This window comes from Pectinophora gossypiella, chromosome 27, assembly GCF_024362695.1.
Source record: "Pectinophora gossypiella chromosome 27, ilPecGoss1.1, whole genome shotgun sequence".
Classification (NCBI taxonomy): domain Eukaryota; kingdom Metazoa; phylum Arthropoda; class Insecta; order Lepidoptera; family Gelechiidae; genus Pectinophora; species Pectinophora gossypiella.
In genome coordinates this window covers 2,252,670-2,396,848 of record NC_065430.1, presented here as the reverse complement: position 1 = coordinate 2,396,848, position 144,179 = coordinate 2,252,670, and the positions used below count along the sequence as shown (strand labels likewise).

At 45.5% G+C, this 144,179-nt stretch overlaps 9 protein-coding genes and 1 long non-coding RNA gene across 14 annotated transcripts; 4 read left to right on the top strand and 6 right to left on the bottom strand.

Annotated features, from left to right (window-relative positions):
- Positions 1 to 699: 699 nt before the first annotated feature.
- LOC126379021 (histone H2A) lies at positions 700 to 1,395 on the bottom strand. The gene has a single exon (XM_050027604.1). It carries the CDS (start codon positions 1,393 to 1,395, stop codon positions 1,021 to 1,023), a length of 375 nt encoding a protein of 124 aa, XP_049883561.1. The 3' UTR covers positions 700 to 1,020.
- A 755-nt stretch (positions 1,396 to 2,150) lies between these two features.
- On the bottom strand, positions 2,151 to 3,040 carry LOC126378976 (histone H1B-like). The gene has a single exon (XM_050027540.1). It carries the CDS (start codon positions 2,964 to 2,966, stop codon positions 2,262 to 2,264), a length of 705 nt encoding a protein of 234 aa, XP_049883497.1. The 5' UTR covers positions 2,967 to 3,040; the 3' UTR covers positions 2,151 to 2,261.
- A 10,773-nt stretch (positions 3,041 to 13,813) lies between these two features.
- On the top strand, positions 13,814 to 25,082 carry LOC126378726 (uncharacterized). Its single transcript, XM_050027106.1, has 2 exons — positions 13,814 to 17,068; positions 22,602 to 25,082. Exons 1-2 carry the CDS (start codon positions 13,814 to 13,816, stop codon positions 25,080 to 25,082), a joined length of 5,736 nt encoding a protein of 1,911 aa, XP_049883063.1.
- Positions 25,083 to 26,346: 1,264 nt separating this feature from the next.
- LOC126379026 (histone H4) lies at positions 26,347 to 26,676 on the bottom strand. The gene has a single exon (XM_050027613.1). It carries the CDS (start codon positions 26,656 to 26,658, stop codon positions 26,347 to 26,349), a length of 312 nt encoding a protein of 103 aa, XP_049883570.1. The 5' UTR covers positions 26,659 to 26,676.
- A 12,557-nt stretch (positions 26,677 to 39,233) lies between these two features.
- On the top strand, positions 39,234 to 40,605 carry LOC126378725 (uncharacterized). The gene is made up of 3 exons (XM_050027105.1): positions 39,234 to 39,333; positions 39,756 to 40,039; positions 40,461 to 40,605. Exons 1-3 carry the CDS (start codon positions 39,256 to 39,258, stop codon positions 40,603 to 40,605), a joined length of 507 nt encoding a protein of 168 aa, XP_049883062.1. The 5' UTR covers positions 39,234 to 39,255.
- A 2,711-nt stretch (positions 40,606 to 43,316) lies between these two features.
- LOC126379051 (uncharacterized) lies at positions 43,317 to 48,998 on the bottom strand. The gene is made up of 2 exons (XR_007568230.1): positions 48,854 to 48,998; positions 43,317 to 47,034 (listed from the first exon to the last, which is right to left on the bottom strand). It is a non-coding gene; the product is annotated as an uncharacterized LOC126379051 (long non-coding RNA).
- A 6,968-nt stretch (positions 48,999 to 55,966) lies between these two features.
- On the bottom strand, positions 55,967 to 65,408 carry LOC126378950 (uncharacterized). The gene is made up of 2 exons (XM_050027498.1): positions 62,915 to 65,408; positions 55,967 to 58,564 (listed from the first exon to the last, which is right to left on the bottom strand). The coding sequence occupies exon 2, from the start codon at positions 58,414 to 58,416 to the stop codon at positions 57,445 to 57,447; it is 972 nt and encodes a 323-aa protein (XP_049883455.1). The 5' UTR covers positions 58,417 to 58,564; positions 62,915 to 65,408; the 3' UTR covers positions 55,967 to 57,444.
- A 450-nt stretch (positions 65,409 to 65,858) lies between these two features.
- On the top strand, positions 65,859 to 71,579 carry LOC126378723 (uncharacterized). The gene has a single exon (XM_050027104.1). The coding sequence runs from the start codon at positions 65,859 to 65,861 to the stop codon at positions 71,577 to 71,579; it is 5,721 nt and encodes a 1,906-aa protein (XP_049883061.1).
- Positions 71,580 to 71,988: 409 nt separating this feature from the next.
- LOC126378901 (pantothenate kinase 3) lies at positions 71,989 to 117,215 on the bottom strand. Of its 4 annotated transcripts, none has more exons than XM_050027403.1 (12): positions 117,069 to 117,215; positions 112,925 to 113,020; positions 86,404 to 86,489; positions 85,554 to 85,675; positions 84,671 to 84,849; positions 83,496 to 83,669; positions 82,275 to 82,418; positions 80,517 to 80,668; positions 78,602 to 78,778; positions 77,855 to 77,990; positions 75,133 to 75,248; positions 71,989 to 74,296 (listed from the first exon to the last, which is right to left on the bottom strand). In XM_050027403.1, the coding sequence occupies exons 3-12, from the start codon at positions 86,487 to 86,489 to the stop codon at positions 74,164 to 74,166; spliced, it is 1,419 nt and encodes a 472-aa protein (XP_049883360.1). In that variant the 5' UTR covers positions 112,925 to 113,020; positions 117,069 to 117,215; the 3' UTR covers positions 71,989 to 74,163. The 4 variants fall into 4 exon arrangements, with proteins under 4 accessions (XP_049883360.1, XP_049883361.1, XP_049883362.1 ...); XM_050027404.1 differs by lacking the exon at positions 117,069 to 117,215 and adding an exon at positions 113,676 to 113,743; XM_050027405.1 differs by lacking the exons at positions 112,925 to 113,020; positions 117,069 to 117,215 and adding exons at positions 92,404 to 92,469; positions 92,560 to 92,704.
- Positions 117,216 to 118,648: 1,433 nt separating this feature from the next.
- LOC126378863 (charged multivesicular body protein 7) lies at positions 118,649 to 143,489 on the top strand. 2 transcript variants are annotated; one of them, XR_007568150.1, is made up of 12 exons: positions 118,649 to 119,042; positions 119,978 to 120,197; positions 121,992 to 122,166; positions 123,021 to 123,187; positions 124,562 to 124,698; positions 127,629 to 127,716; positions 128,901 to 129,060; positions 129,800 to 130,006; positions 130,595 to 130,723; positions 132,033 to 132,189; positions 132,628 to 134,578; positions 143,444 to 143,489. XR_007568150.1 is itself a non-coding variant. In XM_050027342.1 (11 exons), the coding sequence occupies exons 1-11, from the start codon at positions 118,771 to 118,773 to the stop codon at positions 132,773 to 132,775; spliced, it is 1,860 nt and encodes a 619-aa protein (XP_049883299.1). In that variant the 5' UTR covers positions 118,649 to 118,770; the 3' UTR covers positions 132,776 to 141,589. The 2 variants fall into 2 exon arrangements, 1 of the variants encoding a protein (XP_049883299.1); XM_050027342.1 differs by lacking the exon at positions 143,444 to 143,489 and having other exon boundaries at positions 132,628 to 141,589.
- The last annotated feature ends 690 nt before the right edge of the window (positions 143,490 to 144,179 follow it).

Below are 144,179 nucleotides of genomic sequence, written 5' to 3'. Positions count from 1 at the left end.
CCATGGCAGGTCGGGCGAAATTGCCTTGACGCGACAGCTCTGGCGGGTTGACAGACTGCCTGTCGCCGTGTATCCTTGCCCGGGGCTTGCCGCTGGTGGCAGACCGGGTTCGGACACACGGGGGGGCGAGTCAACCGCGCCGGCCTAGTGAGACAAGGCAATCCCCGCTAGTGGGTAGAACGAAAAAGATCGTCTACCCACTAGGTCGAACTCGCGGCGAATGGTTGCTCAGCAACCACCCGCGAATTCTCGCGTATAAAACTATTGCTGTCCGAGCGTAAAGGTCGAGAGAAATGGCATACGGCGCATCCAACTCATACACAGAAGCAAGGCAAGACAATCCGGTCGCGCGCCGTCCAAGCGCGCCGGTCGAAAAAATCGAACCTACATCAAGTTTTCGGTACGCTACTAGCGGGCTTTGCGCGCATTAAACGGACCAATCGCGTCCCTCGGTGGTAATAAAGCGGGACGGGTAGATTCGCTATCGCCGCTATACACCGCGACCGACTCTGACACCACCCCCCCACACATACGTAATACGTAATATTTTTATTTATTTTTTGAAACGTTTACTTATACGTAGATTTTGTATTATATTATATTTTTCACTTTAGATTATCTTTAATGACAATAATTTGATTTGATTCAATTATATAGTTCAAAAACAGTCAAATTGTTAAAATGACGACGAGTCTGTGTGTCTGCTCACCCCTTTTCGGGGTTCGTTGGTACATACGTGTACGTGATGACATGTTATTTATTCACCATAATTATTAGGTATTGCACTAATATCGTAATTGCTTGCTAATATGTATGTATGTAAGTTATGTAATTATTAATATTATGTCAAAAGTACACATATATCGACGATTGTTTTAACCGTTAGAAACTTTTTTATGATTATTGAACAATTTTGTGGCCCTGAAAAGGGCCTTTTTAACGTTGGGGTCCCGTCCCCTCGTCGTCGTCGTAGTAGATAGAGAGAGGGAGAGGGCCGCTTCGAGGTTGGTTCGGACGCGCTTAAGCCTTCTTCTCGGTCTTCTTGGGAAGGAGCACCGCTTGGATGTTGGGCAGCACACCACCCTGGGCGATGGTAACGCCAGACAGGAGCTTGTTCAACTCCTCGTCATTCCTGATCGCCAGCTGCAAGTGTCTCGGTATGATTCTGGTCTTCTTGTTGTCGCGTGCGGCGTTACCGGCCAACTCGAGAACTTCGGCGGCCAGGTATTCCATCACGGCGGCGAGATACACCGGAGCACCGGCACCGACGCGCTCGGCGTAATTTCCCTTGCGGAGCAGCCTGTGAATACGACCCACGGGGAACTGTAGACCGGCACGGTTGGAACGGGACTTGACCTTGCCCTTTACTTTACCACCTTTGCCGCGACCGGACATGATTGAGATAGATTTAACTTGAAACACACACAAAAAACACTATTGCGACACCGCGCAATAGTCGACCGCAACGTACGAAGTCAGTGGGTATAATAAAAACGTCGGCCGTATAGCCGGACATTTATATAGAAAACGCGAGTGTCACAAATAGTGGGGTCTGCGCGCAGTTAGAGCGAGACAAAACGCGAATGAACGACGTGATGCGCGCGCAGCAAGGAAGGCAGTCGGGCAGTCGGGCGGGTGGGTGCGTTCGCGGGCGGGCGGGGTGTGTTTCACCCGTTTGAGAGAGAGAAATTGAAAATTTGAGCGATTAGTATGAATCACTAATGAAGTTAATTAACCGATGATATTACGTTGTGTATCTTAATAAATAATTAAGATAATATTATGTATGTATAATATATTATGGTAGAATGAGAGCAATCTTTTATATAGGTAGGTATATACCTAGCCTAGGTGTGTTATTATAGGTGTTGTAATATTTTTTTAATTCGCGCAGCATCCGCTAGTTGCAGTATCGAAAAATACGTAAATATTATGGATGATTATGATCTATTATTACCTATAATCTATTGATTCATTGTACGTGTTGTATTGTTTGGTGAAGTGAGGTTATTTTTAAAATTTACCTATATGGTGTGTTTTTTATCGGTAGAGAGGAGGTTAGGTAGGTGGTAAATTTTGTTGTATTTTTTTTTTTTTTTTTCATATCGATGTAGAATAGTATGAAACCGTATATAAGAGTATCGGAACAATTTGTTAGCCCTGAAAAGGGCTTTTTGTTGCGCGTTGCTTTAAAAGCGCGCGCGCGGCTGTTTGCTGCTGCTGCTGCTGGTGCGGCGGCGGCTGCGGCGATGGCGGCGCGTTTACTTCTTGGACGCTTTCTTCGCTGCGGCGGCCTTAGATTTAGGCGTAGCGGCGGCCTTCTTGGGTTTCGGCGCCTTCGGTTTCTTCGTGGGCGGCTTGGCGGTCTTCTTTGCTTTCGGTGCGGCGGCGCTCTTCGCCTTTGCGGGAGCGGCGGCCCTCTTGGCCGCGGCGGGCTTCTTCTTGGCGGCGGCCGCCTTCTTGTCCTTGGTGGCGGCGGCGGCGGCGGACGATTTAGCCTTGGCCGGCGAGGAAGCGGCCGGTTTCTTGGCCTTCTTGGGCGAGGCGGCCGCGGCGGCTGCCTTCTTCGGTTTAGCGGCGGGCTTGGCGCCCGCAGCCTTGCTGGACGCCGGCTTCTTGCCGGAGGAGGACTTTGATTCCAACTTGAACGAACCGGACGCACCTTTGCCCTTGGTCTGGATCAGGGCGCCGGATTCGACGGCGCTCTTCAGATATTTCCTGATGAACGGAGCCAATTTCTCAGCGTCGACCTTGTACTGGGCGGCGATGTATTTCTTGATCGCCTGCAGGCTGGACCCGCTTCGTTCTTTCAACTCTTTAATGGCGTTGTTTACCATTTCAGATGTCTTCGGGTGGGTCGGCTTCGCCTTCGGCTTCTTAGCACCGGCGCCGGCGGCGGACGCCTTCGGCTTCTTCGCGGGCGTCGTCGGTGCGGGAGCCTCGGATGCGACTGCTGTATCGGCCATTTTCGCAATATTAAAGTAAGTAAGTAACTAACTTTTAATAACACTGTGTGTACTGTACGAGTTGTATGTATGAAACTTCGTGCGTGCGCCCGGTACAGGTGGCGCCACAGACCCCACGAGCGGAGCAATACTGTAAGGAGAGCCGCTGTGTCGCGAGACGTTTTCTCGTATGATAACTTCCAACTTTTCACTTACACGTATCGATGAATATCGATAAAACTAATTATATATAAATATTTGTGACTAAATATACGTATATTGATATTATTTTTGAGTTCTACCAACTGTTTAAATTTTATTTAAACGTGTAAACGTATCGAATACGGCGATAAAAGCGTTTATATTCACCTTTGGTGTCGTCGCTCACCTAGTGTCCACTTCAAAAGTTATTTTTCTCTATAAAAATTAACGCGTCGGTGTCTAATGTTCGATAATTCAACGCCTAGGTTCCCGACCTTCTATACGATAACAATATATTGCATATTTCCAATGATTTTGACGATTTTTAACGTGTAAATGTTGGAGGTCGTAAAACACTCGTACCCTACTCTTCACAACTACGGACGGCTCTATTCGGGACGTATAGATTTTGTTATTGCAATAATTTATATATTTTTTAAATAAATTATGTAATACGTTATATAAGGATATATACTATTATTATTAAATGTGTGTTAATAAAACTCTAAACGCTAAAAATCCGTCGAACGTCCACGCGCACACAACTCACGGCGCTCTCTCTCTATCTAGAATCTCTCATACACGTCGTACATACACACAGACCGCATCTGTTGTACACAAGTGTATGTATTTCACTTGATTTATTTATTTATTTTAAATTAGATATAAATCTTAAAAAAAAAAAATTATGAATAAAATATGTATAATACGCTCGCACGTCTCGCTCACCTTACTAGTTAGATTCGTTAACATAAGGAAGGTAAGTACTAGATATTATTATGTATACTTATAGGGTACCTATCCAAATAACATGGAATTGACTGACTAATTATAAAATATTAAATGAGTGAGTGAGTGAGTGAGTAAGTTACTGTATGCAAGGGATTGTGTTTAGTTGAGACGCCTACACCGCCGCGTCTCGGCGCCCTACGGGCCTCGATGATCACAAGCAACTTTACCCACTCGGCTGCTGGGTATATTCGTAACTTGTACATATTGAGGTGTTATTTATTATATAGTATCGACGTAATATCGTGAAACATTTTGTAAAACAACAATGAACTATTTGCGGCCCTGAAAAGGGCCTTTTTGATTTGTGTGTTGTTGTTCTTTCGACCGACACACACACGAGGTGGGCGATGACGCCGGCGCGGCGATGGTAGACTTAACCACCGAAACCGTAGAGGGTGCGGCCCTGACGTTTCAGAGCGTAGACGACGTCCATAGCAGTGACGGTCTTCCTCTTGGCGTGCTCGGTGTAAGTGACCGCGTCGCGGATCACGTTCTCGAGGAACACCTTGAGGACACCACGAGTCTCCTCGTATATCAAACCGGAGATACGCTTGACGCCTCCTCTGCGGGCGAGACGACGGATGGCCGGCTTGGTGATACCTTGGATGTTATCACGGAGTACCTTCCTGTGACGCTTAGCTCCTCCCTTTCCCAGACCTTTGCCTCCCTTACCGCGACCGGTCATAATTATATATGTTTTTTATAAAAAACACGAAACTAAATGTACACAAACACGCACGACGCGCGACGCAGTGACGACGCTCAACGGGCGAATGGTGGCTAAATTCACGGGGCGTAGCCCCTCTAATGTAGCAGCAGTCGCCGCCCGCAGAAACGGGCGTGGCACGGGGTTGGGTCACGGCGGGCGAGAACGCCCCTCCGTGAGCCCGATGATGTTTCGTCCGTGGTGCCGCCAGCGAGGTCGAGCCCACCGGGTGGTTCCCCATTGGGGGAGGCCCAGTGAGCGCCCGTCAGCCGGCGGTGGTGTCAGTCCGGTGAAGCTGCTCCGTCGCCGGGGCAGCTGGTGTCGAGTCGGCTGGAGGGGGGGAGAGGACTGCTTCCACTGCCACTGGAAGCGTCAACTCATCCCCCGGGGGGTGGCCACAATCCTGACTACTCGACGGGGAGTAGTGGATGTGGGCAGCCCCGGTCCAGTCCGATGTCCGAGGGGTCAGTGCCCACCAGTGAGTTGGCCCAGCAGTGATGCCAGGCCTCCCACGATGATGGGCACAGGGTCAATCCGTGAGCGGATGGCAGCGAGGACGTTGTGCAGCAGTTGGATCGTCTGCTCCAGCACTTCCAGTTTCTCACTGGATGGGGCCGATGGTTCCTCCACTTGGGGCTTCGCCTTCTTCCCCCCCCTGGGAGGGGCGGCGACCGCTTGGTTCGGCGTCGGTGTCGGCTGCGGCTCGACAGTGATGGAGGCTGCAGGGGCAGGCTTTGCCCTCGCGCGGATGCGCTTCGGCCTGCGCGGCTTGGGCCCGTCTGGGCCGTTCGCCGCGGCCATAAGCGAGCTCCGCGCGGTCGGCTCGCTGTTGGGGTCCACTGTTGAGGGTGGAGGTGGCAGTGGGGCTCTTCTTGCTGTGGTCATAGGCGCGGTTCCCGCCTTCGTGTTCCGCAGCTCGCGCAACTTGACCGGGCAAGAAGGGCTGTTGGCCGGGTGTCCCCCCCCGCAGTTACAGCAGGTGGCTGGAACCTCCCGGGGCCGCTGACAGTCCTTGGCCGCGTGACTTTCTCCACAGCGGACACAGGCCATTGGCCGGTGACAGTTGTGGCTGCTGTGGCGAAATTGTTGGCAGCGGTGGCATTGGGAGGGCCCCTTGCGTCCTCTCCATGCCTCGATCTTCACGCCGGGCATGCACAGCAGCTCGGTGGTCTCGTATACGGTCTGGAAGCCCTGTGTCCTCTTCATCTCCACGAAGAAGACGCAGCCTCTTTTGCCCTGGATGGGGCGCACGTACTCCGGGAAGAAGCCACGGTTGCGCAGCTCCTCCTCCAGGTCGGTGGGATTCGTGTTCGCGGGCAGGCCGAGGATCGCTAGCTTGAGCGAGCGTTCCGCCGGGGGTGCGTAGGCAAACCAGGAGAGTCCAGAAGCTCTCTCCAGGTTGGTGAGGTAACTCTGGTAGAGCCTGAACTCCCCCTCGGTTCTTGCCATGAACCGTACGCCTTTGCCGTAGGGGCGCGCGTTTGGAGCGTGGCCCAGCATCTCCCGCAGCTGGCGGAAGTGGTGCGGCCAGTTCGGCAGCTGGTCCACCACTATGGGCGGGATTTTCCTGCTCGCGGGGGCGAGCGGCGGTTGCTGGGCGGTCTTCTTCGACGGCGGCGATGGCGTGGGCGTCGTCCGGAGGGACGGGCGCGGTGGCGCGTGCGGCGGCGAAGCCGGGTTGGTGTTTAACACCGCCGCGTATGATCGCGGCGGTGTTGTCTCCGTGTCCGGCCTGGACATGGAGGGCGGCGAGAAGGGGTTGGTGGGCGCGAAGCTGAAAGTGCGCGGCGGCGATGTCTCCATGTCCAGTGAGGGCATGGAGAGTGCGACGGGCGGGCTAATCTTCGTGCGGAGCTGCGGGGAGGGCCGCTCCGGCGGCGTGGAGGTCCTCTTTGCCGCGGCCTCTGTTCCCGGAAGTTGGGGCAGGGGCAGCGGGAAAGCGGGTGGCCGATGAGTTGCGCCACTGAATGGCGGTGTGGCGGACGGCATCATTGCTGCGATTGCAGCGGTGGCGTGCGTTATGGAAGGGCAGGTGCGCACAAATACGCGCGACCTGCGCTTCGTTATTCCGGGCGTTGGGGGAGCCATGCTCACCCCGTATGGACGCAGCGTGGAGTTGTCCTGCGCGCGATGTCGAGCAGTCCGCTAGGCAGGGCACACGCTATCACACCCTCCCCGGTGAGACCCGCTGGTGGGAGGCCGGGGGTGATAGGCGTGATAACGGTGTTACCTAGCGAACGTGCGGAATCTGGAGGGTATTTTTAAATAAAAATACCCCCCCCAGCTTCTTTCTTCTTGTCAGGCAGCAGTGTGGGTAGACAAAGAGTGCATCCGTGCGCATGCAGTGGACAAGCGATCGAGAACCTGCAACGTCAACGTACGAGAGTTTACTGAATAGTTCACTATCGTCAGGTTGTCGTCTCGTCGCGGGCGCAGCCCGCGACGGGGGGACACCTTCGGGGCATTGCCCCCCTGGTGTTGCGGCTCTCGCCGCCCGCGAATACGGGCGGGGCACGGGGGCGGGCTACGGCGGGCGAGGTTTGCCCCTCCGTAAGCCCTGTCGATTCCGGTGGTGCCGCCGGCGAGTCAGCCCACTGGGTGAGACCCTGTTGAGGGAGGCCCGGTGAGCGACTTCCAGCCAGGCGGCACATTTCTTCTCTAGTCCGAGGTGTGAGCCGGCGAGCTCGGGTCCGAGTGTTCGGACCGGCTCAAGCCGGCGGGTGTTCTATTTGAGACTTTGTTGTTTTTATGGGGAGAAAAAGACATATAGATATAAGTAGGTAAAGTTAATATAAATACACATACATAAACTATAATACAAGTTAAGAAAAAGAAAGACGAAGAAAGAGGGGATAGAACCCATAAAAACAACAGAAGAGGTCAATCCGGTGAGTCAATCCGGTGGGCCGCCGGCGAGGTCGAAGCCATCATACATTGATGGCTGTCCTCGAGCCGGCGGTCTTGGTCAGTCCAGTGTTGGGGCCGCATCCTCGTCGAGCTCTTCCACCTCAACTAGCTCGCGAGGATACGGTTTCCAATCCGGTGGGCGCGCGTGGTACGGAGCCAGATTTCGAAGGTGCTCGAAATCTGACTCGTCCGCGCGCGCGAACATCCTGGTCGAGAGCTTGGAGATGAAGTCATCCAAGGTCTCGACTTTAAGGTCCCTCCGAATAACCTCGTTGCGGACGAATCTCGGCGCGTCCGCGATGATACGCAACGCCTTGGACTGCTGGGCCCGCAGTCTTTGGCGATTGGTCTCTGAGACCAATGCGTACCACGCGGGGGCGGCATAGGTAAGCCGTGACCTGATGTACGCCTTATACACGCCGAGCTTCATGCGCAGCGGGAGACTCGATCGGAGAATGGGCCGGAGCAGAGCAGTGGCAGCCCCTGCCTGTCTGACCACATTCTTCGCGTGCTGGGCCATGGTGAGGTGTCGGTCTATGGTCACGCCCAGGTATTTAGCCTGGTTGGACCACCCAATCTCCTCCCCATGCAGCGTCAAGTTCGGGGGATCCAGCCGACCACGCCCCACGGTGATCGCTTGGGTTTTACCCACGTTCACCGACAATCTCCACTTTGCCAGCCAAGCAGGGAGGGCATCCAGTGTACGCTGCATCTTCTTCGCGGCGTGCTTGAGATTCAAGGACGTCGAGAAGAAGGCAGCGTCGTCGGCGTACAGCGCCAACTTGGAGCCTCCCTCCACAGGGATGTCGTCTGTGTACCTGGAGTAGCAAACCGGAGATAGGCAGCTACCCTGGGGAACTCCCGCAGCGATCGAACGGACTTGGGAGAGGGCGCCTTCCACTGCCACCTGGAAGCGCCTGTTCTCTAAGAAGGTGGCCACAGTCTTAACGACTCGCCGTGGAGTCGTAGACGTGGACAGCTTGTACACCAAGCCCGGATGCCATACGCGGTCGAACGCCTTCTCCATGTCAAGGAATACTGCTACGGTGGTCTCCCTCTTGTTGAGGCCCGCCGTCAGATCGTGCAGCACCCTTGACAGTTGAAGGGTCGTGGAGTGCTCGGCTCGAAAGCCGAATTGCTCCTCGCGTGGCATGATGTGGGGTATCATGTGACGGAGAAGAAGTCTCTCAAACACCTTGCTGATGTTCGAAAGCAAGGTGATTGGTCGATAGCTCTCAGGCTTTAGGATATTCTTCCCGGGCTTGGGGAGCATAATGACTCGCCCAAGCTTCCAGCAGTCCGGAAAGTGACCCGTCCGTGTGATGCCATTATAAATGCGCGTCACCGCTGCGACTGAACGCGGGGGTAGGTGACGCAACATTTCGTTCGTAATGCCATCTGGACCGGGAGCTTTCCGGAGCGGAGTCCGCCTCAGCGCCCGGAGCACCTGTCCGGGTGTGAAGACGACGGGGTCCTCATCAGGGGCTATCGGACGACCGAAATAGCCCGCTAGATTTCGGGAGACTTCTTCTTCGTCGTGGTCGGCGCCTGGGTTCGGCCTGAATTGGCTCTCCAGACACTCGGCGAAGATCTCGGCTCGATCCTCAGCTCTAAAACGGGGAGTCCCGTCCTGAGCGAGGAGAGGTCGCACTGGTGTCGGCTTCCCGGAGAGCTGTCGACACAGTCTGTGGATGCCGGTCCAATCCTCGCCGGCTGTATCGATGGTGAATTGCCAAGAGTCGGCGGAGGCACCATCGAGCGCGGCCGAGATCTTCTCGGCCAGCGCATTCAGCCGGGACTTCATGGTGGGGCAACGCGTGGTGTTCCACTGCTTACGGAGTCGCCTCTTTTCCGCGAGCATGTCTGCGATATGCTTCGGCGTGGGAGGAGCGGCCCCCGGTTTGGGGGCTTCGAGCGCGGCATGCTGCAATGCCCGCTGGACTGTAGAGGCGAACTCGGTTGCCAACTCGTCGACATCCGTGGGCGTCGAGACTGGTCGCATGGGAGTGTTCTCTACCATGTACTGGCCGAATTTATCCCAGGAGTACTTCCGCCGCGGCGGCAGCAGCCTCGTCCTGGTGGGATGGTCTGTGACAACCATCAAGACGGGTTGATGGTCGGAGCCTGTGTGATAGTCGAGCGTCTCAACGGTGGGATCGGGCCGGAGCCCCTTGACCACCGCGAGGTCTATCACATCTGGGAGATAAGCGAGGTTGTGCGGGTAGTGGGTCGGGGTCTCCGGTCCCAGAACCACATACCCGCCCCCGTGGGCGTCATCGAACAGACGCCGTCCATTCGGACAGGTCCTCGTGGAATTCCAACCAATGTGCTTGCAGTTCCAGTCGCCGGCCGCGATCGTTGGCCCCGGGCTGTCCAGAAGTTTCCGGACGTCCGCGAGGACAAGGGGCGTAGCCGGCGGCTTGTAAACCGCAAACACACGTGTTGGGACGTCTCCGAGCGCGATCTCAACTCCCAGGGCGTAGATCGACTGAAGACTGGCAACAGATGGCAGAGCCTGATGCACCAATCTCCTTCGCACCAAGACGGCTAGGCCTCGAAAGGCGTGACCGAGGTCACTGAGCTCGTCTTTCCGGTATATGAAGAAGTTGGGGATCTTCAGCCGATCCGCGCCTCTCAGTTTGGTCTCTGAGATCAGGGCGACATCAACGTTCTGTTCCCTCAGGAGAACGCGGAGAAGACCTATCTTTTTAGACAGGCCTTCGGCGTTCCAATGAAGGACTCTTAACTGCGTGAATGTTACGCAGTTAAGAGTCTATTCATCCCGTCCAAAAGCACTGGAACAGGATCGAGATCCTGCTCCAGGGCCTTCAGGACGTCCTGGAAGACCCCCATGGCGACCAACAGCACTGCCCTCTTGGCAGTAGCTGGGGCGCCGGTGCTGGCCGACTTCCCCTTCCCCTGGCTTGGGGCGGGGGGCCGGACGGCGGGGGTTTTGGGAGGAGCAGTCGTTGATACCGCCGGCTCCTTTGGCTGCTGTCGCGGCGGGAATTGGGGCAAGGAAGGACCTTTGCCTCGTCTCCCGCGCCCTCCTCTGCGCCTCTTCGCAGGGCCGCTCTTTGGGCCATTGGCCGCCGCCATGAGCGACCCTTGGGCGTTCTTTTCCCCCGTGGGCGCGACCAAGACTTTCTTGGCCGTCGGCCCTGAGGAGGTGCGGGCTGCGGTTCCGGCCTTCTTATTGCGCGCCTCGCGCAAGAAGACCGGGCAGGCCACATGGTTGGCCGGATGTGGCCCCCCGCAGTTGGCGCATGTCGCCGGCTGTTCACGCGGTCGTGGGCACTCTTTGGCCGGATGCTCCTCCCCGCACCGCACACACGCGAGCTTGCGGTGGCATTTGTGCGAGGAGTGGCGGAACAGTTGGCACCGGTGGCATTGCGCCGGTCCTTTCTTGCCCCGCCAGGCCTCTATCTTCACCCCAGGCATGTTGAGGAGCTCCGTCACTCCGTATATGCCTGGGATGGTGGCAGCGTTGCGCTCGAGCTGGGCGTAATAAATACACCCCGGTCGTCCGAAACGCGCCTGGATGGCGCGCACGAACTCGGGGGTGTACCCCAGTTGGCGCAATTCAGCCTCAATGAGGGCTGGGTCGGTGTCGACCGGCAGTCCTCTAATCGCCACTTTGAGGCTGCGCTCCGCCGGGAGGGAGTAGGAGAACCACGACAGTGTGGTCTCCTTCTCCAGGGCCATCAGATAGCTCTGAATGACCCTGTATTCATCTCCCGAGCGTGGGATGAAACGTACCCCCCGCCCGTATGGTCGGGCATTAGGGGGGTGTCCGAGCTTCTCCCGGAGGACACGGAAGTGTCGGGCCCAATCCGGGAGTACCTCCACCACCAATGGGGGGTAACGCTCACGCTTCGGCGGAGCGGGCTGCGTTGCGGGCTTGGCCTGGCGCGGGGAATGTTCATCCCGCGGTGGTGTCATGTGCAATGGGCTCAGCAGCGGAGCTGGGGGCTGAGCTGTGCTCACCCACCATGCTGGCTGCCGAGCTGTGTCAGCCTTTTTTGTCGCCGCGGCGTAAGATGCCGCCGGCGGAGTGTGTGGGAGCGGCGTCGGGGCCCCCGGACTCGAACCCCCTCGGAAGGGGGGGGGGGATCTGGCGTCCCGGGCCACCGGCAGACGGACGAGATATTCGTCGCTGCCCGAAGATGGAGAGGGGGCAGCGACCATTTTTGCCGGTGGGGGAGGGGAGAAAGATGTGCGACTCACCCTCTGTTTGGGAGCGCGCTGTGGTTGTGGCTGCGGCTGTGTCGCTGGTGCCTGCGGCTGCGGCTGGCGGCTCGGCTGAGGCTGGCGGCTCGGCTGCGGCTGGCGGCTCTGCGGCGGCCCCTGCTGCTGTTGCTGCCCCGGTCGCGGGTAGCGCGACGGCGGGGGCGCAGGCTTGCGCGGGGCTGCTGGTTGGTGCGGAGGCTCATGTGACCGCGTGGGCGTTGTTGGGCCCGGTGTGGCCACGGTTGGGCGCGGCTCAGGTGGCGGCGGCGGCACCGCCGCGATGTGGTGCGGCGGCGGCAGCGGCGGAAAGTGGGCCGCGGGCGGGTCCTCGTCGAGGACCGCGTCAAAGAACGTCTCTCCCCCGCCTGAGGTGGTGGGGGTGGAGGGAAGCGAGGGCTGCGTGTTTAGCGCCCTGTTTATGGCGTCCACGGAGTGCCGCAGATAGGCCACCTCGGGGAGGGGGGCACTTCTGCGGAACACCATGGGCCGTATGGTTCTAGTTTTTCCGACGCCCAGGCGACGGGCGCCCGAGCGGCCGGAGCCGGGACGTGGGGAGGGGGGGGGCATGTCCCCCCCTACCACCCCCTATTTAAGCGCCTCACCGGCGGTGGGGTCTGACCCCCTTCCCCGCCGGCGCGGCCAACCGTCGGGACACCCGGCGCACCGGGTGCCCCGAGCCCTTGCGGGCTAAAGAGTCTCCGACCCCCAAAAGAGTTGCCGGCTTGCCCCCCGTCAACCGCGGCAGGCGGTCCCCTCTCTGCCCACCCCCTTTCCGGGCCACCCACACCCGGCAACCAGTGCCGAAGTGTGGGCGTTCCTAGTAGTGGGGCGGGGTTTCCGAAGAGGGGACCACCCGTCGGGGCGCGGGAGCCGCAAAACCGGCCGACAGCTCCTCAAAAGTGCTCTGCCCACCCCGTTTCACTCGCGGCAGGTGGCGCGCTCCCGCCGGCTCGCTCCCGAAACTAACCTCACCCGGCAAACCAGTGCCGAAGTGAGGGGTCCGAGAGTTCGCCGACTAGGGGGCGGTCACGAGTCGCGAGGCGGGCGTGGGCTCGGCCTAGCAGCAGTTTTAAAAGGGAGCAGGTTTGTGTTGAAGTGAGGCGACTGTCCACTGAGGGTAGACAGTCGCCGATATGGAGGCAGAAAAGTGTTACAAAACAAAAATGTCTGTCTACGGGGGTAGACAGACACCTGGTGGAGGCAAAGGGGGGGGGAGCAGTCGCTCACCGCACTTCGCACCCGAGGGTAATTTGAAAGATGGTAAGAAGAAACAAACTTACCCTCGAGTGCAGATATCCGTGAAACAAAATGTGCGCGGGTGAGGGTAGTTGTCGGACACTGACACTCGCGTCCGCACTATGCGACTGCTAGCGATACTAAATTTAAAATATTAGTTCACTATTCCCCTACCTTCTTTTATATATAGTATAATGGACCGTTCGCGGGCGGGTGGAGAGGGGGGGCGCGGGGAGAGGACTCCGAAACGACAACAGCGCCACCTGAAGTTTATATTATAAATTATTATTCGTGATAGTGGTGCATTTTGTTTTTTCTTTTATATACTCATAGGTACATTTCTTTATGTTCGCCGTAGAAGCAACAAGAAGCAAATTATGATTGTATTATGATTATATTATGATTGTATAATGATTGCCTAGAAATTGTAAATAGTTTGTAAGTTTTATTTTTAAAAATAAAGAGAAAGATAGGGACTGAGCGCGGCTTCACCGCTACACACCCCCGCCGCGCCCTTGCCCCGCCCCGCTTAGTGGGCGTTTTCCTATATATACACGCGCGCGGGGACTAGACTCTCATTCTTATTAGAATCACCACACGGGTAGGAGCTCTGATTCAACTCCAATCGGTGTTTAATTTCAACGACTCCTAATTTCAACGCCTACTAGTTTCAACTTACATCGATAACACTAACATCGATCACATCGATATCTGGTATAGTCTATAAGATTTATGTGGCAAGGATCGAAGGGGCCACATAAATTCTCCTTCGAGCCGGATTGAAGAAACAGCGGATATGAAGACTAGGAGCATGAAGTCCGTAGAAACTCGCCCAACGCCGACCGCCGCCGAGTCGGCACCCGCCGCCGCCGCCGCCGTCGCCCCCGTCGTCACGACTACGTCGACCACCGCCGCGTCAACGTCAGTCACGGCCGCCGTTAGGACTGCGCCGACCACAGCCGCGTCGACGCCAGTCACCGCCCCCCCGCTGACCAGGAAACCCAGCACAAGCCGTACAGCCACGGCTACCAGCACAGAGGACAGCTCGGGCACTACCGCAACGACGACGACGGGAACCGCCACTACTACGACGACTGCAACGACGACGGAGGAATCTACGGGGGAAAGCACGCACGACACGACACTACGGCCCAAGTCGGTGAAGCGTGCACCGACAGCGCCGCGTTCCTCAGCGTCGAAGGGACGTCGCCTGGCGCTGCTGAAGGCTAAAGAAGAATTGTTGAAGAAGGAAGTGGAGCTAGCGGCGGCGAAGATCGCCACATTAGAAGCGGAATCAGACGACGACGATACGGATATAGTCAGCGTGAGCGAAATGCAAGAGCGCACCAAGACGTGGGTGGACCAGCTTCCCGCCGCCGAGGAAGACCCGTCCCCCCCGCAGCCGTCCGCCGCCGCCGCCGTCCCCCCCGCTGCCGCCGTTTTCCCCGCTGCCACCGTAAAGGATCATGAGAAGCCGAAACACAGGAGTATAGAAGAGAAGCCAACAACTTTCGATTACAGTCAACTAGCGACAGCGATAGCATCGGCCGCACGAGCAGTACCAGCCGCCATCGCCCCGCGCTCCGTGCCTGAGCTGCCCATCTTCAGCGGAGCGTCGAGTGAATGGCTAGTTTTCAAGACCGCCTATGAAGAGACTGCAGTATATTTGACGGAGCAAGAAAACTTATCAAGACTACGTCGGAGCCTTCGGGGAGCAGCAAGAGATGCCGCCCAATGTTTATTCATCGGTGCAACCACGACTGCCGACGTGATGCGATTGCTGTCTACGCGCTTCGGGCGGCCGGACGCCCTCGTCATGGCCGAACTGGAGAAGCTGCGGGCCCTACCACGTCTGACCGAATCACCGAGGGACATTTGCACCTTCGCCACGAGGATATCAAACATTACGGCAACCATCAGGGCATTGAAGAAGACACATTACCTGCATAACCCGGAAGTAGTTCGACACGTAGTGGAGAAGATGCCGTCAGCACTGCGATATAGGTACTACGATTTTGCGGCCGAACAAGATGAAGAGGAACCAGACTTGATGAAGCTAGCAAGTTTCATGGAGAGAACAGCGGAGCGGTGCGGCAGCTTCGCACCCGTGGAAGCCACACCAGTCGTCGACCGGCGGGAGCACACGTCCGCTCCACTGAGGCGGACAATGAGGACTCACCACATAGAAGAAAAGAAGATAAACGTCACGGCCGGTGACAATAGGAAACAATGTCCAGTCTGCGAAAAGGAAACACACCACGTCGCCGAATGTGCAGATTTCAAGAAGACAGAGGTCAACGAGCGCTGGGAAACCGCGAAGAAACATAGGTTGTGTTTCCGCTGCCTGAAACGGAGGAAGTTCGGCCACACATGTCCCACGAGGAGGTGCGACGTCGGCGGGTGCAAGTACTCGCACCACCGCCTACTGCACTCCGAGCCGGAACAACGAGCGTCCATCCACGCGGGAACTCACATAGAAGAAGACCCAGTAATAGCCACTATAGCGTCGACAAGAGAAAGGAAGAATACTACAGCACTATTGAAGATTCTGCCGGTTCGTGTAAGTGGACCTAAGGGGACTCACTGCACGTACGCACTTCTCGACGATGGATCAACGTGCACATTAATAGAGGCGGCGGTGGCGGAACACATCGGCGTATCGGGACCTCCGGAGCCATTTTACATAGAAGGAGTAGCCGGGGCACGAGTGGACGCCGGCGCTTCGAGAAGAGTTACCTTCGACATCAGCGCGCCAGAGGACACGCACAGCTACAGCATCTCAGCGCGCACGATGAAGAACCTGCAGTTATCGCCGCAGAGCGTGCCGGCGTGCGCCGTGACGGGACAGAGCCACCTAGAAGACCTACAAGACCAGCTGACTTATCACCGGGGAACGCCAACCGTATTAATAGGACAAGACAACTGGCAGCTACTCCTGGCACATGAAGTCAGACGCGAGCAAGACAGCCAACTGGTCGCCGCGCGCACGGACCTAGGATGGGTGTTGCACGGAGTGCGGCACACACCGGCGGGAGGCCCCGCTCATCGAGTACATCACGCGAGGATCGTAGAAGATGATCAAGCAATAGAAAAACTGCTTCGAGACCACTTCGCATTGGAAGTCCTAGGAGTGGAACCGAAACATTTCCACACAGAGGAAGAAAGAAGAGCGCTTGAAACACTAGAGAGGACCACTCGCCGCACAAACGAAGGATACGAAACGGGCTTACTCTGGAGGAGCGACGACTACGACCCTCCTAATAGCTACGAAGCCGCCCTGAGAAGACTTCAAGCCATAGAGAGGAAGTTAGATCGCGATGAAGAAATGAAAAGGCGGTACGAGAAGCAGATGAACACGCTGATAGAGAACGGCTATGCAGAAGTCGCGCCCACGCCGCCGAAGGGAAAAACGAAGATTTGGTACTTACCACACTTTGCAGTTATGAACCCGCAGAAACCAGAGAAATTGAGGATCGTCCACGATGCGGCCGCAAAGGTGCGAGGAGTCAGCCTGAACGACATGTTACTGTCCGGGCCGGACCTACTTCGATCCCTACCAGGAGTGCTGATGAAGTTCCGGCAAAGAAGAGTGGCGGTGACGGCTGACATAAAGGACATGTTTATGCGGATCTCAATAAGGACGGAAGATCGAGACATGCAGCGCTTCCTCTGGCGCGGAAATAGAAGAGAGGGACCCCCTGTCGAGTATCGCATGAAGAGTGTAATATTCGGCGCTACTTCATCCCCCTGCACGGCAATCTTCGTGAAGAATAGGAACGCCGAACAATATAGAGAAGAATATCCGGCGGCGGCGGCGGCAATCATCAACAATCACTACGTCGACGACTACTTGGCAAGCTTCGATACGGAAGAGGAAGCAATACAAGTCTCCAGTCAAGTGGCCTATATACATAGCCGCGCCAACTACTATCTACAGAAATGGGCATCGAGCTCCAGACTCGTACTATCATCATTGGCGCCCGAGGCGAAAGAAGACATCGTCAAGCTTGCTCCCGAAAAGATACTGGGAATGATATGGTACCCAGAGCGCGTTTTTTTTTTTTTTTTTTTTTTTTTTTTTTTTTTTTTTTTTTTTTTGACGTGACTTATTGTAGATTTGCCGCAGATGGCATTAACTACTTGGCCGGACAAATGGGGAGCGCTGAAGGCTCTCACCCGGTACAACGTTTAAGACAACAGGCCTGAGGGTGCCCAGTTGGGCGCGAACCTCGGCTCAGGGCGTCGTCTGAGAGAAAAAAATATTTGAAAGAATTAATCGACCCTAGTGGGTCGATAGCGATAAGCGCTGAATGAGGGAAATCGTCGACCACGCCGGCGGGGTCGGTATCGGGGACCTGAAGTGTTTGGTGTCGCGAGCTGATTGGCTGCCTCTATGGCTAGAGTGATCGGGTCGTCGGGATCGTATATTACGTCCTTCGGACGCCGATACTTTTCAGTACCGTCCCTAAGCGGAATGTACTCGGAAGCCGCAACTACCAGGGGATTTGGGTGGTGCGGAGCAGAATCGAAAAAACGTTTGGAAGCTAATTTGAGCCATTGGGCAATGGTTGGCAGACCTAGGTCAATGTGCAGATTTTCATTGCGAAGGAACCACGGAGCTCCCGTGGCTTTCCGCATGAAACGATTTTGTATTACCTGTAGACGGTGAATTTGAGAGGGACTCGCGTGAGCGAAAACTACCCCTGCATAGGTCATGATCGGACGGATGCAAGTCGTGTAGATTTTCACCTTATTCCTAAGGGACAATTTACTTCGCTTGTTAAGGAGACAGTGAAGACGGCCCATTACAAACGCGGCGCGATCGCGCACACGTTTGATATGGGCCTTGAAAGTAAGACGTCTATCTAAGACTACGCCGAGATATTTGACTTGCTCCTCCCAAGGGATCGGCTTGCCAAACATCGTGATGACTTTAAGTTGACGGCGTGACCGTGGCGTGTTATAATAGCCCTTTGAAAAGTACACCGCTGCACTTTTCTCCGGGTTTACCTCGATTCTCCATTTGCGAAACCACTTGCCCAAGGCATTGGCCGCGCGTTGGAGGATTCCGGTCATCATAACTCGACCACGGCACGAAGAATAGATGGCTGTATCATCCGCAAATAAAGCTAATTCGGTATTAGGGGATTTGGGAATGTCACTAGTATATAATGAAAATAGTAAAGGGGAGAGGACAGAGCCTTGTGGGACTCCGGCATGTATCGGGTGCGGTGACGAGAGCGTCCCCTCCACGCGGTAGCGAAAGGTTCGATTTGAGAGGAAGTCTCGTATGATGTGCACGAGACGGTCTGGCACTCCCAGTGAATAAAGCTTGTAGATCAAGCCGTTGTGCCAGACTTTGTCGAACGCTTTCGCCACATCGAAGAAGAGCGCTCCCGTAGCGACAGGTTTTTTTAAGTTTAATTTACTAGATATATGTTCAACAATACGGTGCACTTGTTGAACGCAGGAGTGTTTGGTTCTAAAACCAAACTGCTCTGGTGGAATAAGACTATTGGATTCGGCGTAGTCCCGTAATCTAGCAAATATGAGCCGCTCATAAACCTTCCCCATGGAATTGAGGAGACTTATGGGGCGGTAACTCGAAGGTTCGTTTTTAGGTTTCCCAGGCTTTGGTATACCAATTACAATTGCTTCTTTCCACTGCTGTGGAAAGACGCAGTTGCTCAAGGCGACGTTGAATATTGCCGTTAGTAAGCAGATGAGGGGAGCACCGAAGTTTTTAAGGACACGATTCGTGATACCGTCTGAGCCAGGGGCTTTTCGGGTATGAAATCTTTTGATAATACCTAGTACCTCTTCCTCAGTTACCTGTGGAAGAGGAGGATCGGTGGGAGGTACAGAAGCCCTACGCTGAACTTCACAGTTCACCGTCGAGAGGTGCCTACGATCGATAGGGAGAGTGCTGGGCGAGCATTGGGCTTCGAGACTGTCGGCAAGGCATTCGGCTTTTTCGTCATCGTCGAAAGCGGGGGGTTGGTTAGGCCTATTGAGAGGGGGAGTAGGAACAACCGTATCCTTTTGAAGAGACCTAGACAGCTGCCAGATGGCCTGGTGGTGGGGCTCAATGCCGCTCAAAAGATTATCCCACCGATTCTGTCGCATGTCATTTATACGTTTTCTTACAGTATGCTGCAAGAGACGCAAATGACGGCGACAATCCTCGTTGCGATTGGAATCATATGCGCGGGTGGCTGCGTTTTTCTCCGTTAGCAGATCACGGATGTCGGTAGGCAGTTTCCAGCGATGGTCTTCCATCTCCGGAACCTGTTTTGAACTTTCGTTCAAAACCGACCTCACGTGATCCGTGAGGGAGTTAATAGCTGTCGAGGCCTCCTCTAAGGAGGTTATTTCTACTGGGATACTATCTAAGTATACTGAACTGGAAGTCTGGAGGCCTTCGGCCACCTTCTCCCAGTCCAGCACTGTCTTAGGGGGTGCTGGATTATCAGGGGCGTCTAAACGGGAGCCTAGTTTTAATATAACAGGTCGGTGGTCGGATTGTAACTCGTGTAGTACTTCTATAGAACATAAACGTAAGTTTATGTTCTTTAGGAGCGCCAAGTCGAGTATTTCTGGTCTGTGGTTCAAGTCAGGGGGATATCTAGTGGGCTGCAATGGTGTTATTATATCATAATAGAGGGGCTCGGCTAGAGTTTCTAATACCCTGCCTCTTGTGTTTGTTGTTAAGCAACTCCAAGAAAGATGTTTAGCGTTAAGATCGCCTGCAACTATGACTGAATTACTGAGATTAAAGAGGGCTTCGAGGTCACTTCTAAGTAACCTCTTAGAGTTATTAGGAGATAGATAAGCCGACACTAGTGTGATTGGCTGATGTCCTGTCATGCCTACTCGACAGATCGAAGCCTCAATGTCAGTGAGGGCAGGCGGGTCTATGGGTATACAGTGAAGTGACTTTCTATAATAAATGAGAGTGCCCCCTTTGGGCGCAAAGATCCTGTCGTTTCGCACTAAATTATAATTCGCCATCTTGGGGTCGCGATTAGAGGGTTTGAGGAAAGATTCCTGCACTAATAAAATATCTACCTGATGATGTTTTACAAACTCGTGAATCTCTGCACGTTGACCTAAGATGCCATCAGCATTGAAAAAACCTATTGTAAGGGAACGCGGTTTGACTCTACTTTTATTCGTACAATCCATTATTAGGCTTTAAATTGGGACAGGGAGTCTACTAAACTGTCGAGTCGACTAAGGACCGACTTAAAGAGAATACTAAATTCCCTAAACTCGTTGACAGGAAACGCAGAGGCCTGAGGGGCCATCGTAGGAACCGAATGAGGCGCAAGAGTGGCTGCAGGAATACCTAAGTTGCTACTAGGTTGGGCGCGGGGAGGATTTGTGGGTCGGACGATTGCCGGGGGACGAATCCATGCGGATGGACGCTGCGGCGCGAGTTTGGTCTGCGTGAGTGGCAGAGCCGGGAAATCGCGAGTAGAGTGCGAGGAAGGGGCCATATGGGCCTTAGTGGGACCGGGTTGGGAAGCTGCAGCGCGGGCTGCCCTTCGGTGGCCTACCTTGTGGTGGGTGCGTGGAGCCTTGGTGCATCCGCGATAGTTCGCAGGATGACCTTGCTGACCACACAGCACACAGCTAGGGGGTTCCACCTCGTTTTTGCCTCTAAGGCAATCCGAGGTAGCGTGATCACCTAGGCACTTTACGCACCTAGGCTTAGCATGGCAATGCCTACTAGAATGTCCGTAAAGTTGGCATCTATGACATTGTGTTGGGGGGCCTCCCTTATGGGGAGTTTCGACTTTGAGGCCAGATAGACCGCAACAAGTCTTCAGGTTGAAGATCTTCTTGCCCTCATCCGTCCTTTCTAATATGACCGTGACCATGTCGTACGGGACCTGGCCACGACCGCGATGCATACGGTGCACCTCGAGTACCGGAAAACCGTTGTTAACAAGGTCCTCCTTAACAAGAGTGGTTTCCCACTCCTTAGGGATTCCCTTTATTATGATACGGAGGATACGTTCCTCCGGGAGGGCGTAGGTATGGAATTGTATTCCTCTACCTTTCAGAATTGTAGTGAGCTTTCTATGCTCAGAAGATGACGGGACTTGGATTTTGATCCCATCTTGAGTCGTGCGGGCGCTGGTGATGACGATGTTTTCCTCTTTCGCCCGAAGGGAGACTTCGTTCCACCTATTTTTTTCCCTCATATACAAGGGCGGAGGGGTAGGACCTTTTGGTACTTCAGTGCCGCTGGTGGCACTTTTACTATTGACAGCCTTAGAAGGGCTGGAAAGGGCCTTAGGGGCCTCGGTGATGGAAGAGGGAATCGACGTTCCCGAGGATGTCTTCTGAACCTTAGCAGGCTCAGATTCGCGGTGACGGCGGGCTCGTTTTCCCTTACGGCCCTCCACGAGCGTGAATATGTCCTCCGAAGAAGACGACTCCACACACTCCGACGACGAATCGGACTCAGCAACGTCCATAAGGACATTGCACGATTCCTCATCGTCACCGGCGAGGAGGGAAGCAGGGGAAGGGGATGACGCGCGCGACTGAGACGAAGCAAGAGACGCGGCGGGGCGGGCAGACGCGGTAGGCCGGGCGGGGCCGGGATACGACGTGAGGGACGCGGCTGGGCCGGAGGTTGCGGGGAGACAGGGTGACGACGCGCGGTCGGCACGAGGACTACCAACGCGGGGCGCGGAAGGCAAGTTTACCGCTGCAACTTGCGGTATTAATCTGCATAACTTAGCGTAGTTCGCGCTATCCGCTGCGATATGCGTCAAAATGATGTCACCGAGTATGGCCTTCAGCTCGGCGCTGTCGGCCATTTTTACGGGACGGCCAATCTGCTATAGAATAATTACCACCGCTTCGCAAAAGCGTTCCTCAGAGAATAAGCGGCACAAGAAACTCTGAGGCGATCGCTCACTAACTTTCGCAACTCGAGTGGGATTGCTCGAGGGTGTGTGAGAGTGAGTTTTGCCTCTTTGGTTGGGGTTAACAAAGAGGATGTGTGCTTATGGTGTGCCCTAAGCTGGTATCCCTTTGCCGATCTTATTGTGCAAGAGGGTTCCTATGCTCTAAGTGCGGAGGGTTTTTACACCCCGAAACACGAAGAGAAAAGAATAAGGGGTAGAGATTGGTCACTCTACCCCGGGTGACAGCTAGGGTCGACTAGGGTAGACCCCAAGGCCGGTGGTTCTAGCCCCGTCCGGGTAATATGCCTGCCTCAAAGTGAGGCAAGCGGACGCCCCAGGGCCACGTCCCACTCAGCTTAGTTAACACCGCAAGGTATCCACTGAGGACCACGAAACTGTGGTTTTAGTTAAAATCGATGCAACTGTAAAATAACAGTCGTTATTTTATCCTTGAAATTTAGATAAGCCAGCAAGTTCTGAGAAGAACTATTGTTGACTCAATGAATGGCGGCAGGGTCACGCCAGCAGGTAGCCGGCAGACAATGGCGGCACGGGGCGCGGGGCGCGCGGCGGGGGGCTGCGGGGCGCAGCGCGGGGGGCTGCGGGACGCAGCGCAGGACCTCTGAACAAACGACCGTTCGGAACGGCCGCTCGACGCAGAGTGACCCAGAGCGCGACACGCTGTCCTTCAATATGAATGAAGCCCGGATACCCACCGACATACTACACGGCGAGCGCGTGCCAACGAAGAGGGAAGCGTTACGAACGACGATGTCACTCTACGACCCGCTGGGAATCGCCACGCCCGTGACCATACAAGCGAAGCGCATCATTCAGGACACCTGGCGCACCGGAATAGGATGGGACGACGCGCTGCCTACCCCCGAAGCAGAAGCATGGAAAAAATGGACGGAGCATGCGCGGCGCCTCTCACAACTAGCCGTACCTCGGTGCTATGCCTCGCTCACATGCGCCCGGTTCGTGGAGCTACACACCTTCGTGGACGCAAGCAGCTCTGCCTACGCCGCTGCGGTATACTGGCGAATCGTCGACGAGGACGGGAAAATACACATCTCGCTCATCGCCGGCAAAGGGAGAGTGGCGCCTATCAGCAAGATGACATCGATACCACGACTGGAGCTCCAAGCGGCCGTAATGGGCTGCCGCCTAGCCCGCACAGCGCAAGAGGAACACGACATCAAGCCTGCACGTCGTTACTTCTGGAGCGACTCTAGGACCGTCCTATCATGGTTGCGAACGGGACCACGAGCCTACAAGCCCTTCGTAGCTCATCGAGTTGCCGAGATAGCAGAGGAGACTAAGACAAACGAATGGCGTTGGGTATCAACGAGAGACAACCCGGCCGACGACGCTACACGAGGAACGCCGAAAGACTTCGCCTCCGAGCATCGTTGGTTCCGCGGCCCGCCTTTCCTGTATCGACCAGAAGACACCTGGCCGGCGGAGGACATCTCAGAGACTATTGAACACACAAACGAGGAGAGAGTGCACGCGACGACCGCCGCAGAAAGAACAGGGAAGGCGCTACCCGACATAACACGTTTTTCATCGTGGGCAAAACTACTACGTGTCACGGCGCGTGTCCTACAATTCATAGAAAAACTAAAGGGAAGAGAAAGGTGTGCCGCCGCTAGAAAACGCACCAAGAAACGTGCGGAGGAAGACCCGACGTGGAAGAAGGTACAGGCGCACAGAGAAACGGGACGAGGCACAGGACACAAACATGCGCCGAGACAGCAGAGAAAGATCGTGCCTCTCGCGGCACGATACTTGCATCGCGCACGGCAACTATGGATACGCGCCGTGCAGGAAGAGGCCTTCAGCGCGGAGCTAGAAGCTATAAGAAGAAAGAAGCCCCTGCCGGCCGACAGTCGACTCAAGCAACTGTCGATTATGATTGACGAAGAGGGACTAATACATCTACGCTCGAGGATCGCCGCCGCCGCCGACATCACAACAGAACAACGGGAGCCCGTCATCCTGGATGGAGACCACCGATGGACGCGGCTGTACATCAAGTGGGTGCACACGCAATTACACCACGGAGGGTTTGAAACAACGGCAAATGAGGTGCGACAGCACTACTGGGTGTTGCGCCTCCGCCACGCCGTGCGCAACGAACTGAAGAAATGCCAGGTCTGCCGCATCCGTCGGGCCACGCCAGCCCAACCATCGACAGGCAATCATCCAAGGAGCCGTCTAGCCCATCACCAGCGGCCCTTCACCTACACGGGGCTTGACTACTTTGGACCCATGACAGTCACCGTGGGTCGCGCACGTCAGAAGAGGTACGGAGTCCTCTTCACCTGCCTAACCACCAGGGCAGTGCACCTGGAACTCGCCGGGAGCCTCAGCACCGACTCTGCAGTAATGGCACTGCGGCGCTTCATAGGCCGCCGCGGGTGCCCCACCGAGCTCTGGTCAGACCAGGGTACCAACCTGCGCGGTGCGGACGTCGAGATGAAGCACGCCGTCGAGGAGGCCATACAACAAGAAGCCTCCGCTCGCTTCATCACCTGGAAGTTCATCCCTCCTAGCGCGCCATTCATGGGAGGCGCGTGGGAGAGACTGGTCCGCAGCGTCAAATCAGCACTAGCCGTGGTGCTGCACGAGCGCGCGCCAAAAGAAGAAGTCCTGACAACGCTACTGGTGGAGGCCGAGCACACCATCAACAGTCGACCCCTCACACACGTGTCGACATCACCGGAGGACCCAGAGGCCCTCACTCCGAACCACTTCATCCTGGGAGGTCCATCACGGGTGCCGATGCCAGGCGCCTTCACGGAGGGCGACGACGCCGGCCGCAAAGACTGGAGGAAGAGCCAACGCCTAGCCGACATGTTCTGGGCGCGATGGGTACGGGAGTACCTACCTGAACTCCAACACCGGCGGGAGCCCCGAGCCAGCAAGGGTTCCATCTCCGTGGGCGATTTAGTATTGATCGCTGACGGCACGCTGCCTCGCAACTCGTGGCCGCGAGGTGTCGTCGTGGCTGCCTACCCCGGACCAGACGGCGAGACGAGGGCGGTCGACGTGAGGACAACGAAGGGGATCCTGCGGCGGCCAACGAAGAAGCTGGTCATCCTGCCAACATCGCCACCCGAGGACGGCGAACCGTAGATGGTCCAGCTGCGCGACGTGGTCATCGAGCTGCGCAGCTGCGGCGGGAGAATATGTTCGCCGTAGAAGCAACAAGAAGCAAATTATGATTGTATTATGATTATATTATGATTGTATAATGATTGCCTAGAAATTGTAAATAGTTTGTAAGTTTTATTTTTAAAAAATAAAGAGAAAGATAGGGACTGAGCGCGGCTTCACCGCTACACACCCCCGCCGCGCCCTTGCCCCGCCCCGCTTAGTGGGCGTTTTCCTATATATACACGCGCGCGGGGACTAGACTCTCATTCTTATTAGAATCACCACACGGGTAGGAGCTCTGATTCAACTCCAATCGGTGTTTAATTTCAACGACTCCTAATTTCAACGCCTACTAGTTTCAACTTACATCGATAACACTAACATCGATCACATCGATATCTGGTATAGTCTATAAGATTTATGTGGCAAGGATCGAAGGGGCCACACTGGGACTGAAGAAAACCCGCGGTGCAAGTGAAGATCCGGTTTATTTGGTAAACCACATTAAAAATACAAAGGTAAAATACAAGTAAAAATCGTAAGTAAAAAATAGAAAATCGATGTAAAATCAGAGAAGTAGAGAAGAAGTGCTTCGTGTCGTGTCCAATCAGATTCTTATTGGAAATCTTCGGTCCGGAACTAGCGGGCTGTGCGCGCATTACGTCAGCCAATCAGGAGCGCCGCGCCATGTATCTGCTCCTCGCGTCGCTCCCCGCGCCATGCCCCGCGTCGCTCCCCGCACCGCTCCCCGCGTCGCTCCTCCGTTTCGCAACGCAATTAGCGGGTCGTGCGTGCATTATCTTACCCCGCGACCTCCTCTTCTCGGCTGTCCGTAACAGAAGGTAAGTACTAGATATTATTATGTATACTTATAGGGTACCTATCCAAATAACATGGAATTGACTGACTAATTATAAAATATTAAATGAGTGAGTGAGTGAGTAAGTTACTGTATGCAAGGGATTGTGTTTAGTTGAGACGCCTACACCGCCGCGTCTCGGCGCCCTACGGGCCTCGATGATCACAAGCAACTTTACCCACTCGGCTGCTGGGTATATTCGTAACTTGTACATATTGAGGTGTTATTTATTATATAGTATCGACGTAATATCGTGAAACATTTTGTAAAACAACAATGAACTATTTGCGGCCCTGAAAAGGGCCTTTTTGATTTGTGTGTTGTTGTTCTTTCGACCGACACACACACGAGGTGGGCGATGACGCCGGCGCGGCGATGGTAGACTTAACCACCGAAACCGTAGAGGGTGCGGCCCTGACGTTTCAGAGCGTAGACGACGTCCATAGCAGTGACGGTCTTCCTCTTGGCGTGCTCGGTGTAAGTGACCGCGTCGCGGATCACGTTCTCGAGGAACACCTTGAGGACACCACGAGTCTCCTCGTATATCAAACCGGAGATACGCTTGACGCCTCCTCTGCGGGCGAGACGACGGATGGCCGGCTTGGTGATACCTTGGATGTTATCACGGAGTACCTTCCTGTGACGCTTAGCTCCTCCCTTTCCCAGACCTTTGCCTCCCTTACCGCGACCGGTCATAATTATATATGTTTTTATAAAAACACGAAACTAAATTGTACACAAACACGCACGACGCGCGACGCAGTGACGACGCTCAACGGTCACGTAGTCTTCTCACACACACACACGATGTTTAAAATAATAATTAATTATGTGCATGTATAAAATTAATATCGCCGTAATATCGTGAAACATTTGTAAAGCAACAGTGAACCATGTGCGGCCCTGAAAAGGGCCTTTTGATTTGATTATTTGTTTGAGTTGATGGAGAGGCACCTTCGTGGCCATGCGTTCTTGGTGCGGTGTCATCGCTCGCCCCGTAGGCTTGTGTCGAGTTAATGTGGTTGTCTTCATTCTTCGGAGCTTTGCCCGCGACGAGGTGACTTCTCCGGGGCATAGCCTCCTCGGTGTGGGCGCATCCGCCGCCCGCGAAGACTCTCCCCCTCCGTGTGACTCGTGTCCGAGGGTGCTGCCGGCGAGTCGGCCCACCAGGTGAGACCATATTGAAGGAGGCCCGGTGAGCGACTCCAGCCAGGCAGCAGGAGTCTTGTCCGAGGGTTGGGACAGCTGAAGACGGCGGGAACCTATTAGAGACTTTGTTGTGATGAAGAAAATGCCGGCGGACTAGGTCAGTCCTGTGCTGGGACCGTGGGTGCCGCCGGCGAGTCTGCCCACCAGGTGAGACCCTGTTCAGGGAGGCCCGGTGAGCGACTCCAGCCAGGCGCCACGTGTCTTGATCCTGAGGTGTTGGCCGGCGAGGGTCACTCAATGATTCGGGAAAGTCAAACGGGAGAAAATCAAATGGGTGAAAATCACATCGGGAGAAAATCAAATCGGGAGAAAATCAAAATCGGGAGAAAATCGAAATCGGGAGCAAATCACGTCGGGAGAAAATCAAATCGGGAAGAAAATCACATCGGGAGAACTCACCCACCAAGCTGTCTGTCGTGCTGTGTCGGCCGGATTTCGGGCCGCCGCGGTATAGGAAGCCGCTGGCAGCGTGCGCGGAGGCGGCGCAGGGGCCCCCGGGCTCGACCCCCCTCTGAATGGGGGGGAGACCTGGCGTCACGTACCATCGGCAGACGGAGTCGATACGTTTCCGGAAGGGGATCACCGGTCGAGGCGCGGGAGCCGCGAAACCGGCCGGACACCCCTTTAAAAAAGCCCTGCCTACCCCGTTTCGCCCGCGGCAGGTGGCGCGCTCCTACCGGCTCGCTCCCGAAACTAACCACACCCGGCAAACCAGTGCCGAAGTGTGGGGTTCGGGAGTTTGTCGACTAGAGGAGCGGACACGAGTCGCGAGGCGGGCGTAGGCACGGACCTAGCGACAGTGAGCAAAACAAAAGAACGACAGCTGGCGATCCAGAAGTCTGCGTCTTCCGAGAGCTTGTCGGAAGTTAGAAGAGCAGTCACCAGTCACGGGACGGGCGCGTGATCGGATCAACACAAAACAAAAGGCAAAGAAAAAACAAAAGAATACAATGGGGGGAAAAAAAAAGAGAACAAAGGGGAAGAAGAGTACAATGGGGAAGAGCAGTCAACACACACTTCATGCCAGAGGGTAAAGCGGTAAAACATAATTTAAACTTACCCTCAAGAGACTTTTGTGTCTGCGGGTAGACGAACAACTTATCACACAGGATAATCCTGGTGCGACCTTATTCAGGGAGGCCCAGTGAACGACTCCAGTATAGCGGTACATGTCTTGATTAGATGGTCTTCCGAATTCCTGATAAGATAGACTCACTATTGTATATTTACGAACAAGTAACAAATGGTTTAAGTATTGACAGCTTTTTAGGTTGCTTCTAGTTGACCCTCAAATTTGAGCAATACCTTAAAGAGAGCCTGTGTTTTGTGAATTTCACAACTTTATTTTCGTTATCGAAAATACGAATTTCGGCTTCGTAAACGTTGTTCTTATTAGAATTTAGCCTGTTTGCATGTTAATATTACAGATTAAGTGTTGCTCTTTCATATGAAATACAATTAAGTGTGTTTAAAGACGTAAGTACATGAATACAAGTGCATTTACTGTAAGGTTTTGTGGTTTATCGTGTTTTTTTTTCTGATTTATCTAGGTTTACGTTACAGATAAGTAATAGATACGAAGCAAATATGATTTATTCTAATCTTTTGTGTACAAGAAAGTTCTATGGAGAACTTCAATTCTCTATCTTTAGTAGTTTTATACCTAGATATAAGTCATAACTTTCAATTTTTATGTACGTTCGTGCTACTTTCAAAACATTTATCTTTCTCTAGGGGGTGACTTTGGCCAATGTGTATAAATGTGTTTTCCTTATTCGCTGTCGTCAATAGACAGTTTTAATCCAGGTTAAAAAAAATGTGATGAAAAGTGCCCGGAATAAAATTAATTGTGGTTTTGTAAACCACTCTTCAGTAGCAGCAGTCTTTCTTTTTCTCTTCTATTCTGTGAGTTGTTAGGTGGACTACCAACCTCATCAACCCTGGTATCACCTATAGTGTTCTAACCAAACTAGGGATCACAAAGTGATTTACAGTAATGAAGTAGTTAGTCAGTAGTAAATGATATGCAGTAATGAATTTCAAATTGGACACGTGAGTAATTAATTGTTTGTAGCTAAATATTATGACTTTAATCATCGATTTGCGCGCATCATTAAGTTTTTGTTCGTAAAACTTTCGTATTGCTCGTTGTTTCGATGAAGAGTTGCCGCCAAAATGCACAAATTGCTACTAATACTTATTATATTGCCTGGTAAGTTAAATGATTTTTGTTATATTTTTTTATTAGTAGCCCACACGATCCCACTGTTGGGCGAAGACCTCCGCCATGTCTTTCCACCTCCTCCAGTTGATTAAGAGAAGGCCTATACGCAACAGCGAGACGTATACAGGCTGTTTATGTTTGTACGTACTCCGAAACCAACCCCGCCGGCGTGGTCGTCGATTTCCCTGCTTCGGCGCTTACCGCTATTGACCCATTAGGGTCGATTAATTCTTTTAAATATTATCCCCTCTGAAGACGCCTGAGCCGGGGTTCGCGCCTGATCAGGACTTCAATTAAATCAGGACTTAAATTTTGTACCGGATGAGATTCCTCAGCGCTCCCCATTTGTCCGGCCAAGTAGTTACAGGCAAATCTACACTAAGCCAGGTCAAAAAAAACATGTTTATGTTTGTATGCGAATATTGTTTTTCGGTCCCAAACGCATTAAATGTTCCAGCTATCAGTTTACGTTTAACGGCTTATTCTTAGATTACATACATAAACAGCCTATTTACGTCCCACTGGTGGGCACAGGCCTCCCCTCAATCAACCGGGGGATCCTTAGATTAACGCCACATAATTTAAAACCGGGACTGCCGATGTAAGTGCCCTTCGAAGCTCGGAGTGCACGTTAAATACTAAGGAGCTACTAAACGGTCACATTTATACTAGCTGGCTATAATAATGATTTGCAGCATGCGTGCAGTGTGGCATCAGAGCCCCTTCAGTGCGGGGAACTAAACCTCCTGCATTTTTCCCGATAAGTATGAAACCTCTAAGAGACTACTTCAGTCGGCGTAGGGTACGTATTCTCCTACTTTTTTTTTCCATACCACCTGTTACTTATGCAGATTTTATTTGCTGGGACTGAAGAAAACCCGCGGTGCAAGTGAAGATCCGGTTTATTTGTCAAACCACATTAAAAATACGAAGGTAAAAGTAAAATACAAGTAAAAAAATCTTAAGTAAAAATTCGTAAACAAACAGAGAATCAATCGATGAATAATCAATGAGAAAGAAAAAAAAACGTCGTCTTCTCACACACTGGTAAGTGTGGGGGAAACCTTCTGGGGCTCCTGCCCCTTAAGGTTGCATTCCGCGCCTTCCGCTACTACGGAAGGGTCCCTGTGTATTGGCCCCGCCTTCGCGGTCTAGCCCACCGGGTGAGACCCCATTGGGGGAGGCCCAGTGAGCCGCCTGCGTTTAGGCGCGGGCTGGTCTTCTTCATTGTCGTCCTTGTTCAACTGCCCTGGTTCCCTCTTCCCGGGCGAGAGGAGGTCCCTCGGGTAGTGATGGGGGCGCTTCCTCCTCGGAGGAGGCGCGGTGGGGTCGTCAGGCGGCCTGGTGTGGTGCGGTGCGATGGATGTTAGGTGCTCCCAGGAGGAGAGCGTTGTCCGTTGTTTTCCGCTAGTCCTTTCACGAACTCGTCGATTCCCTTCCAGCTCAGGTCCCGGTATATCGTCGAGTTCCTCAGGTAGCGGATAGCTCCCACCGCCGTTCGAAGGCTCAGGTTCTCCTGGGCTCTAATCTTCTTTTTTTCGTATTCCGCCGCGAGGCCGTACCATGCCGGCGCTGCGTACGTTAGCTGCGACGTACGTTTTGTACACCATTAGCTTGGCTCTGAGCGGCAGTCTTGATGTGAGGAGACGGCTAAGTCTCCTTCTGGCTATCTTAGCCCTGGATACGGTCTCCTTTGCGCGCTCATTATTAGCCCGCGGTCGATGGTGACCCCGAGGTATTTTACCGTCGGGGACCATGCGAGCTTCTCGCCCATGAGAGTTGGGGGGGGTGGTGGTAGGTGGTTGCTCCCTGTCAGCAGCGCTCGAGTCTTCCCCACGTTGACCTTCAAAATGAGAAAGTAGTAATTCGTATTCGTATAGTGTCCTATCAGATGCTTATTGGAAATTTGCGGAACTAGCGGGCTGTGCGCGCATTATGTCGGCCAATCAGGATCGCCGCGCCATGTATACCCTCTTCGCGCCGCTCCCCGCACCACTCCCTCGTTTCGCAATGCAATTAGCGGGTCGTACGTGCATTCATTTAGCCCGCGACCTCCTCTGCTCGGCTGTCTGTAACACCACCTACGATTTTTTTTATAGTAAGCAATATTGTATGTAGTTTAGTTAGGTTTAATTTGTTTATGAAAAATAAATTAACCAATAGTGAACTTGGAAACTGAACCGCTATGCCGCGCATGCGCGCGCTTCTCTAGTCACCCCCGCGCGAATCCCTCGCCCCGGAAATTGTACAGAATCCTATAAATGACGCGCGTGTTGGAATCAAGCAGCATTTCCAATTGGAACGCCTAATAAGGAACAACGTGCGCGAGTCTGGTTGCGAAGTCTTTGTCTGTTAATGTCGATAAATTCTGGTTTCTAACATCGATATGTCCTGGTTTCTAACATCGATATGTCCTGGTTTCTAACATCGATATGTCTTGGTTTCTAACATCGATATGTCTTGGTTTCTAACATCGATATGTCCTGGTTTCCAACATCGATATGTCCTGGTTTCTAACATCGATATGTCCTGGTTTCTAACATCGATATAGTCCTGGTTTCTGACATCGATATATAGTCCTGGTTTCTACTAAAATCGATATATCTTCAATGTGACTACAATATAAACGAAAAGGACGCCTATCTTGTTGTGCATAGAAAAGTACGTTATACCAGTGTAGGCAGCAGTAATTTATGGAAAACCAACACGTCAAGGTGTTGCTACTTCTTGTATGACAATTGTGGCCCCCTCAATCTTTACCAGATAAATATTTAATATATACCCAATATCGATGTTGAGTTGAAAATAGGAGGCGAGGCGTTGAAATTAAGTGCCAGTTGGAGTTAAATCGGAGCTCCTACTCGTGTGGTGATTCTAATAAGAATTAAAGTTGGTCCCCGCGCGCTTGTTTATATAGGATTCTGCCCACTTAGCGGGGTGGAGCAAGGGCGCGGCGGGGGTGTGTAGCGGTGAGGCCGCGTTTTGTTTTCCCTATCTATATTTATTAAAAAATATACAGTCGCAATATACTCTCTTAATGCTATATTTTGCTGATTTTATGACGAACAATTATTAATTTCGAAAAGTTCCATATTTTACGAAACCTCGACATTCCGAGAGGTCCTTTAAAACTGTCATCCAAGTAGTAGTTAGTAGGTTGACTGAATCTGGGTTTGCAACCGGGCCGGGAGAACTGCGGCTTTTCTAAGTACCCCACTGGATACCGAACCTGCACCTCGAGATCGTGAGCTGAACGCTTGACAACTAAACCAAGGATACTATTAAAATACTTACCTTTATTTTCAGAATTTCGATACTGATGGCAAGATAGTAGTCGTCGTTTCACCGTCAAGTAATGAACTAGTCTCAGACGACTTGAAAAACATTGTTCAATCGATAAACAATGGTCGTTATATCGCAATAAGTGATGGAGACTTAAATGATAAACGTTTGAAAAAAGTAACACGCGCCAGTTCGGAAGAAAAACTTTACAAAAATGATGAGCATATTTCGATGCATCAGAAAACGGGCGATTCAACGTTGAGCGATTTAATAGCTAAAGTTTTACAAAATAAAGTGGAAAGGTGGGTAATTATACATATAACTTAAGCTCGTGACCTAAACCACCCTGACCGATGCGTCAAGGTCACACCTAGATCAGGACAATCGATCTATGTTAGACTACACGATCCAGCGCCCATTAACCGCTGTAAAATTAAAGTTCGAAAATACCTTTATTCAGCCATCAATACTTAATTTAAGAGCCGCTCTCTTGTCGGTGTAGCATTTTCCATGCTACTTATGCTGATTTTATTTGCTTGAAGTGCAAGTGAAGATCCGGTTTATTTATCAAACCACATTAGAAATACAAAGGTAAAAATAGAATATAAGTAAAAAATCTTAAGTAAAAATTCGTAATCAAATAGATGAGAAATAATTCGTGTCGTGTCCAAACTGATTCTTATTGGAAATTGCGGAACTAGCGGGCTGTGCGCGCATTATCTCGGCCAATCAGGATCGCCGCGCCATGTATCCCCTCTTCGCGTCGCTCCCCGCACCACTCCCTGCGTCACTCTTTCGTTTCGCAACCAACGCAATTAGCGGGTCGTGCGTTTTCTGCTAAACCAACGTGGCGGGTAGTGAGCCGTATCCCGTATCGCTGATTAGTACGGGACCTTCCGAAGTAAAAAAATAATTAAAATGATGGATAGGTACATAAATATTTTTTTTAATAAGTGGGTACTTTATATTTATTTACAAAACAAAAGAATGCAATGTCTTTAGAGTTCATCTTTCGCGCGCGTGGGTTGTTAGGTGAATTGCCAACCTCATCATCAACCCTGGTCGTGAGAGCCTAAATGAAACCACTGGTTTACGCTGATATAATCATAGCAGGCAGAAGATTGAAAGAGACAAAAAATAGTGTTTCCTTGTTTCAGAACATTGCCGCTAAAGATGAGCCGAAGCGAAGTGAATATTCTGGAGAAAATATTGCACGCTAAAGACGAACAGAACTCAGAGAAGCAGCAGCTATTTCTTCCGCGGACAGAGTTTGAATTTTCTGACCTCGTCGTATAGACGACTACTCAAGTGCAGATACCATCAACGATACAGCGACTAAACTACCTACTTCTTCTTATTGTCTCGTGTGGGTTGTGAGTTCAACAACCGTCCTCATCAACCATGGTTTCAGGATTATTAAGCTGCTAAAGAACCATTACATTGATCATGTAACAAGATACTAAATAAATATAATACATCTTAACACATACTTCTTCAGGTGATCAGCCTGCAGTGTCCTTACCGAATTGGGGATCTCAGTGATATATTCTCATAAGGATTTTAATAAGTGAAAATGTTTAACAACCGAAATTTGATAGTAAATATTTTTTGAATAAATAAATTGGCCAATAGTGAATGGAATCTGAGCAGCTACACTGCGCGCATGCGCGCTATTTTCTACTACTCCCCGCGCGCGCATCCCTCACCCCGGAAGTAGTACGAAATGATATAAATACACCGCGCGGAAATCCGTAGTCATTTCCAATTGGAACGCCCAATTGGAAACTCTTCCTGGTTTCAAACATTGATATCTCCTAGTTTCAAACATCGATATATCTTGATTTCAACATCGATATAGTCCTGGTTTCAACATCGATATATCTTGGTTTCAACATCGATATATCTTGGTTTCAACATCGATATATCTTGGTTTCAACATCGATATATCTTGGTTTCAACATCGATATAATCTTCGTCCCAGCTCACGCTCGATGATACTGTCTGGCATGCTGCGGTCTTCTATGAGGATGCTCCAGAAAGACTGGAAGAGGATCGGTGCCGTTCAAGAGGTCTGGCTCGGCTTTGCTAGGGTCGTGTCGGGTGCCCCGTCGCTTCGCGTTTGGGTCGGGTCGGGTTGGGTGCTGCGTCGCGTCCGACTGTGGTCGGGGTCGGGGTCGGGGTCGGGGTCGGGTGCTGCGTAGCGCTCTTCTCTGGTCTGGGTCGGGTGTTGCGCCGCACTCTACTCTGGTCGGGGTAGGGTGCTGCGCCGCACTCGACTCGTCGGGGTCGGGTGCTGCGCCGCGTCCGACTCGTCGGGGTCGGGTGCTGCGCCGCACTCGACTCTGGTCGGGGTAGGGTGCTGCGCCGCACTCGACTCTGGTCGGGGTAGGGTGCTGCGCCGCACTCGACTCTGGTCGGGGTAGGGTGCTGCGCCGCACTCGACTCTGGTCGGGGTAGGGTGCCAGCGCCGCACTCGACTCTGGTCGGGGTAGGGTGCTGCGCCGCACTCGACTCTGGTCGGGGTAGGGTGCTGCGCCGCACTCGACTCTGGGTCGGGGTCGGGTGCTGCGCCGCGTCCGACTCGTCGGGGTCGGGTGCTGCGCCGCGTCCGACTCGTCGGGGTCGGGTGCTGCGCCGCGTCCGACTCGTCGGGGTCGGGTGCTGCGCCGCGTCCGACTCGTCGGGGTCGGGTGCTGCGCCGCGTCCGACTCGTCGGGGTCGGGTGCTGCGCCGCACTCGACTCTGGTCGGGGTAGGGTGCTGCGCCGCACTCGACTCTGGTCGGGGTAGGGTGCTGCGCCGCACTCGACTCTGGTCGGGGTAGGGTGCTGCGCCGCACTCGACTCTGGTCGGGGTAGGGTGCTGCGCCGCACTCGACTCTGGTCGGGGTAGGGTGCTGCGCCGCACTCTACTCTGGTCGGGGTAGGGTGCTGCGCCGCACTCGACTCTGGCCGGGGTAGGGTGCTGCGCCGCACTCGACTCTGGTCGGGGTAGGGTGCTGCGCCGCACTCGACTCTGGTCGGGTGCTGCGCCGCGTCCGACTCGTCGGGGTCGGGTGCTGCGCCGCACTCGACTCTGGTCGGGGTCGGGTGCTGCGCCGCGTCCGACTCGTCGGGGTCGGGTGCTGCGCCGCGTCCGACTCGTCGGGGTCGGGTGCTGCGCCGCGTCCGACTCGTCGGGGTCGGGTGCTGCGCCGCACTCGACTCGTCGGGGTCGGGTGCTGCGCCGCACTCGACTCTGGTCGGGGTAGGGTGCTGCGCAGCGTCCGACTCCGTTCGAAGTCCGCCTCGAGAGACTACTCTAGTGTCATGTCCAACTCGATTGCCATTCCTCGCCCCAAACGCTCAATTGCAAATGCACTCTGTTTACTAATTTAACGCTGCTACATAACTTGTTTTTTGTAACTGATCCATTTAAAGCTCTGTGATGTAGTGACTAAACCATGAGTTTGAGATCCGAATTTATTTCCTGATAGACACTCGTAAATCATTAAAACTGGCCTCTAACTAAGACATTTATCTCTTAATTATCCTAAAAAGATGATTCAGTGCCTCGGAATGTACGTTGCACCGGTAATCTTGGGCTACTAGCCCAAATGACTCCACCTACTCGTAGTGAAGAACGTTCCATACCCCTCCGGTTGATTGAGGGGAGGCTTGTGCCCAGCAGTGGCATGTATATAGGCTGTTATGTGCAAAATATAATACTCCTTCGGAGTATATTTATATTAATAAAAAAAATTACATTACGAGTAAATTGTGGCCTGCTGTTTTATATTTTAACTTGTAGTCGATAAGACGCGTAGCTGCGCATTTGCTATAATTTTTGTGCAGGCACTTTCGTTTTATGTTAGATTCTTGATTGCACAAAGTACAAAAAAAAATAAAACTTCAGACGTGTACTTAATAAAAAGTGCGCGTATCTCTTAGAGGGGTGTCTTATAACTAATTAATGTTACTAACAGTTATCTCCAGACAAAGTTAAAACATAATGTGTGATGTTGCTCCATACTTTTTGTCAGGCGTTAATCTTTCAACTGTTAATTTCTCAGAAAAAGCAAATCAGATTTTTACTAAGCGACGTCACTGTTGTTGTATGGGAGCTGACTATAGATGCAAGGCCGGTTTAAATGGTTTTAAATCAATCCGTTTAAAAAACCATTTATTTCGGTTTAATTTTTTTTGTTATTTTCTTAATTATAACTTTACCAAAGTACGAATATAACGGAGTACCTATAAACTGTGTAAAGAATTTTTTATTGATAATAATAGCATGTTTAGTTCTGTATGTACTTTTTATTAATTTCTATAAACTAATCATGTCGTCAAATGACCAAAAATTGCCCATAATGAAGTTTAAAACACAGTTCTTTTAAAGAAAGAAAGAAAGAAAGAAAGTATTTATTATTAGAGGACACCACAGTAACAATACAAACACAGTAGGGGAAAAAAAAAATATTACACAGAATCACAACCATTTCACAGAATCATTTTATTGCTGTAGGCGAGTTTTCAACGGTTTAAAACGATTTATTTGGGGTTTAAAACTGCAGAATTTGGTTTAAAACGTTTTAAATCGGTTGTTTTACTTCTATAGAGCTAACCACAGCTTCGGAAATGTCTAGTGCAAGTTGCTCTTGCAGCTTAGCTCCGAGATCGTCTCCTGGATCACTATTCGGAAGAAAGAAGAAAATATTAAGAAAAGAAATGACGCGTCACTCTTGGCTTGTAAGCCAACTTGAGATATAGGTTCGGCTGTAGCATGAGCACTTTTAAGAGCGAAAAAAATCACGTGGCTAATTGATTAGAAACTTTTATGTTTCATTTTATAGCTTCCATTGTTAATTATTATACTTCATTGACGTTTATTTCGCAATTTCAGCGCGTTTTGGTAATTTATTTTACCGGGTGAGAGCCTTCAGCGCTCCCCATTTGTCTGGCGAAGTAGTTAATGCCATCTGCGGCAAATCTACAATAAGTCACGTCAAAAAAAAGTAATTTCTTTAAAAAGTACCTCTTCGGTGGCGTTTTTGTCTAAATAAGTGTTTAGTGCAAGTAGGGGCCTCGTACATAGATCATTCGATTCGATAGACAAAAAGGCAGCCTGCTATGTAATTAAGGATTTCCCAGGCTACGTTCGCCAAAAATAATATAGATGGCGTTGTCGAGATTTAACGTGATAATTATCTATTTTCTCATACCTCAAAAAGACAATGGAATGGCAGAATATAAAAAAAAATTGTTGCTTGATATTTGGATCACATTATGTATAAAATTACGTTGCTACCTATATTGCTTCTCTTTATTTTGATCAGAATAATAATGGGTGGAAAATGTGTTGTGCCTGAGTGTAATAACAAGGTTCATCATTTATACCTTTATATACCTAAAAACAAAGATAGGAGACGCATTATGTCTGTTATCCATAGAAGAATCTCTTCGTTCTTCTTTTTCTTAGAAGAATTTCTTCGATAAAAGAAGATCCATAAAAGTGGAAGGCTCAACGAAGGGAACTCTGTACAGCGCCATCTATATTGTTTTAGAGGAACGAAGCTCGAAAAGTTCCCCATTACCATCACTATTATTTAAATATGTGCCTATTTTGGTAGGTTTTGAAATGTATAATTTGAATTTATTGTTGTTTCTCATCATACTGCCTGGTAAGTGAAAATTCACCATAATTATTGTTGATTTTTGTTTTATAGCATTTACCCGTGTTTAAGGAAACCCACAAAGAGAAAATTTCAATCGAAATTCGAATTTGGAGAATTTTTGACTCGGACTGGACTTGAACCCACAGCTCTTGTCAAGCCGGGACGAGAGTATTATTTATATATTTTTGTGTTGTGACATGATGGACTAATGTTATGGGCGATAGGCTGATCCCTTATCACCATAAGGTTCATCATATCCATCTTTGGAATTCGTATCAACAGTGGCTGCAAGTTGTCTTTGATTACTTGTGGCTCTGCCCACCCCATTAGGGATTACGGGCGTGAGTTTATGTATGTATGTGTTGTGACCCACCGGGATTCGAACCCGGGACCTCCGGATCGTGAGCCCAACGCTCAATCACTGGACTGGGCGAGGCCCTTACAATCATCATCACTTATTTAAGAGCCACGCTCTTGTCGGTGTAGCATTCTCCATTCTTGTCTCTATCAAAGACCAATTCCTTCACCTCCTTATAAGACACGACGTTCGCCTTCTCTTTAATCTGTTCCATGTAAGCTCTTCTTGGTCTTCCCCTTTCTCTCTTGTGGCTTCCCTTCTATGATGTTTGCCCTTGCAATGCATCCCTGAAAATCTGTCATAGGTGATTCTCACACTGCTCCGCATCATGCTGCATGTTGCGTGTCGACGCACCTACGCGCATACCTGCGGGAATGCAGATCTGCATCATCGTGTGGGTTTTTACGCACTCACGCGCGTAGTGGCGTTTTGTTGTATTACAAGCAACGGAAGAACACGCATCCCCGCGCTACGCTGCGTCATGCGGGGCAGTGTGAGAATCGCCATAGTTGACAATTATAATCTTGACAGCGATTCCATTTTTTTAGCCTGCCGATCAGCGTCTCTGATGCCCAAGCCGAGGATGTACGTACGACCGCAGGGGTTCTACCCGATACTGTTCAGGGACCTGGTCAACGCGAGGAGGGTGAGTATTCGAAGATTCAAGACAATTAAGAGTGGCTTAGGGAGAAACAAAGCTAGAGGGGGTTAGGCAGTCTTGAGGGGGGGAAGTGGGCGTCAAACCAGGAGGGATAGAAAGAGGGGGATATGGTTGGCTTCAGCTCAGCAAATGTCACGGCCTAGCTGTAGCTAGACTATGACGCCGATTTTCAGCTGCAGCCGGTTGGGGAGGCAAAAAACAGTGAAATAAAAAACTGGCCTCTAAAGTCTAAGCTCATAATAATGGTGGTTATTTTGTTTTATGGGCATCTAGGGGTATATGGGCAGACTGTGGGACAGTTTAAGGGGGGATATGAACCCTCTAAAGACAACAATGATGCTCAAATAATAATGTCTATTGAAAATATTGATATACAATATTATAGTAATTACGTAATTCATTTTCAGAATACAAAAGCTGATTATAAAATAATAATTGTTGTTCCTCCCGACGCTATAAATGAGAGCGATTTGAAGAACTTAATTAAAACCATAAGCAAAGAAAGAAATCCACTAATTAAAAAAGAATATTCTCTGTTGACAAAACACATTCTGAAGTACATAACGCCTGCTGGTTCGAATGAGAACGAAGGGAATTATAGAAATGACATTATTTCGACTCTAGTGGAAAAAAATGGGGAAGCGAAAAGAAATATTTTCCGTAAAATTACAAAGGAGGACAATCGGAAGAGGTAATAGAATAATACATTGGCCCCAATTTCTGCAGACACCTCCCAATTTTATTTTAAGTTATACCTGTCATTTTCTTATCCGACGAAAAGGAAAGGGACAGATGATTGACACCTCTTAATTTTAGGAAGAATGAGTAAATGAATGAAAACCCGGGCGAATAAAATTGGCATTTCGCTAGTATGCGCAACGTGTGTTATCAACTTAATTCTGTCGGGTTATTAGCCAATGTAAAAAAAATAGGGTTTATGCGCTATGTAAAGCCTTATCTGGTACTGCCATCAATAAATGCTTATAACTTTTGAACGGCAGACCGACAAATTCTGATATTTGGCGACAAATTTCAAGAAATTTTAATTTTCTCTATGTAGTCAGAATCCTGATCCATGATGGTGGTAGATATAAAAATTGTATCTTTTTCAGAGCATTGCGGCTTACGATCAACGAATTGTTAACAGAAAACAAATATATGACGCTGCATGAATTATTACAAGCGAAAAAGAAGACTGAGAATCAACCAACACTCCATCCGCAAACAGAGTTTGAATTATCTGAACTTGTTCTATAGAAGAAGTAAGCGACAGAGTCCGCGCCATGAAATAAGTCCGCGGTGTGGACGCCAACATCGCAGTATCTGTCAGTCAAATCTGCATAGTCGAACTTTTTATTAGCTGCAGTAAAATTTTTTTAAGGTTATGGCCTGGAATCAAGTCCTTTGGGCCAAGCTGCAGTAAAATGACGTTTTGTGGGTTGCCGCTTTTTGAAGAAAAATATATAAGGATGTAACTGAGTGAGTGAATTATTCAATGTACGATCAGTTTGGTTTTGCTTTGAAATGAATAATTAAAATAGAATTAAATCAAAATCAAATAATTTATTTCGAACTACTATGGTCCATATTGATTTTAGTATGACTTAGGTGCTAATTCCTGTAAATACCATCTAATTTTATTTTAAGTTATATCTGTCATTTTCTTATCCGCCGAAAAGGAAAGGGACGGGTAATCGACAAGCATAAAATTTATGGAACACACGTCAATTTTAAGCACAAATCTAAACCAACCGTCTAAAAATTTTACATCAGTCAATAACCCGACACATTCATTTACTCATTCTTCCTAAAATTAAGAGCTGTGAATCATCCGTCCCTTTCCTTTTCGACGGATATGAAAATGACAGATATAACTTTAAATAAAATTAGGCGGTGTCTGCAGGAATCGGGGCCTTAATCTATGTAAATTGAACTGAATCACATCCCTATTGAGATTAGGCTGGCAACATTATTTTACGGAATGACATTTTGAAAAGTCAGTTTACTGTAGGTAGCTGATTAAAAGTTCGACTTTAGTATAATATATAATTATTGACTTGAAAATGAGGGACTCGGGGACCTTCCAGGCTACGTCCCCCCCACCCTCCAAAAAATAACCTAATTTCATAGATGCACGTCTGTTTCAACAACAGCAGCCTCCGTGGTCTAGTGGTTAGAGCGTTAGGCTCACGATCAGGGAGGTCAGGGTTCGATTCCCGATGGGGACATTGCCGAAATCACTTTGTTGGACTCCTTTGTTTGGTAAGGACTTTTCAGGCTTGAAACACCTGATTGTCCGAATAAGTAAGATGATTCCGTGCTTCGGCGGGCACGTTAAGCCGTCGGTCCCGGCTATTAGCCGTAAAAACACCTCCACCAACCCGCAGTGGAGCAGCGTGGTGGAGTATGCTCCATACCCCCTCTGGTTGATTGAGGGGAGGCCTGTGCCCTGCAGTGGGACGTACATAGGCTGTTTATGTATGTATGCTTGTCTGTTATCTATAAAATTAGGTTAATCGAAGGCAACGGTTATAGCGCCATCTACTTATACTTTTTTTGGGGAACGTGACCTAGAAATTCCTTCATTGTTCCCCTAAAAGCCGCAGGACTTGTTTCGTGGCGTGCACTCTATCCTTTGGCACTAGGCCACAGTGACTTTATGTTCAACAGTTATTTTTTTTAAAGCGTTTATGGCCTCAGAAGTTCGGCAAGAAAAATCTTTAGTGAAAAAGCGCTCTTACAATAAATTGTTTTGATGATTTCCTCGTTAATTACTAGACGTTTTGATTTACATTACATTTTTGTGAGGTACATTGTAGGTACTTACTAAAACATGAACAGCCTATACACGTGCCGCTGCTGGGCACCGGCCTCCCTTCAATCAACCGGAGGGGGTAGGTAGCATACTCCATCACGCTGCTCCACTGCGGTGGTGCTTTGGTGAATATAACATTACTGTATCTTACCTATTATGTTTATTTTCAACATGTATCCGCCATTCTGACCAAGACCGCGGCTCACTTAATTTCTCCCGTTTAATGGAGGTACATCGAATTTCACTTGAGGTATCAGGCCTTTATTCGCATAATATTAGATAATCAAAATAGCAGATTCTCTCTATAACCGAAATTGGACATTTACATGAAAAAATATTTTTATTTGTTAAGTACTACGAAAGTTTGCCTAGATATTTCGTAATATATATACAAACTATCCAGCTATCTATGCACATAAATGACATGACTCATAAAATGATATGAGAATGTAATATTATACGAATAAGGGCATTCAGGTATCATCCATCCATCCATCTTAGGACCATGTATCAAAAGTGGCTGCAAATAGTATTCTGATTATTTGTGGCTCTGCCCACCCCTTCGGGGAACATGGGCGTGAGTTTATGTATGTTTATGTGTACATTCAGGTACGTTGCAGGTACATTCCCTTCGCAAATAACATATTCATATCTGCTACACTACACTTTGAAACTATGTCCCATTCATTTTTTTGACAAATTAAACCTTAACAGTGTTACTACAAAACACAAACTAAAAATAAACTAAGTTTAAAATTGTATTTCGCGCCACGAAAGAAGTCGGCGGATTTTAATGAAACTAACTTGACAAGTCATAATAATTCTATGCAGAATCTGCGACAGTAGCGCCGCGGCCTTCGGGGCTTCTTTCGTATACTTACGGATTATATTTTAAACATAAGTTTATCTTCTAGTCTTTGTTTTGTAGTGACACTGTAAGTGTCAGTAACTGTCAAATATGATAGTGGGTCAGAGTTCTAAAGTGGGTACATGATATTGCTCATGACTGTACACTTACCATTCTGACGCTACACTTTGTTTACACCTTTTGTGCGTGGTGCGTAGGAAACCTTTCGCACTCTCTTTTCTGTCCTGCACTCATAAGCACCATGTACAACTTCATCAAACACCCAATATAAATAAAACACAAGTGTCAATTTCAATAGATTTTATTATTTCTAATGATAATAATATAAAAATCACCCCTAACACTCTTTCTACACGTACAGGCATTCTTAAAAAAAGCTACAAAAAGTATATAAAAAAAAGAAAAAAAAACCCTGCAGGCGATCCATGTACAGCATAAAACACATTATAGCATTTGGTCCCTTCCATACATTTTAGTTTAGTACCAATGCCTTTTTTGTATTATGGCCAGGGACCGTAGTATATCATTAATTCGCCATGGAGTAACTAGATGTCGCTAACCGTATAAGCTTACATATGGAAAAGTGCCATCTAGTGACAGTGTGTCGTATTATTATGAACACTTAGACAGTACAAATGCTCGCCTCTGACGCTCCATTTGCGCGCGTTTTAGCGGCAAATTTTCCATTATGGCGAAGGATCATCTGTTTTACATTGTATTCCTAGTTAATCCATGATATAATACAAGAGATTTCATTACAATACATTTTGCTACATTTCTTTTAAGATCCATTTACAGTGAGTGAGTGAGTGATCGACGCCATAGCACCAGTAGATGGTGCTGGCGTTGAGAACTGGCTTACATCGATTAGACAACGGGGGTAAAAAAGGACACATCGAAGCAACTCGTCTAAAAAGCAATATTGCATTTTGACATTTGCGCCTATAAAAGTGAGAAATGTCAAAAAGCAACACTCAATAATAGAAAATTGTGGTCTTTTTAACCCCCCTGGTCGGTGATCGACACGACAGCGCTGATAATTTACGACTACTTTATACGATGACAGCATCGGGTTGGCACTGTATTGACACCAATCACTGATCCAATGTAAATGGACTTTACATGAAAGTTTACATTCATTGTCGTGCTTTTTTTAGTCATTTTCATTTGAAATAATACAAATAAGCCAATTAGTTTACAAGAATAGACCTTACTAGAGGTATTAAGGTCGTAAGCCCACTTGCACGACCCTGCTACAATACCGCCCTAAACTAAAACGACTGCTGGCTGTCAACTAGCGAGCAATCTGATGGTGGGAAGCTTGCTGACACCGAGCAGTCTGCAAATTTATCAATATAAACTATATCGCAAGGGCAGGACTTATTCGAATATTTTATAGGATGGTAGCGGAGTCGTGAAAGAGGGCTCCTTAATAAGAGTGTTGGCCCTATCGCACTTCAGACGCGGTTTCGTAACAGATTGAGAACACACGGAAACAATTCCAAAGCTTCCTAACACTATGGCAATGCGCACACCGGTTCCCTAGTGCAATTTGGTCAGAGACGTATTTTGGAATTGTTCGTTCCCAACGTGAGAAAATATATCTGTCTCATTTTGCAAATGACAAGTGCACGCGAATCAATAACGTATAAATAATAACGGCTGCCGTGTTCTTACGTGTAGCTACGCACGAGTCGAATAGGGTAGTTGACTAGTACTAAAAACTAATTTGAAAATAAAAACGAAATTCGTTGAGAAATTCAATATTATAAATACTTTTAAGAAAACATTTAAAAAAAAAACATTAAAAAAATCAATAGGGAAGACGGGTTCAAATTATCGAGCATGTGGAATCCAGTAGTAGGTGTTGTAAAAAGCTTGAAACGGCCTAATGTGGTGACAAAACGTGAGGACACAGTGAGTGCGGTTTGTCGTAGTGAGTTTGGTGCGAGTTCAGATGGTTCCGAACATTCCGATATCAATAACATAAACAAGCGGCAAAGAAAGAGGGTAGACAGATATGTCTGCCCGTAGAAAATTATGGATCTACCTACTCCACTCCAATCTCATCAGTCATCCCGTGATCATGGCACTTGCAACAGTGTCGAAATATCGGGAGTCTCATATCCCTATTTTAAACGCGGTAAGAACCCGTTATTATGTGTTTTAATTACTTTTAAGAAGTCATTACAGCGAAGTCGAAAATATAGCAAGACTCCGAAGGAACCTAAGAGAGAGAGCAGCAGTAAATTCGCTATTGATAGCAAACCCCAATCCTAATGATGTCGTGAAGACCACATCGGCCCGACGCAATCGCATTCGCAGAAATTGTAAGATTGAGAAGCCTACCACGCTGTAGCGAAGCTCCGAGATATATGCGCTTTTGCTGGGAAAATAAGGAACAGCGTGACTACACTTCAAGCGCTGGGAAAGGAACAATATATGCTCAACCCTGAATTACTTCGAGTGATTATGGACAAACTACTATCAATTTTGAAGTTCCGATGGTACGAGAAAATCATCGTGTAAATCATCACAGTGCGGTGAACAGGGGTGCCGTGGTACACAACATAAATTATTACATAACCCGCGATCGGTAAACAAGACAACACACCATGGACGCCCTACTGGACTGGGTAAAGAAGTGGCGCTTGAAGGTCAACGTGGGGAGAACTCAAGCGCTACTAACAGGGAGCAGCCGCCTACCGCCACCTCCAACCCTCATGGGGGAGTAATCCCCAATAGTGATATACCTCGGGGTCACCATCGACCGCGGCCTGTAAATGAGCGCCCATGCGAACGGTCCATTATACTATATAAAGAAGGTAGGGGAATAGTGAACTATTCGGATCGCTGTGCGGCACCCACGACATCGTCCGATTTCAACCAACACGCGCACCAAAAATTGAAACTGAGCAGTCACACCGAGGGTAAGTTAATATTAATTTTTGTTGTCCTGCCCTCGGTGCTAGTGCGGTGAGTGGTGTTGCACTCTGCATAGCCGCCGCGACTGTCTACCCTCAGTGGACAGTCGCCTCACTTCAACATCGCCCACCTCGCGACTCGTGTCCGCTCCCCTAGTCGGCAAACTCTCGAACCCCTCACTTCGGCACTGGTTTTCCGGGTGTGCTTAGTTTCGGGAGCGAGCCGGCGGGAGTGCGCCACCTGCCGCGAGCGAAACGGGGTAGGCAGGGCATTTTTGAGGAGCCGTCGTCCGGTTTCGCGGCTCCCGCGCCTTGACCGGTGATCCCCTTACGGAAACCCTACCCCACTACTGGGAACGCCCACACTTCGGCACTGGTTGTCGAGTGTGGGTGGCCCGGAAAGGGGGTGGGCAAGAGAGCGACCGCCCGACACGGTTGAACGGGGGGCGACCGGCCCACCCAGGGGAAGTAGATCCTAGCCTTCGGGCTGAGGGCACCCGGCGCGCCGGTGAGGCGTTTAAATAGGGGGTGGTAGGTGTCATGCCCCCCCCCCCCCCCTTCCCACGCCCCGGCTCCGGCCGCTCGCCGCACCGTAAATAAAAACTGGATGAACTGCCCCAGAGTGTTCCGGACGGCCCCAGCATTGGACTGACCAAGACCGCCGGCTCGAGGACAGCCATCACTGTCTGATGGCTTCGACCTCGCCGGCGGCCCACCGGATTGACTCACCGGATCGACCTCTTTTGTTGTTTTTATGGGTGCTGTCCCCTTTCTCTTCGTTTTTCTCTTCCTCAACTTGTATTATAGTTTATGTATGTATATTTATATTAACTGTATCTACTTATATCTATATGTCTTTCTCTCCCCATAAAAACAACAAAATCTCTAATAGGACACCCGCCGGCTTGAGCCGGTCCGAACACTCGGACCCGAGCTCGCCGGCTCTCACCTCGGACTAGACAAGACATGTGCCGCCTGGCTGGAAGTCGCTCACCGGGCCTCCCTCAACAGGGTCTCACCCGGTGGGCTGACTCGCCGGCGGCACCACCGGACTCGACAGGGCTTACGGAGGGGCGAACCTCGCCCGCAGTAGCAACCGCCGCCGCACCGCCAGCCACAGCCGCAGGCGCCGGCGACGCAGCCGCAGCAGCAACCGCAGCCACCGCGCGCCCCAAAGCAACAGAGGGTGGGTCGCTCCCCTCTTTCTTCTCCCCCGCCGGCAAAGATGATCGCTGCCCCCTCTCCATCTTCGGGCAGCGACGACTTTACGTCTGCCGGCGGCGCGCGACGCCAGATCCCTCCCCCCATTCCGAGGGGGTTCGAGCACGGAGGCCCCAACGCCGCTCCCGCGCACATCGCCGGCGGCATCTTACGCCGCGGCGACCAAAAAGCAAGACACAGCTCGGCAGCCAGCTTGGTGGGTGAGCACAGCTCACGCACAAGTGCTACCGCAAGCTTGCGTGTGTACGATGCGGGGAGGAGCATCCGGCCAAAGAGTGCCCTCGTCCACGGGAACAGCCGGCGACTTGCGCCAACTGTGGGGGGCCACATCCGGCCAACCATGTGGCCTGCCCGGTCTTCTTGCGCGAGGCAAAGACCAAGACCAAGACCGCCGGGTCGAGGACAGCCGTCACTATCTGATGGCTTCGACCTCGCCGGCGGCGCACCGGATTGACTTACTGGATTGACTTCTCCTTGTTGTTTTTATGGGTTCTGTCCCCTCTTCTTCGTCTTTCTTTTCTTCAACTTGTCTTTGTAGTCTATGTATGTGTTCGCGATGATTGACTTTTTTCTTCTTAGTGAATGACATTATAGTGTAATTTATATTAATAGACGATCAAAAGTGAAATTTTGTTAGAAACCTTGTTATCTTCATTTAATGTGTATGTTAGAGTGAGACGCAATGCGTAATAGAGACAAAGAATCGTGATAGAAAAGGACCTAAAGAGCAGGACAGACTGCAGAACTTGTGATTGGAGGAAAATGATTTAGATTAAGTTTTGTTTTTGTGCTATTTTGGTATCATTTTTACTTAGAGATGTAAGGTTTTTTATACTTGATTACTTGAAATAATATTGTCATATGTAGTTTTAAGTATGCACCTTTAAATAAAACTTGTCTTGTTCGTGTTTTTCATTTACCTAAAGAAATACATTGGAAAAATGATCCATTTTTAAGGGGCTTCACCCCAAATAGTCATGAAAATTCTGGATTAGTAAAACAATTTAAAAGAGAAATGCTATTTATAATGTATATTAATTAGGAAAGATAAGGATCATCGATTTAGGATAGTTTTTGTTTGCATTTTCTTATTAGAAAAATAATTGTAAGAGGAAATATGTCGATCTTATAATGAAAATAAAGAACAGAGAAGTGAGGCACAACTAGGAGTAGAGTAGTTACGTCATTCGTATATAAGGATGTCATTTCCAAGTAATCGTGTTAGTTGGTTCCTATCGCGCGCGCATACTCGACGTCTCCGGGCTCTCCTGCGGTGCCTCGCTCCTCAGAATTTGAAGATTTGTAAGAAGCATTTTTATTTCCCTGTTGCGGCGATCAGCACCCCCTCGGTGTAGGGCGTTCATGGGCCATGGTCAGCTTCAGGCTGGCCATCTAGTCTGTACGTCCAGCACAGTATGTATATTTATATCAACTCTATCTATTTATATCTATATGTCTTTTTCTTCCCCCATAAAAACAACAAAAATCTCTAATAGGACTTCCGCCGGCTTGAGCCGGTCCGAACCATCGGACCTGTGCTCGCCGGCCCACACCTCGACCGAGACTTGTGCCGCCTGGCTGGAGTCGCTCACCGGGCCTCCCTCAACAGGGTCTCACCCAGTGGGCTGACTCGCCGGCGGCACCACCGGACTCGACAGGGCTTACGGAGAGGCGAACCTCGCCCGCCGTGCCCCGCCCGTATTTGCGGGCGGCGAGAGCCGCCACACTAGCGGGGCATTGCCCCGAAGGTGTCCCCCCGTGATAAAAAAAAGGGGGCCATGACCCGAAGGTGTGGCTTCGCCCGCGACGAGACAACTTCCACGCGAGTAAACTATTCAGTAAACTCTCGTACATTGACACCGGATCACTGCAGTCGCCGAACCGAGCGCACACCTACCCAGCCCAACCGGATGTGCAGAATTGTTTTTCTACCTTAGAAGGTAGACCCTGGGGTACCTATTGTGTCAGCGTATCGGGGCCAAGCCCCGATGGCTTCGCTCGCGACGAGACGACTGCTCGACGACGACAAAAAGAAGACGCGTACCTTCGTGAGCTCGCGCATCCCCGAGAAGACACCTCGGTGGGTAAGGGGTTCTGGCCCCGCCGCCGGGGCTGGCGCACAATCAGAAGCGGAAGGGGGGTTGTTTTATTGTATTTATGTACGTGTATTTATTGTCGCTTTTATGTCTGTATTTGTCTCTTCTTTCCCCAAAACAACAAAGTCTCTAATAGGCACTCGCCGGCTTGAGTCGGTCCGAACTCTCGGACCCGTGCTCGCCGGCAAACACCTCAAACAAGACTCGCGCCGCCTGGCTGGAGTCGCTCACTGGGCCTCCCTCAACAGGGTCTCACCTGGTGGGCTGACTCGCCGGCGGCACCACCGCACAACGACCGCCCGGCGCGGTTGAACGGCGCGCGACGCCAGGTCTGCGGTCTCCCCCCATTCCGAGGGGGCATCCCATCCCAGTTTTGGCGAGACGAACATTCCCCGCGCTAGGCCAAGCCCGCACAGCAACCCGCTCCGCCGAAGCGCGAGCAATACCCACCACTGCTGGTGGAGGCACTCCCGGATTCGGCTCGACGTGTGTATACTACGCCGAGCTCGAGCGCAATGTTGCGACCATCCCGAGCATATATGGAGTGACGGAGCTCCTCTATATGCGAGTTCGACCTAGTGGGTGGTTGAATTTCTCAACCTACTCTCTAGCGGGGATTGCCTTTCCTCACTTAGCTCTGACTCGCCCCCCCCCCCCGCCCCCCCCCCCCCCCTCCGTGTGTCCGAACCCGGTCTGCCACCAGCGGCAAGCCCCGGGCAAGGACCCACGGCGACAGGCAGTCTGTCAACCCGCCAGAGCTGTCGCGTCAAGGCAATTTCGCCCGACCCATGGAGGGACCGACCCCCACACCCCCGCGCGCGCCGCGCCGCCTACTACCGCCAGCAGGCCTCCATCACGAGAGCACGAGAGGATTATCTGCACTCGAGGGTAAGCTGATATTCCATCTTTTCTGACTGCCCTCGGGTGCTTGTGCGATGAGGCGACTGCCCCTCTCTGATTTTTCCGCCTGCCTACCCCCGTAGGCCGTGCATCAAACTTTCGTCTGCCGCTAGGACCGGATTTTGTCCTCGCCCCGCGACGGGTGTCCGCCTCCTGACCACCGACAAACCCTTGGAAAACCCACACTTCGGCACTGGTCTGCCGGGTGTGGTGAGTCCGGGGGTGAGCCGGCGGAGGCGCGCCACCTGCCTCGGGCGAAACGAGGCGAATCCGTTCTACCAAAGTGGGATTGTCCGGCCGGTTCGCGGCTTCCGCGCCGCTGCTGGAGGTCGCCGCCCTATTCGCCGTTCCCCGGGACTGGAAGTCGCCCACCCTTCGACACTTGCTGCCGGGTGTGGGTGTCCCGGAAAGGGGGGCGGCGGGGGGGTGATCACTGACAGTGGTTGAACGGGGGGCAACCGGCCAAACACCGGGATCGCTGCAGTCGTCGTGAGTGGATATGTTGTGCTCCGACGTCTACCCTCACCCGCGCACATAGTGATTTGTTTTGGATTGTCTGCACCTGAGGGTATGTTTGTATTTTATATTTTCGAACTGCCCTCGGATGCTTGTGCGGTGAGGCGACTGCTCCTCTCACTGCCGCCCGGTGACTGCCTACCCTCGTGGGCAGTCATTGTTTTGTCAACCAACCGCTGCTAGGCCGAGCCTACGCCCGCCCCGCGACCGGTGACCGCCCCCTCGCCGGCGAACCCCCGAATCCCACACTTCGGCACTGGTTTGCCGGGTGTGGTTAGCTTCGGGAGCGAGCCGACGGGAGCGTGGCACCTGCCTCGGGCGAATCGGGGTAGGCGGCTCCCGCGCCTCGACCGGCGCCCCCCCTCCGAAAACCATACCCCACTACTGGAGACGCCCACACTTCGGCACTGGTTGTCGGGTGTGGGTGGCCCGGAAAGGGGGTGGGCAGGAGGGGGACCGCCTGTCGCGGTCGAACGGGGGGCGGACCGGCAAAACTCTTGGGTCTATACAGGGTGGCCCAGAAGTTCAGGTTCAAAATGAAAAATTAGATAGAGGGGCTCATTAGCTACCAGAAACACCCCAATGTATGTTCAGCAATTATTTACGGTTTAGGAGATATGACCCATTTTGTACCTTTTTCTAGATTTTCTACCTTACTTCAGAAATAATCATTTTGTCGCTATCCCTTTCTTAATAATTATTTTATTTTACTTCACAACTATGCCTAAGGCTGTGTACCGCTCAATCAAAGATAAATCAAAGTCAAATCAAGTATAAAAAAAAAGTTATCGGAAGTCAGTGAGAATTCGACCAAAATTGTTACAGTTGTTAAAACTTCGCCGAAGAATAATAAACACATGAGATTGTCATGGACCCTGAAAGTATTTCTAAAAACTGCTCCATTTAATAGGCTTTTAGAAACATCCAAAAAAAGTACCCTTAATAAGGGCATAAAACTAAGTAATTAGCCCTCAAAGATTGCAAGACAGACAGATTTGAAGGAAAATTTGACATTCTCATACAATGTAGCTGCTACTTTCTAACGTTGTTAAAGGCCACAGCAACAACCACCGCCACATCGCCAGCCGCAGCCGCAGCCACAGCCGCAGGCGCCGGCGACGCAGCCGCAGCAGCACCCGCAGCCGCAGCGCACCCCAAGAATGCAAAGGGTGAGTCGCTCCCCTTCTAACTCTTCCCCACCGGCAAAGATGGTCGCTACCCAGTCTCCATCTTCGGGTAGCGACGAGTATCGACTCCGTCTGCCGGTGGTACGCGACGCCAGGTCTCCCCCCCCATTTTATTTCGGGGGCCCCTGCGCCGCCCCCGCGCACGCTGCCAGCGGCCTCCTACGCCGCGGCGGCCCGAAATCCGATCGACACAGCTCAGTGGGTGAGCACAGCTCAACCCCCAGCTCCACTGCTGAGCCCACTAGAGACGACACCACCGCGGGACGATCATTCCCCGCGCCAGGCCAAGCCCGCACAGCAGCCCGCTCCGCCGAAGCGCGAGCGTTACCCCCCATTGGTGGTGGAGGTACTCCCGGACTGGGCCCGACATTTTCGTGTCCTCCGGGAGAAGCTCGGACACCCCCCTAATGCCCGACCATACGGGCGGGGGGTACGTTTCATCCCACGCTCGGGAGACGAGTATAGGGTCATTCAGAGCTACCTGATGGCCCTGGAGAAGGAGACCACACTGTCGTGGTTCTCCTACTCCCTCCCGGCGGAGCGCAGCGTCAAAGTGGCGATCAGAGGACTGCCGGTCGACACCGACCCGGCCCTCATTGAGGCTGAATTGCGCCAACTGGGGTACACCCCCGAGTTCGTGCGCGCCATCCAGGCGCGTTTCGGACGACCGGGGTGTATTTACTAAGCCCTAATAGAGCGCAACGCTGCTACCATCCCGTCGATATATGGAGTGACGGAGCTCCTATATATGCGCGGGGTGAAGATTGAGGTCTGGCGGGGCAAGAAAGGACCGGCGCAGTGTCACCGGTGCCAACTATTCCGCCACTCCTCGCACAAATGCCACCGCAAGCTTGCGTGTGTGTGGTGCGGGGAGGAGCATCCGGCCAAAGAGTGCCCACGACCGCGAGAACAGCCGGCGACATGCGCCAACTGCGAGGCGCGGAATAAGAAGGCTGGAACCACAGCCCGCACCTCCTCGGGGCCGACGACCAAGAAGGTCTCGGTCGCGCCCACAGGCGAGAAGAACGCCCAAGGGTCGCTCATGGCGGCGGCCAATGGCCCAAAGAGCGGCCCTGCGAAGAGGCGTAGAGGAGGGCGCGGGAGACGAGGGAAAGGTCCTTCCTTGCCCCAATTCCCGCCGCGACAGCAGCCAAAGGAGCCGGCGGTATCAACGTCTGCTCCTCCCAAAGCCCCCGCCGTCCGGCCCCCCGCCCCAAGCCAGGGGAAGGGGAAGCCGGCCAGCACCGGCGCCCCAGCCACTGCCAAGAGGGCAGTGCTGTTGGTCGCCATGGGGGTGTTCCAGGACGTCCTGAAGGCCCTGGGAGCAGGATCTCGATCCTTTTGTTGGGACCGCACGAGGTGCCACTAAGTGTAGACCATAAGTGTAACCAATGAAGGTAACCGAAACCGAACCGAAAACCGTAAGAGGGTGTAACCAAGTTTCAAGTGTAAACCAGGTAGGGTACTCGGTTAGGGGGCTTAGTCAGTCTACCCACACTAGGAAAAGTGTAACCAAGTGGTAGGGTAGCTGACTAAACCAAAAAACACGTCTACCGTCACTCGGACCCACAACGCGCCTTGCGACTTACGGGGTCTTATTGGAGTAAGACCCCAAACCGGGACCGCAAACCCGGCGAGGACAACATCGCACAGGAGTGCCGGCGCGGCGGGAACTCGCGAAGCGCAACCAAGCGAGGTTGCGCACCGTGAAAACTACCGCGCCCAAGGAGTCGTGACGGGCACCAATGCCAAGAGATGGAGACGGAGGAGGAAATAAAAACCCCCCCCACCCCGTCGGAAGAAGAGAAGCGGCGGGCGCTGCAGACACTGCGAGAAAGTTACGAGGCTGATCTCGTAACGTTCGCCACCCTCCTTGAAAGAGGGGCGATCTCGCAGGGCCTGCAGCGCTGGACGGCATCGTACTTCCGTATTATAGAATCCGGGCTTGGAGAGAGGTGCTCCCGGAGGATGAGGTGACGGAGGAGTGGGTTAACGCCCTCTCCCCTGTATTCCTCGAACTGCAAACAGCCACCCCACCCGCAAACGCGGCAAACGCAACAAAGAGAAAACGAGACAGCCCCGAGCAAAGCGCAACACCCGCGCCCAAGAAGCCGACGGAGGTGCGCAAAGGCGATCCGCGCCGCCTGAACCCGACGACAGACGCAACCGCTGCACCAGCACCCACACCGACGACCCCTACAAGCGCCAGCTACGCGGCAGCAGCAGGCAGACCCCCTGCCGCCCGCCCCAACCACGTCAGCCCCAGCTCAGCAGACACAGGCAGCACCCAAGAAGCCGAAGGCCCCCACTATCGTGGTAGATAAGCTACCCGACTGGACGCGCCACTTTCAGGCGCTAGCGACCCAACTCGGCCGACCCCCGCACGGACGCCCGTTCGGGAATGGCATAAACGAGTTCAGAGTCATCCAGGCATACCTGGATAGGCTCGGGCAGGAGACGGCGCCCTACTATGCCATCGCCCCATTGAACCAAACGCCACTGAAGGTGGCGATCCGAGGTCTACCAGCGGACACCAAGCCGGAGGAGATAGTGGACAGCCTCAAAAGAAAAGGAATCGAGCGATCGCAGCAGGCCGCCGCAGATATATATAAGATCACCGAGCTCCTGATGATGCCTGGAGTAGCAATCGAGCCCTGGAGAGGGAAAAAGGGGCCCGCACAATGCCACCGATGCCAGGGGTTCAGGCACAGCTCCCACAACTGCCACCGCCCAATGGCGTGTGTCAGGTGTGGGGGTGACCACTTGGCCAGAGAGTGCCCGAGAGCAAAGGAGGAGCCGGCCACGTGCGCCAACTGCAGGGGCCTGCACCCCGCAAACAGTGTCGCGTGCCCGGCGTTCAAGAAGGAGGCCAGAAACAAAAAGGCGGGACTTGCCCTCCGCAGAACCGGACCACCACAGCGGACGGAACAGAGAACCACGGTGCAGGAATCGGCCCCTGCATCGCTGATGGCGCCCGCAAATGCGCCCACGGCGCGCAATCAAGCGCGTATGCCCCCCCCCCCCCCAGCGGATAAAACAAAGGGGAAAAAATCAAAAGGGAAGTCCAAGGCGGAGAAGGCGTTCCCATCCGCAACCAACGGAGGGTCCGCGGGGAGCACCTCGGAAAGAGAGGCACTGGCCCAGCTGCTCCAAAATTTGACCGCCTGCGTGCTGAGGGGTCAAATCGACATCAAGGGACTGCTGCCATCCAAGCCCTCAAATGGCTAACTCCAGGGCACCAAACAAGCTGCGCATGGTACACTGGAACGCCGAGTCACTCACCGGGAAGATGCTGATAATGACGACACCAGCGCCCACAAGAGGCACTGCGCGGAGCTCCTCCGTATCTGCCGCACATCACGCCCGATCACGACGCCGCCCGATGAAGCGCACCTACGCTCGCTGAGCGCAGGCAGCACGCCGCGCCCGCCGCCGCGCGCTGAAAAGTCCCCGTCCGCATCCCAGGAGCACCAACCGCTGCCCCCGCGCCCGCTGCCTACCCCGGTTGCGAAGCCGCGCCCGCCGCCTCCAGTACCCACTCAGACACCAACGACGTCACAACCACCGAGGGACCCAAGGATTAAGGGTAAGCAACTTTTGATGCCTACCCCCAAAACAATCACTCAAGTCCCGTCATCGGACCACTTCCGCACCCCACAGACGTCACCGCCGCCCAGCACGTCCGCCCGTACGGCTGCTCAACCGATCACTGCGGCCCAAACAGTTAGGCCTCCCACGGCCGCACCCCAACCTCCGCCACCAACCAAGGGAAGGGCCCCCACTTTTGCCGCCGCGGTGCGGCAGCACCCCACCCTCCCAGCGAGCGCCACCGCCGTGAAACCAGCCACTGTACAAAACCCTCAAGCCACCTCTCAAACGGGACCGAAGCCGCCCAGGTACCCGCCACTAGTGGTGGAGTACCTACCGGACTGGGCCAAACATTTCAGGGCCATTGCCCAGGAGCTGGGGAGGCCCCCGAACGCGCGCCCATTCGGCAATGGGGTGCGTTTTACACCGGCGGACGAGGACGAATATAGGCTTATTCAAAGATACCTATCACAACTAGAGTCACAAACAGAGATTTCCTGGTTTTCTTACGCCCTCCCCGAAGAGAAGAAATTGAAAGTTGCCATCAGGGGCCTCCCGGTGGAAACCGACCCGGAGGAGATCCGCGCCGCAATTGAGGAGAAGGGCTTCACTTGCGAATATGTGAAAAGCATCCGGGCAAGGGAGGGAAGACCCGGCTGCATCTACTTCGCCCAATTATCGCGCACCCCAGAACCCACCCCCGACATTTACGAGGTCACTGAACTTTTATGCATGCCGGGGGTTAAAATCGAGGCATGGAGGGGTAAGAGGGGCCCAGCGCAGTGCCACCGCTGCCAGGGCTTCCGTCACTCCTCACATAACTGTCACCGCCCCATCGCCTGTGTCCGTTGCGGAGAGGGACACGCGGCCAGCGACTGCCCACGCCCGAAGGAGGACCTGCCCACTTGCGTGAATTGCAAGGGGCCGCACCCGGCCAACCATACGAGCTGCCCTGTGTTCCAGCGGGAGGCGAGGAACAAAAGGGCAACCACAGTGGCCCGTACCCGGGCTACGGCTCCCGCCGCCGCAAATACAAGAAGACGCTTCCAACCCTAGGCCCCGACAGCATCAGCCTCAGTAACCGAGGCGGCCCCCGGCTCCCTGATGGCCCCAGCCAGACCTGCGACCACCAAGCAGCCCGCCCCTAACCAACCGCCGCGACCGCGCGGGGGGAAGGGGAAGAAAAAGAAAAAAGCCAAACCAACAAGGTTGCCCGGCCCGCACGGACCGACGGCGCCCCCCCCCCCCCCCCCCCACCTCAGCCAACGTCACACCGGCCCCGGAGATCGACGCCTTGCTCGCCATATTGAGGCAGGCGCTTCTGGCGACCCCCGGAACCGCGTCTACTATTCTCAGCGCAGCCACAACATCAACACTCCGCAATGCATAAGTCGCTGAGAATAGTACACTGGAACGCCCAGGCCCTAAAGGGCAAGATACTTTTGCTCAGAAACTTCATCAAGGAGCAAAACGTCGATATCATGCTGATAAACGAAACTCATCTGAAAAACACTACCATCCTCAAGGCGCCCGGCTACATCACCTATAGAAAGGACGAGGTGGCACCCGACGGGACGCCCTACAGGGGTCTGGCCGTGTTGGTGCGGAGGACCGTCGTTCACCAGCTCGTTGACCCCGGGCAGTACCAAGATCACTACGCTCTCGGGGTCGACGTGCACGTGAACGGAAACGAACTGCGCATTTTCGCGGTCTACAGACCTCCTTACGACCACTTCGACACCACCTTCTTCAAGGACTTGCTGAGCGCCCAGATACCTACTATCCTCGCGGGGGACCTCAACGCGAAGCACCAGGCCTGGAATTCGCGAGCCCGGAATGAGGCAGGGAGGAAACTCGCGAGGTTAGCAACCGATGAAGATTACGATGTCGCCGGTCCCACCCAGCCCACGCATTTCAACAACTGGGGCACATACGACGTGCTGGACATCGTGGTAAGCCGGGGACTTAGAACGCCACCTAATCAAGAGGTCCTTCCAGACCTCCCCTCCAACCACCGACCGGTCCTGCTAACACTGGATGAGCTCCCCACCAGGGTACTAGCACCCCGCAACCGCACCTTCGTCAACTGGGAGATTTTCGTCGCAGAGCTGGAGGAGAAATCCCACACCGGCCCAGTCTCCACAGCTGATGAAGTTGAACGAGCCGCCAAGTCACTGACCGCCGACTTAGACAGCGCATTGACAGCTGCCTCGCACACCGTACCGAGAGGCGAGAGGAGGCTCTCCCTCCCGCCTCGAATACGCGCTCTACTAGAGGAGAAGCGCAGAGTACGGCGGCAGTGGCATGACACCAACTGCCCTACCCTCAAGTCGCAACTAAACCGCCTCACAGCCAGAGTGAAGGCGGAGCTGGTGACCAACGCCGCAATGTCGTGGGACAGCCATATCGCCTCGATTGATGACGATCTTCCCTCTATACATCGTCTGTGTAAAAATCTTGGCACGAAGAAGGAAGCAGTACGCCCGCTGCATAACGAGAATGGCCAGCCGAGGTACAAGGCCCAAGACAGGGCGGAGATCTTCGCCGAGTGCCTCGAAAAACAATTCTCCCCGAACCCGACTGCAAACACACCCCACGTGGCTGCAGTCCAACAACATCTGGAAGAGTACTTCGCAACGCCGATTGGACCGGAAGAGGACCCCGTCTTCTTCTCACCCGGCCAGGTGAAGAGAGCTCTCCAGAAAGCTAAGCCCAAGAAGGCCCCGGACGCTGACATGATTCCAAACATGGCACTGCGGACACTTCCCCCGCGAGTCATAGTGGCGGTGACGACGACCAAAAAGGTATTGGTCGCGCCCACAGGCGAGAGAAACGTCCAGCTAAATGAACCAGTGAACCCGCAAACACTATAGCATAGTATAGTGCGGTCTACAGTCTCGTACAATAATAATACCTGGATATATATAGTGTGTACAGACACATATACAAACATTACCTTAAGATTTGAATTTTACAGGATTACGATCTGTGAATAGAACAAAGAGGCCATACTTCCAACTTTGCACTCCGCTCGTCCGCAAACTTTACGACACACGGAGCTCCGCTATAGTACATTAAAAGCTTGTCTTGTGTTTTATAACCTGCAGGACAAACAATCAAATATCGACTATCATGCAAGGAGATCCCACCTTAACACAGAAAAGCTAAAAACCTTAGCATGATCGGCTATTTATCGAAAAAAAATCTTTTGTACGCAGTACCTTAGGAAAAGTAATGATAAAATTGAAGCCTGTCACATAAAATATACATTGCTGGTAAAGTGTCTATGGAATTTGAGAAGCAGTAGAGCTATCGTAGTTATCTGTTTGCAAGAGTAGTAGTAAAATGATGAGGGGTTGATCCCGCGACAGCGGTTCTCATACAAAATGCGCGTTAAGGCCTTTCCAACTATACCTATTGAAATAAATAAATAAAACCAGTCAACCACCCTATTATCATCACTTCACTTCTGAGACTTTTTGTAATTATTTCTTTTTATTTTGGTGCAATAAAGTGTATTTGTATTGTAATGTATTACGAAGACGCATCCAGTGCAATATCGGCCTAATCGCTTGCCTCTTACAGCTGCATTTGCCAAAACGTGCGCACCCTAGACTTGCCCGAGAGAAGTAATTCACCATTAGGGCTAAAATGCACAACGTGATAAAATTTTGTCACGGTCATTTTATCTATTCTGACGACATAATTATGTCGTTTTGTCGATTGGTGCTAAGCTGTGAACCCAAATAAGTCGTGTCGTTCTGTCAATATACGAACAAAATCACGTGGCACGCATGTTAGGGATAAAACAAACTTCTTCGATCGATAATTTTATGACGTTGCGCATAATAAGCGCTTATTATACGAATCTTTCCAGTGCGCAGTTAAGGATTATGTTTCAAAGATTAGATGGACCATTATATGGCCGGAGATTTTAGAACTTAACATAGAAAGTGCATGTTGTTTTCTGAATATCGTAAACGCCTTTTAAAAAAAAAAAACACATTTGATAGCCCACACCCTAAAATAACGTTGCGGTAAAGCCATGGTAGGATGGTTGCTTGAAAGAAATTGCTATTTAGCTCTTAGTACTTTAACACGTTCACTGTGTAACTGAAAATTAGATATCAACCCCTAACGTGCAATGGTATATTACGATAAAATGTACGTACATGGACACACTATGCAAGAAAAGATGTGCCCCACATATGGGACATGCACGAATGAGTTTCAAATTTATTGTCCCATATGTGGTTCATACACAGTGTTCGCGATGATTGACTTTCCTTTGTGGTGAATAACATTAGATTGTAATTTGTGGTGATTAACAGTCTTATAAGTGAAATTCTGTTAGAATCTTCGTTATCCCCATTCATTGCGTGTGTTAGAGTAGGACTTAAATGTGTGACAGAGACAGAGAATCATGTGTGAAAAGGACCTGAAGAGCAGGATAGACTGCTATCTTGTGATTGGTAGAAAATAATTTAGAATAAGTTTGTTTTTGTATTATTTTGATAGATTTTTTACTTAGAGTTGTAAGGTTTTTGTCTAATTATTATTGTTTACGATACTTGTTTACTTAAGATAATGTTGTATTACGTAGCTCTAACTGAAAAATGTAGATTAACGGGACAATTTGGAAAGGAAACGCTATTCATGATGTGTTTTCATTAGAAAAGATGAGGATCATCAGTTTAGGATAGTTTTTTGTTTATATATTCCTATTAGAGTACTAGTTTTAAGAGGAATTATGTAAATTTCATAGTGAAAAATAAAGGATAGAGAAGTGAGGTACATCAAGGAGTTGAGCAGGTACATCATTGATATATAAGAACGTCATTTTTCGGAAATTCGTGCATCGTCGAGCATCAGCCAGCGCCAACTCCGACGCCGAACCAACCGGTCGCCGCCCCTACCAAGGGGAAGAAGGCGAAGCCCCGCGCGGAGATACCGGAGACATCCCTGTGGAGGGGAGGCTCCAAGTTGGCACTGTACGCCGACGACGCTGCCTTCTTCTCGACGTCCTTGAATCTCAAGCACGCCGCGAAGAAGATTGTCGGTGAACGTGGTTAAAACCCAAGCGATCACCGTGGGGCGTGGTCGCCTGGATCCCCCGAACTTGACGCTGCATGGGGAGGTGATTGGGTGGTCCAACCAGGCTAAATACCTGGGCGTGACCATAGACCGACACCTCACCATGGCCCAGCACGCGAAGAATGTGGTCGGACAGGCAGGGGCTGCCACTGCTCTGCTCCGGCCCATTCTCCGTTCGAGTCTCCCGCTGCGCATGAAGCTCGGCGTGTATAAGGCGTACATCAGGTCACGGCTTACCTATGCCGCCCCCGCGTGGTACGCATTGGTCTCAGAGACCAATCGCCAAAGACTGCGGGCCCAGTAGTCCAAGGCGTTGCGTATCATCGCGAACGCGCCGAGATTCGTCCGCAACGAGGTTATTCGGAGGGACCTTAAAGTCGAGACCTTGGATGACTTTATCTCCAAGCTCTCGACCAAGATGTTCGCGCGCGCAGACTAGTCAGATTTCGAGCACCTTCGGAATCTGGCTCTATACCACGCGCGCCCACCGCTAGTTGAGGTGGAAGAGCTCGACGAGGATGCGGCCCCAGCATTGGATTGACCAAGACCGCCGGCTCGAGGACAGCCATCACTGTCTGATGGCTTCGACCTCGCCGCCGGCGGCATACCGGATTGACTCTCTGACCATGACTCTCTTCGTTGTTTCTATGGGCTCTATCCCCCTCTCTTCGTTTTTCTTCTCTTCTGCTTGTTTTCTTTAGTATATGTATGTGTATTTATTCAAACCCTATCTATTTATATCTATATGTCTTTCTCTCCCCATAGAAACAACAAAAAATTCTCTAATAGGACCTCCGCCGGCTTGAGCCGGTTCGAACCATCGGACCTGTGCTCGCCGGCCCACACCTCAACCAAGACTTGTGCCGCCTGGCTGGAGTCGCTCACCGGGCCTCCCTCAACAGGGTCTCACCCAGTGGGCTGACTCGCCGGCGGCACCACCGGACTCGACAGGGCTTACGGAGGGGCGAACCTCGCCCGCCGTAGCCCGCCCCCGTGCCCCGCCCGTATTCGCGGGCGGCGAGAGCCGCCACACTAGGGAGGCACTGCCTCGAAAGTGTCCCCCCGTCGCGGGCTGGACGTGACGACAACCTGACGACAGGTGCGCGCGCTCGCGTCATCGATCGGTCGCGTATGGAACCGCCGCTCCCCGCGCCCCCGCCTTCGCATAGGGTCCCGTCGGTAGGCGGATCGGTAAAGTCACGTGAGAAAGCGATATTACGAGCTCGTGAAGAAGTATTGAAGATTAAATTGGAACTTGCGGAACTCAATTTAAGAAGAGCTCGTGAAGAATCAGAAAATGAAGACGATTCAGAAGGATCGACATTCCCCGAACGGGAAGAATATGTTGATACGTGGCTGAAAGAAACTAATCGAGAACGGTCGGTTCCACCACCGCCGTCGCAGTTGATAGAAGGAGCCCCTCTTCAGACGACTGATCCCGTGAATGACGGGCGAAATCTTGTATCGCCGCCAAATGAGGGACAAACTGCAATTGAAGAAGAGCCACCACTAATCAACATTGAAGAAAAAGAGAAAAAAGAAATACAACGAAATGAAAGAAGATCAAGAAGAAAGCTAGATATATCAGAGCTAGCATCTGCGATAGTCAATCAACACCTGCGCCGCGGTATATATCCGAATTACCGTTATTTTCGGGGGCCCACCACGAATGGCTGTCATATCAAGCTGCTTATAACAAATCAAGAAACTGTTACAGCGAAGTTGAAAATATCGCAAGGCTCAGAAGAAGTCTAAGAGGGAGAGCACTCGAAGCAGTGAATTCGTTACTAATCGCAAATCCCAAACCAGATGAAGTGGTGAAGGCATTGAAACCAAGATTTGGCCGGCCCGACGCAATCGCAATTTCAGAAATAGAAAAGTTGAGAAGTTTACCGCGCTGTAGTGAAGCTTCGAGAGAAATATGTGCCTTCGCTGGGAAAATAAGGAACAGCATGGCTACACTTTAAGCATTAGGAAAAGAACAATATATGTTCAACCCGGAATTAGTTCGTGTAATCACCGACAAGTTACCATCGATTTTGAAGTTTCGATGGTACGAGAAATCGAGTCGGGACAAGAAAGAACCGGATTAGGTTTGCTTCGCAAACTTCATTGACACAGAAGCAGATTATTGTAGCCAATTTGCGCCGCCGGAACATGTGCACATGAATGATAAATTCAGACAACGTGCAGTTCACAAAATTCATACTCAAGTGATACAAACGGACAAACCAGTGATAATGTGCCCGGTATGTGATAAATCTCATTTAATTCAAAATTGTGACGTTTTTAAAAATTCCGACATAAATAATAGATGGGAACTCGCTACATTAAAACCTTGTCTTGTGTTTTATAACCTGCAGGGCAAAAATTCAAATATCGACTATCATGCAAGGAGATCCCACCTTAACACAGAAAAGCTGAAAACCTTAGCATGATCGGCTATTTATCGAAAAAAAATATTTTGTACGCAGTACCTTAGGAAAAGTAATGATAAAATTTAAGCCTGTCACATAAAATATACATTGCTGGTAAAGTGTCTATGGAATTTGAGAAGCAGTAGAGCTATCGTAGTTATGTTTGCAAGAGTAGTAGTAAAATGATGAGGGGTTGATCCCGCGACAGCGGTTCTCATACATAATGCGCGTTAAGGCCTTTCCAACAATACCTAAATAAATAAAGAAAACCAGTCAACCACCCTATTATCACTTCACTTCTTAGACTTTTTGTAATTATTTCTTTTTATTTTGGTGCAATAAAGTGTATTTGTATTGTACTGTATTACGAAGACGCATCCAGTGCAATATCGGCCTAATCTCTTGCCTCTTACAGCTGCATTTGTCAAAACGTGCGCACCCTAGACTTGCCCGAGAGAAATAATTCACCATTAGGGCTAAAATGCGCAACGTGATAAAATTTTGCCACGGTCATTTTATCGATTCTGACGACATAATTATGTCGTTTTGTCAATATACGAATAAAATCACGTGGCACGCATGTTAGGGGTAAAACAAACTTCTTCAATCGATAATTTTATGACGTTGCGCATAAGCGCTTATTATACGAATCTTTCCAGTGCGCAGTTAAGGATTATGTTTCAAAGATTAGACGGACCATTATATGGCCGGAGATTTTAGAACTTAACATAGAAAGTGTATGTTGTTTTCTGAATATCGTAAACGCCTTTTTAAAAAAAATCACATTTGATAGCCCACACCCTAAAATAACGTTGCGGTAAAGCCATGGTAGGATGGTTGCTTGAAAGAAATTATTTAGCTCTCAGTATTTTAACACGTTCACTGTGTAACTGAAAATTAGATATCAACCCCTAACGTGCAATGGTATATTACGATAAAATGTACGTACATGGACACACCATGCAAGAAAAGATGTGTCCCACATATGGGACATGCACGTATGAGTTTCAAATTTATTGTCCCATATGTGGTTCATACACAGGGAACGTGTTAATAGTCCTAAAGAAAACTAATTGTACTTCAATAGGCTACTTGACAACCTGGTCAAATGAGATACTTTTTACGAAAAGTCAAAACGAAAATTTTCTTTGGAGTTCGTACGGAAATACTGTCCTGTGACGTCATCAATAAAATTGGTCAAACTCGTCGTACGGTCACGAGCATTAATATGTATACACTTTGGTACCATGTCACATTAACTTTTTTGACAAATTGAACTGTAAGTCTCACTAAATGTCAAATATGTTAGTGCGACAGAGTCCTAAAGTGGGTACATTATATTGCTCATGACTGTACTCGTTGTTACTTAATTCATAAATAAAATTCGAAAATAAGACGAAAAGTAAAATGAGACTGACTTTTGATCATCTTAGACTGCCTTCTAAGATTATTCACCATACCTTTTATTCAGTGAAAGAATATTTAATTTTAAACCGTTTATTTAAATTAAGGTTAATTGTTTTTTCTGTATTTAAAATATCTATTATTATTTTTTTTTAAGACAGATTTATTGAAGATTAAATGTTCCTTTAATTATAAATTATTTAATATTAATATTCGCACGCTGTATGGTTGAGTGCTGGACTTTTTTTGATATAATGTACATTTAAGATATTTTGTACCACTCTAGAGCGAATAAATTTCATTTCATTTCATAATTTATCTTTGACCCGGTCAAATACCCTATTGTCCTAAATAGAAAATTGCGCCATCTTGAATATTTAGCCGTCCTACCATGGACGTAACAACTAAAATGCTAATTTCCCATAGCTCAACGAATAAATACTAACAATATAACTTTGCCCAACATTTTTCAATTTTGCATACAATGAGGGTTTTATGAAATGTCGCTTCTATAAAAAGCCGGGCCTGTCAAATATTCAGGTTAGGTAAGCGGACACAGAAAAGGGGATTACACTAGGGAAGTGATTATTATTATTGCGTATGGCAGACAAAGAGCTGCGTGTGTGGTGTTACGCCACAGACTATGGCTCATCTGATAACTTGCCCCGCGTGCCCTGATACCTGCACGCGAGAGGGGCTGATGAGTGCCACCGGGGATGCTGTTCGAGTGGCGGAATACTGGGTTGAAGAAATCTGAATGCCATCGAAACGACAAGAAGAATGGCAGACAAAAATAAAATATCCTGCGTGGATCATATATGGTGTTAGTGACATCGTAACGAAAACTTTAAGGGACGATTCAGACCATAATTCTTGAGTTGATATCATGTACTTATAGAACTGAAAATCATTTAAAAAAAAACATGAATTTTCTCCCGACTTGGGAAGAGGTACTTAAACAGGCGTATGAGAAAGGTAAGTTTTTGTGCCTTTCAGCATACCTGTACCAAAATACATAATACATGCATCATGTTCGCCGTAGAAGCAACAAGAAGCAAATTATGATTGTATTATGATTATATTATGATTGTATAATGATTGCCTAGAAATTGTAAATAGTTTGTAAGTTTTATTTTTAAAAATAAAGAGAAAGATAGGGACTGAGCGCGGCTTCACCGCTACACACCCCCGCCGCGCCCTTGCCCCGCCCCGCTTAGTGGGCGTTTTCCTATATATACACGCGCGCGGGGACTAGACTCTCATTCTTATTAGAATCACCACACGGGTAGGAGCTCTGATTCAACTCCAATCGGTGTTTAATTTCAACGACTCCTAATTTCAACGCCTACTAGTTTCAACTTACATCGATAACACTAACATCGATCACATCGATATCTGGTATAGTCTATAAGATTTATGTGGCAAGGATCGAAGGGGCCACATAAATTCTCCTTCGAGCCGGATTGAAGAAACAGCGGATATGAAGACTAGGAGCATGAAGTCCGTAGAAACTCGCCCAACGCCGACCGCCGCCGAGTCGGCACCCGCCGCCGCCGCCGCCGTCGCCCCCGTCGTCACGACTACGTCGACCACCGCCGCGTCAACGTCAGTCACGGCCGCCGTTAGGACTGCGCCGACCACAGCCGCGTCGACGCCAGTCACCGCCCCCCCGCTGACCAGGAAACCCAGCACAAGCCGTACAGCCACGGCTACCAGCACAGAGGACAGCTTGGGCACTACCGCAACGACGACGACGGGAACCGCCACTACTACGACGACTGCAACGACGACGGAGGAATCTACGGGGGAAAGCACGCACGACACGACACTACGGCCCAAGTCGGTGAAGCGTGCACCGACAGCGCCGCGTTCCTCAGCGTCGAAGGGACGTCGCCTGGCGCTGCTGAAGGCTAAAGAAGAATTGTTGAAGAAGGAAGTGGAGCTAGCGGCGGCGAAGATCGCCACATTAGAAGCGGAATCAGACGACGACGATACGGATATAGTCAGCGTGAGCGAAATGCAAGAGCGCACCAAGACGTGGGTGGACCAGCTTCCCGCCGCCGAGGAAGACCCGTCCCCCCCGCAGCCGTCCGCCGCCGCCGCCGTCCCCCCCGCTGCCGCCGTTTTCCCCGCTGCCACCGTAAAGGATCATGAGAAGCCGAAACACAGGAGTATAGAAGAGAAGCCAACAACTTTCGATTACAGTCAACTAGCGACAGCGATAGCATCGGCCGCACGAGCAGTACCAGCCGCCATCGCCCCGCGCTCCGTGCCTGAGCTGCCCATCTTCAGCGGAGCGTCGAGTGAATGGCTAGTTTTCAAGACCGCCTATGAAGAGACTGCAGTATATTTGACGGAGCAAGAAAACTTATCAAGACTACGTCGGAGCCTTCGGGGAGCAGCAAGAGATGCCGCCCAATGTTTATTCATCGGTGCAACCACGACTGCCGACGTGATGCGATTGCTGTCTACGCGCTTCGGGCGGCCGGACGCCCTCGTCATGGCCGAACTGGAGAAGCTGCGGGCCCTACCACGTCTGACCGAATCACCGAGGGACATTTGCACCTTCGCCACGAGGATATCAAACATTACAGCAACCATCAGGGCATTGAAGAAGACACATTACCTGCATAACCCGGAAGTAGTTCGACACGTAGTGGAGAAGATGCCGTCAGCACTGCGATATAGGTACTACGATTTTGCGGCCGAACAAGATGAAGAGGAACCAGACTTGATGAAGCTAGCAAGTTTCATGGAGAGAACAGCGGAGCGGTGCGGCAGCTTCGCGCCCGTGGAAGCCACACCAGTCGTCGACCGGCGGGAGAACGCGTCCGCTCCACTGAGGCGGACAATGAGGACTCACCACATAGAAGAAAAGAAGATAAACGTCACGGCCGGTGACAATAGGAAACAATGTCCAGTCTGCGAAAAGGAAACACACCACGTCACCGAATGTGCAGATTTCAAGAAGACAGAGGTCAACGAGCGCTGGGAAACCGCGAAGAAACATAGGTTGTGTTTCCGCTGCCTGAAACGGAGGAAGTTCGGCCACACATGTCCCACGAGGAGGTGCGACGTCGGCGGGTGCAAGTACTCGCACCACCGCCTACTGCACTCCGAGCCGGAACAACGAGCGTCCATCCACGCGGGAACTCACATAGAAGAAGACCCAGTAATAGCCACTATAGCGTCGACAAGAGAAAGGAAGAATACTACAGCACTATTGAAGATTCTGCCGGTTCGTGTAAGTGGACCTAAGGGGACTCACTGCACGTACGCACTTCTCGACGATGGATCAACGTGCACATTAATAGAGGCGGCGGTGGCGGAACACATCGGCGTATCGGGACCTCCGGAGCCATTTTACATAGAAGGAGTAGCCGGGGCACGAGTGGACGCCGGCGCTTCGAGAAGAGTTACCTTCGACATCAGCGCGCCAGAGGACACGCACAGCTACAGCATCTCAGCGCGCACGATGAAGAACCTGCAGTTATCGCCGCAGAGCGTGCCGGCGTGCGCCGTGACGGGACAGAGCCACCTAGAAGACCTACAAGACCAGCTGACTTATCACCGGGGAACGCCAACCGTATTAATAGGACAAGACAACTGGCAGCTACTCCTGGCACATGAAGTCAGACGCGAGCAAGACAGCCAACTGGTCGCCGCGCGCACGGACCTAGGATGGGTGTTGCACGGAGTGCGGCACACACCGGCGGGAGGCCCCGCTCATCGAGTACATCACGCGAGGATCGTAGAAGATGATCAAGCAATAGAAAAACTGCTTCGAGACCACTTCGCATTGGAAGTCCTAGGAGTGGAACCGAAACATTTCCACACAGAGGAAGAAAGAAGAGCGCTTGAAACACTAGAGAGGACCACTCGCCGCACAAACGAAGGATACGAAACGGGCTTACTCTGGAGGAGCGACGACTACGACCCTCCTAATAGCTACGAAGCCGCCCTGAGAAGACTTCAAGCCATAGAGAGGAAGTTAGATCGCGATGAAGAAATGAAAAGGCGGTACGAGAAGCAGATGAACACGCTGATAGAGAACGGCTATGCAGAAGTCGCGCCCACGCCGCCGAAGGGAAAAACGAAGATTTGGTACTTACCACACTTTGCAGTTATGAACCCGCAGAAACCAGAGAAATTGAGGATCGTCCACGATGCGGCCGCAAAGGTGCGAGGAGTCAGCCTGAACGACATGTTACTGTCCGGGCCGGACCTACTTCGATCCCTACCAGGAGTGCTGATGAAGTTCCGGCAAAGAAGAGTGGCGGTGACGGCTGACATAAAGGACATGTTTATGCGGATCTCAATAAGGACGGAAGATCGAGACATGCAGCGCTTCCTCTGGCGCGGAAATAGAAGAGAGGGACCCCCTGTCGAGTATCGCATGAAGAGTGTAATATTCGGCGCTACTTCATCCCCCTGCACGGCAATCTTCGTGAAGAATAGGAACGCCGAACAATATAGAGAAGAATATCCGGCGGCGGCGGCGGCAATCATCAACAATCACTACGTCGACGACTACTTGGCAAGCTTCGATACGGAAGAGGAAGCAATACAAGTCTCCAGTCAAGTGGCCTATATACATAGCCGCGCCAACTACTATCTACAGAAATGGGCATCGAGCTCCAGACTCGTACTATCATCATTGGCGCCCGAGGCGAAAGAAGACATCGTCAAGCTTGCTCCCGAAAAGATACTGGGAATGATATGGTACCCAGAGCGCGACACGCTGTCCTTCAATATGAATGAAGCCCGGATACCCACCGACATACTACACGGCGAGCGCGTGCCAACGAAGAGGGAAGCGTTACGAACGACGATGTCACTCTACGACCCGCTGGGAATCGCCACGCCCGTGACCATACAAGCGAAGCGCATCATTCAGGACACCTGGCGCACCGGAATAGGATGGGACGACGCGCTGCCTACCCCCGAAGCAGAAGCATGGAAAAAATGGACGGAGCATGCGCGGCGCCTCTCACAACTAGCCGTACCTCGGTGCTATGCCTCGCTCACATGCGCCCGGTTCGTGGAGCTACACACCTTCGTGGACGCAAGCAGCTCTGCCTACGCCGCTGCGGTATACTGGCGAATCGTCGACGAGGACGGGAAAATACACATCTCGCTCATCGCCGGCAAAGGGAGAGTGGCGCCTATCAGCAAGATGACATCGATACCACGACTGGAGCTCCAAGCGGCCGTAATGGGCTGCCGCCTAGCCCGCACAGCGCAAGAGGAACACGACATCAAGCCTGCACGTCGTTACTTCTGGAGCGACTCTAGGACCGTCCTATCATGGTTGCGAACGGGACCACGAGCCTACAAGCCCTTCGTAGCTCATCGAGTCGCCGAGATAGCAGAGGAGACTAAGACAAACGAATGGCGTTGGGTATCAACGAGAGACAACCCGGCCGACGACGCTACACGAGGAACGCCGAAAGACTTCGCCTCCGAGCATCGTTGGTTCCGCGGCCCGCCTTTCCTGTATCGACCAGAAGACACCTGGCCGGCGGAGGACATCTCAGAGACTATTGAACACACAAACGAGGAGAGAGTGCACGCGACGACCGCCGCAGAAAGAACAGGGAAGGCGCTACCCGACATAACACGTTTTTCATCGTGGGCAAAACTACTACGTGTCACGGCGCGTGTCCTACAATTCATAGAAAAACTAAAGGGAAGAGAAAGGTGTGCCGCCGCTAGAAAACGCACCAAGAAACGTGCGGAGGAAGACCCGACGTGGAAGAAGGTACAGGCGCACAGAGAAACGGGACGAGGCACAGGACACAAACATGCGCCGAGACAGCAGAGAAAGATCGTGCCTCTCGCGGCACGATACTTGCATCGCGCACGGCAACTATGGATACGCGCCGTGCAGGAAGAGGCCTTCAGCGCGGAGCTAGAAGCTATAAGAAGAAAGAAGCCCCTGCCGGCCGACAGTCGACTCAAGCAACTGTCGATTATGATTGACGAAGAGGGACTAATACATCTACGCTCGAGGATCGCCGCCGCCGCCGACATCACAACAGAACAACGGGAGCCCGTCATCCTGGATGGAGACCACCGATGGACGCGGCTGTACATCAAGTGGGTGCACACGCAATTACACCACGGAGGGTTTGAAACAACGGCAAATGAGGTGCGACAGCACTACTGGGTGTTGCGCCTCCGCCACGCCGTGCGCAACGAACTGAAGAAATGCCAGGTCTGCCGCATCCGTCGGGCCACGCCAGCCCAACCATCGACAGGCAATCATCCAAGGAGCCGTCTAGCCCATCACCAGCGGCCCTTCACCTACACGGGGCTTGACTACTTTGGGCCCATGACAGTCACCGTGGGTCGCGCACGTCAGAAGAGGTACGGAGTCCTCTTCACCTGCCTAACCACCAGGGCAGTGCACCTGGAACTCGCCGGGAGCCTCAGCACCGACTCTGCAGTAATGGCACTGCGGCGCTTCATAGGCCGCCGCGGGTGCCCCACCGAGCTCTGGTCAGACCAGGGTACCAACCTGCGCGGTGCGGACGTCGAGATGAAGCACGCCGTCGAGGAGGCCATACAACAAGAAGCCTCCGCTCGCTTCATCACCTGGAAGTTCATCCCTCCTAGCGCGCCATTCATGGGAGGCGCGTGGGAGAGACTGGTCCGCAGCGTCAAATCAGCACTAGCCGTGGTGCTGCACGAGCGCGCGCCAAAAGAAGAAGTCCTGACAACGCTACTGGTGGAGGCCGAGCACACCATCAACAGTCGACCCCTCACACACGTGTCGACATCACCGGAGGACCCAGAGGCCCTCACTCCGAACCACTTCATCCTGGGAGGTCCATCACGGGTGCCGATGCCAGGCGCCTTCACGGAGGGCGACGACGCCGGCCGCAAAGACTGGAGGAAGAGCCAACGCCTAGCCGACATGTTCTGGGCGCGATGGGTACGGGAGTACCTACCTGAACTCCAACACCGGCGGGAGCCCCGAGCCAGCAAGGGTTCCATCTCCGTGGGCGATTTAGTATTGATCGCTGACGGCACGCTGCCTCGCAACTCGTGGCCGCGAGGTGTCGTCGTGGCTGCCTACCCCGGACCAGACGGCGAGACGAGGGCGGTCGACGTGAGGACAACGAAGGGGATCCTGCGGCGGCCAACGAAGAAGCTGGTCATCCTGCCAACATCGCCACCCGAGGACGGCGAACCGTAGATGGTCCAGCTGCGCGACGTGGTCATCGAGCTGCGCAGCTGCGGCGGGAGAATATGTTCGCCGTAGAAGCAACAAGAAGCAAATTATGATTGTATTATGATTATATTATGATTGTATAATGATTGCCTAGAAATTGTAAATAGTTTGTAAGTTTTATTTTTAAAAATAAAGAGAAAGATAGGGACTGAGCGCGGCTTCACCGCTACACACCCCCGCCGCGCCCTTGCCCCGCCCCGCTTAGTGGGCGTTTTCCTATATATACACGCGCGCGGGGACTAGACTCTCATTCTTATTAGAATCACCACACGGGTAGGAGCTCTGATTCAACTCCAATCGGTGTTTAATTTCAACGACTCCTAATTTCAACGCCTACTAGTTTCAACTTACATCGATAACACTAACATCGATCACATCGATATCTGGTATAGTCTATAAGATTTATGTGGCAAGGATCGAAGGGGCCACACATCATCTATAAGATTTCCTGAAAGCAACCTGTGACCTCATAGAAAAAACGTAACGGAATTGAAAATAATTTTAAAAAAATCATGAATTTTCCGACTGGAAATTCCACTTGATATCAACTCAGAATCATGGTTTGAATCATCGCCCTTAGTAGTCGCTACGATTTCACCAACACCCTGTATGGTTTAGGTCCCCATATTCTCCACAAGAGCACCGCTCCAGCAAAATTGACATTTCAAAATGTCACGTCATGTCCGCTACCCGACGTGTCAAAGTTTAACCATATTGTATGCAATTTTGATAATTCCAGAGACCTAGTATTTCTATATCTAAATATTCCTAAAAAAAATACTAGCCTAATATTTGTGCAACAAATAATATTTAATAACAATAATTTAAAATGTTTTCATGATCTTCGATTCTTTCTAACATAAAGCCATTGAAGAAAAAATGTTGTAACTATAAAAAAAAACAAGCGTTTCACTTTAGTGAATTCATATATTATAAAAAAATAAAAGCATTTTTTCTTCGATCGCGTTTTTTATTTACAATTTCAAAAAGGGAATAATGATTTTCTTTTTAATTTGCAATATCTTACATTAAAACTTACGGCGTCGCGTATTTTATAGGAATGATTTTAAAATCTAATAAAAAGTGGATAATGATTAAAATAATATTATGCATTCGATCTGTGGCGAATATCCGTGTCATATATATATAAATATTTGTGTCAGACTGACGTTTTGCGACGTGTCACATTAATATTTTCAACACGTATTGGTGTCGGTGTCAAATTATTAAATTAAAAAAAGAGGTTCGCTATTTTACCCAAAACCCATGTCAACTAAATTGGCGGCGCCAACTCAAGAGAAATTATAAAAGGGAGTTGCCAAGCACACGCGTTACGCTCTGCCAAAATACACGAACAAATGGTTTGTGTTTTATTATCTACGTTAATTTGACACGTTGTTTTTTTCTTACAAGTGTGACTGCCTGCCGTCGGCTATGTTTCCAACTCGTTATAAGATTATAGTCTCAATTTTGTCCCGGGAAGCTAAAGCACTATATCGATTAGTTAGGGTGGGTTTAAAACTGCGATAATTTATCGGCGTTCTAGGCTCAACCTGCTATCTTTTTCTGTATGTAGTTGTTACTACTTGTTACAGAGCGACATAGTCAGTAATGACTAAGCTCTTTAAATAAGATTAAAAAAAAAATAGTCTCAAGGCTAGAGTGAATAGGCATTTGCTAAGCGTGATCCATCCTAGACCACATCGTCAATTACCATCAGGTGAGATTGTAGTCAAACGCGTGCTTTGTTTATTTAAAAAAAAAGAAGTGTGCTGTACGCGTACGGTCACGAGCATTAATATGTATACACTTTGGTACCATGTCACATTCACTTTCTTGTCAAATTGAACTGTAAGTCTCACTAAATGTCCAATATGTTAGTGCGACAGAGTCCTAAAGTGGGTACATTATATTGCTCATGACTAAGTATACCTCACCCAAAAAGTGGTAGAAAAAAATGTAGTACGGTCACGAGTACTAATATGTATACACTTTGCAACCATGTCACATTAACTTTTCTGACAAATTAAACCGTAAGCGTCATTAAATGTCAAATGTGATAGTGCGACAGGGTTCTAAAGCGGGTACATGATTATTGCTCATGACTGTACAAAGGCAACTCTCATGTATAGTTTCCCTGAAGGCGCAAGTCAACTTTATAATAATAATAGAATATAAAAATAAATTATATCGCTTGCCGCGACCCCTACTTCAGTCACAATGTCACATTCTACAAGAATAATGTTAGAATTTTATAAAATTAGGATTTATTTTAAAATATTATTCACAAATGAATACTGTGTATTTGAACGTTGAAGTACCAAGTTGTACAGTGCAAATGCTGAATAAATAACTGACGTTGTTACTACGTGTACCACTTTTATTTTGCCTGGTCTTATAAAAAGCTGTTAATGAGAACTGCGCTACGCTATAACCTCTTGTGGCCGTGATTACCATACACAATAGATAAGGGGTTTGGGTTTTAAAGGGCATTCGGTCTTATGACTATCTAGGTAGTATAGTATATAGAATATATATACCGGGTCGCTCATCTGTCGGCGTGGTTGTGTGTGCTGGGCGGGTTCCGCGGCTGTCTGGGCGGCGTGCTGTGTCGGGAGAGGTTCTCCTTGTTGTGGTTCCTGCTGTCCAAGTGGAGGAGGCAGCCGACTGCGCCGAAGTAGCTGGTGGAGGAAATGGGAACCATTCATTGTCTGAATACTTTAGACGGCAATTATTCATAAATCATCATCACCAGCCCATTAACGTCCCCACTGCTGGGGCACGGGCCTTCCCTATGGATGGATAGGGAGATCGGGCCTTAAACCACCACGCAGGCCCAGTGCGGATTGATGATTATTAACGACTGCTAATGCAGCCGAGACCAACGGCTTAACGTGCCTTCCGAAGCACGGAGGAGCTCGAGATGCAAACTTTTTTTTTGGTCACCCATCCTATGACCGGCCTGTGCGAAAGTTGCTTAACTTCAACAATCGCAGACCGAGCGCGTTTACCGCTGCGCCACCGAGCTCCTCATTTTTAAATAATAAAAACATTAAGTCTCATTCATAAATAATAAAAACAATTTATTTCAGGTATGTACCCATATTTGCGTTCTTCTTCTATCGTGTGGGTTGTGAGGTGGAGTACCAACCTCATCAACCCTGGTGTCAGGGTTACTATTGAGCCGCCAAAGGCCCCTTACATGGCTCATGTAACGACTACTTACTTACATCAGTAAGTAGTAACCGGGACCAACGGCTTAACGTGCCTTCCGAAGCACGGATCATCTTACTTTCCGGATCGTTTTACTCGGTTTCCTACATAAATAACATTACTTTTTTATTTTTCCCTTTATTTTTTAATGTATACATACCAATACACTTTATTGCACCAAAAGAAAAAGAAATAATTACAAAAAGACTCTTAACTAAGTACATGGCAAATGGCGGCCTTATCGCTTAAAGCGATTTCTTCCAGACAACCATAAGGTGAGGAAAAATGTAAAAAAAAATCATACCCTTCATGTTCTAAGAACAGCGCCTTGAGCGCGCCGCGCGACCAGTACGACATGGCATACGACAGCAGCTTCATCGACAGCGGGTTCACGCGCAGGAAGTTGCCGCAAAACACAACCTACAACACACACAATATGTTAAATTTATACATTGTTTTAAGTTTACGCGGTTATTATCATAATTAAAACACATAATAACGGGTTCTTACCGCGTTTAAATGGGGATATGAGACTCCCGAGAAAATTATGGATCTACCTACTCCACTCCAATCTCATCAGTCATCCCGTGATCATGGCACTTGCAACAGTGTCGAAATATCGGGAGTCTCATATCCCCATTTAAACGCGGTAAGAACCCGTTATTATGTGTTTTAATTATGTTAAATTTATTGAATGATTTTTTTTTATTTCAGACCTAAATCCATATTTAACTATGTTAGTGGCCCGGATTCCTGCAGATACCTAATTTTATTTTAAATTACACCCGTCATTTTCTTATCCGCCAAAAAGGAAAGGGACGGATTCTTAATTTTAGGAAGAAAGATGTCGCGAAATGCGAGGACATTAGCCATATGGTAAGTGCACACTACTGATATTGTTCTGTGGCAACTCTAGAATTGACTTGACAATATGACTTTGACATGGACTTGACAGATTTTTGGCTGTGTGTGCACTTTTAAGTGGCGGGTAGTTAATGACGGAAAATGCCGCGTAGCGGTAAGTGACTTGTTTCGACAGTCAGCTTACGGAGACTACACGGTGGATGAAATTATAATGTAAGACCCTCAGCGTTGGAATCGGGTGAGTGTTTTAACCCCTGGTAGACTATTTTAGCTATAAGACATGTAACTATGAGGAAATGCCGCTTTCCATAAATCATGTCAGCTCGTGCTAAAGGAAACAGACCAACGTAGAATATGCAGGAGACTCCCTGGCTAAGATAAGTGGCGGGGAGTGCGTAGGCTGTAGCGTAACTCGAGCTACCAGCCAGGGAGCCAAGGATGCATGTTGGAAAATGATAACGGTCGTCAAGATTCGATGGAGACAGGGGCGTGACTAAGGGGTCGGAGGAGGTCACCGTGGGGGCATTATGCCCCTGCGTCCGCCGGTGTCAAGGAAATGTTGTTGCTCAGCATAGCAACAACAGGGACACCACAGGAGCAGTCTGTCGACCGTTAGGCTTATACCATAGGTTATACCACGCGCGTGGACACTGGCCTTGGTTGGAATTAGCGAAGCAGATTAAGAGTAGAATACTTATCTTACGGTCAACTCATGGTTACAAGTTTTATGGCATTATTGATCTATGTGTACCTAAACGCGCTATAAATGATGTTATTGACAATGCGTCTCCATACGGAACCCAGAGCATACAGCCTGGGGAAAGCGTGGGGCGTTTTGTCATGGTATATCTTTGTAGTAGACGTTATTCTGTACTTGATCCAGGCCTACAGCTCAAGTAAAGTACAGAAGTTGCTACAAAAGAGTACATACATAAACTCACGCCTATTTCCCACCGGGGTAAGCAGAGACTATAGAATTCCATTTTCTTCGATCCTGACACACTTCTCTTGCTTCCTCCACATTTATCAATCGCTTCATACACGCACGCCGGTTCAGAGTAGATCGTATTGAACCTTTTCTAAGGACATCTCCAATTTGGTCATCGTAAGTCCTTCTCGGTCTTCCTTTGCCAGCCCTACCATCAACTTTCGCTTTTCCTGCAGATACCTAATTTTATTTTAAGTTACACCCGTCATTTTCTTATCCGCCAAAAAGGAAAGAGACGGATTCTTAATTTTAGGAAGAAAGAGTAAATGAATGAATAACCCGGGCGAATCAAAAAGGTATCTCGCTGGTATGCAAACCGTTTGACGTATGCTGTCAACATATTTCTGTCGTGTTATTAGACAATGCAAATTTTTTATAGGGTTGTTTTAGATTTGTGCCTAAAATTAACGTGTCTTCCATAAATTTCATGCCTGTCGATTACCCGTCCCTTTCCTTTTCGGCGGATAAGAAAATGACAGATATAAAATTAGATGGTGTTTACAGGAATTAGCACCAGTACCTATCCTACACACACATTACACATACATTGGAACTGCCAAGAAGCTATTATTTACAACAGCATCCCCCTCGTAAAATATCTTGATATATGGTATAGCGTATAGTATTTAAATTAGTATTTATGTAAATTATTTTTGATATTTAATTTTTAATAGATTTTGAATTTGAAAATAACATTTTACTTATTGTTATCTAATACTTATTATTATTTATTTTTATTTTTTCTTTTTTAAATGACTTGACATATTTAATGCTATTATAGCTACTAAATTGAATATTTTAAATTTGATTATATTGACTATTATTTTGCGTTAGCTTGATACATAATTTTTGCATGTCAAATTGCGGCAAAATATGAGATTCTCACATTTATTGTAAAACCTTTATTATACCATGTTTTATGAGCAAATAAATAATTTTGAATTTGAATTTATTGTTTTTTTTTTTTACGTGACTTATTGTAGATTTGCCGCAGATGGCATTAACTACTTGACCAGAAGAATTTATTGAGGACACATGCATCTTTACCCAAAAAACCCAGAATAAGACTGTCCCACATATCAACAATGGGTTCTAGCCGGGTTTGCATAACAACCGTGCCTATTATATTGAGCGCTTCGACCAATAAACGAAAATATATGCGTGTATGACGTACCCGCTCGATGTTCTCGTTGGAGGCGCAGAGGCGCGCGATGGAGCCGATGTTGTTGGTGATGGTGACGAGGGTGGCTCGCGCCAAGTCCTCGCGGGACACCTTCGCGCGCCGCTCCGCCGTGCACATCTGGCCGAAGCTGCGGGGAGACACTTTATTAGGTAAAGCACTTAGTACGTAGAAACTATGGTGAGACCCTTTTATTAATTAAAGCTCATAATAAATAGAAACTACGGTGAGACCCTTTTATTATTAAAGCTCATCAAAAAACATTTTTTTCTCTTTTACGTCGTTACTATTTTACTTGTTTTTTTAAGTAAAATAGTAACGACGTAAAAGTGATTTATATGAGATTGGTATTCCATCTCACAACTCACACGATGAGAAGAAGTGAAACTACACTACATACATACATAAACAGCCTATATACGTCCCACTGCTGGGCACAGGCCTCCCCTCAATCAACCGGAGGGGGTATGGAGCATACTCCACCACGCTGCTCCACTGCGGGTTGGTGGAGGTGTTTTCATGGCTAATAGCCGGGACCAACGGCTTAACGTGCCCTCCGAAGCACGGAATCATCTTACTTTTTCGGACAATCAGGTGATTCAAGCCTGAAAAGTCCTTACCAAACAGTCTCACAAAGTGATTTCGACAATGTCCCCATCGGGAATCGAACCCGGACTTCCAGATCGTGAGCCTATCGCTCTAACCAAATATATGATGACAAAATAAGCTATAGAATCGCACCTGCTGGCGACCAGGTCGCCGGGCAGCCCGAAGCGGGCGTAGTCCCCACCGTAGATATCTCGCACCAGCTTGTCCACGGTCGTGTTGTCTCCGGCTTGCGCGAGGGCTATGGCTTCCTCGAAACTGCTACAGCCGGTCAGAAGACAACACAGCCCGAGGAATGTGCCGCCGCCCAAACTGGGGAAAGAATAATTATTTAATAACACAACACGTTCGCCATAGAAAGTGATTAGTGAATAAACAGTGAATAAATAGAACAGTTTGTATAAATAGCTTATAATAATAATAAAATACTTTATTGAACACAAAACAACACATTGGCCCGGATTCCTGCAAACACCTCCTAATTTTACTTTAAGGTATACCTGTCATTTTCTTATCCGCCGAAAAGAAAAGGGACGGATGATTCACAACTCTTAACTTTAGGAAGAATGAGTTTATAAATGAATGAATAACCCGGGCGAATCAAAAGGTATCTCGCTGGTATGCAAACCGTTTGACGTGTGCTTTCAACTTAATTCTGTCGGGTTATTAAAATTTTTAGACGGTTGTTTTAGATTTGTGCTTAAAATTGACGTGTGTTCCATACATTTTTTGCTTGTCGATTACCCGATGGTATTTACAGGAATTAGCACCATTTACAGGATAAACTTATTCTAGGGTGGGCAAAGGTGGCCTTATCGCTAAGAGCGATCTCTTCCAGACAACCTTCGGCAGAGGATACAGTACACTTGTACAGCTTGTGCTTGTACGTTGTACGTACGTACGTAAACGGCCTATACACGTCCCACTGCTGGGTACAGGCCTCCCCTCAACCAATCGGGGTATGGAGCATACTCCACACGCTGCTCCACTGCGGGTTGGAGCTTGTCATCATCTTCATCAGCCAATTAACGTCCCCACTGCTGGGGCACGCGCCTTCCCTATGGATGGATAGGGAGATCGGGCCTTAAACCATCACGCGGGCCCAGTGCGGATTGATGGTTATTAACGACTGCTAATGCAGCCGGGACCAACGGCTTAACGTGCCTTCCGAAGCACGGAGGAGCTCGAGATGAAAGCTTTTTTTTGTGGTCACCCATCCTATGAACGGCCTTTACTTAACTTCAACAATCGCAGACCGAGCGCGTTTACCGCTGCGCCACCGAGCTCCTCAGCTTGGAGCTTGTATGTTGTATTTAATAAATATTTCCTGCCGCCACGTTCTTGTTAGGCCTCTGCCTCGAATCTCGCGGGCAGCGGGGCGGCGGCGGCGGTGGGGTATCGGACGACAGGCAATAAGTGCGACATTTTATCACATTTCTCTACGACATCACAGTGTGTTTTTTATATACAAATTCCATAGTAATCTCGTATTTACACGTTTAGTAAAAAGTAGAGATGCGGAGACAGAGTTTTACTCGGCTCAATTTTTTTTCAACCGAGTACTCGGCCGAGTGTCAAGTACAAACAGGTTTGCGCCGGTCAAGATGTCGGCTCGCGTTGATACACCCCTCACCCCGCCCACGCCTTTCAACTACTAGTCACTTGATTGTTTGCAAACAAACACGTCACGTTGCGCGTCGTAGTAGATAAATAATTGAAAAAGTTTGTTATTTACCAATGGCTGTATACTCGTTATCAAATAACCGAATTATTCGGCCGAGTACGAGTATCAAAAAACCCGCCGAGTACGCAGAGTACCGAGTATCAAACGAGTACTCGGCTCATCTCTAGTAAAAAGTAACTGATTTGACTAGTTGGAATAGAATAGAAATGTTTAATCGCGACCATTTGTTCGTACAAATTGTGGTGTTATAAAAATACAGAAGTAAGTATTATAGTATCAACATGGACCCGGTAAGGGCACTGCAACTGGTAGAGAGGACAACGACCTATTAATGTTAAAGTTGGGAAGTTTATATAGAGTGTTTACCTGGTACCGCTCACCCTGTAGAAGTCATTGGGCGCGTTGACCACCAGCACTGACACGCCGCTGCCGATGTTCACCAGCAGGAACGGGAAGGGGTTCGAGAAGTCGAACGGCTTGCGGACGTACGCGCTCAGAGCTGTCTGGGAGTACGGGGGCTGTGGGGGAAGGCAACCAATCAACAACGTGAGCAACTACACCAGCAACAACATGAACAACAACATACATACATAAACTCACGCCCGTAAAGCAACAACATGATCAACAACATACATACATACATAAACTCACGCCCGTAAAGCAACAACATACATACATAAACTCACGCCCGTAAAGCAACAACATGATCAACAACATACATACATAAACTCACGCCCGTAAAGCAACAACATGAGTAACAACATACATACATAAACTCACGCCCGTAAAGCAACAACATGATCAACAACATACATACATAAACTCACGCCCGTAAAGCAACAACATGATCAACAACATACATACATAAACTCACGCCCGTAAAGCAACAACATGATCAACAACATACATACATAAACTCACGCCCGTAAAGCAACAACATGATCAACAACATACATACATAAACTCACGCCCGTAAAGCAACAACATGAGTAACAACATACATACATAAACTCACGCCCGTAAAGCAACAACATGATCAACAACATACATACATAAACTCACGCCCGTAAAGCAACAACATGATCAACAACATACATACATAAACTCACGCCCGTAAAGCAACAACATGATCAACAACATACATACATAAACTCACGCCCGTAAAGCAACAACATGATCAACAACATACATACATAAACTCACGCCCGTAAAGCAACAACATGAGTAACAACATACATACATAAACTCACGCCCGTAAAGCAACAACATGATCAACAACATACATACATAAACTCACGCCCGTAAAGCAACAACATGATCAACAACATACATACATAAACTCACGCCCGTAAAGCAACAACATACATACATAAACTCACGCCCGTAAAGCAACAACATGAGCAACAACATACATACATAAACTCACACCCGTAATCCCTAAAGGGGTGGGCAGAGCCACAAGTAATCAAAGAGAACACTATTGATACGATGTCGTAAGCTGGATATAATAAACCTTATGGTGATAAGGGATCAGCCTATCGGCCATAACATTAGTCCATCATGTTAGAGGACACAATCCCTCTGTCGGTTTTTACGACATGCCCGGGAAGACAAGCAGCTGAACGTGTTTTTTAACAACATACAGAATTTTGTGACGTCGTAACGAAAATCGTAGGACGATTCAGACCATGATTCTAAGTTGATATCAAATGGAATTTTCCGTCAGAAAACTATAGAACTGAAAATAATTACAGAAAAACACAAAAATTTTCATGAATGTTCCAACGGAAAATTCCACTTGATATTAACTCAGAATCATGAGCTGAATTATGGATGTCACTAACACGCTACATATTTAAAGTGTTAACTCGCCCGCAGGCCAGATATAGAGTGGGTGGTGGGTTATACCCTCATTGATTTAAAAGATGTGTTGCTGTTGCAGTTTCTTGTCATTTCTTCTCCTCAGCCATAACACGTTGCGAAATGACGGTAAATTCAAAAATGTTACATTGACCTTCAACAGGTTTATCCATGATAATTACGTTGAATAAATGATTCTGGTTTCTGGTGACTCGCCACTCTTTTTTTTTAGTGCTGTCAAAGTCAAACGAAAATAAAACATACCGTGTCGCTGGGCTGTTTGTGTACGGGCTGCTCCAGCGGCGGCGCCCAGTAGTAGCACTCGTGCGCATTCATGCAGTCCACGAACAGCAGCCCCGCGATCAGGGCGTTGAACTCGTCCAGCTTCGAGAGCCGCATGTTCACTTCCTGGAACACGACAAAATGGCGGTTGAAATATCGACAGATCGTTAACAAGTATCAAAACCAATTACTAGTACAGTCATAAGCAATATAATGTATCCACTTTAGGACTCTGTCGCACTAACATATTTGACATTTAGTGAGACTTACAGTTCAATTTGTCAAAAAAGTTAATGTGACACGGCACCAAAGTGTATATGTCACCGTATGTTCGTGCTCGTGACCGTACAATCGGGTAGTTTCTTAGGTCAAAGATAAATTTTGAAATTCTGATAACTAGATAAAGACAGATCTTAAAGGTGATAAAAAACGTTTTCTTTTTTCTATTTAATTGATTGAATTTTAATAAAGAAAAATTTAACAATAATTGCGACATTCTGTCACGTTTTTCTATGACGTCGCAGGTTGCTTTTTCATAGAATTTCCCTAGTAATTTTCGTGTTTTGAGGTTTAGTAAAAAGTAAGTCATTTGACTAGTTGGAAACTACCCTATGGACACCGTAACCAACATTGAGGGTGAGGATTCAGCTAATGATTCCGAGTTAATATCAATTGGAATTTACCGTCGCAAGACGCATGGTAAGTTAGTTATTTTTTTCAGTTTATACTTTTGCGACGAATAATTCCACTTCTGTGATCTTCAAGTAGTAAAGTTCCTGTGCATAATCACAGAGTTGTGTAAAAAACCGACAGACAAGCTATCCTTCGTCTGTGTTCTAGACTTTGTGAGTCGCGTTTCCACTAACGAGTCTGTGTTAGTGGTAACGGCCTCCGTGGTTGAGCATTGGGCCCACGATTCTGAGGTCCCGGGTTCGAATCCCGGTGGGGACATATCAGAAAAATCACTTTGTGATCCCTAGTTTGGTTAGGATATTACAGGGTGATCACCTGATTGCCCGAAAGTAAGACGATCCGTGCTTCGGAAGGCACGTTAAGCCGTTGGTCCCTGTTACTACGTACTGATTTAAGTACGTAGTCGTTACATCAGTCATGTCAGGGACCTTTGGCGGCTCATTAGTAACCCTGACACCAGGGTTGATGAGGTTGGTAATCTCACAACCCACACGATAGAAGGAGTGGTACCTTGATGAAGTCCTCCTCGAACTTGTACGCGCCGCCGCCGGTGGCGTAGATGGTGTTGACGAGGTCCGCCATGCCCTTGGAGCGCGCCAGCTGCAGGAACGCGCCCACCTCGGACGTCGGGAACCTGATGAAGTGGAGCGTGCCGCGCCGGCCGCGGATCGTCACGTTGTCCATCTGGGGAATGTAATAAACGTTAGGGATGCTTCTATGCTGTTCTGGGAGCATATAAAAAACATAGAACACGTTCAGCTGCTTCTCTTCCCGGGCATGTCGTAAAAACCGACAGAGGGATTGTGTCCTCTAACATGATGGACAAATGTTATGGGCGATAGGCTGATCCCTTATCACCATAAGGTTCATCATATCCATCTTTGGACTTCGTATCAACAGTGGCTGCAAGTTGTCTTTGATTACTTGTGGCTCTGCCCACCCCATTAGGGATTACGGGCGTGAGTTTATGTATGTATGTAGGGAAGCGTCAAATGGTGATTTTATGACGATCTCCAACAACAAGATGTTGCACTGTCCCGCACCAAATTGTAATAATGTTTCCTTTCCACTGGTTGCCTGGAAGAAATTGCTGCTTAGCAATAATCCATCCAATAATCCATCGGGAATCGAACCCGGACCTCCAGATCGTGAGCCTAACGCTCTAACCACTAGACCACCAAGGCTGGAAGAAATAAAAATAAAATTGCTATTCAAAATTCTAGATTAAGTAAATTAAATTCATCTTTTTGGGGTTATGTATTATACGTTTTTACAATAAAATACCAGATAACATTTTAAATTTGTCAGAAAATAAATTTAAAGCTCATGTCAAGCTTACTTTATGTAAAAAAGCTTATTGTAAGATTAATGACTACCTAAATGATAAAAATGTCTGGTATTGAATGTGTTCCTCTAGTTATTAAATAACTTGTAATGTATACCCACATTGGTTTTTAAAAGACATCTTTTAATTAAAAACCAATGAGCAACTTAGCAGCAACACATGTTGCTGTTAAGTTTCTTGTCATTTCTTCTCCTCAGCCATAACACCTTGCGAAATGACGTAAATTCAAAAATGTTACATTGACCTTCAACAAGCTTATCCATGATAATTACGATGAATAAATGATTCTGATTTCTGATTTTTGACCTCGGAAACTACCCGATACTAAAAAAATATTCACCTGTAAGTGTCCGTCCCTGTGACCGGTCTTCCCGTAGGCGGAGTTCCTGGTGAGGTACCGGCGGATATTCTTGAGCACCTCTGTCTCCTTGTCCAGCTCGCGGCGGTTGCTCTCGCGCGGCTCGAAGTACACCAGCTTAGTCAGCGTGCCGCCGATGTCCATACCGAACCACGGCATTGCTGTAGGGAGATTAGGATATCACATCAGTAGTTAGTATTTTAACATAACGTGAACAGTCTATATTTAGTGTCTTAACGTGAACAGCCTATATTTAGTATCTTAACGTGAACAGCCTATATTTAGTATTTTAACATAACGTGAACCACCTTTATTTAGTATTTTAACATAACGTGAACAGCCTACATTTAGTATCTTAACATAACATGAACAGACTATATTTAGTATTTTAACTTAACGTGAACAGCCTATATACGTTCCACTATTGAGCACAGGCGTCCCCAATCATCAATCGTCTAACAAACTATCACTTTGTACGACTGTCCTTGGTTTGATCCGGAAATTGCAGGCTGAAATCACCAGACTGTCCGATGAATAGCCAATTGTCCATAATTGGCGACGAGTGGATGTATATACTAAATACACCAGCCTACCTCTTCGAAGATACAGATGTCCGACAAATAAGATGATACCGTGCATAAGTATGTACTCATTACATGAGCTATGTCAGAGACCTTTGGCGGCTCAGTAATGGCCCTAACACTAGGGTTGAGGAGGTTGGTCATTGATCTCACAACCCATACGAGAGAAGCCTGTAATGTCATAACCAAACAAGGGATCAGAAAGTCATTTTGGCAATATGTCTCCACCCAGATCTTTGCGCTCAATCATTGTCTAAAACTAGAGGATTATTGCGGTAACTCACGTGGTGCGTCGTTGTCTGGGGGCGTGGGAGGCGTGGGCGGGTTCTCGGCCATCCTGGGCAAGGACTTCTCCTTGCTCATGGCGGGGTAGGGTTGGCGACGGGCGCGTTTGAGGAATGTGTTCCTGGAATGAAACAAGCTGACTGTTAAAGTACAAAAAGTAAGTGTAGTGTAGCAAGTACTAGATGTAGTGTGAAGATTATGATATCAAGTCAGGTATTTTAACATGTGAATAGTCTACGTATATTTAGTATTTTAACATAACGTGAACAGCCTATATTTAGTATCTTATAGTAAGTAAAAGTAAGTAAAGTAAGTAAAATATTTATTGCCTCTACAAATAACATTGTTCTTATAATAATTTACAATAATTTTATAACATTAAAATATTTGTAGAGGCTGGAGCCTAAACTAGGATACCCTGTGTTATAGGTCTCCAGGCCTCCACCTCCAGGTGGACATAACGTGAACAGCCTATGTTTAGTATCTTAACATAATTTGAACAGCCTATATTTAGTATCTTAACATAACGTGAACAGCCTATATTTAGTATCTTAACATAATTTGAACAACCTATATTTAGTATCTTAACGTGAACAGCCTATATTTAGTATTTTAACATAACGTGAACCACCTTTATTTAGTATTTTAACATAACGTAAACGGCCTATATACGTCCCACTGACGGGCGCAGGCCTCCCGTCAATCATCCAGAGGGGGTATGGAGCATACTTCACCACACGGCTCCACTGCGGGTTGGTGGACATCTATTTATTTACGGGTACATCGCAGTATGGCGATTGACAGTCTTCTAGTATTTCCAGTGAATATAGGTTGGCTGATGGGACTCACCTGACTACAGGGTAGGGTACGGCGGGTGAGCCGCGGCGCTCCGCCCCGCACGCGGCGAGGCAGCCCTCACAGCGATGCAGGCGCATCTATAACAACATATAATGTAGCAATTAATTGAGAGAAATAATGGCCCCGATTCCTGCAGACATCTCTTAATTTTACTTTAAGTTATACCTGTCATTTTCTTATCTGCCGAAAAGGAAAGGGACGGATGATTGACAGCTCTTAATTTTAGGAAGAATGAGTAAATAAATGAATAACCCGGGCGAATTTTTAGACGGTTGTTTTAGATTTGTGCTTAAAATTGACGTGTGTTCCATAAATTTTATGCTTGTCGATTACCCGTCCCTTTCCTTTTCGGCGGATAAGAAAATGACAGATATAACCTAAAATAAAATTAGATGGTATTTACAGGAATTAGCACCAATATTAAATTAAAAAATATCCTTATCCAGTGGATAATATACACATTGAATAGTCAACTTATACATAAAGTCTCATCCGCCTAAAACTACTGCAGCTTCTCACAGTCTGTACCCGCGGACAAGAATATGCAAGAAAAACCCGTAAAAAAGATAAAATGTTTTATTAACGCAATTTTTATAATATACCATTACCATCATATAACATAACCTCACGGCTATATCCCATTTGGGGTAGTCAGAGGTGCATTCATCGCAAGAACCAAGTACCCACACCTCACCGAGTTTTCTGTTAGACCAACGTGATAGGTGGTGAGCCGTATCGCCGTCTACGTATAATGGTCGAGCCAACTGTGTTAGTGCAAAACTGCACTGACAAATTAACGGATAATCGACAGGCATACAATTTATGGAACGCACGTAAATTTTAGACGAAAATTTTAAAAACCCTCCCAAAGTATATAGGCCAATAACCCGACAGAATTTGAGTTGACAGCACACGTAAAACGGGTTGCATATGAACGAGATGCCTATTTTATTCGCTCGGGTTACTCATTTATTTTAAAAATAACAGTTGTCAATAATCCGTCCCTTCTTTTTGGCGGATAAGAAAATGAAGGATGTAACTTAAAATTACGATGTGTCTGCAGGAAACTGGGCCATTGGGTAAGTAAATACAGGGTGTTAGTGACATCGTAACGAATACTTTGAGGGATGATTGAGACCATGATTCTGAGTTGATATCAAGTGGAATTTTCCGTCGCAAAAGTATGGAACTGAAAATAATTTTAAAAAACACAAAGAAAAATATGAATTTTCCGACTGAAAATTCCACTTGATATCAACTCACATGGTCTGAATCATCCCCCTCAGTATTCGTTACGGTGTCACTAACACCCATACCTACTTGTATGGCTACCGTATGTACTTGTGCGGGGTGTAAGTGACATCGTAACGAATACTGAGGGGAATGATTCAGCTAATTATTCTGAGTTAATATCAATTGGAATTTTCCATCGCAAAAGTATACAATTGAAAATAATTTTATAAAACTAAAAAAAAAAAACATGAATTTTGCGACGGAAAATTCCACTTGATATTAACTCAGAATCATGATCTGAATCATCTCCCTGAGTATTCGTTACGATGTCACTAACACCCTGTATATGTGTGTTGTGGTTTGTCCGAATTAACGTTATTATTAAATAGAAACGTCTAGAAATTAAGGTATCATTAAAACACGTCTTCTACTCGTGCGAATAAAACAAACTTAATAAAAAAAGGTATTTTGTATTATAAACAAACTGATTCAAAGTTCAATGTCACCAGTAGATAAGTGTAAGTACACATAAATACGTTAATTTGCACGCGCTCGTCCTTACTCGTCAGCTGTTTACGGTTATTAAGACTAAAGAAAGACATGTGCCGTACATACATACATAAACTCACGCCCGTAATCCCTAATGGGGTGGGCAGAGCCACAAGTAATCAAAGACAACTTGCAACCACTGTTGATATGATGTCGTAAGCTGGATATGATAAACCTTATGGTGATAAGTGATCAGCCTATCGCTCATAACATTAGTCCATCATGTTAGAGGACACAATCCCTCTGTCGGTTTTTACGACAAGCCCGGGAAGACAAGCAGCTGAACGTGTTAAACAAAAAAACCGTATTAAAATCGGATCATCCGTTTGGGAGCTATGATGCCACAGACAGACACATACACATTTACACAGACACGTCAAACTTATAACACCCGTCGTTTTTGCGTCGGGGGTTAAAAAGCAACATTGCAATAAGAGCGGCCTCTGTGGTCCAGTGGTTGAGCGTTGGGCTCACGAACCTAAGTCCCGGGTTCGAATCCCGGTGCCCCCACCATACCACAAAAATCAATTCGAGATCCCTAGTTTTGTGAGGACATTACAAGCTGATCACCCGATCGTCCGAAAGATGATTCGTGCTTCGGATGGCACGTGAAGTCGTTGGTCTCGGTAACTACTTCCTGATGCATAAGTAAGTAGTCGTGACGTGAGCCATGTCAGGGGCTTTTGGCGGCCAGTAGTAACCCTGACACCAGGGTTGATGAAGTTGGTCCATCTCACAAGAATAGGTGTACATTTTAAGTTACCTATTTAAATTATGACATGAAAATAATAGATTAAAAAAAAAACAATAATCTTAGTCTAATTCCATAGCCATAATAATAAAAGTGCGCAATGTTAATAAATGTCAAATTAGTAATATTGCTTTTTTTTTAATAAACTATAGATAACAGGCCTGAGGGTGCAGTGGGGCGGAAACCTTGACTCAGGACGTCGTCTGAGAGCATAAATTAAAGAAAATTATTTGAAAGAATAAATCGACCCTAGTGGGCCGATAGCAACCAAGCTGGCGGGTTTGATTGGCCACCTCTATGACTAGAGTAATCGGGTAGTCAGAATAGTATATAATATCTGATATTATTATATGAATATTATTGAGTTTAAAAAAAAAACTGGTTAATAGAAAAATGTTATTATAAAAAAAAAGAATATAGTATATTAACATAACAGAAACAGGCTATATACGTCCCACTGCTGGGCACAGGCCTCCCCTCGTTAAACCGGAGGGGGTATGGAGCGTACTCCACCACGCTGCTCCACTGCTGGTTGGTGGAGGTGTTTTACGGCTAATAACCTCCGTGGTCTAGTGGCTAGAGCATTGGGTTCACGATCGGATTCCCGGACATTGTCGAAATCACTTTGTGAGACTGTCACAACATAACATAACAAATACTTTATCGCACAAACAGGAAAATACAAAACAAAAAAGAATTAGAAAGTACAATAGGCTGCCTTACTGTCCTTAAGGACTTTTCAAGCTTGAATAATCTGATTGTCTGAAAAAGTAAGACGATTCCGTGCTTCGGAGGGCACGTTAAGCCGTTGCTATATTAAAGTGAGTGTTTTTGTTTTGTCAAGAGGGAAACCACTGCCATATTTTTCCCTAAAAAGTAATATGGAGAATGCTACACCGACAAGCTCGTAAATTGATGATGATGAATTAATTTGTACATTAGTAGGTAATTCGATATTCAGTACATTGTATTCAGCAGAGTTCAACGGTCTTCGACCGGGACGCGGGCGAATTGTTCTAGAAACACTTTACATTAACTTAACGACTTAACCCGTCTCGCCACAATGAAGTTCCAGGCTACGTTCCCCGAAAGCAATACAGATGGCGCTGTAAAGAATTTCCTTCATTGAACCTTTTATCCATCTTTTAACATTGTTTTTGGATATAAATGACCCTTTTTATTAAACCCAGGCACAATTACATCTTCCACCTATTATTATCCCGATCAAAATAAAAAGAAATGTAGGTAGTAACATAATTCTATACATAATGTGACCCAAATATCAAGTAACAATTATTTTTACATATGCTTCTGCCATTACATTGTATTTTGGAATAATTATGTACCTGACAGACAGAGGGCAGCAGGAATCCTAGTACGGCTTTGAAATAGACTACTCTGGGTGCCATCTCAATTCCATCACAGAGTACTGCGGGATGGAAGGCAAGAGGGAAACCACTGCCCTATTTTTCCCTAAAAAAGTAGCATGGAGAATGCTACACCGACAAGAGCGTGGCTTCTTCAATTAGTGATGATGATGTACCCGGGGTATAGCTATTACCTATATATGTTATAAAAAATAGGATCAAAAGGAAAATGTAAATTTATATTGAGTAAGGTTGCCCCTAATAAAGCAGATTAAGGCTGAAACTCAACCATCAACTTCATCAGCCAAAGTGAAAGAGAAACCTAGTATGAGAAGAATGTTCTGATGAAGACTAGGAGCGCAGGGTGAAGCGACTCATCCTGAAAATTCTGTAAATGGTGGCTGTCTAATTACTGGAGCACAGTAGACCTTGATAAGTCGCCATTTGCCATGTACCTAGTTAGTCTTTTGTAATTATTTCTTTTTATTTTGGTACAATAAAGTATATTTAAAGAAATTTAAAAAAAAATATAGCGACCAATAACCCGACAGAATTATGTTGATAGCACACGTCAAAAGGGTTGCATATGAGCGAGGTGCCTATTTTATCCACCCAAGTATATTTGTATTTGTAAGTTACGTCCAAGGTGAAGATGGTAGGCACCAGAATCAGAGGCTAGATTGCTAAAATAAAAAGAGCTGGGCGCCTTAAAAGCCGAGTGGCTATAACACAAGCAAAGCAAAAACATTCATAAATAAAATTTCTACAGGGATGTTCTGTAAACTGTATTAAAATTAAAACAAATATTCTTTGATTCATGTATGCATGTGCAATACATGAAATGTTCAGATTTCAGCACAATTAGCAGCCTTACTGCTACAGCAATTTCATCCAGGCGACGAGAGGCAGGAAGTATTGATGTCATATTTAGGTGCGGGATGGTGCAACAGCAAGGATTATATAAAATGAAAAGCACTATAGGCTATTTAAGCTTTTACCATTCTTCTTCTATTGTGTGGGTTTTGAGGTGGAGTACCAACCTCATCAAACCTGGTGTCAGGGTTACTATTGACCCATCAAAGCCCCTGACATGGCTCATGTAATGCATTCTTATATCAATAATTAGTCAGGACCAACGGCTTAATGTTAACATTAAAAATGATCTTGTAAAGTATTAAGTAAATAATAAATACAAAAACATTAGTTTTTAAAGTGCAATATTTCAAATTTACAATTAGAAAAACATCTTAAGTATTTAAATTAAGGTTGAGTGAACGAGCTCAAGCACTAGGCTTAAGTGGAGATGGGCAGGACACTTGGCATGCCAGGAAGAGAACTAATTATGACTAAGGTTATGGATTAATGGCCACGGGATGGTTTACAATACCGAGGCAGACCAGCCTGATGGTGTGATAACATTGTGAGTTAAATCGGAAAGCTGTGGATAAGAATGACCAGAAATGAAGGCGTGAAAGAGTGGAGGCCTGTACCCAGCTGTGGGTGAATACAGACCGCAGGCAGAAGTAGAAACAAGCTCGTCCTAAAGCGCCGCCATGCAAAAGAAGCATGATGACCATATTGATTGGTGTAAGAACCATCAGCAGTTATGAAACTGACGTATAGTTACATAAAAACCGAACCGTACCGACTGGTACATAGGAGCTATCGCCACTTCATAAACCTACCACAGGATGCTGCTACCTTTGTAGAATATACAGCTACATCTTCGAACTGGTTGTCCTAAATTCTTTGTTCTATTCGCAAATATCAAGTTTATTATGTAAAAAGTACATCATTTAATAGATTTAGAATTAAAAATAAGGTACCAACAAGGTAGGTTAACTTGCCTAATTAGCGACACACATTAAGTTCTAACAGGATGTTATTGAAAAAGACAAAATAAGTATTAGTAGGATATTTTTTCATTCACTGTAATGATATTGATTTGCAGTATTCAAAGAACGACGCAGAAGCTATCGTGCAGTAAAAAAATTTGGGAGAACACATGTGAACAAAAAACCTTGCAACAAAATACGTGTTACAGGTCTGCCTACCCCGTTTAAACGTCTAAATAAAAGTAAAGACACTTACCACATCATGTGGGATAAAACAGCATTGCTTTTTTTTCTAAGATATTGATAAAATCCATTGTGAAAACTGGAAAAAATACGTATAGGTTAGGAACGTGGCAGGCGAACACGTTGACAAAAGAATAAGAATATGGAAATATATTCCCAAAACACTCACCATTATTGTTAGGATAATTCCAATCCTGTTTCATGGCGATTTCAGCCGAAGAAAATATAATTACTACGTATTTCAGACACATTTCCACAAAATAATCGCCTACGCAGCGGCGTGGGTCGATTCGAGACGAAAAAAGGAAAGGAAGGAGGAACGAATGAATGAATGTCTTGTCTATGAATGGAATTTTCTGGCCTGGTTACATAGACCTTTAGGCCATGTCTATGACAACCTGTTAGTGTTGCCCGATAATCAACCATATGTATATCGATTAATAATCGATTACATTCTAAGCCCCTAAAAATCGAAATATCGATATGATTTACCAAACCCCGTTTCCTTTTAAAAATATAGATGGCGCTGTATAACATAAACGGGATAATTACCTATTTTCTCATTGCTTGCATACATCAGTATTCAAAAATATAATGTAATAGCAATGGCATATATAAAAATATGTGCTTCTTGATATTTGGTGGTTGAGATTTGGTTTGGTGGTTGTTGTTACCTATATTAATTCTCAAAAATGGTTGGAAGATTTTTAAATGTAATAACAAGTCGTCATTTAATACACAAAAAATAAGGACAAAAGATGGATGAAATAACAAACAAAAAACAAACGGACTCTGTCTAATTGGAATAACTAATGTTCCTTTAGTTTATAATCAATTTGATTAGCGCCAAGTATACTATAATTGACAAAAGAATTATCTAGCATAGAATAGATAATCTAATAAATTACGTAAAACTAGCGTAAAACAAAGGGTCGCCATATTGGAAAAGTTGCCGCCAAAACACACGCAAATGGAGCGCTAGTGACGTGCATTGGTACGAAATCTAGAATGTATAGAGGGCGCCAGACATGATCAACGTAAAGATTAATGTAAACGCGCACCTAGACGCGCCGCAGGAGCCGCACGCGCCGATGTCATCGCATTTTATAAATCTTTTTATGAAATCGTTATACAATGGTGCTGATTCCTATACACACCATCTAATTTTATTTTAAGTTATATCTGTCATTTTCTTATCCGCTGAAAAAGAAAGAAAGTGGGATGAAGTCAGCTGGGATAACCTTGAAATTCTAGCTGTCACTTTTGAGCATACCTGGTTTTCTTATACCATGCTATTTACTACTAACTAGCATACATAAGTATGCTATATAACGTACATAGGGTTCTTCTCTTCTATCGTGTGCGTTGTGAGGTGGATTACCAACCTCATCAACCCTGGTGTCAGGCTTATTATTGAGCCGCCAAAGGCCCTTGACACGGCACATGTAACGACTACATACTTACATCAGTAAGTAGTAAAACGGGACCAATGGCTTAACGTGCCTTCCGAAGCACGGAACATACGGTACATAGGGGTAATAGGTACATTTACTACGATCCTAACACACTTCTTTTCTTTCTTCCACTTTCATCAGTCTTCATGCAAACTTGCGAGTTCTAAGTAGGTACACTGTTAAATAAAAATTTCAGTAAGATAATTCTTATCTTTTAAGTATATCCGTATCCGTGTATATTTTGTATTTACATACCTTTTTATAGAAAAATAAGGATGTATTAAACGGTTCTAAATATTCAATTTACAGTCTAAATATAACTTAAACTTAACGAAAAAAATATTTATTCGACACACTTATTGTTTTCACATATTAAAACAAAACAATACAATTATGAATGTATGCCGAAACGGTTCCACCTCAGTATAATGCCATAGCCTAGACTATGGCGCCTAGGGAAACCCAGACTTAAGGGGTTAAAATGGCCACATCAAAGCAATTCATCTAAGAAAGCAATATTGCAATTTGACATTTGCGCATATAAAAGTAAGTGCGCAATGCAAACAAATGTCAAATTGCAATATTGCTTTCTTAGAAGAATTGCTTTGATGTGGCCATTTTAACCCCCCTGGTCTTACTTCGATCCTCGATGTGCTTCGATCATATCATGAAATGGTCATATTACATGAAATCGTTGGCCACATCATGATGTAGTTTGGCCAGATCAATGGACACAAAACGTTATTCGGTTGATACAGGGGAGGCCTGTGCCATTGGGGCGTATTTATAAACTTCGTATTACGTTCTTGCAGCGCCCACTACGGCCTCCGTGGTTTGAGGCGTTCGGCTCACGATCCGGAGGTCCCGGGTTCAAATCCCGGTGGGGACATATCACGAAAATCAGTTTGTGATCCCTAGTTTGGTTAGGACATTATAAGGTTCAGGGGGGTTCCCCTTGACAGCCTAGACTTGAGCCGTCAAATGCCCCTGACATGGCTCTTGTAACGACTACATACCTATTTACCCTACTGCTAACTTACCTTACGTTCGGAACCAAACTTAAGCCTATTGCGTGTTTGATTATGACCATTTATGACATAAATAAAAACAAATAAACGTAACATTTAGAATAAAAATCATTTCCTTTATAATCCTCGGTTACACCAGAGAATACATTGCCTGTGCGCCGCGAAATGCTAATTGGGAACGTAAACTGTAGCGATATGCGTTTGACCTTCCCTGCGAAGGTAAACTACTTAAATTACAAATTTGCTAATTAATTTTCATTATAATTCCGTGTTTTGACGTTTAGTAAAAAGTAACTGATTTGACTAGTTGGAAACTAGCCTATTACGGTGCTAATGATTTGCTCTCGGATTTAACATATCACACAAGTCATGAAGTCAAAGGTTTAAAGACTGGGGGGTTAAAAAGGCCACATCGAAGCAATTCATCCAAAAAAGCAATATTTGATTTTTGTTCGCATTGCGCACTTGCTTATATATGCGCAAATGTCAATTTCAATATTGCTTTTCTAAATGAATTCGTGAGGAAACTCACATAATTAAAGCACATAATAACGGGTTCTTACGCGTTTAAATGGGGATATGAGACTCCCGATATTTCGACAGTGTTGAAAATTATGGATCTACCTACTCCACTCCAATCTCATCAGTCATCCCGTTATCATGGCACTTGCAACAGTGTCGAAATATCGGGAGTCTCATATCCCCATTTAAACGCGGTAAGAACCCGTTAATGGCCCCGATTCCTGCAGACACCGCCTAATTTTATTTTAAGTTATATCCGTCATTTTCATATCCGTCGAAAAGGAAAGGGACGGATGATTCACAGCTCTTAATTTTAGGAAGAATGAGTAAATTAATGTGTCGGGTTATTGACTGTCGTAAAATTTTTAGACGGTTGGTTTAGATTTGTGCTTAAAATTGACGTGTGTTCCATAAATTTTATGCTTGTCGATTACCCGTCCCTTTCCTTTTCGGCGGATAAGAAAATGACAGATATAACTTAAATTAGATGGTATTTACAGGAATTAGCACCATTATGTGCTTTAATTATGATAATAACCGCGTAAACTTAAAACAATGTAGGAAACTCACATTCCGAGAAATGCATTTTCGAAGGTATGTAACTTAACTTGTATTGGGCTGGTTTTCCCTTCGCGGGTTGGAAGGTCAAACAGGCAGTCGCTTCTGTAAAAAACCGGACCTGTCAAATTCGTCAAAAATGACGGTGCTTTTTTAAATGAATTGCTTTGATGTGGCCCTTTTAACCCCCCTGATCTCTGATACAGTTCGCTAAGAATAACTCAACCATTCAAACTCACTTGATGTATAGTAATAACTCCTGTTTGCTGCTCCATTATCACTATCACTTTATATTATCACAGATTGAATAAATAAACAATAAATTACATTAAAAAAGCTATCACAAAATATCACTGGTCATCATCAAGTTCTAGATCCCACAAACTTGATAAAGATTCCAACAATTTACTCAACAATCCATCCACTATTTTACAAAGGAAAATGTTGTAATAAATTATAATGAACGAAAATTCAATTAACAGACGCAAATCGGCTTGCATTAACGCGTGAAATAGCCGATTTAATTAATTTTATTTTGTTGCAAAACGCGACCGTCCGCCGCGGCGACAGCGCGTCGAATGAGCTGGATGTTCGACATTCAAAAATTGATATGCGCACACGCAGTGGCCCGACGACGATTAGGTGATAAGGCGTGCACTTTCCCCAGCAACAAGGAGAGCGGAAGTGCGAATTTCTGTTTCTATATTATGTGTTTATTTTATTATTTAAGGATATTATTATTTATAATTTTATAGGCGATAGGCTGATCTCTTGTCCCCATAAGGTTGTTTGATTACTTGTGGCTCTGTCCACCCCATTACCGATTACGGGCGTGAGTTTATGTATGTAAATTAACCGTACATTGGCATAGTATGGAATGGCACTTGGTAGTGGCTAAAAAAGAAGTAAATGGCATCTGATGGAAATCTACAATACCTAAGTCACATTAAAAAGGCAGTTTAAGCTGTATTAGGTATCCAGGGCGTTAGTGACATTGTAACGAACATCACAGGCTGATCACCTGATTGTCCGAAAGAAAGATGATCCCTGCTTTGGAAGGCACGTTAAGCCGTTGGTCCCGGTTACTACTTACTGATGTGAGTAATCGTTACATGAGCCATGTCAGGGGCTTTTGGCGGCTGAATAGTAACCCTGGCACCAGGGTTGATGGGGTTGGTAATCCACCTCACAACCCACACCATAGAAGAACTGGTGGTCCATCACCACCAGTCAACCCTAACTACTACCAAGTAGTTTGTGAAATGTGACCACGGCTATCTCCTAAACATCAGTATTCGGAAGAATTTATAAGACATATTTAATATCTATTTTCTTGTTTCATACTATTAGTGTCATTTCTCCTTAGTCGGGTTTTAGTTTTTAAATTTATATTTTTATCATTTATAAATGCTGTCTATGTATGATATGAACATAAAAAACACATTAAAATCTTCTTCCACGAACAGACAGACAACAATATTTAAAGAACTTATCGAGTTCCTTGCCAGCAAGAAATACTGGAGTATTGACACATTTAAATCAGTTAGTTGACGTTTTCAATGCAAATGAACTATTGAATAAACATGAAAACTTGCTTATGTTAATTCTTATATATTTGTTTTTATAGGTATAAGTGGTTCTATGTTGTTCGGGAGCGAGTTCAAATTCAAAAATATCTTTATTCTAATTCAAAAATATCTATTCCGTAGGTAACATAGTTACACTTTGAATCGTCAATTTTTACACAAGGAACGTCTCATCCGCCTAAAGCTATTGCAGCTTCTCACAACCTGTATAGCCGGGGAAAAGAAGCTGCGAGTAAAAAACTTCGGAAAATGAATGAGATACATAAAACACTTTCAGTTGCTTCTCTCGTGCGGGATATTGTGATGAAGTTCATTGCACCCCATAATCATCATTATCTCCCTAGCATTAACCCGTTTTTCACAGGGTCCGCTTACGAGTGAATCTCAGAGTTTCAAGTTTGGTGGCGAAATTTCATATTATTTTTTCGTGAAAAATTGGGTTCCGACATGAAAAAGATCCAAAAGGATCCTCGGTTCCGACATGAAAAAGGAATTTTTCAATTCCCAATTTTTCACGAAAAAAATATATGACAGTCGCCACCAAACTTGACACATTTTGATATTCACCCTTACCTAACGTGAAGATTTGACAGGTCCGGTTTTTACAGAAGCGACTGCCCGTCTGACCTTCCAACCAACAAAATGTTAAACTATGTAGTACCTACCTACCAATTAAGTATCGCATTCATTCACTCCTCGCATAAACCTGTACGGGTTTTCTGTTTAGAGGAGCGTCTTATTTTATTTATAAGGATTTAATTGTTTTTTTTTGATATTGAATAAATAAAAAAAAAACCCGCGAAGGGAAAACTAGCCCAATACAGGTTAGGTCATACCTCCGAAAAAACGCACCTCACGCTATACCGGGTGTTAGTGACATCGTAACGAAAACTTTGAGGTATGATTCAGACCATAATTCTGAGTAGTTATCAAGTGGAATTTTCCGTCGCAAAAGTACCTATGGATCTGAAAATAATTTCAAAAAATGTTAATCATGAATTTTCCGACAGGATATTCCACTTGATATCAACTCAGAATCATGGTCTGAATCATCCCCCTCACTATTGAGCACTGTATATCGAGAGGTGTGTCTGTATTTGATTTTCGTGTAACACATCTGTGTTTGTCAATTATGTTTGCTGATCAATATAGGCAATCTGAAATAGTATATAAATACATCGCCTATTTATTTACGCTAGTAATTCGCTTATTACAAATGTTTACATGCGTGCATTACTAAGAGGCGCGTCCTTTTATCCACTAGCATAGAATAACAACTCAAGAATAGTAACCCTGACACCAGGATTTATGAGGTACTCCACCTCACAACCCACACGATAGAAGATAGAATAAACAGTAAAACTACTTATACGAGTTTGGAGCGAGCTTGATTTACCTCACCCTCGATGGGGATTTTTGTCTATTTAGGCCGCAAGTCAAGGAATAGGGAGCACGCGACTGTCTGTCTGTCTGACTGTCTATCTGTCTGATTGTCTGTCTGACTGACTGTCTATCTGACTGTCTATCTGTCTGACTGACTGTCTATCTGTCTGTTCGACTGATTGTCTGTCTGACCGTCTGTTTGTCTGTCTGTCTGACTGTCTATCTGTCTATTTGACTGATTGTCTGTCTGTCTATCTGATCTGATTGTCTGTCTGTCTATCTGATCTGATTGTCTGTCTATCTGTCTGACTGCCTGTCTATCTGTCTGTTTGTCTGTCTGTCTGACTGTCTATCTGTCTGATTGTCTGTCTGACTGACTGTCTATCTGTCTATTTGACTGATTGTCTGTCTGTCTGACTGTCTATCTGATTGTCTGTCTATCTGTCTGTTTGACTGATTGTCTGTCTGACCGTCCGTTTGTCTGACTGTCTATCTGTCTGACTGTCTGTCTGACTGACTGTCTATCTGTCTGACTGACTGTCTATCTGTCTGACTGTCTGTCTGACTGACTGTCTATCTGTCTGACTGACTGTCTATCTGTCTGACTGACTGTCTATCTGTCTGTTTGACTGAGTGTGTGTCTGACCGCCTGTTTGTCTGTCTGTCGTACTGACTGTCTGACCGTTTGTGTGTCTGGGCCACCAGCAAAACATAGGACGTCATTGTGACGTAAGATATTTAACTTCAATGTTACACGGCAATCATATTTATTTGTATTTCAATTTAACTCGTAAATAAATTGTAAACTTATAATGTGACAATTAAATTAACGAGAGGCGTGTCCTTTTTCTAAAGAGAAAATACATAATGACGTCAAATGTTTAACGTTTTGACGTAACATGTTTAAGTTTTTTGTTACATGACTCGACAGATTCATGAATTCATGTTTTGCGAGCAAATAAAGTTAAAAGTAATAAAGTAAATGTTACAATCCAACTATCGAGAGGTGTGTCCTTTAAGCAGTCAACATAACATAACACAAGCTCACAACTGTATCTGAATTGGGGTAGGCATCAAATACCTACTCAAAACTAATGGCTACATCACTACATAGTATATAAAAGTCTCTATTTCTGTCCCTATATCTCTTTGTACGCTTAAATCTTAAAAACTACGCAACGGATTTTGATGCGGTTTTTTTAAATAGATAGAGTGATTCAAGAGGAAGGTTTATATGTATAATAACATCCATTAAATAGTGGAGAAATACTGTTATTTTTGAGGTTATTAATGTGATGTCGTAAATAATTTCATTTTTTCCTCTCTCCTGGGTCGCTAGTAATAATAATAAAGGTGTCGTTACATGAGTCATGTCAGGGGCCTTTGGCGGCTCAATAATAACCCTGACACCAGGGCTGATGAGGTTGGTACGTCACCTCACAACCCACACGATAAGAAGAAGACCAATGAGTTATTAATTTATCTTAAGTGCAATTTTCACTAAAACGGTTGGCTCGAACATTATAGACGGCGATACGGCTAACCACCTTTCACGTTGGTCTAACAGAAAGCTCGGAGAGGTGTGGATACTTATTTCATCTTACTAGATGTACCTCGTGACTACCCCAAGTGCGATATAGACGTGTGCTTGCGTTCTGTGTTCATTAGAACAATCGATACTTAGGATTAATAACGTTCGGATAATAAAAATTAGGGTCATAAAGTTTAGGGATTGAAATAAAAAATCGTATGTTCATAATATAATATACCGACAGAGGGATTGCGTCCTCTAACATGATGGACTAATGTTAAGGGCGACAGGCTGATCCCTTATCACCATAAGGTTCATCATATCCATCTTAGGACTTCGTATCAACAGTGGCTGCAAGTTGTCTTTGATTACTTGTGGCTCTGCCCACCCCATTTGGGATTACGGGCGTGAGTTTATGTATACGTATGTATGTATGTATGTTCATAATATTTGCGAGTTGTCATAGATTTTCCTGTATATAAGAGGGTAGGGTCAGTGGCTTTATTTACTTGACTGATAAGATATTGACACCAATATCACACAGACCTAAACAGAGGGTGTTAGTGACAGACATCGTAACGGATACTGAGGGGAATGATTTCAATTAAATTCAAATTATTTATTTCAGATAAATATCCATAATTATAAGCACATTAGATTAGATTCCATTATTAAAATTAAATTATATAAAATCAAATAAAATTGAAATTATCAATGTCCTAATAAAATAAATAAAATTAAAATATTAATATTAATAAAAATGAAATAAAATACAATGATGATTAAAATGATGATGATTGATGATTATTTTTTTGTTGATTGATGATTGGCTATTTTTCAATGATTATTTGTTTTGTTTTGATTATTTTTTGATTTTTGTTCAATGATTTGAACCATGATTCTGAGTTAATATCAAGTGGAATTTAAATTCATTATTTTGTTCACTATTCTGTGTACCTACAATACAATACAAAAACTCTTTATAACTAGATAAACTATATTAAAAACAATACATAGAAAACAATAAATAATGATTATAATATTATATAAATACGTAAATATATACATACATTGCTATGGATGAAAGGAAACCATGACAACAATACCTACCTTATAAAGAAGAAGATGTAAGGAGAATGGAGTAGAAAAGAAAAGCGTTATAAAGAGGAGAGAGAGCTGAGAAAGTGCTGCTTGACTTGTCCTTTGAAAGCATCCAAAGACTTTGCCCTTCGAATGGATTCAAGCAAGGAATTCCATAACCGAACAGCTTGTACCGTAAACGACTGCGTATACCTACCTACTTATTTCTAAAATAAATGATTTTCTTTTTTTCTTTCTTTCTTTCACTAACACCATGTATATTTGTTAGCAAACTCTACAATAAAACGTAAATATTAGTAACATACCCAGTTTTAATCAGTAAAATGTTAAGTACCACAAATATCACTCTTATTACGGAAAACAAATATTATTACTACAAATTATAATAAGAAATATTATACAAAAGAATACAGCAACTAGTCTTTCAGTTTTCGCTTCTCTCCACAATAATCGTCTTCACTTGTTTTTTTCTTCTTCGTAGTCCCAGACGGAACACCCGCCAAAACGTTTTTCTCTTAAAAAAGTGACGTGACGTTCCTTTTTTGAAATTGCCAACATATTCTATACAGCTCTGTCTACCCTTCGAGGATGCAGGCGTGTGTTATCATATCACGTAAGTGCATTGAGTGCATGACCGCCTTCCACGTCATCTGTCTCATGTACGACACAGCACGTGAAAATGATAGCTGGCTGGGTGTTCACAGAACGTGATATGGGTCATTGTAATGTCAAAGATGGAGTGATCATGCGTTTAGCTTGTGGGATATTTAAGAATAAATAAGAATAAGAATAAAATAAATTTATTGCCAGTAACAATTACATTTGCTATATGAACTAGGTAATTATGAATATTACGAATACGGGCAAAAGGAAATGGCTCAGCTTGTGCTGTGATGGAGCCATGCTATGGCGCCATCCAGCGCTGGTTTTCAGTCATTTCCTCTTCCTGGGATATTGTTATTTATTATTTTTTATTCGTGGTTACGGCCTCCGTGGTTCTTGGGCCTCCGTGGCTTCCGTGCCTCACTTAGCAGGGTCCACAGAATACCAGCGTCGTGGCTCGCGCCGCGGCTTATGCTGAGCGAGGCCCATTTATAAAGGACACCACCACCATCGTTGACCAGTTCATACACTCAAATATTTGTATTTCTCGTATAAGTTGTTTTTATTATGTGTTTTGATTGTAAGTTATGTGTTACTCCGTGTTTTATATTATATATTTGTTATTTGTTTTATATTTGTTAGTGTGGTGTCCCTTTATAATAAACGTTCCTTACTTTCTTGCAATGTTTGAGCGTTGGGACATATAACAAAAATCACTTTATGATCCCTAGTTTGGTTAGGACATTACAGGCTAATCACCCGATTGTTCGAAAGTAAGATGATCCGTGTTTAGGCACGTTAAGCCGTTGGTTCCGTTTACTACTTACTGATGTAAGTATGTAGTCGTTATAACCCTGACACCAGGGTTGATGAGGTTGGTATTCCACCTCACGACCCACAAGATAAGATTTGTAGTTTACTTCCCTGCTAGATTAGGATACATAATAAAATAAAATTTACATATATTTTTCGTAGTTTACATACATACATAAACTCACGCCTATTTCCCACCAAAGCAAGCAGAGACTATAGAATTCCATTTGCTTCGATCCTGACACACTGTTGGCAACACCAACACAATTTAAAAATAAAAAATATAGTTTGTTAGTCTGACGTCACTTCCTGTTACATTTCGTCCATCATCGTTGTAAGCTCCATTGTTGCTCGCATAATTTACGCGTAATAAAAGTGTTTATTCAAGTCTCCGAGTGTTTTAGTTAGTGCAGTGAAAGCAGCTCAACCTCACCATCTACACATACAGTCCACTAGCCCCAGCTGACACACACTTCTCTTGCTTCCTCCACATTCATCAATCGCTTCATACACGCACGCCGGTTCAGAGTAGATCGTATATCGTGGTTTACGTTTACGCGGTTATTATCATAATTAAAACACATAATACCGGGTTCTTACCAATTTCATCAGTCGTCCCGTGATCATGGGACTTGCAACAGTGTCGAAATATCGGGAGTCTCGTATCCATGATAATAACGCGGTAAGAACCCGGTTATTATGTGTTTAAACATTTATGTTATGCCCTTCACGGGTCCGCTTACCTAACCTGCAGATTTGACAGGTCCGGTTTTTTACAGAAACGACTGCCTGTCTGACCTTCCAACCCGCAAAGGGAAAACTAGCCCAATACAGGTTAGGTCACAAAGTACGCTAACAGCAGACCAGATCAGCGGTTCCAGAAGACATTAGTGTTTCAAACGTCTTGCAAGCAAACTGAGCGTGTAACATTCCTATAACACCTATCAAACGACCTGATGACCTTGAAGACCTGAACCGATTTCCACCAAACATAGCTAAGAACACTCTCGACTGATATATCCTTCAAATAAAAAAACCGCATTAAAATCGGATCATCCGTTTGGGAGCTACGACGCCACAGACAGACGCAGATTTACACACACACAGACACGTCAAACTTATAACATCCCGTTGTTTTTGCGTCGGGGGTTAAAAAGAAAAAAATAAGTACTTCCCCAGTTCATAACATAACAGTACGTGTATATATTTCGCACGCTTCAATCAGAGGCCCGCAGCCGCCAACCGCAGGTCATCACATCAAACCGGTCTGGCCATGTGTAATCAACGTATTGACGCATTGTATATGTACAGTTTAGCAGCTTAAAGTATAATTTATTATATATATTAGCATGGAAATAATTAAAATAGTTTAAGCTAACCAAACCAAAATTAGGACATTAACAGGCTGATCACTTGATTGTCTGCCCGGTTGTTAACTGGTTGCGAGATAGAAATTGCTGCTTAGCAATAAGGCCGCCAGATTGTACTGTATCTTTCGTCTATGTGTGTAAAACTTCCTTTGTATGTTGTGTGCAATAAAGTATATAAAAAAATAAAGTATAAGTAGTGTAATATTAAGTATGAATAAATAATAAATAAATATTTGTATTTTATTGTCTGAAAGTAAAATAAAAATTTCATGTGCGTTTCCTGACCTAACCAGAAGATTTGACAAGTCCGGTTTTTTACAGAAGCGACTGCATGTCTGCCCTTCCAACCCGCGAAGGAAAAGCCAGCCCAATACAGATTAGGTCACATACTCCGAAAATGCATTTCTCGTGAATGTCGGTTTCCTCACGATGTTTTCCTTCACAGCTGAGCACGTGATAATCATTTATGATCCAAACATAAATTCGGAAACAAATTCGACATACATTGGTTTAGGCCTGTGCGGGGATTCGAACCTGCGACCTCAATCTGAGAGACAAGCGTTCTACCAACTGGGCTACCACAGCTTTTAACACCACTGCCGGGTGTGCATGACAACCGCGCCGCGCTCGGCGCGAATTATATTGAGCGCTTCGACCAATAAACGATACGAATGCTATCTACGTAGATGGACGTCAAACGGCTATTGGTCGAAGGCCTCGATATAATTCGCGCCGCGCGCGGCGCGGTTACCATGCAGAGCCTACTGAACGTGATTTTTCTAAAATACGCTTACGCGGTTTTTATTTTAAGACGATATTAGTCGTTATACTGTTTGTATATACGTGCGATGACGTGACGGAGTATGACCCAGATAATGTGACTTTGACAGTGACCTCTGCCAATGAGATCTGGTGCTGACCTCTCAATTAACACGCTCGACACTGTGCCATCATGCTAGCTTCTGTGTTGTAGGGCGGGCAGAGAGAGTATTAGACACTAGAAATATTTTCCCACTATACCTCATGATGTAATCGCAGGATAAAGCAGATTAGCAAGGAACAGTCTGGCGAGCCATTCAACCGAAAAATCTGGACGCGACTGAAGCGGTGTAGGACCAACCATGGAAAGTCAAACCATCACCTACATAAATGGGGCTTAAAGGAGTCGCCATACTGTGAAAGTAAACATCCGGATCAAACCATATCTCACATAGTGAACGAGTGCCCTCTACACCGTTTCCCAGGTGGCATAGCTAGGCTGCATTGTGTGACGAATGCGGCAGAAACTTGGTTAGGGGAGCTTCAGCTGGATATATGATCCACGCAGGATATTCTATTTTTGTCTGCCATACGCAATAATAATAATAATAATAACTATACCTCATACATACACAGCCTATATACGTCCCACTGCTGGGCACAGGCCTCCCCTCAATCAACCGGAGGGGGTATGGAGCATACTCCACCACGCTGCTCCACTGCGGGTTGGTGGAGAACTATACCTATATACTAACTATACCTCATTATATATTATTTCATTATTGAACAGCCTCCGTGATTAATGGTTAGGTCGTTAGGCTCACGATCTGGAGGTCCGAGTTTGATTCCCGGTGGGGACATTGTCGAAATAACTTTGTGAGACTGCCCTTTGTTTGGTAAGAACTGCAGGATTGAATATCCTGATTGTCTGTAAAAGGTAAGATGAGTCCGTGCATCGTAGGGTAGTAAAAACACATCCAGTGTGGTGGAGTATGCTCCATACTCCCCGCCCCCCTACCCAAATATTAAATATCAAATCTTCAGTTTAAGTAAGCGGACCCTGTGGAAACGAGATAACACTATAAGGAGACAATTAAAAGTTATCTTATTAGAATGTCGTATATTATAACACTATAAGGAGACAATTAAAAGTTATTTTATTAGAATGTCGTATATTTCATCTCTTTCGTCCTAAACTGTGTAGGTACTAGGTACCGCCTAAAGCCATAATAAAGAACAGCGATTCGCTCCGTCCTTATAGTTATAAATTAATACTAAATTTGATGAACACAATAAAGTACAACTAGATGGTACTTTTTTTTTGGCTTTTATGCGGACGAATGCTCACGCGACCCAGCGTCCCTTCAAATAGTGCAGGGTAGAACACCGTTGGGTTTTAGTGGGTGGCGACACCTGGGGAGTCCCACATAACCATATCGTCCCCCCGGGCGCGGGCGGCGTGGTATGCGTAACGCAATTCCCAACGTTATAAAAAAAAAGCTAAGCGAGCATTTGTATTAAACTCAAACTGTCAAAGTGATACGACATACCGTCACTAGATGGCACTTATTTCCATATGTAAGCTTAAACGGTTAGCGACATCTAGTGAATCTGTAGCGATTTGAGTAATGATATGCCATAGTATAAGACCAGAGGGGTTAAAATGGCCACATCGAAGCAGTTCATCTAAGAAAGCAATATTGCTGTTTGACGTTTGCTTGATGAATTGCTCCGATGTGGCCATTTTAACCCCCCAGGTATGCTCAAAACTGACAGCTAGCATTTCAAGGTTAGCCCAGATGACGTCATCCGACCCTGCGTTGCCATTTCGTAAAAACGTCCAATGTTTTTAATTTACTTTGGGAAATTTTGTACTTTAAAAGATTTACATACTGTATTATAATGACTTTTATATATGTGACAAATAATAGTAATTAAATACATTAGTCAGTAATTCACTTAATTTTCAATAATAAAATTTACGTCCTTGGAATGTTGGAGATACCAATTTAATGGTAACACGTACGTCATCAATGGGCTAGCAATGGCGGCTTGTCATAGGATTGAGCATACCTGGTCTTCTTATACCATGTGATATGCTACGAACCCTACCAAAAAAAAAGAACTACACGAAATGAGCGCCGGAGGCGAGAGATGGTACTAAATCTAAAATGTATGGAAGTGACCAGACGTGGTATTACAATCTTACAACCTTCTAGAATGTTCTACGTGTAGGATGGGATGTTAAGGATGGGCCATCAAGGATGGATTCTTACAAGGGTCAGGATGCGGATCGGGGCGTGGGAGATCGTCGTGCTCAGGAGGACGGGAGGAGGCACGCCTGGGAACATTTAAATGATTTATTAGGCTCACAAGTAGATTGTTTTAAGTTTACGCGGTTATTATCATAATTAAAACACATAACAACGGGTTCTTACCACGTTTATGGAAATCAGAAAACACAAAAATTTCAATAGGGAAGACGGGTTCAAATTATCGAGCATGTGGAATCCAGTAGTAGGTGTTGTAAAAAACTTAAAACGGCCTAATGTGGTGACAAAACGTGAGGACACAGTGAGTGTGGTTTGTCGAAGTGAGTTTGGTGAGAGTTCAGATGGTTCCGATATCAAATACATAAACAAGCGGCAAAGAAAGAGTGTAGACAGATATGTCTGCCCGTAGAAAATTATGGATCTATCTACTCCACTCCAATCTCATCAGTCATCCCGTGATCATGGCACTTGCAACAGTGTTGAAATATCTGGAGTCTCGTATCCCTGCTTTAAACGCGGTAAGAACCCGTTATTATGTGTTTTAATTATGATAATAACCGCGTAAACTTAAAACAATGTATTTCATGATGTGCTTCGATCATATCATGAAATGGTCATTATATGAAATAGAATATCGTTCTTTGGCCACATCATGATGTAGTTTGGCCAGATCAATGGACACAAAACGTTATTCGGTTGATACAGGGGAGGCCTGTGCCATTGGGGCGTATTTATAAACTTCGTATTACGTTCTTGCAGCGCCCACTACGGCCTCCGTGGTACAGTGGTTTGAGGCGTTCGGCTCACGATCCGGAGGTCCCGGGTTCAAATCCCGGTGGGGACATATCACGAAAAACACTTCGCGATCCCTAGTTTGTTTAGGACATTACAGGGTGATCACCTGATTGTCCAAAAAGTGAGATGATCCTTCGGAAGGCACGTTAAGCCGTTCGTCCTGGTTAACTACTTATTGATGCAAGTTAGTAGTCGTTACATGAGCCATGTCAGCCTTTGACAGCTCAATAGTAACCCTGACACCAGGGTCGATGGGGTTGGTAATCCACCTCACAACCCACACGATAGAAGAAGAGGGTTACTATTGAGCCGCCAAGGCCCCTGACATGGCTCATGTAACGACTATATACTTACTCTCATTCTTGCAGCGTCCATTGGTTGACTAAACTTCCTTTTATTACTCATCATCATAATCAGCCAATTAACGTCCCCACTGCTGGGGTACGGGCCTTCCCTATGGATGGATAGGAAGATCGGGCCTTGAACCACCACGCGGGCCCAGTGCGGATTGATGGTTATTAACGACTGCTAATGCAGCCGGGACCAACGGCTTAAGGTGCCTTCCGAAGCACGGAGGAGCTCGAGATGAAAACTTTTTTTTTGTGGCCTTTGCGAAAGTCGCTTAACTTCAACAATCGCAGACCGAGCGCGTTAACCACTGCGCCACCGAGCTCCTCCTATTATTAATTTATTATAAAATAATCTTATCACATTTAAATAGTTACCTTATACCACCATTCTAAGACCATTATCTTAATCTTTATAATATTGTTATATTTTTTAATTTATCGCAATTCCGTATCAAAATATAATAATAATAAAACACTAATCAATAACCCCTCTATTATAGTCTGTACATATCTGTACATACATTATTTAATGTGATATTAACCTATTTTTACATGGCCTCCGTGGTCCAGTGGTCAATGAGCGTCAATGGTCAATGAGCGAACAAAGGACAGTGAGCGTCGGGCTCACGATCCGGAGGTCCCGGGTTCGAATCCGAGACATAACACAAAAATCTCTTTGTGATCCCTAGTTTGGTTAGGACATTACAGGCTGATCACCTGATTGTCCGAAAAGTAAGATGAAGGCACGTTAAGCCGTTGGTCCCGGTTACTACTTACTGATGTAAGTAAGTAGTCGTTACATGAGCCATGTCAGGGGCCTTTGGCGGCTCAATAATAATATAATAACCCTGAGGTTGATGAGACTGACACTAGGGTTGATGAGGTTGGTAATCCACCTCATAACCCACATGATAAGATCGACTACCATCACGCCATCTAAATAAATAAATCTAACGTTTTTATTATTATTATATCGATTCTTCCCTTCTATCGTGTGGGTTGTGAGGTGGAGTACCAACCACATCAACCCTGGTGTCAGGGTTACTATTGAGCCGCCAAAGGCCCCTGACATGACTCGTGTAACGACTGCATACTTAAATCAGTAAGTAGTAACCGGGACCAACGGCTTAACGTGCCTTCCGAAGCACGGATTATATCGATTGTTGTCTAACGATAAGCAACACTAATTCCGTTATTCCTTAGCTTAAATACTCGTTTAGATAAACCCCGGTAACTCCATACAGAAATCTCTTTAATCTAGTCACAAAGTTTATTTTAAACACAAAAGGAAAACGAACCTGTCTTAAATAGTCTATTATACTTTCTGACAGATGTCAAAGATCATTGACGTAGTTGGTACCTACCCAGCTATGCAGTAGTCGAGTTAATGTAGGCAAATCATAGACCTCGTATAGCAAATAGACAACTTTTTTTCTGACGTGACTTATTGTACATTTTCCGCAGATGGCATTAACTACTTGGCCGGACAAATGGGGAGCGCTGAAGGCTCTCACCCGGTACAACGTTTAAGACAACAGGCCTGAGGGTGCCCAGTTGGGCGCGAACCTCGGCTCAGGGCGTCGTCTGAGAGGAAAAATATTTGAAAGAATTAATCGACCCCAGTGGGTCGATAGCGATAAGCGCTGAATGAGGGAAATCGTCGACGACGCCGACGGGGTCGGTATTGGGGTCCTGAAGTGTTTGGTGTCGCGAGCTGATTGGCCGCCTCTATGGCTGGAGTAATCGGGTCGTCGGGATCGTATATTACGTCCTTCGGACGCCGATACTTTTCAGTACCGTCCTTAAACGGGATGTCATCATCATCATCAGCCGTTCGACGCCCACTGCTGGGCATAGGCCTCCCCCAAGGATCTCCACGACGATCGGTCCTGCGCTGCCCGTATGTAGCGGCTTCCCGCGACCTTCACCAGATCGTCGGTCCACCTTGTAGCGGGCCTACTCACTGAGCGTCGTCCGACACGTGGTCGCCACTCCAGAACCCTTCCGCCCCAGCGGCCATCGGTTCTCCTCGCTATGTATCTAAGCGGGATGTATTCGGAAGAAATAGAAAACGAATCTCTGTAAAAAAAGTATGCGCGGCGCATCTTGTCACTAGCGACGGCGTATAACGTACAACTGATATTGCACTTTATTTGAACAGACATAACATTTTAATTTCATGGAACGAACTTGTACTATCTACATAACTATATGTATATGTACGGTCACGAGTACTAATATGTATACACTTTGCAACCATGTCACATTAACTTTTTTGACAAATTAAACCGTAAGCCTCATTAAATGTCAAATATGATAGTGCGACAGGGTTCTAAAGTGGGTACATGATATTGCTCATGATTGTATTTAGAACACAAGTTTGTTTTTTAGGAAAAATCCTTAGCGAATGTGAGTTTATACCGTCCGACTCATGCTGAGTTACGATAAAGAAAAGGACCCAGTTGGAAAAATGCACTTTTATTTGACATTTTCTTCTTTCCGATCTTTAGGGAATAAATAACACTATGATTTTGCAGGCGCACACTGCACAAAGGGTTGTAGTGTAAAAAATTAACCAAAACAATATGTTTATTTACTGAAATAGTATGAGGAACTGTCAAAATTTAATAACACTCAACAGTAGCGACACCTGACGGGATAAATGGGAAGCTTTTACCCTCACTCTCAGAAGTACTGCCTTTTGGTCAAAACAATCGACATAATTGGCGTCGCGCTAACGTGTAGACCCTGCTGGTCGAGTTGCGGAGTAAGATATTGGTCCCGATTCCTGCAGACACCTCCTAATTTTATTTTAACCTGTCATTTTCTTATCCGCCGAAAAGGAAACAGACGGATGAGTGACAACTCTTAATTTTACCCGGGCGAATATAATAGGCATCTCGTTCATACGCAACCTATTTGACTTGTGCTGTTAACTTAATTCTGTCAGGTTATTGACCAATATAAAATTTATGTTTTTAAATTTCTGCCTAAAATTGACGTGTGTTCCATATTTATGCCTGTCGATAACCTGTCCCTTTCTTATTCAGCGGATAAGAAAATGTCAGGTATAACTTAAAATGAAATTAGATTTTGTATACAGAAATTAGCACCAATATAGTTATAAATTAATACTAAACTTAAAAAACACAATGTAGTACAACTATTTGCTGCTTTTTTTAGGCTAGGCGAGAATTTGTATTAAACTGAAACTGTCAAGGTGTTCATAATGATACGACACACCGTCACTAGATAGCGCTTATTTCCATTATATAAGGTTATACGGTTAGCGACATCTAGTGACTCTATAGCGTACGTCCATACGTCCGCCCTCAGTTGGAGTATGGCTTCCAAATATGGAACCCATATTTTAAAAAGGACAGAGATGTTAGAGAAAGTTCAAAGAAGAGCTACAAAGATGGTGACCTCGCTCCAAAATAGAGCTTATGAGAAACGTCTGCTTGAATTAAATTTAACCACTCTAAAAGAACGAAGACACAGAGGTGATCTTATAGTAGTTTATAAAATACTACAAGGGCACTACAACATTAAACAATTAAAGGAACTATTTAAGGGTCTTTTACTGTGCAAGCTGTGCGCTTATGGAACTCCTTACCTGCTTCCATCAGAGTCGCTAACTCTCTTCAGAGCTTCAAAAACCAGTTGCGAGCTCATTTTGAATCCTTATGTGGATATTCTTAGGATATTACTATTATGTATGATGTATTTTATTTATTTCAATACCTGTATGTGTGTGTATAGTCTATTATTTATTATTATAGTTTTCTTTAGATTATGGTTAGGTATATTTTTAGTATATATGGATTATATTAAATTGAGTATTTATTAATATATGTACGTATAGTATAGAGTATTTATTATATTAACTTTAGTTTTACTTTTAGGTATTTATTTATTTATTTTTTGTTGCACCATCCCGCATCCAAGTTGTAAATGTTTGTTTCCTTTTGTTGGTTGCCTGGAAGAAATTGCTCTAGAGCAATAAGGCCGCCCAAATTGTACTGTATTCATGTGTTATGTCTGATTGTTGAAATTCTAGTTCTGTGCAATAAAGTATATTTGATTTGATTTGATTTAAATTCAACAAAAATACAAATTTAAGAGGGCACTCACTGAAACTGTACATGCCTCCACATGGAGGCTTGCACATGCAAGCAACCCCAGAAAACATTTGCTCCCCAACCGCGTAGTGGACTCATGGAATAAGCTTCCAGAGTCAGTGGTCAGTGCACCATCAGTGAACTCATTTAAGAATTGACTTGACGAACATTATAAAAAAAACAAAAACCCAAGTGCAGTGACGTACACGCATCAGCTTATGCTGCTAGTGTACTTGATAAATAATAATAATAATCGCGATTTGAATAATATGCTACACAGTACTCACCTAACACCATCCCTGGAGAGGAAGCGGGGGCGAATGGGCACGCTCGCTCATGACAACACGCAGCTTGACGTTACCGGGACGCTGGCATGCTCACACCTGCAATTAGATAGATAGATAGATAGATAGATAGAATCTTTAGAATTACACACGAATTCACGGTCAATATTATTATGAGGAGCTCGGTGGCGCAGCGGTTAACGCGCTCGGTCTGCGATTGTTGAAGTTAAGCGAGTTTCGCAAAGGCCGGTCATAGGATGGGTGACCACAAAAAGTTTTCAGCTCGAGCTCCTCCGTGCTTCGGAAGGCACGTTAAGCCGTTGGTCCCGGCTGCATTAGCAGTCGTTAATAGCCACCAATCCGCACTGGGCCCGCGTGATGGTTTAAGGCCCGTTCTCCCTACTCGTATCCATCCATAGGGAAGGCCCGTGCCCCTGCAGTGGGGACGTAAATGGGCTGATGATGATGATGACTATTATTAGAAGTCACTGTGGTGCTCTGGCACAGTAGCGGCCCTATATTTAGATGGTGCGAGACCTCATAGTGGCACCAGCCTCCTAAAATACAAAATTTCTTTGGAAATCAACGTAATCAAAACAAAAAGTGTAACTTAAGGAGTAGATAGATGCCGCCTGTTGTGCTGTTGTGCTTTTCTGTATATGCTGTCCTTATCTCTGTATTTTGTGTCCATTGTGCTCAATAAAGTATTTTATCTATCTGTAGATGTTTGATTTTATTCCCTGGCCACACTTACGTAAAATACAAGCAGTGTTTGTATAAACAGAGTTGAGATGTTTATCGCACGCACGTCTTATCTGTCTCACACAATGACACTAATATGCGCCTACCCATTGTTTTCATTAACTTTATCTACTTGATGCTCCTCGAATCTTGTTTTGTTTAGATTAGAGATGTACGCTCACGAGTTGGTTTAACCATTATAGACGGCAATACGGCTCACCACCTATCACACTGGTCTAACAGAAACCTTTCATTCATCTTATGATGGATGTACCTCTCACCCCAAGTACGGTCACGAGTACTAATATGTGTACACTTTGCAACCATGTCACATTAACTTTTTTGACAATTTAAACCGTAAGCCTCACCAAATATGATAGTGCGACAGGGTTCTAAAGTCTCCAGCCTCCGGCTGATTGAGGGGAGGCCTGTGCCCAGCAGTGGGACGTATATAGGCTATTAATGTTATGTATGTATCGGATAGGGGCGGACTCTAATTGCACTTTATGACAAGTTGTTTTGATTGGCTGGCCGCTGCCAGTGGCGCCGCAAGCCGCGCGCATTGTTTCTAGTCGTTATAGATGTTCGTTAGGGTTCGTTATGTTTATTTTATTATTATTAGATTTTATAACTTAATAACAGACGGAATAAAGTCGTGAATCTGTGTCACGACTTTATTATTTTCAATTTGGAACTGGCATATTATTTCATTTGTTTTTATTTTGATTTCTTCTTTTTCGAACGGGAACGTTTTCCCGCCTTTTAAAAAGACGGTGACGGGAATTTTGTTCGGTTGCGGTAATCTGTTTTATTCATTAAAAAAAAATATGAAAATATAACATTATTCAAGAGAATTGCTGAATTGTTTGATTACGACGAGCGCCGCCTCCCTACCTGAGAGCAGTAGTATTATCACATAGATAAAACCACTTTATTACCTATTTGTATTTTACTTTTGAAATTCCTTAAAAAAATAATATCCGTAATTATCCGAAACTAACGGATAATCCGAAATAATTCATTATCCGTATCCTGTATTATAATCATCTCCAATCTGTATCCACAATTTCATATCCATAATATTCCTACCGTAGGTCACATATTGCATGTGTGTATTAGACCGGTCATTGTTTCTTTCTGTGAATTGTACCGTGTACAATAAACCATAGATTAATAATATTGACAGAGCCTGTTGAAGCATTAAATAGTTTGTCAATTATGCAAATTGAGTCTGTCTACATAAATGTGTGCTATAGGTAGGGTTGCCATCTCTAAAATCTGTCAACCAAGACAGGAAGTGTGAAAACCCTAGATTTTTAAACTTACAACTTGGTTGTTTGAATAGTTTTTTAATACTACCTCCTATTCAGTAAAATTAAATAACGGGGTATGGGGTGTAAGTGACATCATAACAAATACTGAGGGGGTTGATTCAACTCACCAATCTGAGTATTAACTCAGAATTAATCAAGTGGAATTTTCCATTGCAACAGTAGCATAGAATAATAATAAAAAAAAAACACAAATAGTATCAGGATTTGTTACAATGTCACTAACACCTGTATTTATTTATACTAGTAAAGGGTTAGTTAGTTAGTGGGCTTTGTTTTCCGTCCCGTGCTGTAGGGCTCCCCAAGTGTTCCGGGCAGCCCTCGGCGGAGGGGGAGGCGCTTGACGCGCTCCCATGGGCGCTGGGCCCCAAAGGGCATCCGCCGGCGGGGACGCGGTTGTGTGCAATTGCGTTCCCGTATCCCCGCCACAGGGCGGCAAGGAGGAACACCGTTGGGTTTTAGTGGGTATACCGGGTGGCGACACCCGGGGAGTCCCACATAACCCGGGCGGCGTGGTATGCGTAATGCATTTCCCAACGTTAAAAAAAAAAAATCCGCATTTAGACTCTAAAATGGCCCATTATGCGTGCTAGTAAAGGTTTATAAAAGTAATATTTTTTGGCTATATAAGCGACATGCAAGCACATGAACGTCGGAGTCGCCGTAGCCGAAATCGACTGGATCACATCAACATCAATTCAATGTAATTATCATGGATAAACTTGTTGAAGGTCAATGTAACATTTTTGAATCTACGTCATTTCGCAAGGAGTTATGGCTGAGGAGAAGAAATGACAAGAAACTGGAACAGCAACATATCTTTTAAATCAATGAGGGTACATTACAAGTTATTTAATAACTAGAGGAACACATTCAATACCAGACATTTTTATCATTTAGGTAATCATTAATCTTATAATAAGCTTTTTTACATATAGTAAGCTTCACATGAGCTGTAAATTTATTTTCTGACAAAATTAAAATATTATCTGGTATTTATTATAAAGTATTTTTTATCATCATCACATCATCACCAGCCCATTAACGTCCCCACTGCAGGGGCACGGGCCTTCCCTATGGATGGATAGGGAGATCGGGCCTTAAACCACCACGTGGGCCCAGTGCGGATTGGTGGTTATTAACGACTGCCAATGCAGCCGGGACCAACAGCTTAACGTGCCTTCCGAAGCACGGAGGAGCTCGAGATAAAATCTTTTTTTTTTATGGTCACCCATCCTACCGGCCTTTGCGAAAGTTGCTTAACTTCAACAATCGCAGACCGAGCGCGTTTACCGCTGCGCCACCAAGCTCCTCATTTTTTATCATAAAAGTATTTTTTTATTATATTCTCAGGGGAACTACCTATAGAGGAGTCACCTCCTCACGGTGCAGGTTTCTTTAGGGTGGGTCAGAAAGCTGGGTGAGGTGTGTGTACTTACTTCATCTTGCTATGGATGTACCTCTGACTACTCCAATTGGAATATAGTTGAGATTAAGTTATGTTCTATAAGGTCCTATCTTTAGAGGTAAATGTTGTTGTGCTATACATATTATGTATTTTGATAAACAAACGCTGTAAAAATCTAATCCAGGAACCAAACTTTTTAATAAGATTCTTATTAGACTTAGATAACATTAAAAACTGAGGGTACATCACTAAAACCTGCAGAAAAAATACCTACCTACATCGAGCCGTCGAAAGGAGCGAGTATTCTAGATAATATTGCGCATAAACATTCTAAATGGAAGGAAACATCGGCCGACACCAGCGCGTAACCGTTCCTCTAAACCTGTTCTTAATAGCACTTTCTATTGCAAAAATAAATGTTTTAATAACCTCCTTTAACTGCAGACTGTACTTACTCAAAGACACATACAATTACCGCGACGCCAGATAAATACTCCACAAGGTTAGCATAAAGTGTTTAAGGACGTCAAACATCACAAAGTCCAAAACAAAAATGTGATGAACGTTAATAAAATAGTAGGTATAACATACCGAAAGCAACGATACATTGCAATATTTTAAGACAATTTTAACTAGTAAACTAATAATTTTCTTATATAAAACTTACCGATATAAGTTTGGAGGTCGTTGCTGTCTGCTTTAAATGAGATGTTAACGTGAAATTATTTTGTAAAATTGATAAAAATTGGCCTTATCGACACGACACTAATCGTACGAGAAAATGATTGAACGAATATGTGACTGTGAAGTGTGAATGAATTGGGCACGGCACAGGCAAGAAAGTAACTTTGACATTTCTACAATCTTGCCAACTTAGAAAATTGCGATGAACAGCTGTATGAATTCGATTCGATTAGTTGCTCGATCTGGAATCGATTAGTTTTTTGTTCTTTATTTTTATTGTTGTCAAATTTAGTATCGATCGCCATCGACTCGCAAAGAAGAAGAAGAATTGTTATCTTATTATTGGCTTCTGCGTGAAGCATAAAATGCACGCATGTATGAATGGCTGTAGTGTGTTTTTTGTTTAAAGACAGCCCATATATCTTACTGTCAGGGCTGTATTCCGTTAAGTGTATTTTTGTTCTTCACCAGTCTAAGCGCTCCACTCAAATTTATTTAAGATAAAGAATTATTATCCAAGTTTATTTTACATAAAGATAAAGTCAATGAGATCTCGATTCTAAAAATTGTTAAAAAAAAGCTCAGGCAGTAAATCATTCGTTCATTTCTCGGTTCATTCACGTTTCAATCACCGAACCAAACGTCAAAAAGCACAGACTAGTAAGAGATACTACGTATCAGACGAACATCTCTAGTACTAACGTTTTGTTTGATTGGTTTTAATGATACATGACAGTTGGTTTTTTTTTAATAATCGAATTTTACTTGGCAAAGGACTACGCGTCATGCGGCATAGTGTACAGGAGTGGGACGTTCAAAAGAAAAGGTCTTGTATCTGGAATCGGTATTATTCTACAGATTTTAATTCGACTTTGAAACAAGTAAGTACTTATTTCAAAGTCCCAGATAAACGTAAAATCTGTAGAAAATAATACCGAACCCAGAAACAAGACCTAATGACCTCTTTTTTTAAGTTAGGGCTTGGTTCGTAGGGTTAAAAACATGTGAGAGATTATTCATTAAATTATTTATTTTTTAATTTTATACAATATTTTTACGTAATGCAAGAAATGGTTTTTACATCGGAGGCACACACTTCTTTAGATTTAGACGGGATAAATCCATGCCCTTTAATATGCGATTTACACACAAAGAGATTCAAAAGTTCACTTCTTGGTGTATCTTTTAAATTAATTTAGTTTTCGAGACACTTCCGTCACTTATTGAGTCTTTTCTCGGTGCATGGAAAATGATGTAATGAAAACAGCGCCTGGTCACGAATTTTTGCAAACACAGCACTCGCGATACATTTTCGAAAGAAAATACATGCGAAAAGATTCACTGGGCTTTGTATTACAAGATAAAGTGGAGAAGATAAGCACAAATACACTTCACTCGATCACACAGTTTGTCATCTGTGTCGGCCATCTTTGACAGTACACCGGTAAAGATGGCCGATAAAGATGGCTGTTACCGCTAACCAATCACAGGCCAGCACAATTTGTCATACATCGTTAAAAAATATGGCGCCTATCGACAACATTCGTTCTACGCAGATTTCACGGCGTGTCAAAAAGTAAAAACCTTGCGACTGTGCATGCATTGTGCAATTTCTTGATAATAAATCACTTCAAAACAAGAGAAACGACAACAAATATCGCCCGGAGTAGTTTTTGCCGCCCAAAATGGGTTTACCATACAACGCGATACCGGAGGATACGCTGCCACAGTGTTGGTCCGACGATGTTCGTATGAACGCCCTTTTCGCACCTTTTCGGATAAAATCAGCGAACCCAGAGTCATGGGATATGAAGATGAAGTTCTGGTCTGACATGCTGAGGCAGTGGTGCAAGTATAAAAGGGACCCTATAGTGTCTGCGAGCGACGCTAAATTCGCGTTTCAACGAAAAGGTCGCACGCCCGCTTGCATCGATATTGTCGTCGAGGAGTTGTTTCGGTGAGCTTATTGTGCTTATAAATAATAATAAAGAGCTTTTATAAACATCACTACGCGGGAAAAAACATTTCTTAGAAAAAAAAAACTCATTTTTCATCTGACAGAATTGGGGAATAGGGGAAGTTATTTCTAATAACGTATTTCTATTAATAACCACGTGCATCTTTTGTTTAAATTTATGATGATGCTATTTTTTTTTTGTTTTATGAATCTTCTCAACAGTAACTCTGTTACTAATGTTTAGTGTAAAAATCTTCTGAGTCATTGCTTTATTTGTCCTGACAAAAGGCAGCTTCTACTATGTATTTAAATTCCTTGGTTCATAACAAATTCAGAAATTTATGATGACTTATAAATTAAAACAGTGAAGGAAGAAATCAAAGGTCCAGTCCTAAACTATCAAGCAAGACAGGAAAAATTATCATTAGTATTCAAATTTATAGAAATCAAATCAAAATATAATATAAAAAAAAGAAAAAGAAAATGTATAGAAAGAGTGGTCATAGCTTAGCTAATTATGAGTGGGTGTTCTTCTCGGCTACAACTGAAAATCACCGGCATAATCTGGCTACATCTAGATTATGTCATTTGCTGAGCTGCAGCCGTTTCGGCATTATTTATAATTCTGTTGTTAATTACTAACTACCACAATATTTTTTGTTAAATAAATATTTTCTTTCATTCTTTCTTTATAACTTATTATTTACTATTTTTTATTACTGAGTATATTTTAAGCCTGCCAAACCAGTTTCCTACCAGTTCTCTAAAAAGTACAATTGTCTACCCTGCAGTACTAGAATAGTCTATTTCAAAGCTGTACTCGGACTCCTGTCCTCCGCTTCTCAATAGTACTTTCAGTTACTGCTGACTTGCCCCTTCCGTCCTGCATTGCCATACCGATGGCAAAAATACCTAACTCTTTTTAAATGTTTCAGCAACGGTGAACTATCCCCAATATCGAAGTATCAGCAGATACTCCACAACCCTGCTGAGGGCTGGGTACGTTGGACGGCCCGCCTGGCTTTCAAGCCGGCCGCACTAGCTCTCACTGCTGTGACGTCATTGCTGCCTGCCACACAAAGTCTTGATAGCGACGGGCTGCCTAAAGCCAGCATTGATTCTACGAGTAGATTTGTGCTTGAGAGCGCTGTGCAGGTAAGATTTTGACTTCTATATGTATAAACATGCACAAGCTCACTATTACATACATAGATTTACTTCTACCGTAAAAAGTGCTTAAAAAGTGGGATGTAAAGTTACTGTTAATATAGTGAAGTTGACAGTAGTACAAGGCCGGTCATAGGATGGGTGACCACAAAAAAAAGTTTTCATCTCGAGCTCCTCCGTGCTTCGGAAGGTACGTTAAGCCGTTGGTCCCGGCTGCATTAGCAGTCATTAATAACCACCAATCTGCACTGGGCCCGCGTGATGGTTTAAGGCCCGATCTCCCTATCCATCCATAGGGAAGGCCCGTGCCCCAGCAGTGGGGACGTTAATGGGCTGGTGATGGTGGACAGTACTTAACCTCAGGGCGCGATTAGGCGCCGAACTAGCTACACGGGGAAGTGCGTGGTAAAAACATGCAAAAATAGAAGCTCAAAGCGAAAAAAGAACGTACCCACGCCCCACCGAGCTTTTTGTTAGATCAACGTAAAAAAAAAAAAAAAAACGTGATAGGTGGTGAGCCGTAACGCCGCTTATACTATAGGGTACTGTAGTTAACTAGAAAATGTTGTAATATTTATTGGTTTTTCTGACTTCTGACTTTCCTGGCACATAAACAACCAAGGAATAGAAAGAGGTTGCAAGGGTCAAGTGAGCGCGAAACACGCGCCATACAAGTATGAGCAAACTTCACGACGCACAGAGCTCCGCGAAAATATATTAAAAGATCGTCTTGTGTATTATAACCTGCAGGGCAATAAGTCAAATATCGACTATCGAACCTTAAAACCAGATAAGTCATATATCGAGAACTATACCTTTTCTAAGGATATCTCCAATTTGGTCAATTTTTTTTTTTTTTGTTTTGGTTTTCCCCGAAGGGTAAGGCAAAGGGAACTATGCCCATACAGCCATGTCTGACGTATTTTTTTTCTTGATGATTAATGAAATGATGAAAGGTGATGATGATGAAACCTAAGCCCCCACCCTCGGAGTAGACTCCTACTCCGAACCCCAAACGAATTAACTCAAAAGTCCGCATAAACTTTTGAGTTATGAAGCGGCTTCCCAGCACGAAGCGAAAATAGGCAGATACACTTTGTTTATTGAATACTCCAATATAATAACACTCGCGAATGTCTTCCGACTAACTTAATGCGATCATTAACCACAAAACACCACTTCGTATTAATTATTTAGATTACTCAATGAAGAAAGCAACTGTCCCGTTCCCGTTTCCCGCCGAAAAGCCCCCAATTTGGTCAATTTACGTCCTTAGGACTACCTACTATGTTTTTTTTTTGTTTTGGTTTTCCCCGAAGGGTAAGGCAAAGGGAACTATGCCCATACAGCCATGTCTTACGTATATTTTTTCTTGATGATTAATGAAATGATGAAAGCTGATGATCATGAAACCTAAGCCCCCACCCTCGGAGTAGACTCCTACTCCGAACCCTAAACGAATTAACTCAAAACTCCGCATAAACTTTCGAGTTATGAAGCGGCTTCGGCGAAAATAGGCAGATACACTTTGTTTATTGAATACTCCGATATAATAACACTCGCGAATGTCTTCCGACTAACTTAATGCAATAATTAACCACAAAACATCACTTCGTATTAATTATTTAGATTATTCAATGAAGAAAGCAACTGTCCCGTTCCCGTTTCCCGCCAAAAAGCCCCTTCTTTTTCTTCGGAACCTTTTTTCGTTGGCAGAGTCATCATCCTGTCATGGCTTCAGTGTGACCATATTTAAAAATATGTTTTCTTAATTTTTTACAGGAACAAGCAACACAAATGCTAGAGAACTACCCACTGGGCGTGGAGCGTGTCGGCACCATTGAGGAGTTGATGAGGAATTGCAACTGGCAGCAAAGTAGGGAGACCTTCGAAATACTGGTCGGCTGGTTGGTAGCCACCGGAGCTGCCACCAAGAAGGGCGATGTTGTTAAACTTGGTAAGCATCAGTTAGATTGTAGTACACATCAACTCCTCGTCAACTGTGCTTAAACTAGTGATGTGCCGGATCGTTAAAAATGTATATCCGCGGATATGGATCTGAATACGGATATTTAGTGTAAAGATCCGCGGATACGGATACGGATCTTTATTTTCTTATTCAATATTATTCGATTGGTGTCGGCGCCCGCGACCTTGAAACGATAGTTGACGTCTTCGCTCGCCGCAACGTCAGGCAGGACACGTTTTAACTTGCATTGCGCGGGTAGTACTTTTGTTTTGGTTATGGTTTAGTGAGACACTGGAATTTTATAGTTTTTTATTTAATAATTCTACTTAATCACCTGAAAAAGATCCGTAAAAGATCCGCGTGAAAAGTAACGGACACGGATACGGATACGGATTTTTCTTTTATATCGGATATCCGCGGATACGGATACGGATATTCGGAACATCACTAGCTTAAACACACCCCAGACACTTCGTATAAAAAACCTCGTTTTACATAGACACCACACAGCAATATACTTTCATTTCAGTTTTTTGGGTTAATGGCAACCAGTCGCCATAGAGTAGATGACCATTACTGCCAAAGCATAGAATAAGGAATACGTATAGAGGAGGCGGAGGAGTTTCTGGAAGGAGTTAGGTTGGCTCGCTTAGTCCATCTTAGAGTCTAAATGCGGAAAACAGAGCCCACTAACATAACATAACTATGTATAGAACGGTAACTCTCCGCTCCCCACCAGCGGCTGAGCTAGGTTTACCTCACCCCCTCGGTCTTTACTCTTCAATGGTATGGCGTCAGACGTCACACAAGTCAAGTATACTCACGAATCTTTCATTTCACAGCGGAACCAAACAAGAAAGTGTCGCCGGTAACGGAGACAGACGAGGCTTTGGTGAAGCTGGTGTCAGCCGAGTCGAGGCTGTGCGGCGACGCGGCGCGGCTGTCGCGAGAGGTCGCCAGCTGCGAGGCGGAGGCCAGGGCCGCCCTCACACTCGGGAACAGGATTGCGGTAAGTTTTGTTTGTTTAAAAACATCTTTTTTACATAAACTCACGCCCGTAATCCCTAATGGGGTGGGCAGAGCCACAAGTAATCAAAGACAACTTGCAGCCACTGTTGATACGATGTCGTAAGCTGGATATGATGAACCTTATGGTGATAAGGGATCAGCCTATCGCCCATAACATTAGTCCATCATGTTAGAGGACACAATCCCTCTGTCGGTTTTTACGACATGCCTGGGAAGACAAGCAGCTGAACGTTTTCTATGTGTGTTTTCAAATATCTTTATTCATAGAAATTAAGGTATACAAATAGTTTAGATCTAGTACTAGCCTAGAAAAAGCAGTTACATATGTTTTGTAGGTTGTAAACACATTTATAACACATTTCAACACTAAACATATACTATTTTTATATCATAAAAATACTTGTTACGTAGAATAAATTACGTTGGTAGATTTAATAAGTCATTGTGGACACTTAGCACTGAGTACACATTGTAGAATTATGAATTAAATGGAGAAATAACATTGTAAAGTAATAAAATATAAATTGTATAAATAAAAACAAGGTAGCAATTAAAATATGGTCAGCGCACGGAACAAAACAACGGAGCGAACCGGTCACTACGCGCAGAGCCAATAGTGATGGGGTAAGCGGATCGCGGTAAGTATAGGTCCGTACCTATACTTACCGCGATCCGCTGTATACATATTAGTACGGTCACGAGCATTAATATGTATACAATTTGGTACCATGTCACATTAACTTTTTTGACAAATTGAACTGTAAGTCTCACTAAATGTCAAATATGATAGTGCGATAGGGTTCTAAAGTGGGCATATGATATTGTTCATGACTGTACTCGTGACCATTCGTATACAACTATACACTTGGAAACCATGTCACATTAACTTATTTCACAAATTAAACCCTAAGTCTCATTAAATGTCAAATATGACGGAAATTGCCACTTATTCAGTATTCGTTACGATGCCACTAACACATAATATATAATAGGTACAAGAGATGAGGAGCTCGGTGGCGCAGCGGTAAACGCGCTCGGTCTGCGATTGTTGAAGTTAAGCAACTTCCGCAAGGGCCGGTCATAGGATGGGTGACAAAAAAAGAAAAAGTTTTCATCTCGAGCTCCTCCGTGCCTCGGAAGGCACGTTAATCCGTTGGTCCCGGCTGCATTAGAAGTCGTGATCGTGCGGCGTGATGGTTTAAGGCCCGATCTCCCTATCCATCCATAGGGAAGGCCCGTGCCCCAGCGGTGGGGACGTTAATGGGCTGATGACGATGCGCCAAATATTCGATTGATATACGGGACGAAAACCGAATATTCCGTTTTTTAATTCCCCTTATAACGTTTGTTACAGGCGAAGAACCATCTCCGCCGGAAACACAGGGCGCAACAGAAGTTGGAACAGTGCGAGGGCGCGCTCGAGAACGTGCAGCAGCTGCTGCATCAGATACGAGACGTGGACACCAACGCTGCCATCGTCAACACTTACAAGTTCGTATCACCATCAATCAATCAATCAATCATTTATTTGCAAGAACACAAAGTTAAAGATCTTATTCTAAGTAAAACAGTAAGAAAGAAAGAAAGAAGAAAGAAAGTTTATTCAGTACAACAAACAAGTAACAATTATAAATAAGGCCCTGGCTCCTAAACTAGTATAACTGTATTTCAGGAGCCAGTGTCTTCCCAAATTGACATACTTCATTATTATTTGAGGTACAATAATATACTTTTTACTTAATAACTATGGTAATTAAAATGAAAAATGAAAAAAATAAAATAAAGATACAACAAACAAAGATGTGTGTGTGTGTGTGTGTGTGTTTGTGTGTGCGTGTGTGTGTGTGTATTATAGGAACCAAAATTGTGGGAGAAAATTCCTTAGAACTAGAAATAAAAAAGAGTTTGAGATACCATCTAACATACTGGTAGAAGAAAGTTCTCCACCTTTTCAGTGTTGACTTCCAAGAGATAGTTTCGCAAAATATTTTTGAGGTTGTGATTGCTAGAAGTTACAATGTTAAGTTTTTTATTAATAATATTGTACAGTGCATGTATTCAACCTGCAAGCAGGTGTGCAAATATTTATACATATACCTAATTATATTATTATTAAGACTTATTCCTATAGTTAAAGAATTCGTTGACACTATAAAAACACATATGTAATAACCATTTCGTTAAATCATGCTTAAATTCTATCATATTTAATTCCTTTAAATTTTCAGGTAAATTGTTAAAAATTATGACACACATGTTATAAACATTTTTTTTATAAATATACGCACGACAAGGAGGCTGGTATAGTACGTTCGCGTATTGTCTTCTAAGTTGTCTTGTACTTACTTCACTACATTTTTTCTCATCTCCATAGCGTTATTCCTATTATTTATTTAGAAATAAGGTTCAATTATTACGTTAATTACGTAGGCTGCGGCCGGAGGATCGAAAAAAAAAAGATTCTAATTTAATTTTAAAAGAAATTAAAAAAAATAAAAATAATTTTATTTCAGACAGATGCCCATATTTGTTAGTATTACAAAAACTTAAAAAACTATGTTAGTAGTGACAAAACAAAACAAAATTTAATCTAAATATTTGCCAGGCCCGCCTGATGCACTAGGCACATGCATATGTGCATGTACCCAGTGCATCATAAGCGGACAATCTGGCTTATCGCTAATTACCTTCAGGATGGTGTTAGCGCTGGCACGCACTCTATGCATAAGTGAGAAGACACGCTTGAGCAAGACTGCTTGAAAGCCATCCGTGCAATAAGATTTATTGCCTAATCATCTTCTATCGTGTGGGTTGTGAGGTGAATTACCATTTGAAAATAATTTAAAAAAAAACTAAAAAAATATCATGAATTTTGCGACGGAAAATTCCACTTGATATTAACTCAGAATCCTGGTCTGAATCATCCCTCTGAGTATTCGTTACGATGTCACTAACACCCTGTATAAAAGGAGAAACTGACTGACTGACATATCAACGCACAGCCTAAACGGCTAAACGTAGGCACTTGAAATTTGGCAGGGACGTAGCTTAGGTACCGTAGAGGTGCACTAAGAAAGGAATTCCCGGAATTCCCACGGGAAAGGGAATTAGCGGGAAAATCCTTTTGTATGAAAAATCTAAACCGCTTAAGTTAGACGCTTGAAATTTGGCATGCCGGTACCTTAGTTAACTTAAAGCTTAGATGCAACAGGATATTGCAAAATTCCCACGGAAACGGGAGTTAGCGGGAAGAAACTTTTGTATGAAAAAATCTAAACTGCATAAGTTAGATGCTTGAAATTTGATATGCACTCCCACACACACACAAAGATCTCTCTTTTATAACACGCCACGCGGACGAACTCGCGGGCAAAAGCTAGTAAAATATACTTATGCAGAAAGATTGTACGAGTTTTGTACTACTTCTTCTATCGTGTGGGTTGTGAGGTGAATTACCAACCTCATCAACCCTGGTGTCAGGGTTAGTATTGAGCCGCCAAAGGCCCCTGACATGGCTCATGTAACGACTACGAACGATGTAAGTACGTAACCGGGACAAACGGCTTGATGATGATGATGATGGACATAATGTGATCCAAATATCAAACAACAATTATTTTTATGTACGCATTCGTCATTACATTATATTTTTTTTCTACTCCTCTACTTTAATCTGGCATTTAAATAACCAAAAAGTCTAATATAAGTACATACATAATTAAACTCTTTGAAAAAGTGTACGCTCTATGGCCTATAAAAGCATTGTTTACAAAGTGTAACTGTACTATAATGTCGCCAAAAAAGCATTGTTGTTGTTTTTTTTTTGACCTGGAAACTGGCACCTTTACTTTGTTTGGTGCCATAGATATACTATAAAAAAAAAGTATACATTTGCCGCCATTTTCCCGCGCGTTGGAAAATAAATTGGAAAATTTTTGTGTTTCGTTTAAAATTACGTCGTCGTAGAAAAAGTATTGTATGCAACGTTGTATAACTAGGTCAAAAAATGCTCGTGGCGTCTCTTATTGCGATGTTCGCCAAGGCTCACATCGCAACTCACGCCACTCGCATTTTTTGACCCTTCTTATACAACTGTTGCATAAAATACTATAATAATTGTGTACCCAAGAAATGAGAAAATTAATTATCACGTTTAATCTGTACAACGCGCAACGGCTTAACGTGCCCACCGAAGCACGGAATCATTTTACTTTTTTAGACAATCTAATGAATCTAGCCCGTAAAGTCCTTACCAAACAAAGGACAGTCTCACAAAGTGATTTCGACAATGTCCCCATCGGGAATCGAACCCGGACCTCCAGATCGTGAGCCTAACGCCCTAACCACTAGACCACGGAGGCTGTAATCGATGATTGATTGCTTTATATTATTATAACTATCTTATTCGTCATATTTCGCAGGACGACATCAGAAGCCATGAAGCGGGGTATGAAGGAAGGTGGTCTCGACGAAGATGCTGTCCACGACACCATGGATGACCTTAACGATGTGAGTTTTACACACATAACTTAATAATAATAATAATAATAAAACACTTTATTGCACACAAATTCACAAAACATTTACAGGATAAACTTATTCTAAGGTGGGCAAAGGCGGCCTTATCGCTAAGAGCGATCTCTTCTAGACAACCTTCGGCAAAGGCTCACGACTATATCCCAATTGGTTTGTCTTTGTTTTTGGGTATAAATGTTGACCCTTGTTTCAAATACACATTCAAATTCAAAAATATCTTTATTCAGTAGGTAACATAGTTACACTTTGAATCGTCATTTTTTACATAACGAACGTCTCATTCGCCTAAAACTACTGCAGCTTCTCACAACCTGTATAGCCGGGGAAAAGAAGCTGCAAGAAAAACCTCGGCACAGGGCCCTAGACGTTTTTAAAAAATAATAAATAAATATTTATTTTATAAATAAATAAATTGGAGATGTCCTTAGAAAAGGTTTAATACGATCTACTCTGAACCGGCGTGTGTGTATGAAGCAAGCAAGAGAAGTGTGTCAGGATCTAAGCAAATGGAATTCTATAGTCTCTGCTTACCCCGGTGGGAAATAGGCGTGAGTTTATGTATGTATGTATGTATATTTTTTTATTACACTCAGGCACAATTATATCTTCCACCCATTATGATTCTGATTAAAATAACGTGGAGAAATATTGGGAGCAAACTAGTAATATAATTCTATATGTATCTGATCCAAATATCAAGCAACAATTTGTTTATAATGCTTCTGTCATTATATAATATTTTTAATTACTATGTACCCGAGCAATGAGGTCTCACTTTGAGGTCGCAGGTTCGAATCCAGCGCAGGCCTAAACCAATGATTCTCGAATTTGTTTTCGATTTCATGTTTGGATCATAAATGATTATCACGTACTCAGCGGTGAAGGAAAACATCGTGACGAAACCGACATTCCCGAGAAATGCATTTTCGGAAGTATGTGACCTAATCTGTATTGGGCTGGTTTTCCCTTCGCGGGTTGGAAGGTCAGACAGGCAGTGGCTTCTGTAAAAAACCGGACCTGTCAAATCTTCAGGTTAGGTAAGCGGACCTTGTAAAAAAACGGGATAATTCTAGGCCGAGATAGGGATCCCGCGAGATCGGGATTGCATCCCCTAATTCCGTGGTTAATTCTATGTTATGTTTCAATACTATCTCCAGGTAATGGAGTCCTACAAAGAAGTGGAGAGGGCACTCAGCACGACCACAGATGACCTGGACGCGGCGGAGCTGGAGGCCGAGCTGAGGGAACTGATGTCACCCGGAGCCCCAGGAGGAGGGGGGGCGCCGGCTAAGGAGACCACGCCACGGAAGGCCCAAGGTAGGTCTATTAAAGACCAATTCCTTCACCTCCTTATAAGACGCGACGTTCGCCTTCTCTTTCCGGCCAGGTAGTTAATGCTATCTGCAGCAAATCTACAATCATCATCATCAATTTAAGAGCCACGCTCTTGTCGGTGCAGCATTTTCCATGCTACTTTTTTAGGGAAAAATAGGGGAATCTACAATATGTCACGTCAAAAAAAAAACGCCTTCTCTTTAATCTGTTCCATGTAAGCTCTTCTTGGTCTTCCCCTTCCTCTCTTTCCTTTTAACTTCCCTTCTATGATACACAATGAATGCATTTAAATTGTTGTTATAACCAATTCATTTCAAGTTCTTATCAGAAATCCTTACTCTCACTAGGGGGCGTGGTAGGATTCTAATAAGGGGCATTGCAGACTCAATAAGCATCTACACAGAATGGAGCTGACCGAGACTCCTTTACGCAGATTCTGCTTAGGGGAGGATGAGACGCCACTACATCTACTGTGCAGCTGTGAGGCTCTCATACATAGTAGAAGCCGTATACTTAGGGGCCACATAATGGACCCCAAGGAAGTCATGGAGCTTTACCCCAAAAAGACACTGGATCTCTTCGAACGGATCGGTCTAGAGGAGGATTTTTAAATGTTGGGGGTCACAATAGATCTGACAAGGTCGCAGTGATCTTGCGGGCTGTATCAGTTTGGCCGTCACAATTCTCAAATAATAATAATATAATCCATTCTCCCCAACAGAACCGTCGCCACTCCTGCCGACGCCGCCGAAGCATCAACCCCGCAAGGTGTCGGAGCGTGATGACTTCGTGTTCGACGGGGAAGCACGCGTGATAGCGGAACTGAACGAGCTCAGTGTGGGGGACGCGCAGGGCGGCTCGGGGGGCAGGGGGCTCGATAAGCGGGGGAGGAAGAAGATAGCCGTCACCGAACAATGGGTTGATGCAGGTAGAAATTTCATCTTATCCATGGTATAAGAAGATATCTAGAATAGAATAGAATAGAATAGAAAAAGTTTATTATAAAAGGACGCCACACACACAAAAAAAAAGACAACAACATCATATCAAATTTCCACTAAAACAATTACAAAAAAGCAATCTCATCTTATCCATGGCAAAAAATAGCGATCGCCACATTGTTAATACCCGGAATAAAAATAAACTTGCTTTACAAGTCAGTCGATTACATACATACATAAACACTCGCCTATTTCCCACCGGGGTAAGCGGAGACTATAGAATTCCATTTGCTTCGATCCTGACACACTTCTCTTGCTTCCTCCACATTCATCAATCGCTTCATACACGCACGCCGGTTCAGAGTAGATCGTATTAAACCTTTTCTAAGGACATCTCCAATTTCGATTACATAATAATATCACAAAATCTTTTAAGGGGCAATGTATACGTTTTTACAATAAGATTCCCATTGACATTCAACACAATTTGAGTCGTCGGCTTGTGTTTTTAGCTAAAATGAAAACGAGGCGCAGGGATGTAATGTTTACCTATACATATGTAATATTTTTTTCAGAAAAACCTGAGCCGAAGACTCCGAAACCATCGAAGTCGTGGTACCCTCCTACGAAGGAGTGTCTGCAACCAGAGACTTGGAACAACAATGACTTCGGAGAACTCAGGCAGGACGAGCGGTTACACCCCGGTGAGAAAAAAAATAGTACAAAAATAATAATACACACATACATAAACAGCCTATATACGTCCCACTGCTGGGCACAGGCCTCCCCTCAATCAACCGGAGGGGGTATGGAGCATACTCCACCACGCTGCTCCACTGCGGGTTGGTGGAGGTGTTTTTACGGCTAATAGCCGGGACCAACGGCTTAACGTGCCCTCCGAAGCACGGAATCATCTTACTCTTCTACAATCTTTTGTTTGGTAAGGACTTTTCAGGCTTGGTGATTCAAGCAAAGGACAGTCTCACAAAGTGATTTCGACAATGTCCCCATCGGGAATCGAACAAAATTAATAATCTTACGTCTTTTTATTTTAATTTTAAATAAGGCTTTGAACACCGTAAGTGATCATCCCAGCCTCAGAGGTGCTTTCGTCTTACAAATACTTAAGTCTTAGTAAAAGCTTACCAACTTTGTATATACTTTTTTATTCTTATATTCTACACAATTGCGTGCAGTGTTTACTTATAATTAGTCACTACATTAGCTTTTAAGTTTGTTAGTGTAAGTGACTGTTAGTAAACCAAAATAAATAAATATATAAAGTGATGAAAGCCTAGCTCAGAGTTGCCGTTCTATACGTAATATTATTCCTTATTCTATGGTATTGGTATAGGAGTGGTTATCCTAATTCTGTTTGGTAATTTTAATTCATAATTATTTATTCGCAATAAAAATGTTATTACAGTTTGCAGATGGTCAGCATTTAACATTTGGTCTACATTTTTAGTTATTGAAATTATAACGTGCAAATAGTTAAATAAAATAAATAATTTAAATGTCAATCATTAGGTACATTAATTATGAAATAATAATAAAATGATTTACAATGTCATTCAATATCCAAAATACACATCACAAAAAAAAAACAAACAATACACAAAAAAGAGAAAAAAATTTAAAATAAAAAAGAAAAACAATAAACTTACAATAAACTTTTTTTTATATTTTTTATATTATTTCTTTAGATAAGTATATATTATTTATTATTCTTTTTTTTATGTTGGTATCATTATATGTTTATTGCACCAGCCCATGCTCCAATGAATAATCTTCTTTCACCCTAAGGTTGCCTGGCAGAAATTGCTGTTTAGCAATAAGGCCGCCTATTGTGCTTATGTTTTATTCGTATGTTTATGTCCTTTGTTTTGTTGTTGTGCAATAAAGTATTATTGATTGATTGAACAATAACACGAAACATCCAACGATTCATTCGATCGTTGTAACATTAAAAATCTGGGGTGTAATGTCTGGACAATTCGACCGTGTTCCCAGGCCAACCGCTGAACGTGGACTTCACGACGCCGCCGCGGCTCTACAGCAGCGATTTCCAGGTGCGCGACCACAAGCCCTGCGCCGGCGTGTGGCTTTACAGCACCCGCGACAACAACAGCAACGTCGACGACCTCGCCGCCAGCACAGAGTACTTCAGGTGAGTTGCGAGTGAGGTACGTCTTAGTTCGCTTCAACCGCCAAGAGATGGCGCTAGCGGCGGAACGGAGGAAACGTATGGGGCCTGAAACGCGCTAACGAAGTTTTCACAGATGGTCGGTATAACATAACATAGCGAATATTTAATTGTACACGCAGGAAATACAACATGACAAACAAAAGTGCTAAGACACGTAAGGTACCAGCTGCTGCAACTCATAATGTTGGGCAAACTCGCAGGAAAAAGAAAAGTGCAGTCGTTAATAACTATCAATCCGCACTGGGCCCGCGTGATGGTTTAAGGCCCGATCTCCCTATCCATTCATAGGGAAGGCCCGTGCCCCAACAGTGGGGACGTTAATGGGCTGATGATGAAGTAATGTTTATGGTATACGTGTTTGCCAGGGTTGTCACAGCCTCTTGATGTTTGGTGTTGCAGCTCGGAGAGCCCGGGCAAGTCAGGCGGCAGCTTCCAGATGGCGCCCGGCGGCGAGCGCAAGGCGTCCGCCGCGTGGAACGCCGACGGAGACGCGCCCGTCGACGACCTGGAGCGGCGCCTGCGCAACCTGCGCGGATTCAACTTATAATACCCGCACGGGTAACATAGGTTATGCTAAGTACGTAGGAAACTAGGTTAGGTTCAAAATTGGTCCTTATTCCGGCGACACAAAGATTATCTTAGTTTGTTAGTTGTAAACTAGAGCTGTCTTTCACTTATAAGTGATATTAAGTGGCGGATTGAGACTTTCCGAGGTCTTCTGTTGCTTGAATTTGGAAGATAGGAATCCTTACTAATGTTATAAATGTGAAAGTGTGTTTGTTATTTCTCGTCTGTTGAACAAATTTGTTATAGTTCGGTTTGAGTATACAACCTGGGTATCTACCCAGGTTCTATCTAGAAAACAAAGATCTTTGTAAAAGTATATTATGAACCTTATGATGATAAGGGATCAGCCTTTCGCCCATAACATAGTTCATCATGTTAGAGGACACAATCCCTGTGTTGGATTTTGTTGGCCGCCAAAGAAAAAAAAATATAAATGCGCAACAGGCGCCTTACTGTCACAATATGTGAAAGACAGATAGAGCTAGTTTTCGAACACAAACTAAGTTAGGGGCCGTCCATTAATCATGTGATGTTTTTTTTGGCATTTTAAACCCCCCCCCCACCCCCTTGGTGATACATGGTGAGGTTCAAGACTACCCCCCACCCTATCCGATATCACGCGTGTATTTTTTAGTACCTACCAAAATAATTGCACGAAACGCCGCTTTTCGGTTCAGTATCGCGCGTTTGCCGAAAAATAAATACATAAACAGCCTATATACGTCCCACTGCTGGGCACAGGCCTCCCCTCAATCAACCGGAGGGGATATGGAGCATACTGCACCACGCTGCTCCAATGCGGGTTGGTGGAGGTGTTTTTACGGCTAATAGCCGGGACCAACGGCTTAACGTGCCCTCCGAAGCACGGAATCATCTTACTTTTTCGCACAATCAGGTGATTCAAGCCTGAAAAGTCCTTACCAAACAAAGGACAGTCTCACAAAGTGATTTCGACAATGTCCCCATCGGGAATCGAACCCGGACCTCCAGATCGTGAGCCTAACGCTCTAACCACTAGACCACGGAGGCTGTCAATGTCGAAAAATAAATACTCGTGATATATTACTACACCCCCCCTCCCCCTTATGATATTTCGTGATTTTTTTGATGGACTCTTCCCCCCCTCTCGAGCCTCGCATGATTAATGGACGGCCCCTTAGAATTATGTCGGCCGGAATAGGCGCCATTATGTGATATTGCCGGACATAGATGGCGGAGATGCTGATAATGTTCTATCTTAAGACGCACAGGATTGCGAGAGAGGATATCGTCACTACATACATACGTGCACGCCCGTAGTTCCTAATAGAGTGGGCAGAGTAACAAGTAATCAGATACAATGTTTTAAGTTTACGCGGTAATTATCATAATTAAAACACAAGCGGCAAAGAAAGAGGGTAGACAGATATGTTTGCCTGTAGAAAATTATGGATCTAACTACTCCACTCCAATCTCATCAGTCATCCCGTGATCATGGCACTTGCAACAGTGTCGAAACACCGGGAGTCTGATATCCCTGCTTTAAACGCGGTAAGATCCCGTTATTATGTGTTTTAATTAATCAGATACAACTTATACGATGAATCTAAAAACACATCACAAGTTTTATCTTATACTACGTATAGGACAGTAACAATTCGCCCCACACCAATTCGTAAGCGCCGACCTCACCCCCTCTGGGTCTTACTTTAGTCTTAAATGGTTGGAACCAACAGCCTCCGTGGTGTGGTGGTTAACAGCCTCCGTGGTCTAGTGGTTAGAGCGTTAGGCTCACGATCTGGAGGTCCGGGTTCGATCCACTGGACCGCGGAGGTCGTGGACAGGGAGTTGCGAACTAGTTCATGCAACCCTATTGGTAAACAGGCAGCCTGCGAATGGGAGTTTTGTAACGATTTTTGTTTTGGGTGTCATAAGATGTAATATTATTGCATCTTCACCACATGTTATGAAGTTTAAGTTTTGATAATGTGATTCATAATGTAAATATAGTTAAGTAGTGTAATGTCCCACTAGTGGGCTTGGACTTCCCACTATTAATCTGAATGGGATTGTAACTCTAATTATAATGTATTAACAAGCGTGCAGGGGAGTTAAAAGGGCCATATTGAAGCAATGAGCATGAAAACTAGAGGCTCAAATGTAGGCGACAGCACTGTTGAGTGTTCCTAGATTTTGACAGTTCTCCATACTGGCCACCTAAAATTAATAATAATAATAATAAAAAAGTTAATTTAAGTAAAACCTTCGACACACATATGTACATTTAAAAAAGTCATAAATCATAAATTCGTGATAAATTGCTATAAATTGTGGCGCCTACTGAAGGATGAGTTACGAAAAACCTACGAAATACCTACATCTTTGCGATAATATTTGTTTATGTACACTATTTCTATTAAAGTAATCTGGTATTATTATTATAATGTATGTACACCATTAACACATGTTTATGGAAAATGATGTTCGTGCGTCACAAGGTCCACATAATACAGCGTCGTGGTTCACGCCGCGACTTGTGCTGAGTGAGGCCCTTTTATCTCAGGACGTCCACCACCACCTTATGATCATTTCGACAAACATCCGTCTTGCTTTTTTTGTAATTGTTTTAGTGGAAATTTGATTTGATGTTGTTGTCTTTTTTTTTCTTTTTTGTGTATGGCGTCCTTTTGTAATAAACTATTTCTATTCTATTCTATTTAAAAATAAAAGCAGCCAGTTGGAAAAAGACAGTATTGATTGGAATTTTAGAATAGAATAGAAATAGTTTATTACAAAAGGGCGCCACACAAAAACAAGACAAATCATATCAAAATTTCACAAAACAATTACGAAAAAGCAAGACGGATGTTCGTCGAAATGATCATAAGGTGGTTTATCAAGTTCTCTTTCCGATGTTTAGGGAATAAATATAACAGTACGATTTTGCTGTTAAACGCCGCACAAAAGGTTGTAGTGTAAAAATATAACCAAAACATTGGTGCTAATTCCTGTAAATACCATCTAATTTTATTTTAGGTTATATCTGTCATTTTCTTATCCGCCGAAAAGGAAAGGGACGGGTAATCGACAAGCATAAAATTTATGGAACACACGTCAATTTTAAGCACAAATCTAAAACAACCGTCTAAAAAATCGCCCGGGTTATTCATTTATTTACGCATTCTTCCTAAAATTAAGAGCTGTCAATCATCCGTCCCTTTCCTTTTCGGCGGATAAGAAAATGACAGGTATAACTTAAAGTAAAATTAAGAGATGTCTGCAGGAATCGGGGCCAATATGTTTATTTACTCAAATAGTATGGGGAACTGACAAAATTTAAGAAAACTCAACAGTGGCGACACCTAATGGGAGAAATAGGCAGTTTTTATCCTCATTCACCTGAAGAGCAAAATTGCTTTTTAGATTAATTGCTTCAATTTGGCCTGTCGACTTCGGGACACTAGGTTCGTAGACGTGAAAGATTCGGGTCGGCGAATCATTTCGCTTATACATACTAGTCGAAAGACTATCGTGAATAGGCATTTGCTAGGTAAGCGTGTCCCACCTTATCTACTAATATTTCTAGGATAATTATGTACATAAATAATTTGAAAAAGCTCGTGGTGGTGTATGTCTATAATAAATAACATATAAATTATACCGTCGCAAAAGTATAGAACTGAAAATAATTTAGAAAAAAATTACTCAAATTTTCATGACTTTTCCGACAGGAAATTCCACTTGATATCGACTCAGAATCATGGTCTGAATCATCCTCTTTACTTACACCCCATACAAGTACAGTCATGAGCAATATAATGTACCAACTTTAGGACTCTGTCGCACTAACATATTTGACATTTAGAGAGACTTACAGTTCAATTTGTCAAAAAAGTTAATGTGACATGGTACCAAAGTGTATACATATTAATGCTCGTGACCGTACAAGTATGTATGGGTGTAAGTGACATCGTATCAAATACTGAGAGGGGAAACTCACGCTTATTTCCCACCGGGGTAAGCAGAGACTATGGAATTCTATTCGCTTCGATCCTCAAAATTCAAAAAATTCAAAAATATTTATTTTTCAAAATTGGCTTACAAAGTTAGCGCTTTTTGAACGTCAAAAAATTAAATTACATATTATGTAACTAGCTGTAAAACTACTACCACAACGGAATCTATAACGCTGAGGGAAAGACGTGGCCAGAAAACCTCCCAGCACAGGGACCTAGTCCTACTGTTTCATGTTTTCCTTTCTTTTCTTCTTTTTTAAATCCAGTTTGTATTACATAATTTATAGACTTAAATACAATGGTATTCCAATTACAGTCGGTGGAAGGAAAGTGAAAAATAAAGAGTTATAAATAAAGTAAAATAAAGTAAAGTCCTGACACACTTCTCTTGCTTCCTCCACATTCATCAATCGTTTCATACACGCACGGTTCAGAGCAGATCGTACTGAACCTTTTCTAAGGACATCTCCAATTTGGTCAATGTAAAGAAGAATCACGAGTTAATTCAAACTAGTCGTTTTTATATGAATTTGTAGTTTTGTCTTTAACTGTATTAGTTGAAGATCTATAATGGTTTCAAACGGGTAGTTTCCTAGGTCAAAGATAAATTATGAAATTCTGATTTTACTAAATAAAGACAGATCTAAGGTGACAAAAAACGTTTTCTATTTTCTATTTAATATATTTATGAATTTTAATAAAGAAAAATTTAATAAGTCAGACATTTGGTCACGTTTTTCTATGACGTCACAGTGTGCATTTTCATACAAATTCCATAGTAATTTCGTGTTTTGATGTTTAGTAAAAAGTATGAATTTTAATAAAGAAAACTGTGTAAGTGCGATATTTTGTCAGAAAGAAAGAAAGAAAGTATTTATTATTAGAGGACGCCACAGTAACAATACAAACACAGTAGGGGGAAAAAAACTTACACAAAATCACAATTATTAACAAAATCGTAAAAGGAACTAGCATAAGTTAAATAATTTTTATTTTATTGTTATGTATTGCTTCATTATTATTAATTCAATTGTTTTGTTATTATTTTGTGTATCCTTCCTTCCTTCCTTCTTGTTGTTGTTCAATTTATCATTATAATATTGTAAATTTGTTTTAGGCCCATAAGAATCTTGTTTGTAACGCAATGGTTTATACTGTAATGTTGCAAATGTCTATATAAATAAATAAACTAATTGGAAAGTAGCCTATTCGGGCGGACTTAAACCTAATCTAATTTTCAACTCTTAACCTAGTGCCGTCCTTCACTCGCGCGTTTTAGCCTGTCAAATTAGGTAGGCGGTTGCCCGTATCGCCACAGTAGGCTAGATTCCAACTAGTCAAATCAATTACTTTTTAATCTGAAGAAAAAAACTGAAATCATTTGTTATAACATCTAGTGACGATTTGTTGTACCATATCATAAACGAATTACTAGAGCGACATCTACCGGAATTAGGACTAATATTAATAAACGTCAAAACACGAAATTACTATGGAATTTGTATGAAAAAGCACACTGTGACGTCATAGAGAAACGTGACAAAATGCCGCACTTATTATTACATTTTTCTTTATTAAAATTCATACATAAGTTAAATAGAAAAAAAGAAAATGTTTTTCGTTAGTTTTAGATCTGTCTTTGTGTAGTAATCAGAATTTCATAATTTATCTTGAACCTAGTTAGTACACGACCCAATTGGCATCCGTATTGTCAACCGGAATCGCGGGTCAGAGCAACTTAAAATGTATTACATGACCCAATCCATCGGGCCCGATGCGCCAAGAACGCACGATCTGACTCGCGCATGCGCCCGCTACAGACAGCGGACGGCACCAGTAAGTCATTATGGACCTAGTTTTAATGTTTATTTTTTTTATGAATATTTTATAGTTTAAAAAAATGTATGGAAATTGTAAATAAATGTATTATAAAATAATTGTACGGGTTAGGTAGGTAGATAATGAATTTTATACAAATTGCGTTCTAAATATTCGGATATTGTTTCTTTGTGCCAACGAAATTTTATGAGACATGACAAATATAATCCAACGATATTTCCCTGATAAGTTAAAAATATGTATGGTCAAGCCTTTAGACATTGTCTTCAGCATTCGCGACATGGCTCGCACGGCGCGACATATACCGCGAGGTTCGACAAATATAGCGGTGTCAATAAAATGTAGTAATGTACGGTCATGAGCCGTTGAACCCTGTCGCACTCACATATTTGACATTTAATGAGACTTATGGTTTAAATTAACAAAAAAGTTAGTGTGACATGGTTTCAAAGTCTATACATATTAGTACTCATTACTTATTAAAAATAATTGGTCTGTACGCCCTTTCAGAAGTTAGTTATTACAAAAAATAGTATAAAAAGTAAAAGAAAAAAATAAAATAGTTTTTTTTTATTGGCGAAATAAATAATATTCGAATAATTAGAGCGTACTACGCTAGATCATTAGATAGACAACTAAAAAAAAAATTGAAGAAAAAAATCCTAAAAAAAAGTTGTGTATCATAACTTAGGTTGTTTTACGGGCAATAATTATAGGTAAATAATATATAAAACTTCATTCAAAAAAGTATGTTTTCCCGAACAACAGATTTCTATTTATCTTTATTTTTTACAACGTCATAGAATAAAGAATAACTGTAGTGTTATTCCCCCCCTCACCCCATCTTACTTTAGTCTTAAATGGCTGCAAGCCGCCGTGGCAGACCCAACTAGTTGGCCAGCTAGTTCCGCCCACATGCAACAGATGGCGCCACATTCAATAATGCAGTCTTCAAGCAGGCGTGAAACGCGCTATCGAAGTTTACACAGCAAGACGTATAATTATATAAACTTCCAACATAACACCGTAGTTCTGTTCCTATGCCCTGCTCGGTATCCCGAAAAACATCCTTTGGCGGCAGCACATCCTAGCCGCCAAACCGCTAATGAATAAAGGGGAGAGCGTGTAGTGTGTCTCGCTCGCACTTACGGGTTAAGCGGCACGGTAAGAATCAGATTGATTTGATTTGAAGATACTTTTGTCTAAGTGTGTCCTGTGTGTAATTCTGTTCTCGGCCATTCTCTCTCGACCTCTTTATCATAAAAAATAATGTACTTTTTTGAATGAAGCCCCATCTCGCTTGTACCTCGAGTTGTGTGTGACTTTATTTCGATGTTATATTTACGTATGTTTTGTATATAACAGGTTGTGTTAATTCTATCTGTGAATATGTATGGCATTCGCTGTCATTCTGCCTTGTACATTGTTGAATAACGGGGGTTAAAAAGGCCACATCGAAGAAATTCATCTGAAAAAGCAATATTGCTATTTGACATTCGCCCATATAAGCAAATGTCATCATCATCAATTTAAGAGCCACGCTCTTGTCGGTGTAGCATTTTCCATTACAGTCTATCAAAGGCCAATTTCTTGAGAAGAGCTTACATGGAACAGAGCAATATTGCTTTTTTGAGGAATTGCTTCGATGTGGCCTTTTTAACTCCCCAGATCTTCTTTCGTGTGGGTAGTGAGAACAATTCTTAACCTAATTCTCTATGTATGATAAAAACTGGAAGCTCAAATGTACTAGGGCTACATTGAAGCAATTCATCTAAAAAATGCTTTTGACACTTCGTCGCTGATGTCGCGAATTCAGCATTTTTTGGCGAAACTGATTTGCACCTCGTATGTCAATAAGACACAAGTCATTTTAGCAAAAAAATACAGGTACGTCAGTTAGTAAATTCAGCCACGATTTGTTGGTATTGCGCCCTTTAATTTTAACCGCCAATGTCAAATTGCAATATTGCTTTTTAGATGAATTGCTTTGATGTGGCCTTTTTAGCCCCCCAGACTGCAATGTCCTAAACCACAAACCGTTGACGTTGTTAGGTCGGTCACTGACCTCACAGCTCACACGAGAGAACAATATATTTCTGTCCTGTTGTCAAATAAACTTAGAGGTTGACAAGGATCTTGTGGCGCAAAACAGGAGGGCGCTGCCGCGCACCATCTTGATTGGTCTTTCTTCAAATATCTACGTAAATAACGAAATATATTCTAACTGGGTATTTGCAAAAAGACAAAAGATTTTTGTGTTTACGGTAATGAATTGACTCTTGGGGGGTTGAAAATGCCACATCCAAGCAATTCGCCTAAAAACAGCAATATTGCTGTTTGACATTTGCCTATGTAAAAGTAAGTTTCTGTGCCCTAGCAGGGCGTCGCTATGTATCTACCATATCCTGTATACTCTCTCTCTATTTAAGAGCTGCGCTCTTGTCGGTGGAGTAACTGCCATTCCTCTCTTCTTCCCGCCAAAACCTTCACCTCCCGATACGACACGACCTGCACCTTCTCTTTTATTTGTTTCATAAATGTTATCCTAGGTCTACCCCTTCCTCTCTTCCCTTCAATTTTGCCTGTATACTATTACATAGATTGTTTTAAATAGATGTAAAACTGTGATTTGCAGTAAATGATTATGATTAAGTGCGCAATGCAAACAAATGTCAAATAGCAATATTGCTATCTTAGATGAATTGCTTCGATGTAACCATTTTAACACCCTGGTGTTCGAAGAATCGCTCCAGTCCGCTGCCATAAGATGTTTGTCATTATTATTTTTTAAAACTTCCACATCTGTGTTGTGCCAAAATGTTATTTTTAAGATATTATGTAATCGTTTGTTAACTTTAAAATTTGAAAATAGACAAAAAATATTACGGAATAAACTTAAAAGGAATTTATTTTTCATAAATAAATAATTTCAAAACGCGGCATTCGTTGCCCCAACACCATTTCTTTGTTTTATTTTATATTTACATATATAAACTTACACCTATTTTCCACTGGGGTAAGCAGAGACTATGGAATTCCATTTGCTTCGATCCTGACACACTTCTCTTGCTTCCTCCACACTCATCAATCGCTTCATACACGCACGCCGAGTTAGAATAGATCGTACAGAACCTTTTCTAAGGACATCTCCAATTTGGTCAATGTAAGTCCTTCTAGGTCTTCCTCTACCACCAACAATAATAATACTCGCAGGGTGGAAGTGAAAGATGCATAAGTCGCGAGTTGGTGAGGCGGGTAAACCGCCTCGCAGAAAGCGGTGTACACCTCTCGACACCCTGAGCTGCTCACAACCATGTTGCTGCCTTGCCGTCCAGTCGCGTCCGCTAGATAGGTGGCCCATCCAGTGAGTGGTGAGTCACCGCCTGCTCATTTTATCCATGTTTACCAACATTGGTCGAGCAGGCGCCATAGTCCTCCATAGCTCCAGTGTCCCGGTCCACTAACCCCCAACCCAATAGCCCAGTTCCCTTTGTTCCCATAATCTGCAATAGTCTTACTCGAACCGGGGATTGTCTTTGGGTGCACTCCCATAGTGCATACAGGGATAATCGCCGGTTGGTGTCACACCACATTTAGATTAAACTGTCTTAAGGGACCTCTACGTGTTGGCTTCGGCCCCACGCACGCCTTCCAAAAGTCCGGGACTCCGTAGGCCCGAGATATGGCAACGACATACAAATAATAATAAAAACACTCGCCAACCAATCTTCGCTTTATAAACTGCTTTTGTAATCCTATTATCCTTCATCCGCTCTACGTGTCCAAACGAACCTAACATTCCCTTCTCAATCTTAGTCACTATCTATTTAGGTACAGCATATCTCTTATCACAATGTGTCTCACTCTATCACTCAAGTTAACCTCAGACACCATAACAATAACATAACAATGGGTATATAATACATAAACTCACGCCTGTACTCCCTACTGTGGTGAGCAGAGCATCATCTTTCGCTAAGGACACGGAATGAAGAATAAAAGTATTTATAGAACGGTAACTCTACGCCCAGCACCAATTCGCAAGCGCCGCCGCCGCCGCCCTCACTCCCTCTGGGTCTTCAGTCTCTAATGACCGTCTTCTGACGGATAATACGTCACGTATCAGTCGCGTAACGCTTTTTTTTGACGTGACTTTTTGTAGATTTGCCGCAGATGGCATTAACTACTTGGCCGGACAAATGGGGAGCGCTGAAGGCTCGCACCCGGTACAACGTTTAAGACAACAGGCCTGAAGGTGGCCAGTTGGGCGCGAACCTCGGCTCAGGGCGTCGTCTGAGAGGAAAAATATTTGAAAGAATTAATCGACCCTAGTGGCGCTGATTGAGGGAAATCGTCGACCACGCCGGCGGGATCGGTATCGGGGTCCTGAAGTGTTTAGTGTCGCGAGCTGATTGGCTGCCTCTATGGCTAGAGTAATCGGGTCGTAGGGATCGTATATTACATCCTTCGGACGCTTGTGAGAAACCCTAAGCACGCGTAAGTGCTGTAAAAACATAAATCATACAAGCCACTGCTTGATCTAAAGGTGAAGGTTGTTTTTCCCAATAAACGCTATTATATTTGAGTGATAGCATTCTCTATAAAGCGACATTAATATGTAAAACTTCACATTAACATTTGCAGTCGACTTTTGTCGGTTAATTTCATCACACACATGAGAAATTTCGAAATGTCCATCTTATTTGCATGTGTTTATTTCTTTAAGCGGCGATATAGTGATTTTGATTAACAGCGATATATGATTAACAGCCTCCGTTGTCTAGTGGTTAGAGCGTTAGGCTCACGATCTGGAGGTCCGGGTTCGATTCCCGATGGGGACATTGTCGAAATCACTTTGTGAGACTGTCCTTTGTTTGGTAAGGACTTTTCAGGCTTGAATCACCTGATTGTCCGAAAAAGATGATTCCGTGTTTCGGAGGGCACGTTAAGCCGTTGGTCCCGGCTATTAACCGTAAAAACACGGAGCAGCGTGGTGGAGTATGCTCCATACCCCCTCCGGTTGATTGAGGGGAGGCCTGTGCCCAGCAGTGGGACGTATATAGGCTATTTATGTTATGTATGTTATAGTGATTTGTACTTATTTAATTTCTCTTTTTTTACCTTTGATGGGCTTGCTCTTGTCCCCAGACTTGCCCGAAGGCATTGACGACGCCTAAGATGGAGCGAGCTCGCCCAGAAGGCGCCTGTTCACTCTGTCCTTGAAAGGACCAGGGTTATATGCATTCGGAAATACAGAATACGGCAGAGAAATCTCTTGTTTAGGGAATGCAAACCCGATTCCAGATCGCAAATTCGAGATCCCGCGGGATTGGAAATATCAATCCCGCGAGATCCCGAAAATTTCGAGATCTCGTCTAGTTCATAAAAAATATATAAATATATAAATAAAGTCGAGGTTTTATTGAAAAAAAAATCACATTAGAGAATGCGATTTTTTCAAAATGGCGCTTTGGTTTAGTTTTATGGCGTGTTTATGGCTTAAGTCATAGAGTAACACGGACCTCCGTGGACTTTTTGACCTATTTAGGA

Excerpts from the sequence above, each read along its gene's own strand:
- LOC126379021 (XM_050027604.1), bottom strand. The coding sequence starts at position 1,395 with ATGTCCGGTCGCGGCAAAGGTGGTAAAGTAAAGGGCAAGGTCAAGTCC.
- LOC126379026 (XM_050027613.1), bottom strand. The coding sequence starts at position 26,658 with ATGACCGGTCGCGGTAAGGGAGGCAAAGGTCTGGGAAAGGGAGGAGCT.
- LOC126378901 (XM_050027402.1), bottom strand. The coding sequence starts at position 96,227 with ATGGAGCAGCAAACAGGAGTTATTACTATACATCAA. Across the intron at positions 77,991-78,601 it reads GGCGACCTGGTCGCCAGCAG|CTTCGGCCAGATGTGCACGG; the intron begins GTGCGATTCTAT and ends GTCTCCCCGCAG. Across the intron at positions 75,249-77,854 it reads CCAACGAGAACATCGAGCGG|GTTGTGTTTTGCGGCAACTT; the intron begins GTACGTCATACA and ends TGTGTGTTGTAG.
- LOC126378976 (XM_050027540.1), bottom strand. The coding sequence starts at position 2,966 with ATGGCCGATACAGCAGTCGCATCCGAGGCTCCCGCACCGACGACGCCC.
- LOC126378723 (XM_050027104.1), top strand. The coding sequence starts at position 65,859 with ATGAAGACTAGGAGCATGAAGTCCGTAGAAACTCGCCCAACGCCGACC.
- LOC126378863 (XM_050027342.1), top strand. The coding sequence starts at position 118,771 with ATGGGTTTACCATACAACGCGATACCGGAGGATACGCTGCCACAGTGT. Across the intron at positions 120,198-121,991 it reads TGCTTGAGAGCGCTGTGCAG|GAACAAGCAACACAAATGCT; the intron begins GTAAGATTTTGA and ends AATTTTTTACAG. Across the intron at positions 130,724-132,032 it reads GGACGAGCGGTTACACCCCG|GCCAACCGCTGAACGTGGAC; the intron begins GTGAGAAAAAAA and ends CCGTGTTCCCAG.
- LOC126378725 (XM_050027105.1), top strand. The coding sequence starts at position 39,256 with ATGCCCAAGCCGAGGATGTACGTACGACCGCAGGGGTTCTACCCGATA. Across the intron at positions 39,334-39,755 it reads ACCTGGTCAACGCGAGGAGG|AATACAAAAGCTGATTATAA; the intron begins GTGAGTATTCGA and ends ATTCATTTTCAG. Across the intron at positions 40,040-40,460 it reads AAGGAGGACAATCGGAAGAG|AGCATTGCGGCTTACGATCA; the intron begins GTAATAGAATAA and ends TATCTTTTTCAG.
- LOC126378726 (XM_050027106.1), top strand. The coding sequence starts at position 13,814 with ATGAAGACTAGGAGCATGAAGTCCGTAGAAACTCGCCCAACGCCGACC. Across the intron at positions 17,069-22,601 it reads TGATATGGTACCCAGAGCGC|AGTGACCCAGAGCGCGACAC; the intron begins GTTTTTTTTTTT and ends CGCTCGACGCAG.
- LOC126378950 (XM_050027498.1), bottom strand. The coding sequence starts at position 58,416 with ATGTTTGTATATGTGTCTGTACACACTATATATATCCAGGTATTATTA.